Source organism: Borostomias antarcticus (genome assembly GCF_949987555.1).
Source record: "Borostomias antarcticus genome assembly, chromosome: 28".
Taxonomy (NCBI): domain Eukaryota; kingdom Metazoa; phylum Chordata; class Actinopteri; order Stomiiformes; family Stomiidae; genus Borostomias; species Borostomias antarcticus.
The window spans coordinates 2,910,425-3,053,391 of NC_140261.1; the positions used below are offsets into that span (position 1 = coordinate 2,910,425).

Here is a 142,967-nt window from a genome sequence, read left to right on the forward strand (position 1 = left end):
CATCCAGGAGTCATCTACACCCCTGGGAACAGGGGAGGAGAGTGTGAGAAGAGACCTGAGACTCCCTCTCCTACACAGAGCTGTGTCTACAGCCTCTCCAAGAACAACCTCAGCTCCTCTGATCATGGGACTTACTACTGTGCTGTGGCCACATGTGGGGAGATCCTGTTTGGTAATGGAACTAAACTGGATGTTGAAACTGAGTGGAACCTGTCAGGTAAGTTTATAGAGGTTCAGTCTCCTGAAATCTGTGATACACACTATGAAAGTTCAAATACTGTATACAGTATGATATAATTTATTTCATCAACTCTTTTGTAAACTTTCAGAGACAACTCTGGTTGTGATCATCCTTGGCTTGGCAGTGGTGCTAGTCTTGTGTGTGCTTGTGGTTATCTTTCTTGCCTGCACCATAGCTAAACATCAATCCTGTGACCGTTGTAAAGGTATGTAACATGAACAAGTTACATGAAAAATATTACATTTGTTGACTAAATTGTCTTCCATGCTGAAGCCTGAACATTCCTGTTTTTCAATTTGTTTGACACAGTGACTTCCTCTCAGAAAGACGGACAGGACAAATCTCGGAGGGAACAGTCAGATTCTCAGGTATTTTTCGAATGTCTCCGATACAGTACTTTGGGTGACATCACAAATCTATCATGTTTTTTTCATGTACTTGAGGCTCACTTTGTTACACGGTAGCTTCAGAGGCAAATGTGACATGTGCCATCTTAACAACATGTGTGTTGCGTGGTCCAGTGATACAAGCTATGCTTTCCACCATAGGATGAAGATATGCTGAACTATGCAGCGCTGAATTTCTCAGAGAAGAGAACTCAAAGAGGAAGAAAGAAGCGAGGGGCACCACCACCTCAGGAAAGTGTGTACTCTGACGTGAGATGTTGAGATTTGAAATGATTTCCTCATGTCAGGTCAGGTTTAAATGAAGCTTAATATGGCCGCTTAAGAATTGTGTAGTTGGTTCAGTGATTTAAAGAAAACGATTTTAAACGTGTAGAATATGTGTAATATGAAATATTTTCTATCCTATTTTTTTGTGTCTGTATCAGTGAATACTGTTGGCTGATGTATGTTTTCCTCCAAACATTTGCTCAATAAAAACCTGCTCTGAATCTGGTGAGATGATTTAAACACGTCATGTCCCGTTAAAGAGTTAACTTTTCAGACAAAGTCAGTGTTTGTTGGGTCTTGACCCTCAAAGCAGATAGTTGATGCTGAAGGCAGGAAGGCCCAGCCTGTGTGTGTAACTGGTACAGTACCTCTGTCTACGCTGCTGGGCCAAAGAATGAGAACTAAATCATCATGCATCTGCAGCAGCAAATGGGAATAAAAAATAAACAATTAACATACAATTCATTGAAAATATTAGAATTTTTAATTCTAAGTGGATCAGGTTGACGTTTCACTTTTCCTCATTGCATGGGAAGAGTGATGAGTTTTGTATGAGAATTGTAAATTTGGAAGATAGTGAAAACCAGCATGGCTATTGTACAGTACCACATCCCACAAGCCTAAAAATAAAACATGTTTCATTTTCGTTGACATAACACCTCCGTTCAGTGATATCTATGGACCTTCCCCTAAATGACACCCAGCATATCATAGTGTTGCACCTTTGGACTCTTCCCAACAGAGAAGTCACAAAGAAACATGAAAAAGAAGTCCATGACTGCACCTCTCAAGTTATCTCAGGTTTCTTATATTACTGCACATTGTTTCTTGTTGCAAACATACAGAGCATAGTCGATCTTCATACAGTACATGACACTCTAGTGTTTGTGATACCCAGGATCTCCAGAGTGAAGGAATGGGTACTTGGGCCGTCTGCTCCAAGGTTACAGATGATGCAGAGAGAAACAGGCAGTTTGTGCTGTTAAACACCACCACATGGGCAATGTGAACTGTGCAAAGGTAAATAGTAAATGTGAACTGTACATTGTACAATAGGTAAAATGGCCCTGTTCAACTATATAAAAGTTATAATATATAATCATTGTAAAAACACTATACAATATAACGTTTATTGTAAGCTTTGTCAGTTCATACTGACATCAGACATTGGATATTTATAATATATAAGGCGTACATATAGTTTATGTGAGGGCAGCTATCTCTATATGAGGTTTACTGTGTGGCAATGGTAATCTTCAACCACTGCATTTCCACTTAACTAGCAAAGCTCACACAGGAAGACTGACCCGAAGCAGCATCAGCCTCGCTCTTTACTCAGAACACAGGAGATCACTCTTTGCATGTTTGTGCACCTCGGCAACAACACTAGCCCCTCTTGACTCAGAGCTTCCTCTGCAGACGGCACTCGCCACTTCAAAGCAGAGGCGTGAACTCTCCAGTGTGGAAGCAGACAATGTGTGAGAATGCACTGAAAGGTGTTGAAATACACCCCCTCACACACACACAGACATACACCAGTCCTGGGCTCAGATCCCCTTCCCCTCACCCTAACCCGGGTCCGTATCCTTTTCCTACCCCGATCCTACCCCTGACCCCTGCCTCTATCTGGGCCCAGGCACATTCACGCACACACAGACATACACCAGTGTTTGCCATGTCTCTCCTATGATGTTATTAGCCTCTCTTACTCTGAAAATGTAATTTAATGTTATTTATTGCTTTATAAATGTTCATAGCCGATAGACAAACATACTCCAGGAGCTTGCTCGATCGCCTCGTTGAGAGGGGTCAGGGATGAATTTTTACAGCTCACTTATCTGGCCCCCGGGTGATTACTGTTTTTTTGCTTCCCTCTGGAATATGTAGGGGTGGGACGTCTGCCCACCTCCCTTGTTCTCTGTAAAGCGCATTGTGTTGCCTCTGGGTATGAAATGCGCTATACAAATAAAGCTTTGATTGATTGATTGATTGAAATAAAAAAAGAACCTTGATGAGAAATGACTGTTTGTCATCATTCTATACATCATGCTTTCACTTGTAATGCTACATCCTTCTCAGGTCATGTCGCCAAACGTGTTGTGTGATCAGATCCACACCTTATGTGATAACGTAACACAATCCAGACTAGATAAGAATGTACATACAATATGTAGATACAAAATATGGTGCAAATATATAGTGAAAATCAACATATTTAATCATATATATTTAATCTCATATATATGAGATTTTATTTATTTAACCTTTACTTGTACAGGGAAGGCCGTAGAGAGCAAGCTCTCATTTTACAAGGACGCCCTGTTACAGTGCATTTTGAAACAATACACACACAAAAAATTAAAAACACAAAAAAGCAAGACAATAACAAAATTACAGTCCATATAATATATATATATAAATATATATATAAAGACATTAAGAGAAACAGGAGCAATCCCTATGTAACGTATTATCTAGAATAACTCTAAATGACTCTCTGGAGATCAACCAGTCTCAATGAGTCCATTTATCAGGAGCGTAGAAGGAGAAAGCAGTCTTTCCTGATTCACTATTCACACGGGGAATAAACAGTCTGATGTGTGACTGTGAGTGTGTTTGGTCATTTGAATCATTAGTACTTAGGAGTGAGGACAGATACATACTGTAGGGAGCTCGCCACATAGGGCTTTATAAATAAATAGAAGATAGTGTTGCTCTCTTTGAATCGCAAGAGACAATGACACAATGTCACATAAGCGTTACACAAATTACTGATTCATATATTATAAGATTATTATTAACTGTCAGATATTTGAAGAATGACGAAATGTTGAGGGGGCCGCACTCCACTTCTGTGTGTATGTATGTATGTATGTATGTATGTATCTATGTATGTATGTATGTCTGTATGTATGTATGCATGTATGTATGTATGTATGTATATGTGTCTATGTATGTATGTATGTATGTATGTATGTATGTATGTATGTCTGTATGTATGCATGTATGTATGTATGTATGTATGTATGTATCTATGTATGTATGTATGTATGTATGTATGTATGTATGCATGTATGTATGTATGTATGTATCTATGTATGTATGTATGTATGTATGTATGTATGTATGTATGTATGTATGTATGTATGTATGTATGTATGTATGTATGTATCTATGTATGTATGTATGTATGTATGTATGCATGTATGTATGTATGTATGTATATGTGTCTATGTATGTATGTATGTATGTATGTATGTATGTATGTATGTATGTATGCATGTATGTATGTATGTATGTATGTATGTATGTATGTATGTGTCTATGTATGTATGTATGTATGTATGTATCTATGTATGTATCTATGTATGTATGTCTGTATGTATGTATGTATGTATGTATGTATGTATGTATGTATGTATGCATGTATGTATGTATCTATGTATGTATGTATGTATGTATGTCTGTATGTATGTATGTATGTATGTATGTATGTATGTACACACATGCAAAACACATGCATGGACAGTATGTACTGTACGTGTGGTTTGCACATGTGTGCATTTGTGAGAAACAACTTGTGCTGTGCATTAGTGTATTGCACTGCATGCATCGTGGAGCATGCATGCTAATATATCTGGTGATGTGGTGTTTGTGTAGGGCCTGTGTAGGGCCCTAGGGCATGTGTGCACGCCCACGCTATGGAAACGAAACTCAGCACAACCAAGAGTTGTGGCCAGAGTCATCTCTGCGCTGTGGTAAGCTGAGCTGTTACTCAGAACAGACCTACGCCTGTATCATGCGTGTATGGGTAGCCAAAGGATGTTAACAGAGAAGTTGTCTGAGTTAAGCTCTGAGTATCTGGATCATTTTAGTTTGCTTATGTGTCTGTTTTAGAAACAGCTTCACACAAAGATATTAGTAAGTTTTTATTTTGTAAATATGCAAATAGTGTATTGTGATTTGATATTCTATAATTCTGTATAAATCAGGATTAGAGAGTGGAAAATCAGTAAATCTTAATCATTGAAATCAATCAATCAAAGCTTTATTTGTATAGCGCATTTCATACCCAGAGGCAACACAATGCGCTTTACAGAGAACAAGGGAGGTGGGCATACGACCCACTCTGTACATATTCCAGAGGGAAGCAAAAAAACAGTAATCACCCGGGGGCCAGATAAGTGAGCTGTAAAAATTCTTCCCTGACCCCTCTCAACAAGGCGATCGAGCAAGCTCCAGGAGTATGTTTGTCTACCGGCTAAGAACATTTATAAAGCAATACATTGCATTAAATTACATTTCAGAGTGAGAGAGAATATTCTACGGACATGCTCCATCATCCACAGCAGACACAGGGGTATCTATCGGACTTCGGGAGGTAAAGTCCCCAATATGTTGTCTTAAACATAAAGAAGTCCTCATAAAAGGATACACAACAGCAAAATATAACACTCATTGGTGGGGGGGTAACTGTCATAGCAGGAGTGACATGTTAGCTATACTTACTACAGCTCCACTTATTTATCTGTGAATGTTTTGCTGTGTTTTTTTCTGTGGATGGGATTTATGGGCTGCAAATGAATTGCCCATCTGGGATCATAAAGTTATCTGAATCTGAACCTATAGATGAATGATAACAAGGATTGATTCCCTCCCCTCATACATACGTGTATATAAGTATATAAATGAAGAGAATCTGCAGCTCATCAACACGCATGCAGGCACATATTGACTGTGAAATAATATTTTACAATAATATCACTTAACTGTTGTTTGTTAACTGGATTCAGCCTTGTGTAAACCGTAAGGTCGTAAGCCTTTGATATTTTCCACTCACTGTGTGCAGGATGTGATGCTGAGAGCATTACAGGAAGATCAAAATAGACACCTTACGTTCATCTAAACCACACTGGCACTTAAGTTTCCATGCAGTGTTTGTTGTTTGTGGCCGAACTCTTTTAGGTGTGTGTGTGTGTGTGTGTGTGTGTGTGTGTGTGTGTGTGTGTGTGTGTGTGTGTGTGTGTGTGTGTGTGTGTGTGTGTGTGTGTGCGTGTGTGTGCGTGCGCGCGTCCGTGTGTTTGTGCATGCATGTGTGTGTGTGTGTGAGAGTGAGTGTGTGTGTGTGTGTGTGTGTGTGTGTGTGTGTGTGTGTGTGTGTGTGTGTGTGTGTGTGCGCGCGTGCGTGTGTTTGTGTGTGTGTGTGCTGCAGAAGTGGAAAAACGCTGTTTTCAAAAAGTCAATAATTCCCCTTATCATTACCCAACACAAGCACTTACTTTGAAAACTAGTCTGCTTCCCTTGAATGTGCCTTTTTCACTCTGGTGAGTTGACCAGTGACCAGTAACCAGTAACCAGCAGAGTAACCAGTACCACCAACGATTTTATCTATCTATCTATCTATCTATCTATCTATCTATCTATCTATCTATCTATCTATCTATCTATCTATCTATCTATCTATCTATCTATCTATCTATCCATCTATCTATCTATCTATCTATCTATCTATCTATCTATCTATCTATCTATCTATCTATCTATCTATCTATCTATCTATCTATCTATCTATCTATCTATCTATCTATCTATCTATCTATCAGTAGACACAACAGATTTGAGTATCAACCAGGTAGGTAAGTATGCCATGTTTGTAAAAGTAAATGTGCCTGTCCTCTCCAGCAGAGTGCTGAGTTTGATTTCACTGGTAAACAACATACATGTGAACCTTGTGGTCTGTGCGTGGCCATTGTTTCAGCAACTATCACGCCAGTACCACTACAATCTAGTCCAGGCTAACATTTCACAGTGGATGTCAGTGGGAGCAAAAACTATGACTTAAATGTAAGTGCAATCTTTCAGCAAATGCATATGGTGGATTGTAGTCAACCTCTTATTTCGTAGGGAACACTGATATTTGACTGTTAGCATTAACGGATTGACCTTAAAGGTCAACCTGTGAGAGTGGTTTGTGAAATCTGCCCCAGAAACACTGCGGCCCATTGATATAAAATAGCGCCATCTAGTGAATGATAAGAGAGCCACACATTCTTGATAATCGGATTTCTACTTCTGTGCTGTGTTCAGTTTGTCCTCCTGTAATTGTCTATCATTTATAGGACAATTTAAAATGGACACATGCAGAGTCATGCAGTAGGCGTGTCCTGTAGTAGCGTGGACCCGCAGATAGACCTACTTGACCTCACTGAGCCTTGGGTTTCAGTAGCCAGCTATATCCACATGGGGGCGACAGAGACCATACTGAGAAGAAGGAACAGTGAATTCCAGCTGGAGCTTCCTGGGCAGAGGATGTATGTTCACTGAGACCCAGCTCTGGTCTTGCCTCTCCATTTGATGCCTCATTATGTCAATAGATTATCCATTTTCTATTATGTCATCACTGTTATCACTTTTGAGCCATTCACTTACTGTAATCTGGTGTGACAGTGTGAGGATGCATGACATCCTCATCAGTCTGTATACTGAGTCCACTATCGGGAATGTCTGTCGTAGGACCCTAGTCCTCAACCTTCATCAGCATAAGCCTTCATCAGCGTAATCTGTGTTTGTCTGTCTTTCATGTGTTTCATATTTGCAAAATGAAAGAGCGGAAAAATACATTTGAAGGTATGTTTATTTGATTTTACAAAATGGATTGACTTTGAGTTTGTGTTTTGCCAACACCGAGATAAATAAAAACGACTATACCGCAAGAAATAAAATCTGTTAACATAAGGTTTACTGGAACTTGTTAATACCAAAAATGTTTACAACATCTTCATGACAAAGTTGTGCTATTCTTTCACAGGAATGGAATGTGATGTACCGTTGTTGAGAGTGGTGAGAATGAAAAGGAGGTCAGGCATTTTGCTCTAAAAACTGTAGAAGATATTACTTGAATGTGGATATTGAAAGAAACACAATTAGAACCAACTAATCCATTAGAATCATGCAATATGATAGTCGACAGCGCCTATGATTGTAATACTGTTGATGTAATACTGTACTGTAATACCCCTCATACTGTACTTTCACCACTCTCATACAGATGTGCTATCCTATTTATTGTACACAAGAACCACTTTGAGTAACACACATACAAACCCCAATCAAACATGTGATGTCGCAACTTCATTCAACAGGAAGTGTGCTTCAACATGTACATTCTTAATGTTTCTCCATCTTTGCTGGTTGACCTTCATCTCTCCTTAGCTATTTCCATTTTCTTTTCATTACATCCAAGCTATTTCTTTTCTGTCTTTCCCTCAGTCTCCTAGTATTCAAACACTTTGTGAGAATCAGAATGTCCTTGGACTATTTCTCATGTTGGGTCTCGTCTCCCTAATCTTTCACAGCTTCTCACATCTCAAAGCATCTATTGTCTTCATGTTCCCCGACAATGTCATCCCTCCGCTCTCTCAACTCTCGTCACACTTTGCTTTTCTTTTTCCACTCTTTACATTGGTAGTAACTTTGAGCGTTTTTTCCTCTTCCATATGTCTTCCATGTTTGGAGCTCAGTCAATAAAGCTCCCTTAGTCTTTTGTTGCTTTTAGGAAAAGTAAGTAGAAAAGTTTGAATACTGTAAAAGCACCATTATGAAACCCCATCTCCACCAGCCCCACACACACGCATGTGAACACCAACACACACACAGTTCAGCGTATCAGAACACATTATAACACACACACACACACACACACACACACACACAGACACTCACACACACACACACAGACACTCACACATCATAACACACAGACACTCACACATCATAACACACACACAGACACTCACACACACACAGACACTCACACACACATCAGAACACTTCCATAAATACAAACAATGTAAAATGCTAATAAATAAGCCATCAATAAATTATATGACTGCCGTTCAGGATATATAAAAAAAAAAGTTGACTTCTCCTTCAGTTATATGCTCCTCACGTGACATTTTGTGAGAACATTTTAACTGACCAAGTTATCTCATAGCAGTAGGGGAATCAGTTGGCCACCATAATGGCACAAAATGTGATTAAAGTTCAATAATTTTGAGACGATTAAATCCGATGCCAGTGAAAATCATGGGCAAGAATGGGGAATCTGAGTTTCTCAACAGAGGGCCAGAATATATTTGTATGAAATAAGAGCATCTCTGTGTTGGTACATTTTAGAAAAGTATTAGATTTATTTTACTGCTGGCTCAATGCCTTGTAAACGGTGAGATTCGACCAAATTATCATAGAAAATCACTCCCTAAGAGGTCAATATTGTGCTTATAAATTAAAAATATTGTTACTTTTACTTGTTACTTTTTTATTAAATTAATAAAAAGTAACAAGCCACCACATCACTGAGACTCACGTTGCAGTAACCAGCTATCTCCACATGGGGGCGCCAGTGACCATAAAAGACAAAGGGAACAGCGGAACAAGAGAGAACGTCAACTGGCAGGCAGCTGACCTAGCCCTGTTCTTGTTCCACTTGGATCCATTTCGCTCCTTGACGCGTGGGGGCTTGACGGGGGTAGAAGGTTTCTCTGGCGGCTTGCTGTAGGGTGGGGAGTGTGACCCGTAGCCTGTCCAATCATCACTGTACCTCTCGCCCCCTCCCCCTGAACCACTGCCCTCCTCACCTGTAGTGGGGAGAAGATAGAACATGTGTGAGATAGAGAGATAGAGAGAAAGCGAGAGAGAGAGAAAGAGAACGAGAGAGACACAGATGGGAGAAAAACAAAACAAAGTGAGAGAAAAGGAATACATCATCTCGCTGAGGTGAAGATGACAAGAGGAAACACTCACTGTCCATGAAGTCAGTGTCCTGTCCAGCCTGCGCATTCCTCAGTCTGTTGGTGGCCACTCTCAGCTCCATGATGAGCTGTCTGGTCCTAACGTCTGGTCTGGCGATGTCCACCTCCACCTCTGGGTTGTTAATCTGGCTGACCAGGCCGTCGCCCGTCACGTCAGGGAGGTACCTGATAACACACACACCAATATTATTAGAATATAACCAGTAATCTTCCCAAAACATATTCACCCAATATGCACATCACACCAACACACATGAATATGCCAGAGGCGGTAATACTGTCTAAATTGTCTAAAACACTAATTCAAGATTCAAGAGATTCCTTTTATTTTTTCGCATGTAATGTACGGTGTACAATCACAGTGAAATGTTGCTGCCGGCCCTAATATTACGCTCGATACAGTTAAACTCTAATATTCAATTTCCAAATTCCAAATTTTAATTTACAAAATGTACAAATTAACCCAAATTGCACACCGAGTACACTTATTGTAGTCATTAGTATTGCCACGTCGTTGACACGAGCAGTACTGCATGTACCTGTTAGCAGTGAGCACACATCCGTGACGCACATCGGGGACCGAGAACACAAACGCACACAGAACACGCTCCACCCGTCCTCTCCCACGCTCCCACATCCTCCCACCTCTCCACACCTCCGCTGCCCTCCGCCCCGTCTCACGCACCTCCCCCTGGTCTGTCCGTTCCAGCAGCGGTCCTCGTTGGTGACGTCGGCGGCCATCTTCTCGTCGTTGCAGATGGTGTGTGGGAGGGAAACCCAGAATCCCCGCATGGGCCGCAGTCTCTCCTTCAGGTCGGAGACCTGCGCGTGGGAGGCAGGAAGCAGACGGTGAGTCGCGGATCGCGCTCCCATCTGGCTCGCGGCCGGAGACCACATAAACACAGAGGCTAGAAATAAACATACTAACTCCCCCAGCTCCCCGACCCAAATCAAACTGTTTCTCCCTTATATTTCACCGAAATCCGATTGGTTACCACTATCCTCCCCGACTTCTCTAATCACCCCCCTCGTCCTCTTCCTCCCCTCACCAGACGGTCTAGGTTGGTGCCGGCGGCAGTGGTGGGCTTCTCCTCGGGGCTGTAGGTACGGAAGGGTCTCCTGTTGCCCGTCGGCTCTTTGGGCGAGCGCCTGGACCTCCCCGGGGCCGGCCGGGGGCTCCCACAGCCCTGGAACACCTGGAGGGCAGAGCGTAGCGCACGTCTGTCAACCTACAGGCCCCTCGCTTGTCTGAATGTTACAACACCGCCATTCCTGACCCCCCTCCCTCCGCCCCTGTCCTGTCCTCGCCTTGGTGGAGGTGGTGACGCTGTTCTCCTGCATGTGCATGATGGCCTCGGAGACCTTGACGGCAATGGAGTCGGCGGCCAGCTCCATGTTGAACGGTCCCTCCAGCTTCTCTGACACCTGGTACAGAGCATCTGAAGGAGGAGATGATTTAGACTGGCTATGACATATGCCTAAAGCTTATCTAATGTAATGAATATCTAATGACTAAAAACATTCATTCTATTAACAAGACCCCTCCTCCTTCTAAATATCCCGCCTCCAGGCCCTGATTAGTCCTCCACTCACCAATGAAGTTGTTCCACTCCGTGTCCAGGTCGGCCTGATTGGCCAGGCAGCCTTTCATCACGTTGAGGCAGAGGGAGTGGCAGGGGCGCAGGGAGGGGACGCCGCGGCACAGCGGGCAGTACCACTGACGCATCAGGGCGCCGGCACACTCCGCGCTGGCACTCAGCTACGCAGGAGAGGAGCGAGGAGGAGGAGGGGAGAAGAGCAAGTCAAGACAGGACAACTGGGACGACTGTCTGGGAGTGTGGGTGGCCGAGACGTCTGTATCTGTGTATTTGCAGTGCATGTTATGGAATGCCGCTTGGTCGTGCGTGTTTCATAAGTTAGTATTTGTGTGTATATAGGACCCCCCTCGAAAATTAGATGCTACATCTCAAGGAGCTGTCCTCGATATCCTTCAATAAATTCGAACGCTATAAAAACAAGCACGAATTCGCAATAGGTGCCACCAGGTACGAGCTGTAGAGTACAAGCATTTTCAATCGGTCTGAAACTTCTCCTGTTGTCTAATTAGGGGATTAGTAACAGCTGTGGTGCCACTGTGGACAACAGAAGCATTGCATTGTGGACATTTTGGAAGACCAACCAAACAACCGACAGAGCGAGCTACAATAGAGCAGCTGGTCACAGCTAAAAATAAGGATCTAACATCAAGAACAACTGCAAAAACAAATTATTTTACCTTAGTGGCTTTGTTGACAATGTCCCGTCCCATAGCCAAGCCTTGGGCCAGTGCTCTAGCTGCAATGAATGCCCTCGACACCTGAGGGTGACAGCAAGAGATTCATTGAAAACCGAATCAACCAACCTAATGTCGGATTTTTTCATTTACGTTTGACTCACTTGAACACGCAGTTTTCGAGGAACGTCCCCAAAAGGCTGAAGCTGCTCAGTGTGTTTGCTGACACACTCCAGGTAATCCTCACTGAACTGGTACTGGGGGTTGACCAGGGTGAAGACCCGCTCCACTAGTCTGGACCAGAAGTCTGACAGAACCTCAGACAGGCTTACACTGCCGCCTGTGGACCAAAGCAAGAACTGATGCTTTGATTAGGCTTGACCATCAATCAGTTTAACCCCAACTAGTTACTCTCTTGCCACAGCACATTTACAGTAAGCAACGATGCAGTGTTGACATAGAAACCTCAAAAGCATTCATGGGCGCATAATATTAAGGCTATGTTTCCTCTTGAAAAGTCTGAATGACCTTTCAGAAGCCATTACGAACCTCAGGTTCAAAACAACCAAAGAGGGTTGAGAGACAGGACCCACTAACCAGAGTAGTACCTGCGCAGCTCCACAAACAGCTCTTGGAAGACATGGGCATTCTGGGTGAAGAGTCGTCCATAAGTCTTGGTGAACATCTGATTCATGGACCTCTCTGACAAGTCTATGAGCTCCATGAAGAACTCTGGGGTTGAGAGAATGAGAAGTTGAAATGTTTGGCATGTACACACTCCGTGAAGTTTTAAAACCTTGTTAAAGTGTAGTTTACCATCAAACTTGCGATGCCTCTGGGTAAACGTGGTCAACAGGAACTGGCTTGTGTCCTCAATGGCAGACAGGAAGTCACTCTCACTCTGGTGAGACAGAGTTTCCTCCATCTGACTGGAACAGCAGGTGTAGTCCTGCGGACACAGGCGAAGGTGCTCACCTGGACCAATAGAAAAGCAGATAGGATCAAACACCAGACATGTTACACTGTACAGTAAACATGTTCAAAATGGGTAAGTGAGAGCTAGTCGCTGCCCTGTATTTATTTTTGCCATTCAAACATATTTTGAGATTACAGTAGTCTATTTGTCTGATGTAACAATAATTAATTGCGCCGATTAAGCAAGCAAGTAGGGTGTTCACTGTGTGTGTGTGTGTATGTGTGTGTGTGTGTGTGCGCGTGCTCATTTTGTTCACACCATAGCTTGAAAACAAATAACCCTGGCTGCGTTCCCATCGCATACTTCCAGTATGTACTACAGCTGCCCCTAGAAAGTATGTACTTTGCACACAGTACGCATACAATTGGGACATACCACTTTGTCATAACATTGAGCCATGAAATTTGTCCACATCCGTCGCAGTCCATAAAGCGACATCCATCCACAGCTGTCACGACTCGCATATGTGACGTTATTTCCACTGTACAATGGATTGTGGGTCAGAATAGCCAGAAGAGTCTGCTGGCTTGCATACTGCAAAATACGACCGGATGTAGTAGGAACATCCGGGTATTTTCGCCATACTGCATGTGGCATACTATGTATTCGGACATAGGCTACTACATCCTTTTTTGGCATAGGCTACTATATAGTATGGAAGTATGTGATTCAGAACGCAGTGAGACATTCATACTTGGTACAAATGTTCCGCCCATGGTACCCTGGACTGATAAGATTTTAGTGCTGATCTGAATTACAGGGCGGATCCACAAATTATTTTTCTCTTTTGTTATGAAAGTATAGGAGTTAATACTTCCGACCCACAACTAGAGGGCAGCAACGTCTACCTCTCTACATTGCATGCATCCCTACATTGCATGTAACTCCTTATCCTTATATTTCTGTCCATGAGAACAATTATTTTTTGTTTGTGTGGTATTTATTCCGTTGGAGACTCCCGAGACTGCCCTAAGCAACACTCAACAAGGAAGTGATTTGGCATGACAGCATGAATTTGGAGACGTTTAGGATCAATCTGTAATGGGAAAGAAATCCAGCGAATATGTCAATTAATGCAAGGTTTATTGACCTAGGAAAACAGTTTTTCTTTTTGTTCAAGTAACATGAGGAGGGGAACTCCTCTAGCCAGCATGTTAAACGGGAAACCCCCTCTATATGACATCACGGGCGTTGCTATGACGACCAACTACAGAATACTAGTTTGCAATGGAAAAAAGTACAGCAAATAAAGTCGAATCAAGTTGACCCGGTACCATGCTATAGAAGATGCCATATAATGCGCAATTTGGCATCTCACCCGAGTGTGGTCTATTTCTTCCATTGCAAATAATTGCTTTCATTGCAAATAATCTGATCTATTTCCAGTCTATCATTAGCCCAACACAGCCATCAAATCTGTCAGTGAGTCATTGGCTGGAAGTGAGTCTGCTCCTCTGCTTGATTAGAGAAACACAACCGGAGATATGGTGGTAATTGAAAATTCCAATTCATACTCATGAATTATTCTTATACTACAATCCATGTCTGTCTTTGTTCACCAATAGCCTACTCAGGTTGGGCCTCATATAGGCCTAGTGGAGTTGATAGGTAGCCTGCTATGCAAACATTGCCAACCAGTAAGGCAGCAATGGGTGGGGAAATGGTTTGCTGACGGAAAACATTTTTTCTGCTCTTCGTTTTAACTTAGCCTAATTTTAAACAGAAGTCTGAATAACACCACCCTTCTAGTGCTTGTCTCTACCCTTTGTCCTATCTTTGACTCACTAGGCTATTAACCCTATCTCTCATTCCTCCATTTCCATTTCTCATCAGCCCTCGCTCTCCCGACCATCTGCTCCCCTGGCCCACGGGACAGGGAGGGCCAAGACTCAGACAGAGATTACCCCCCCCTCGCCTCCCACACACACACACACACACACACACACACACACACACAGCTAATCAATACTTCTCACATTGCTGTAACATGCTCAACCCCCCCCAAAAAATAAACCCACCCGAACTGTAGGGGTGCATGAAACACCTTTAACAATAGCCTTGCTGTCTGTCTGCAAAGGGTCTCTTCATTGAGACCAGGCTACGTCTCACACATAGGCTAGCCTACTTGCTGTATTTGTACTCAGTTTCTCATAAATTAGGCTACATCATTAAAAGGATGGACTTCACTAAAATATAAATCTACACAAATAGCCTATGGTTTGTTCCCATAGTAAATAATAATGTTTTTTATCAGTAGATTGGCTGATCAACTCATCAGCCTACATCCACTAATTAGGGGCGAGGTTCTTTGTTGCACCGGTGTTTACATTTACTATGCCTTCCTTACAGAAAACCCTCTGTAACTTACACTAAAGGATAGTCTACATCCAGGTCTAATCCTGTTTTCAGTTGCCGAACATTTCATTAATTTCGACATACCCTACTAAATATAGCCTACCGATAGGCTAAGTTCCAATCAACATGTTGTAATATAGCCAACGCTTTAAAAAAAATAATATTATTATTATTTTACACCGCCTTACCTGAAATGTGAGTCAACGGGGCGGTGTGTGTGTTGTAGCCCTTCTCTCCATACACCTGCCGCGTCTCGGTGCAGCTCCTACCCGCTGATACCGGGCCCCAGGTCCACGACAGGGCAGCAAACGTGAGCAGCACCAGCGGGTACCTGTGATGAGGGAGCCTGGGATGAGGGAGCCTGTGATGAGGGAGCCTGGGATGAGGGAGCCTGTGATGAGGGAGCCTGTGAACCATCTTCGCCGGTAGTGCAGCCGAAACAATGTATAACAAGATTGTCCTGTAGCCTAGGCGAGGAAAAGGAATGTCTCAAAGTAAATCGGTAGACTCCTTTTAGTTTATCATATTCCGCACGAGGACCAGTTTAGAGCAACAACGACATCATTTTTCCAGTGGAAATATTGTCAATTTTGTCATTGGAAAGAGAACCGCCGTGGTAGAGGATAGATGACTGATGTAGGCTAGATCGGAACGGGGGTATCAGTGATCGCACCCCCAGCCTCGCTATCTGTCTCTGAACAATGAGCCGTGCAACACGAGGGGGGCGGAGTGGTGGAGAAGGTGCGGGCTGTGGTGGGGGCTGTGAGGCTGGGGGGCTGTGGTGGGGGCTGTGAGGCTGGGGGGGCTGTGGTGGGGGCTGTGAGGCTGGGGGGGCTGGGGTGGGGGCTGTGAGGCTGGGGGGGCTGTGGTGGGGGCTGTGAGGCTGGGGGGGCTGTGGTGGGGGCTGTGAGGCTGGGGGGGGCTGTGGTGGGGGCTGTGAGGCTGGGGTGGGGGCTGTGAGGGCTGGTAGACACCGCAAGGTCCTAAATTCCCATGATTGATTTTCATTCATAGAGCACTTCCCAACTCACCAAACTGGGAATGGCTTAACCATAGCCTTATTATTTACAGGTTCACGTGTTTACTTATATGAAATCCCTACCCTGTGGTTTGGTTTAAGAAACAAAATATGCAGAGAGGATTGGTTCAGTTTATTGCATTTAATTAATAGTCTACTCTGAATTTAATTTAATTCAACTAAACTATGTAAATGAACCATAGCTAGATAGAAAGCTGCCAGAACTTGTGAGTTCTGGCAAGTAGTAGTACATTGGCTCTTCCTACGTTAAATGCAATTATTGTTAGTCGCTTTGGATAAAAGCGTCTGCTAAATGACTAATGTAATGTAAAGCAAACCCATCATGCCATGGGCTATAGGCCTACTGGCTTCCTCTTGACTTGCTTACCATATAGGTTTATACTTCTATCATTTTGGTTACTATGCAATAATATCATGATTGGCCAATGGGACCACGGCATGTACCTTTCTACCAGCCAATCATCTCGCAGAAAGATAACCAATTAGCGGTCTGCAATATTTCGCGCCACACTGTAGTGACGACGACACAGTCTGAAGCAAACTGGGTGAATAATTAATTCTGAGGATATAATTGGTGTCAATAGGATAATTCTATCTAGCTAAAGACAATTTATGTTCAATATAATCTCGCTACTTGTGTCAAAGGTAGGTTTGTTTAGTATAGCCTGGTCTGTTTGTGGGTTTTCAGCTTCCCTCAGGAGGGATTCCAGTTAGTTAGCTAACGGTTGAGTTTAGTGAATTTGTTTGACCGCATAACTTATAGGTCTCCCTTCAAATGTTGTCTTTTTTCTCTCGTTTCCCTGTTGTGACTGGTGGTAACGCTAGCTAACTTACATTATTCACAGATATCCTCAAACCTCATTTGACCGAGTCTGAAGGACTGAGCGCCATCAACTTGCTCAACATCATGGACCCATCAGATGAATCAAGCCCCAGCAGGTGAGCTGAATGAGCTCTGGTCCAGGAGGTAATGAGCTCTGGTCCAGGAGGTAATGAGCTCTGGTCCAGGAGGTAATGAGCTCTGGTCCAGGAGGTAATGAGCTCTGGTCCAGGAGGTAATGAGCTCTGGTCCAGGAGGTAATGAGCTCTGGTCCAGGAGGTAATGAGCTCTGGTCCAGGAGGTAATGAGCTCTGGTCCAGGAGGTAATGAGCTCTGGTCCAGGAGGTAATGAGCTCTGGTCCAGGCCGGTATAGAGACGCGATCTCGCTTCCGTACATACACCATCCCACTGAGCAAAGACACGTCTAAAAGACATCTTTTTCTCTTTTTCGGACGTCCAAAGACATCCAATTAGGAGCCAGAATGAAGTTTTTTTTTAACGTTCAGATATTGAACCCGTTCTGCACGTCCACAGACGTCTTAGAGGGGTCCAAGCCAGACGTGTGAATATTGAGGGGTCCAGCAGACGAACACACGGGGTTCAGGACCGACGGACGTTATTAAGACATGATCTGAATGTCTCCCTGACGTTGCGTGTTTGCTGGGATGGATTTCTCTATTCACCTTTTCAGTGTCTGCTCTTTTTTCTAGCGTATATGTATATAATATGTATATAATAACGCCCGCACTCGGGAGTGGTCGTGAGGAGACTGATTTGTGGGCTTGTGCTGGCGACATTTTAAACTGCAATGGGAAAGTAAACGACTCTCCTACAATTACATATCATAGAGAGTCTACCTTCATACTTTCAGCTTATGTGCATATTTAGTTATATAAAAATGACCACAAATCACCACTATGAATTCTGTGAAGTGTGCTGATATTATTGCTAGGCGACGCCTCGTCATTGTATGAGAATTCCATTTAGCGGCCTTTCTCGTGCACAGCATCGCATCCGGTCTGGACCGGAAGAAGAACAGTTGTTGTAATGTTTTTACTGTAGGCTGCACATGGTGAAGTTTCGAGTAGATATCATTCGCTATGGCATCGCCAGGCATAACACCGACGAAAATTATGAAAGAAGATGCGAGGAGAACTACCGGTTAAGGAAGAATAAAGCAAAAATAAAGCAAGCGGATGTTGGAGGCGGGCTCTACAGGCTCGAGCCGGATGGGGGGGCGGGGCTTAAGGCAGTGAAGTAAATAGACACCATGGGGGGGCGGGGCTTAAGGCAGTGAAGTAAATGGACACCAGGCTCTTCTCCCCGAGGAGAGACTGGTGACGTGAGGCTACTCCATTCACTGACTGCTCGAAAGAGTGAAGCCCTATTGAACCGCGCCATCTTTGAAAAAAACGAGTCACTGATACCTTTGACATGCGCAGTCAAAGGTATCAATGACGTTTTCTTGTAGTCCACGAACAGATTGCGTTCATGGCTCTCCCCGCTCTGAGTTAGCGATGAAAAGCGGCTTGCTTATTAATCTACTTTCGTCAAATATATCCACATATTTGAAAAAACATATTTTTTTATCCAGGCATCTCAATTTTAACAGTATAATTGTGACTGAACATGTTTTGTTTGCTATTAGACATACAGTACATTTAATCTGCATAACAACATGATATGGTGGTGAATAAAAACAGTGGTCAGAGCAGATTCCTGGTGCCACAGCACAGGTGGTGTTGTAGTCCTATCCCCAACTGAAAATATTGATCTAGTGATTAGTCAACCCATTGCTATGAGCTTACTGGCTATCCCGCTCTCATTGTGCTGGATTAGCATTGGAAGCATTGGAACTGATGTGTCCAGGTGACAAGACCCATCTTTATTTATCAGACATTACCGTCCTACCAGTCCCGCACAGAAACAAGCCAGCCAACACGCATAAGCCAGGCTGGACCTGGCCTGGTTATATAAAAGGTGGTGGGCTGAAAGTCAAGCCACCTCTGAGAAAAGGGTGTCATTGTTCGAAAACTGTCTTCACTTCGGCTAAATAATATTGTCTGCCGATGCTGAAGAGCAGACTGAGTGAATGGATAATATGCTCCCTGAGGATGGGATCGACTCACTAACGCACTGGACCAGAGCTACTTCTCACAAAACATCATTCATTAGAATATATATCACCCACCTTTGCAAACCTCTATAAGCCCACCAATTTAATTGTTTGGCTTACATAAATTAACTCTCAACCTTTTGCCTGAAACTACTATCTACTGTAACAGTTAAAGTAACAGCTTAGTTTCTGTAGCTAACATTAGCCGCAAACTAATCTCGCATAGCCAGATCTATTGCCACACTTTGCTTTAGTGCTGTAGCTACAAACCTAAATAGCTAGTTTATATTAATTTGGTAGCAATGCAGTATCTAGCTAATTCTCTTCAAGGGATTTTTATAGACATAAGCCTTTATGTTTCTCATTTATCTCCCATATATGCAGCCCTGAGGAGATGGATGACATCTCAGACCCTGATGACAGTGACTTTGAGATCCGAGTGGGATCCAAAAAGAGGATAAAACAGACCGCCCCCACTGCGCTCGGACTCCTGGTCTGTATTTTGTGCTTCCTTTCTCACACTGAATAATTCACTAAGGCCCAGCTGCGTAACATACAGGCAGATAGGTAATCACCCCCTTAGGCAAATGCCACAATTTGGACTCAACTAAGGCCTAACATATTACTTTAAAAAAAAAATAAAAAAAAATAACAAATTTTTGTTCTCTCAGATATTTCCCAACATCTGGTGAACGAACACCTTATCTTGGATATTTACTATCACTAATTCAGATAGCTAAAATAATTCACTCTGAATCCCCTATTCAATTACCTTTTAATCTCTTTCATCCTCAGCCACCCAAGAGACCCAGGCGTAAAGCTGCAGCCCAGTCCAGCCCCAACCCAACCCCTCCAGTCAGCTCCTCCCAGCCACAACCGACACCCAGACAGGCCTCCCCCAGACGGGCCTCCGCAAGACAGGCCTCCCCCAGGCAGGCCTCCCCCAGTCGGGCCTCCACAAGACAGGCCTCCCCCAGACAGGCCTCCACAAGACAGGCCTCCCCCAGGCAGGCCTCCACAACATGGGCCTCCGCAAGACCCGAGAGGAGAGGCAGCCAGGGAACCCAGGGCATCAGTGCAGGAGATATGTATGAGGCTGTGCGCTCCGGAAAGAGTGCCATGGTGGTGAGAGAGCTGTGGGGGAGAATGGATGAAGGGAAGGAGGGAGGGAGGGAGGGAGGGATGAGTAATGACGGAGAAACAAGCCCTTTAAAGTCGACAATGGGCGCGATTATCATGCGCTGTCAGTAACTGACTGATCTGACCCGGTGGAGGCCCTTTGATGCGAAGAGGAGGAAGAGAGCTGCCATTGGGTCACGCAGTCAGTCATTGACGGCACGTGTCGGTCCCACCCGCCACCCATTGTGTGGCTCAGAGGGTCCATTTCCAGTCAAAGGGGACAAAAGAGGAGAATAAGCAGAAAGGGGGGATGGCCAGGACAAACAGGGTTTGCTTCTACCATAAATATACAGTGGCACCACAATACAGATGGCATTTCTTTATTGATGTGCCTTCCTCTCAGCAGAGAGGAGAATGCTACTGTATGCAGCACAATGAATACAAATTGTTGTTAATCCTAGCGGTGCCGCTGAAATTGGTATGATGGTACTCTTGGTTAGGTGACCTAATGAATGGATGAGGATGAATTGATGGCAAAAGAAAAAATAAGACTCAGGAAGTATGTTTATGGTAAAGGGATGAAATACTGTAGACCCATATCATTGTTGGGAAAGGGATGACATGGACCCAAGTCAGCGTGTGGATGGTTAGGGGACAAGGGGTGATAAAGAGGTAGCTGCAATGACAGTTCCTCACCTTGAATGCTGATCCCTCGTTGGCTGCGGTTCCCTGCTGATCTTCAGACGGTGGTGGACGAGTGGCTGGACAGCTACAAACAGGACCAGGAGGCGGGACTTCTGGTGCTCATCAACTTCGTGGTGCAGTGCTGCGGATGCAAAGGTCGGAGGTCATCGGGGTGTCAGATTGAGAAGGGGCAGAGGGTGATTGGGATCAAAGTTCAGTGTGGATTATCTTTTAACCTGATCCAAGGATGGGTATTGATCGGCACCGAGCGCTCTGCTATTGATCTCTTAGCTTGCTAACAATGCAGGGCCACCCTGTGTCTATTGATTTGAGTTGAATGTTCATGAGGAGGATCTTTTGCCATGTTGCGAGGTTAGATTTACTTCAGTAGAGAACTCTTATCATCCGTAGGTGTGGTGAGCAAGGAGATGTTCGACACCATGCAGAAGGCTGAGATCATCAGCACGCTGACCAAAGAGTTCAACGAGGTGAGAGAACAGGATGATTCTGCTTGCCAAGTGGTGGTCAGTTGGATTATAAATAACAATTGATTAATGACATCCACTGTATATTATTAGACCTCATTAGTTTGGCACACACCAAAGTCTTGTACAATGTTGTATGCAGTGCAATACTGAGGACAATATCAACTTTTCGAAACAGAGAAAGTGGTTTTGGGCTCATTCGTTTACTTATTTTAACCAAAATGTTCCTCCTCATAGAGTTATCAAACAAACAAAACGCAAAGCTTCTAGTGTGTGTGTGTGTGTGTGTGTGTGTGTGTGTAGGAGTCTGTGACCTACCCTCTGTCTTCCGCGGGCCCCGAGTGGAAGCGTTTCAAGGCAGGCCTGTGTGAGTTCTTCCGTGTGCTGGTGCAGGCCTGCCAGAACAGCCTCCTGTATGACGAGTATCTCTTCGCCTACCTGCTGGCCATGCTCACCGGCCTGTCGGACTCACAGGTCCGCGCCTTCAGGCACACCAGCACCCTCATCGGTGAGCCACCAGACACACACACATGAACACGCGCACAAACACACTTAACACACGTAATCATGGCTTATAGATCCTCTATTTACATCCGCTGTTACACTCAACATAATGTACAGTATGTTAACAGCAGTTACACAATATACTGAAGGATTGAGTGTTTTCCCCTCAGCGATGAAGCTGATGACTGCGGTGGTGAAGGTAGCGGTGACAGTGTTTGCCCAGGTGACGACCACCCAGCGACGTTATGATCTGGAGAGGAACAAAATGGCCCCGGACAGAGCCCCGGGGAGACTAGAGGAGTTGCAGGCGACAATCAGCCAGGTTTGACACGCACACTTAACCGACACACGCACACTTAACAGGCACACACACACCCGCACCAGGGGTGTGAATTTGTCACTTCAGTGAACTTGTCATTTCGGCAAAATTCGCCGTTTTGTATCCAAAGTAGGTGATTTGTGTGGTTCATGTAGATCCGGTGAGTTTGAGGGAGGGAGGGTCTGGGTCTACAGTAACAGAGTTCAGGGGTGATACTTACACATACTTTACTCCCCTTGTGTGTGTGTGTGTGTGTGTGTGTGTGTGTGTGTGTGTGTGTGTGTGTGTGTGTGTCCGTCCGTCCGTCCGTCCGTCCGTCCAGCTGCGGGAGCACCAGGAGGAGTTGGCCGACATGATGAACGCCACATTCCGGGGGGTGTTTGTGCACCGGTACCGGGACCGCGTGCCAGAGATCCGGGCCGTGTGCATGGAGGAGATGGGCATGTGGCTGAGAGAGAACCCGGGAGACTTCCTCAACGACGGATACCTCAAATACCTGGGCTGGAGCCTGCATGACAAGGTTCGACACACACACACACACACACACACACACAGGCATGCGTACAGAATGAAAACACCAGATGGTCAAAACCAACATGGTAAAAACTCAAGGTGAGGGATAGATGGAGTGATCGTGTCCAGCAACTTCATATTCACAAAAAAAACCTCTTCCAGAGGTATTGGTTCAGTGGTTTCTATATATATAAACTCTAATCGTGTGTTTGCGGCGGCTCCCCCCACCTCTGTGGCCCACAGCAAGGCTCTGTGCGGATGCAGTGCTTGCGGGCGCTGCAGGGTCTGTATCAAGAGAAGGACTTCATTGGTCGCCTGGAGCTTTTCACCAGCAGGTTCAAAGTACGTCTCCCACCAGACTAGACTCTTACCCCTCCGTCCCTCTTCCTCCCTGTTTCTCTCTTCCCCACTCGTTCCTTTTCTCTCTCTCTCTCTCTCTCTCTCTCTCTCTCTCTCTCTCCCCCCTGCTCCCTCGCTCTACTCCGTCTTTTCTTTTCTGGATCTTTCTCTCTCCGTCTTCCTCTCTCTCTTCCTCTGATGGCTTGCCTCTCTTTGTCTGTCTCCCTCTGTCTCACCCTCTCTGTCTGTCTGTCTTGGCATCTTTGTCTGGCTCCGTCTAGCTGTTTATCTACTGAGTGAGGGTGGCTAATAATCTCCATCCCCAACGCATGAGAAAATGGCTTCACACAGACCTCTTAAGCCTCATATGTTCAATGAGATAAGTGTGTTTATTCTTTGGCTTAGCTTCTTCCCTTCTGTTTGTGTGTGTGTACACACGCGCGGGCGTGCGTGTGTGTAGGAGAGGATGCTCAACATGATGCTAGACAAGGACGCAGACGTGGCAGTCGAAGCCGTCCAATTGCTGTTACTTATCCAACAGTGAGTGTCTTGACATTTGAACGGACATTTCTTTGAATCAACTTTTTGTGTTTTGTAGATTAATTTATATTGCTTTAAAGACTACTCACGTTTTAACCATTGATTTAATGCCAGCTTCACTGAGAGTGTGTGTTTGTGTGTAGGAAGACTGAGGAGGGCCTGACTGAAAAAGAGTGTGGTCAGGTGTATCTTCTTGTGTTCGCCTCACACAAAGGCCTAGCGTCCGCCGCTGGGGCGTTCCTCTACTACAAGTATGTCCCCTCTCCAGTTGTCCATGATGCTGCATCCATCCCCTCCAGAAATGGGAAAGCATTGTTGAGGACATTGTTGTTTTTCTCTTGAGGACAGGAATATAATGTTAAGGTGTGTGCGTGTGTTTGTGCGTGTGCGTGTGCGTGTGCGTGTGCGTGTGTGTGTGTGTCAGGATGTGCAGTGCGGTGACCAGTGACAATAGCGAGGCAGACCTTGGCAGTCCTAGGGCCACGTTCCTCAACATCCTAGTCTCCTTCTACATCCAGAGTGAGGTACTGTAAACCATTCTCAAGAGTACATGCATGGGATTACATCCCAGACCCCCACTTAATGGGTGGTACTCCAAGACTTTCTTCAAGGTTCGTAGTTCTGTGATAATGTAGAAAAACAACGATTTTTAAATCCGGGACGGTTTAGATTGTATTTCGGGACGGTTCCGGGAGGATAGTGGAATAAAGTGAGTTAAGAGCCCCTTGCCCCTGCACTCCCTCGCCCTCCTGCACCCGGCATCCTCTCTCTCCCCCCAGAGACTTTCCTGCACTTTGTCACCATGGTTTGTTCATGTTCTAGCACTGTCACCATGTCTTCCTAGTGTTTTGGTTGTGCCCCCTGCTCCTCTAGTACCCCCTTCCGTTCCCCGCTCCCCAGCGATAGTTCTGGTTTTCTCCCCTTGATGTTCTGTGTTTCAGTTTGGTTAACCCTTTCTTCCCTACCCTCGTGTATCGGATTAGTTTCACTTGTGTGTCGTCGTGTCTTTTTTGCTCACCTGCACCTCATTCCTTGATTGTTCTCCCTGTGTATTTAAACCCTCACGTTTCCCTCTGTGCTTTGTCTCTTGCCGTCCGTCTCTTTCCGTGGCAGTTCCATGAGCACGGGACCTACCTGGTGGACAGTCTGTGGGCTGTGGCCGGTGTGGAGCTTCGGGACTGGGAGACCATGACGTCACTTCTGCTACGGGACGCCGTCCCGGGCCAAGGTAGAGGCACCTGCTCCCAACCACCAGAGACACAGTAAACCACTCTGAATCCCCTTTCTCTGGATCCAACCCATGTCCTTCCTGTCCCATATTTTTATTTTTAACTGGTAGAACGGAAGCTAGACATGCCACTGAAATAGCTGCGAATTGAAATGACATGAAATAATGTCTGATAAATTAAGATTGGTCCTAAGGTCCTGTCCCTGTTTTTCTTCACTCCTCTCCCCTTCACTGCCCACTCCTCTTGTTTTCCTGTCTTCCTTCCTCCTCTGTCTTCCTTCTCTCTCTCTGTTTATCTCTCTCTCCTCAGGTCTAAGTGATGTGGAGGAGGGGGCGTTGATAGAGTTGATGATGTGTGCAGTCAGACAGGCAGCAGAGGGAGTCTCACCTGTAGGGAGAACTCAGGGCAAGAAGGTGAGAGGAGACGCACAGCGGAGCTGCTGAGTTCAGATAATAACTGTTCATCAGAATCTGAATTTGTTTTATTGCCACTGTAGTTTTTCAACATACTACGAATTTTCTTTCGGGCATGGTGCATAACATGGAGACAACATTGGACGGGGTGCCGAGAGGAGACAAAAGTGCAAAGACAGGACAGTGCAAGGAGCAGTACAAAATACTTGTAAAATAAGATTTAAAAAAATAAGAAGTGTAGTGTGGTCAGTGTATATACAATGAGTGTTTGAATGTAATGTGTACTGTATGTGAGTGTGTGTATATGGTGTGTGCGGCATGATATGTGAGTGCGGTGTGTCCCATGTTCAATACATTCAGTGGTCGTGTGCAAGTGACTCAATGGTGGCAGGGTCCGCGGTGGGGGCGGGGCGGGGGGTTGATGAGGCTGGTGGCCGTGGGGAAGAGGCTGGCGAGGTTTATTCCCACTTATTTTGCATGCACAGGCTTTTATGCATGGGGTGTGCATTCTGTACTTCTACTATGCACATGTCTGCTTTGTGTGTGTGTTTATGTGTGTACCTGCATGTGTGTGTGTGTCTGTCTGTCTGTGTGTGTGTGTGTGTGTGTGTGTGTGTGTGTGTGTGTGTCTTAGCTCCTTAGCAAGAAGGATAAGATGATCCAGGACAGAAGACGCATCACCAACCACTTCATCACTCTGCTGCCCCAGCTGCTGGCCAAGGTGGTGATAATAATGACATGAACTAGCTAGCTAGTGGCTTCTAGTTATACCACCATACACAGTAATGTTGATACATATGCACTGACCTTTTTAAAGGTCAGATATGATTTTTCAAGGTGCCCTCCCACATCCATTGTACGACCAAAACGGTGGTAGAGCAATTATCAGACTTTCTCAAAAGTGCTCGTTTTGTCAACGTTTTGATCTGAACCATTGTTTATTATCATAAGTAACCTTAAAACAGGGCTAAACATGATTTTTCCCTTTAAAGCTAAATTCAATACATTTTGCTTCACAACACTTACCATGTTGAGCTTGTTCAACTGTATATGTATTGTGTAATATATTGAGTCTCTCCTTCACTGACACACAGTACTCTGCAGACGTAGAGAAGGTGACGAGCCTCCTAAAAGCTCCTCTCCTGTTTGACCTGGAGACGTATAGCGCAGGAAGACTGGAGAAGGTAGGAGGAGAACGACAGGAGTGAAGAAAGAGGGGAGGAGGAGTGTGGGAGGGAGCTCCATTTTTTCCTTTTGTCTCACTCTCTCTCTCTCTCTCTCTCTCTCACCCTCTTCCCCTCTGCCAGCATCTGGATATACTTCTGGCCCAGGTGTGCGGCATCGTGGAGAAGCACACGGATGCCGGCGTGCTGGAGGCGTGTGCTCGCGTGGCGTGCGCCCTGTGCGCCAACCACTACACCTTCTCCGCCCGAGCAGACCTGGCAGTCAGCCAGCTGCTGGACAGTCTGACGGAGCGGTTCAGCTCCCACTTCAACGACCTGCTGCAGGTGAACACACACGGTGAACACACACACACCCTGCCTCCAAATAAACCAGCAAGCACATCCATTTCACTCCTGTCTGTCTGTGTTCAGAGAACTGCTGCTGAGGAGGATGTGTACAGTGCTGCCAATGCTCTGAAGAGGATTGCAGCCTTCAGCAGGTACTAGTGCGTGGATGTGTGCGTGTTTGTGTGGATGTGTGCGTGTTTGTGTGGATATGTGCGTGTTTGTGTGGATATGTGCGTGTTTGTGGGGATATGTGTGTGTTTGTGTGGATATGTTTGTGTGGATATGTGCGTGTTTGTGTGGATATGTGCGTGTTTTTGTAGATATGTGCGTGTTTGTGGGGATATGTGCGTGTTTTTGTAGATATGTGCGTGTTTGTGTGGATATGTGCGTGTTTGTGTGGATATGTGCGTGTTTGTGTGGATATGTGCGTGTTTGTGTGGATATGTGCGTGTTTGTGTGGATATGTGCGTGTTTGTGTGGATATGTGCGTGTTTGTGTGGATATGTGCGTGTTTGTGTGGATATGTGTGTGTTTGTGTGGATATGTTTGTGTGGATATGTGCGTGTTTGTGTGGATATGTGCGTGTTTGTGTGGATATGTGCGTGTTTGTGGATATGTGCGTGTTTGTGTGGATATGTGTGTTTGTGTGGATATGTGCGTGTTTGTGTGGATATGTGTGTGTTTTTGTAGATATGTGCCTGTGGGGTACAGAATGGTCCTGATGGAACAATTGTGTGGGTGGTGGTTTTCAGCGCCAAAGACCTAACTGGCTGGAAGCTGTTTGAGCCCTGCTATGAACTTCTGAAGAGCGATGTGATGTCTAGAGACGTGGACGAGGAGGTGCGTGTCTCTCTCTCTCTCTCTCTCTCTCTCTCTCTCTCTCTCTCTCTCTCTCTTTCTCACCACACACGCAATTGGTGTGTTAAAACAGTATACGTGAGCATGACAGAAAACGGCATTGACCTTGTTTCAGCTGATGGTCGCTGCTTTGAAGTGCGCCGCGTTCCACCTGCTCTGGGAGAGAGTGAAGGCGTCCAACTCTACGCCCACCGAGGTGACCCCCCGTCCTGCTGTGTGCCACCCCCTGGCTGCCATATTCACACGCGCACACACACACTGAGTCACAGCCATGCAGCGTGCGTGGCACTGCCAAGCCCACCTTATTTAGACACGGGACAAGAGCCCGTCTCAGCACGGCGCGGGCCGACTTCCGCCTTAGCCTGGCCCTGCCTTATTTATACACTCACCAGCTGTGCCGACAGCAGGCAATTAACATGGCAATCTGTTCAAGTGCCTCAGAGACCACAGCGACACTCACTGTCTTATACACACACACACACACACAGACAGAGACCCAGATGGGGAATTGTGAATACACACACAGATATATTCATCCAAGCTATATATATTCATCCTTTCACCCCCCGGGTACAATGCTGAGTCATCTCCATCCTTTCTTAAATGTCAAGCCGTCTCCAATCTACTGCTGTTGCTGTTCTTCTTTTCTGTCGCACGCACTCGCACATCGTGCTTCACCTCACACACACACACACACACACACACACTCTCCCAGGGGGCGCTGAGGTGTCTGAAGAGGGACGTGCGCTCGTTCTACGTGGTGTGTCGGAGCTACCTGTCTTTGGGATATGCACAGATCAGAGACCAGGTTAGAACAGACACGGACGGTCCATGACATACAGTACACCGCATGCATATATGTTTATTTATTCATTGTTATTTATTATTATTATTGTTATTATTATTATACAGTATGTGTGTTGACTGTGTATGTTTGTTCCCAAGGCATTTGAGCTGCTGTGTGACCTGCTGCTGCTGTTCGGGCTGGGATCGGTGAGATCTCAGCCCAGCCTGCAAACCCTGGCCCACCCTCCCTCTGACATGCTCCGCGCAGAGATGGCTTCCTTCCTCCTGGACTACGTCTTCACTGACGAGGGTCTGTCCAGTACGCCATCATAGCAATATCACCTCGTATCCCAACAATCTCAGAGCTCTCACCTCACAACACTAAATCACTATTTTATTAGTGAGAAAAAACATTTGCCGTCTCCCTTGTATCCCAACAATCTCAGTTCTCATCTCGCCTCAAACACTAAATCACTATTAGTGAGAAAAAAACGTCCCGTCTCCCTGCATGAATCTCTAGGTGAGGAAGAGGGGGAGGAGGAGGAGGAAGAGGAGGTGAAGATAGCTGCCCTCAGACGGAGGCGTAACCAGTTGGCGGGCTACTGTAAGCTGGTCATCTACGGCGTGCTGGACCTCAGCGCGGCCACAGACGTCTTCAAATACTACAGCAAGGTAGAGGAGGGAGGGAGGGAGGGAGGGAGGGAGGGAAAGGAGGAGAGGGAGAGGAACGTGGCAGTAAATGGAGGAGTATGTGAAGCAGGGTTTTTTTTTAGAATCTGAGGGGGAGGAGTGAGTCACGGAAAAGTGGGTGAAGAAAAGAACAGGAAGCTAGGGAATTAGAGAATCTAGAATAGAAAGATGGAAACGGACAGAGTCGGGCGCACTGGAGGTGGAGATGAGGACCGTCTCTCTCTCTCTCCGTCTATTTCCGTTAGTTCTACCGAGAGTATGGTGACATCATCAAGGACACGCTGAGTAAAACCAAGCTCATCAGTCCGGTGCAGAGTGCCAAGACCGTCTGTCTGAGCCTCCAGCAGGTGCGTGATGGGAGAAGTCGAGCAGTTGCTGTCTCTGATCCACTGTTTGTACAATTTCTCCCAAGGATCAATAAATGTTTCTCCCAAGGATCAATAAATGTATCTATCTGCTAAGTAGAATATGGGGATGGGCATTTGTAATTAGATCACTTTGAATATCCTCGTTCAGTTTTGGTATCCTCATTTTGGTGAATCCGTTTTGGGATAATCAAAATAGAAGATTACGTAATTAGCCATTTCGGCTGATGTGTTAACGTTGCCATATCAACCTGAAAGCAGGGAAAGTAGTCTCCCGGAAAACAAAACTTTTCATGCCTTTTCCTCAGCTCTTGCCGTAACTTATTGGCTCCCTTATACTCGACAAACTCAGTCAGGGCTTGGAAACCCTCTCCCAGGGAAACCAGGGAAAAGGTAGGGGCTTATTGTAATAATCAGCCCTGATCACCTTCCAAGGGATGTAAATGTGTGTGTGTGTGTGTGTGTGTGTGTGTGTGTGTGTGTGTGTGTGTGTGTGTGTGTGTGTGTGTGTGTGTGTGTGTGTGTGTGTGTGTGTGTGTGTGTGTGTGTGTGTGTGTGTGTGTGTGTGTGTGTGTGTGTGTGTGTGTGTGTGTGTGTGTGTGTGTGTGCGTGCGTGCGTGCGTGTGTGTGTCCATCCTCAGCTGTTCTCGGTGCTGGCTCCGGAGGAGCGGTGTGGTCAGGAGTTGGGAGAAATCAGAGAGCTGGCCAAGCGGCTCGCCATGAACTTTGGCGTCGTCTTGCAGCCGGTCCGCAAACCACTGATGGCCCTGCACATGCAAGTAGACATGTCTGGTCTCTCCTCTATCCATCTCTTTTAGGATCCTCTCTTCCTTGTTTAGTTTTCAAAATGCTGCGTCTAATTGTGTGGTTTTACTGTGTGTGCGTGCGTGCGTGTGTGTGTGTGCGTGCGCGCGCGCGCCTCAGGGATGGTATCCAGTTTGCTTTCCGGGAGGCAGTCGATGGAGAGCAGCCCCCCAACCTGGCGTTCCTGGAGATCCTCAGCGAGTTCAGTTTCAAGTTGCTGCACCGGGATCGCCTCGAGCTGTGAGACACATCAGCATATCACACACACACATACATAAAGGATGGTCTGAGCTCTTATTTCTCTATCGTACTCTCCCCTCACTCTCCCCGCTGTCTCTCTGTCTCTGTCAGGTCAGAATTCCTGAAGCGTGAGTGTATCTCTGCTGCCCCCTCCTGGCTGTCTCTGAGAATGTACCAGCGCTCCCTGGGCTCCTCTTCCAAGACCAAAGAGGATGCCCAGTCTCCCACCAGCACCCCTGCAGCTAAACGCAAGAGGACCACCACCCAGGGTGAGCACACACACACCCACACACACACACACTTAAGACCCTCACATTACTGTACTTTTCCCCTGGGGGAAAATCCCCTAGAACTCTCTATTCCCTAGAACTCCCCATGTAGATCGGATTCAGGCAGCGGGGTAGAAGCTCTCTCCCCCTGCGCACAAAGGAGACAAGGGATGTATAGCCTGCTATATCAAAGCAGTTGCGATAGAGAGAGAGAGAGAATAACTCGTTCTCGGATTTGTCAATGGGGGAAAAAAAAAAAAATCCAGCAGATGTCTTAGTTACAACAAGATTGAACTAGGAAAGCAGTTTCGTGTTGTAGTGGATTCTTTTAAAAAGGGTAAGAAGTTCAAAAACACACCGGTGAACTTCGAAGTAAGAAGGGAACTTTAATAATATTAAATATTATAATTAATGATATATTCAGAACAGACACCAGATTGTATCTGAGGAGAAGTACGATGAACAGTTGTCAGTGATAGCCTTCACATGACGTTTGAAAATCAAGCATGCAGGTGTCTTTGCTCAGATGAGAAATGTCCATCCACAACAACAGGAAAATGGTACCATATATCGGCATTTCGGCTTTAAGAAATGAAACTCATCTCATTAAAATAAAACGTGGTGAAGTTTGTGCCTCTGTGTCTCTCACTCCCCGATACCCAATGAAGGTTATCTGCCCTGCACCCAGCTGTGCCCTTGGAAGAGGGGACTGTCTAACGCCACAGAACATCCCTTAGTATTAAGTTAGAACACTGTTAATAGGAATAGAGAATAATGTAGGAATAGAAAATAAAGTATTATTAAGTATTAAACATAATGTCATGAACACAATTTCCCTCACAGTGTTTACACGTATGGTATTTTTGCAGCTTAGTTTGAGAAATCCCCACGATCGTGGGCTTATAAACCTCATCTGTCTATGGGAAGAAATATTTTTTCCATCAGATGTCTTAGTTACAGCAATATTGAACTAGGAAAGCAGTTTTGTGTGTGGGATTTATTCCATTTTAGAAAATCAATTTTGAAAATCAACGTGATCGCTAAACACGGAAGCTTTGAAATGTTCAGCGTTGCCGCCCCACCCCGGCAAGAGTACTACCTCGTGAGTGGGGTCTTTTTTGGGGGGTCGAAAGTCCCCTGCGAACCCACACCCATAGACCCCGTCGTCTCTGGTATGAACACGGCGAGCTACCCCCAAAGGTCCGTAGTTCGGGGGGGGGGGAAGTACGGCGGTATGAAAGCGCCTTTTGTAACCTCTGACCTCACCCCCTCCTCCAGGCTTGCCGTCAAGGCCAAGTAGTGTATCTTGGCTGGACAGCAGCAGCGTCCATAGCAACCTGCCCACCCCGACCCTCACCTCCACCGCACAGAGAGGGCGGTCCAAGCTGCTGCCGGCTTCAGGCTCCCCGGCCAGCGACACCGGCACCCACAGGGACAGCGTCATCGATGAGCCAGAATCTGATGACGACTTCTCAGACGGGTATTCAGACTATTTTACAACGTTTTCCCCAAGTGGAAATGTTATATCACATACATGGATCCATATGAAGGGGTTAGTGGTCTGATTCTTAAAAATGTATAAGGGTCTAACGGTGCCGATATTTGCTGCTCTCCAGGTCTGTGATGCGCAGAGTCAGACAGCGCCCGCCGCCGACCCTCCGGCCCAGCCCCTCCCTCGAACAGTGTGATCTTGACTCCCATCTCACCCTGTAAGAGAGGCACACTACGTCCACAATTGTTTGTATTTGTGTGTTCAAAAGAAAGGGAAAACGCAATGTATTAACGATTTTGTATATTAGTTTACATAAATTAACGTCTCGGCCTGTGAAGGTTTTCAGGTCCGTTTGAAATGGGAGCTTGATTTTGAAGAGGTTAATCCCATGTTGTGTGTCAGGCTTAGCCTCATCGAGGAGGACGAGGAAGAGGTCGAAGAGGAAGAGCCTCAGATTGAGGACTTTGAGAGCAGCCATTCCAGTACAGAGTTTGCACTGGTAAAACAATGAATAGCCCTCTGGCACTTTAATCCACTCCTATATTATTGCACCTGGAGTCTGAACAGATCTTATCGTGTCCTGTGGTTCATCGCTCCTCTTTTCCCCGCCCCTCTGTTTCCTCTCCAGCCATCCTCTCGCCACTCTACCAGCTACCTTGAGGAGCTGTTCCAATGAATCCCAGGTGGAGGCGAGATGGAGAAACCTGAGCGCTGAGCACTCTTCACCAGCAGCACTAACTTAATGAACTTCGATGTTGATAGCATTCTCACCATTATTTGTTTTGTTGTTCATTATAGCAAAAGCTAGTATATAAAGGCTAGAATGATTACATTAAAAGTTGATTGATTATATAACTTGATTATATTGTTAATATTAAGTTATTAATATTGGTTCACAAATGTTTAAGTTGGTCTCCTTTGTCGTGTATCTCAATGTATGGAATACTAGTACTTGTGGTTGTCTGTCTAGAGAAGAACTAAGTAATATTGCTCGAGTCAGAAAGTGATTAAAGCACATTAAAGACTATCGTGCTGAACTGCGTGAATCAATTTGTTCTGGGTCGAATCGGGCAGTGGAGGAATTGGGGCGTCGGGCACATCGAGATCAAAACAGTTGTTCAAGTCCAATCGCAATTTTTCGCGCCACTGATGACGGAACGTTCAGTGGTTTGTTGAATCACGTGACCATCCTATCGCCACAGTTTCGCGCCACGGCAAAAGCACGCCTTTGGCAACTTGCGTACCGATTCTGATTGGTTACTGAAGACGACAGACTCGCGTACCGATTCTGATTGGTTACTGAAGACGACAGACTCGCGTACCGATTCTGATTGGTTACTGAAGACGACAGACTCGCGTACCGATTCTGATTGGTTACTGAAGACGACAGACTCGATTCTGATTGGTTACTGAAGACGACAGACTCCCGCCAGTTTTGCAGCGTGTCCAAAGCCCTTGGTCGTGAATGAACTGTCTCCGGTGACGCTGCAGAGACAAAAAGTATACTTTTTACCCAAATCTCAAAGTGGAGCTTGGAAGTCAAACCCCTTTAACCAACTATTGGCATTAACAATCATGGCCCCCAAGGATTATTTGGCTGAGAAAGGTAATTATTCTTTATATCAGGACATAGCTGGCTATACGTATTTCGACGTGTAGCCGAGCTAGCTTTTAGCTCGAGTTACTCAATGTTCTGCCTGGTCCGCATGGTTTATAGCGTCAGTTTAACTAGGTTATATGAAAAGTTATTAAAAGCCGTGCAACTTTCGATCTAACGTTAATGTCTGACTTGCAAACTAACTATAGCTTGGCGAGCTACTTGCCCACCCAAAGACCAGTTACGAACATAACTAGCTAACGTGCCTCGTTCATGCAGCAAGGTAGTTGGGATTAGATACGGGATACTTCCGAGTAGCCTACTAGTCTAGCAAGTACACAGTGTTTGGAAATGGAATGACGCCAACACGATGAGTTGGCTTCCAATGCATAATAACATTTTGGTTAGCTGGCTAGGTAGCCATTCAGACTCATCTAGCTGGTATCTAGTTTGGTGCTAGCTGGTTAACGGGGACAGCAGTCTGCGCATGCGTGCGCCGGACCCCGGTGTCTCTTGAGAACCCGGATGCAACTCCCCAAACAAAGAAGTGCGCGCGAGAAGGCGCACGCCTGGTTATTAAAGGGGTTGTTTATAATCCACCATCTCTGTGCCTTATTCCACCACAGACATATTCATATATTCAGACCTCCAATTGATTAGGCAAGGCAAGTTTATTTATATAGCACATTTCAGCCACAGGGCAATTCAAGGTGCTTTACATGAGACATTAAAACAAAAAGCAAGACATTATAGACATTTAAAACAAAAGGCAGGACAAATTAAAAGCATTAAAACAAAAAGCATTCAATTAAAAACTGATTTGAAGCTGGTGTGTAGCAGATGCTACGGAGTTTAATCGCTTTAGTAGTTTTTGGGAGCTGTGGTTGGCTCAGTTAGCTGGTTCTGCCCTCGTCATGCCTGGGGATGTCAATACTATTGTTGCTTACAACGTAGCTAGTCAGGCAAGCTATTAAATAATCGTAATGATTTCTAGACCCGTGTAATATTTGTTTTGTCTTAACAACAGCAAGACAATGGATTAGTAAACTACGCTTTACTGAATATACTCGTATGCGCATTTTTAGCTGCAGGACTATTTTGCGTGCGTAGCAATAGCGGATTTATCGGAGTGACGAGGCACAAAAGCCATGTGCTGCTTTGTTTACCAAAACATACCCGAACGCAGAAATAATGTTATAGGGATGCAGATTTTGGAATCGAGTGGGGAAGTAAGTAAAGTATACATACCAACATACTAGTATTTATTTCGTTTTCAGCAGTCGTGAATTGAGAATTGTCAGTTTCGGTTCGAAAAGTGGGGGATATTTTCCCAAAAATGGACTCAGGCATGAGCCTCTTGTTTGTCATGTATTAGTACAAACTAAGCAATAGTTTGCGTCGTGGGAAAAAAACAAGTACTTAAATTAAAACATGCAAATTAATATACGTGTGCTTTACAACGCTTTAACGTAAACAATAGTGACTCGTCGAGATTAAAGGATGTTACTCAACAAAGGGGTCGACGCAGGACAACAAATGAGCTCCCAGTGTGTAGGCCCTCGGATCCCAATGTTGTTGTTCACGCTGCCCAAGTTTACTGTGTGTCCTAGTACGCACTTCACACGATTTTTAAGGAAACATCGAACCATTCTCAAGAGTCCTCTATGATTTAGATGTATGTGTCACTTCGGCGGCCACATCAAATGTCAAATCAACCGTTTTCACAGATTCTACCATGTATCCATTGCACCCCATTCCTATGGCACCGTTTGATAATCTACTGCTTCTTAATCCCTCAGAGAAATGCAAGCGTTTTCTGCAAGAGTTCTACACTGAAGATGCTGCTGGAAAGAAGGTGTTCAAGTATGGAGCTCAGCTTGTGAGTATTAAGACTACGCCACCTGTAATACCACACTGTAATTGTTTTGAATACTCTAAAATTCACATTCCCTGGTCATTCACCCCATAATTAACCATTAGAACATTTAAAGGTATTGGCCCAAATTCTTAGAATCTCGTTCACCATCATTAGGTTCTCTACATGTTTAGATTCAATAGGCCTTTTGATTACCCTCCCCCAAATTCAACAACAACTACTGACACTTCACTGCATGTAGATAAGATTCCTCATAGTTTTAAAATGCAATTTGTGTGGATCCACCAAGTTATATCCCCATCGTTTGTCTTCAGGTGTCTCTGGCCCATAGGGAGCAGGTGGCCCTGCAGGTGGACCTGGACGACGTGGCAGAGGAGGACCCCGAGTTGGTCGAGAGCATTTGCGAGAACGCCAATCGTTACACCGGCCTGTTCGCCGATGCTATCCACGAGTTGTTGCCCGAGTATCGCGAGAGAGAGGCGAGTTCTATGCGTCTTATGATCCTGTGTGTTTGTGTGTCGCATTCTGGGAAATATCACATGACTGAGCCGTCCCTTGGTTAACCAGGTGGTGGCGAAGGATTCCCTGGATGTGTACATCGAGCACAGGCTGATGATGGAACAGAGGGTTCATGACCCCGCAAACACCACCCGGGACACCCGCAACCAGTACCCAGCGGAGCTCATGAGGAGATTGTGAGTTCAGTCAAACCTTCTCTTGAGTGCTTCTAACTTGCACTGGACTCGCTTTACCGCAAAGAGAGATAATGGAAAATGGTTTTCAAAAATGGTGCGGCGCTACTCGCGCTAATCTTTCTGATGAGCTCATTGAATCTCATCCCATCCACACAGTGAGCTGTCCTTCAAACCTCCCACCACCGCTAAACCTAAAGTGGTCCGTGACGTGCGCGCTGACAGCATTGGCCATTTGGTGACGGTGAGGGGCATCGTCACCCGTGCCACCGAGGTGAAGCCCATGATGGCGGTGGCCACCTACACCTGTGACCAATGTGGTGCCGAGACATATCAGCCGGTAAGCCAGCAATTATATCGTCCATTGTTGTTGTCGTAATTGAATATTTGAATTAACATAGGTGGTTGTACATTTATAGTTGAATGAAATGAGTGGCTGTGTAGGAGGTTGAAAGTAGTTTCCTTTGAATGCATGTCTGCAGTAGATCTCATATGTGAATTCCCCCCACTTCTTTCTTCCATCAGATTCAGTCCCCCACCTTCATGCCTCTCATCATGTGTCCCAGCCAAGAGTGCGTCACCAACAAGTCCGGAGGCAGGCTGTACCTGCAGACCAGAGGGTCCAAGTTTGTCAAGTTCCAGGAGCTGCGCATTCAGGAACATGTAAGAAAGAGAGAAAAAAAACCTTGTAAAATTTGCCACATGGGGGACATTTTAACCCCTATCGTGTTGGGGTGTGGTACAAGTCGACTGCTTTGGTACAATAATATTTCTGAGACACCATGGCAGGTTTCATGCGTTGTTTTATCATCTCAAGCAATTGCATAAATGCATGTGTTGCTGCTGTGAAACCTAACGCCCCACGTCCTCCATGGGGGTCTCCAGAGTGACCAGGTCCCCGTGGGGAACATCCCCAGGAGCATGACCATCTACGCCCGGGGAGAGAACACACGCCTGGCCCAGCCTGGAGACCACGTGGGCATAACTGGCGTCTTCCTCCCCCTGCTGCGCACCGGCTTCAGACAGGCCGTCCAGGTCAGTGGGCTCAAAAAACAAAAGTCATCGTAAATGTTGCGTTTTCAGAAGCTTGAAACCCAAAAAGACGATCAGTTGTGATCCGATGGTGGCTTTGTCCCTCTTCCAGGGTCTCCTCTCAGAGACCTACCTGGAGGCTCACAGCATCACCCTCATGAACAAGACCGAGGATGATGAGCTGGCCACGGAAGAGCTGAGCGAGGAAGAGCTGCGTCAGATCACAGGTGTGTGTGTGTGTGTGTGTGTGTGTCTGCCCGCCCGCCCACATAGAAGTAAGTTTATTTATATAGCGCATTTCACAGCACGAATGCACAAAGCGCTTTACAATACAGATAACACAAAAAAGGAAGAAAGAGCGACATACAAAATGCAATACATACAAAATACAGTACAGGCAGTTACAAAATACAGTACAAGGCAGTTGCCAGGGGAGGGAATTACCATACAGGCAGCCAGCCTCGACAAGCAGCCGTCCAATCAGGCGCGGCCAATATCCTGACAGCACTGTACTGTAATGAGTGAACTTGTTCTGGAAATTACCTTTGGTTCCCTCTCCAGCCCACTGAAAACAATAAAGGTAATGCCATCCTTTCCTCTGTGTCTTCATTAAGAGGACGACTTTTATGAGAAGCTGGCGGGTTCCATCGCCCCCGAGATTTTCGGCCACGAGGACGTGAAGAAGGCCCTCCTGCTGCTCCTGGTCGGAGGTGTACAGCAGAACCCCAAAGGCATGAAGATCAGAGGTGGGTTACAGCCGCACACCGCCGCTGCCCTGGTCCTGCTATTGGAGGTCGAATATATCGAGTTATATATCTTTATAATCCCAATTGTTTAATCTTTTTCTCTCTCAAGGCACCATCAACATCTGCCTGATGGGTGACCCAGGAGTGGCTAAGTCACAGCTGCTGTCCTACATTGACCGCCTGGCCCCTCGCAGTGAGTTGCAACCCTGCTAACTCTCCTCCTTCTCAAACAACAAACAAGTTTTGCATCTAGGTTTTTCTAAGGGTTCAATCAGATCAAATTACGGGAGTCCATTTCCAAGCGGGGGGGAAAAACGGGGAATCTGAAATTGCCGTCATAGACCAACACTTAAGAACCAGTCAGTAAAAGTGCTGGCATTCATCTCCCTAACTACATTTCCCCTCCCCCCAGGCCAGTACACGACAGGGCGAGGCTCTTCCGGCGTGGGGCTGACGGCGGCGGTGATGCGCGACCCCCTCACTGGGGAGATGACCCTGGAGGGCGGAGCCTTGGTCCTCGCCGACCTGGGGGTCTGCTGCATTGATGAGTTTGACAAGATGGCCGACGCGGACCGCACGGCCATCCACGAGGTGATGGAGCAACAGACCATCTCCATCGCCAAGGTGAGAGAGTTGTTTCGGACAATCTACAGTAGACTTTGCACCAACCAATCTACCTCTATCCCAAAAGTAAGGTTGCGAACAGCTGGATCAAATTTGCTTTCAAATTTAAAAAGAAATCAAACATTGTGTGTCTCTTTTTCCTGCCTCCCTCTCTCCCCCCCAGGCGGGCATCATGACCTCCCTCAACGCCCGCTGCTCCATCCTGGCGGCGGCCAACCCGGCCTACGGCCGCTACAACCCGCGCAAGACCATCGAGCAGAACATCCAGCTGCCCGCGGCGCTGCTCTCTCGCTTCGACCTGCTGTGGTTGATCCAGGACAAGCCGGACGCCGACGCGGACCTGCGCCTCGCCCAGCACATCACCTACGTCCACATGCACTGCCGCCAGCCGCCCATGCACTTCACCCCCATCGACATGAAGCTCATGAGGTCAGTGGGACCTGGTGTCGGAGGGAGGGTACAGGGAGGGAATCTCGAGGTCTGTTTGCCATTTTGAAAGCCGGACCCATACCGATGGGTTCGCCAAACAAACAGCCCACGTGTCAGTTCACGACAAGCATTTATTTTTAATTTTTTATCGTCTTATTCTGTCGCAGATAGTAAAAGCGGCCGTGTAATCTGACCGTCGCCTTTCCTCTCCCAGGCGTTACATCTCCCAGTGTAAGAGGCAGCAGCCCGTGGTGCCGGAGGCGCTGGCGGACTACATCACGGCGGCCTACGTGGAGATGAGGAAGGAGGCGCGCGTCAGCAAGGACACCACCTTCACCTCCGCCCGTACCCTGCTGTCCATCCTCCGCCTCTCCACCGCCCTGGTGAGCCTGCGCCCGTCCGCCTCGGCGACACGCCGGCTCTGGAGCAGCGCGAGGCGACGCGCTCCCCAGGGCTTCCTCCCTCCGCGGCCCGGCGTGTGCTAAAGTGCTTACAGTGCAGGTAGTGGTGATACCCAGCCTACCGCAGTGTACGCACTTCTTTCACACGCTGGGTACCAGGCCTCTGTGATCATCCCCGTGTGTACTACCAGGTTCCTGTTCCCGTGAAGTGTGTGCAGTGTGACGGCCTTCGTTCTGTAAATGGTAAATGGACTGCACTTATATAGCGCTTTTATCCAAAGCGCTTTACAATGGCCTCTCATTCACCCATTCACACACCAATGGCGGCAGCTGCCATGCAAGGTGCTAACCTGCTCATTGGGAGCAATTTGGGGTTCAGTGTCTTGCCCAAGGACATTTCGACATGTGGACAGGAGGAGGCGGGATTCGAACCGCCGACCCTACAATCATTGGACGACCCGCTCTACCACTGAGCCACAGCCGTTCTCTCCCCCCCTCCCGCCCTCTCTCTCTCTGCGTGGTCTCTCTCTCTCTGCGTGGTCTCTTCGAGCCCCTGGGTGTCAAAAGTGCTGTTTGTGCAGGTAGCTGAGTCACCCGCCCTACTGCAAAACCAGCACTTCGTGATACACAGCCCGGCATGTATTACAGGCAGAGAGCCACCAGGGGGCGAACCTCTGCACTGACCTAATAACAGTTGTGTGGTTATCGCAGCCGTTCAGGTTCATGTTTCTCCACCTCGGCGGCGAGCGAGCTGCTGCCGCCGTTATTTCAGCGGGCCTCAAATGCAGTGGTAGAGGGTGCGGGTGTTTGTTGGGGAGGGGCTTATACGCTTGTTTTGTTCTGGTCCCGGTCAGCTTTGCAGGGTGGGCAGTCAGCCTGTCTGCGTAGGAGCAGCTGTGCAAACCCATGCAAAACTGACTGTGACTGGAACCAGTCGTCATTCTGTGACCCTTTCATGCGTCTGCATATTGCATAATGTACTGTATTTACACTACTAGTTCAGTTTTGCTCATTCAGTCGACCTGCTGTCAAGTGTCCCCCAATGGAGAGACTAGCTGGTGTTGAGAGGCGGAGACTTGGGCAATTGCCGGCCGTCCCAGAGGGCATTGCACTTGTCTCGGTCTGACAGTGCCGGCACAGCGCGGCCTACGAGTTGTCATCGACGCGGTCGTCAGTCTTCTATCTGGATTTTTGAGCCTTGTCTTGAGAAATGCTGGATAAACATTGAATATATGCCCTGGAGATTGAACATCTGCCCAAACCTCTGCTCTCCCCTCGTCCCTCGTTCCCCTCGCCAGGCCCGCCTGCGCCTGGTAGACATGGTGGAGAAGGAGGACGTGAACGAGGCCATGAGGCTCATGGAGATGTCCAAGGACTCGCTGCAGGCTGACAAGTCGAGCACCACCAGGTCAGTAGACCTAACCGTCCATAGACCTAACCTTCCATAGACCTAACCGTCCATAGACCTAACCTTCCATAGACCTAACCTTCCATAGACCTAACCTTCCATAGCCACAGCACCACCAGGTCAGTAGACCTAACCTTCCATAGACCTAACCTTCCATAGACCTAACCTTCCATAGACCTAACCATCCATAGACCTAACCTTCCATAGACCTAACCTTCCATAGACCTAACCATCCATAGACCTAACCTTCCATAGACCTAACCTTCCATAGACCTAACCTTCCATAGACCTAACCTTCCATAGCCACAGCACCACCAGGTCAGTAGACCTAACCTTCCATAGACCTAACCTTCCATAGACCTAACCATCCATAGACCTAACCTTCCATAGACCTAACCTTCCATTGACCTAACCTTCCATAGACCTAACCTTCCATTGACCTAACCTTCCATAGACCTAACCTTCCATAGACCTAACCTTCCATAGACCTAACCTTCCATAGACCTAACCTTCCATAGCCACAGCACCACCAGGTCAGTAGACCTCACCTTCCATAGACCTAACCTTCCATAGACCTAACCTTCCATAGACCTAACCTTCCATAGACCTAACCTTCCATAGACCTAACCTTCCATAGCCACAGCACCACCAGGTCAGTAGACCTCACCTTCCATAGACCTAACCTTCCATTGACCTAACCTTCCATAGACCTAACCTTCCATTGACCTAACCTTCCATAGACCTAACCTTCCATAGACCTAACCATCCATAGACCTAACCTTCCATTGACCTAACCTTCCATAGACCTAACCTTCCATAGACCTAACCTTCCATAGACCTAGCCTTCCATAGCCACAGCACCACCAGGTCAGTAGACCTAACCGTCCATAGACCTAACCTTCCATAGACCTAACCATCCATAGACCTAACCATCCATAGACCTAACCTTCCATAGACCTAACCTTCCATAGACCTAACCTTCCATAGACCTAGCCTTCCATAGCCACAGCACCACCAGGTCAGTAGACCTAACCGTCCATAGACCTAACCTTCCATAGACCTAACCATCCATAGACCTAACCATCCATAGACCTAACCTTCCATAGACCTAACCTTCCATAGACCTAACCTTCCATAGACCTAACCTTCCATAGACCTAACCTTAGCCACAGCAGCACCAGACGGTCCCTAGTGATGCCTGTTTGGATTATGTTACAAAGACCGGATGCCGGTTGTTGTGCCAATGACTGGGGAATAGGTGGGACCAGAGGCGTTTATGAGCTACTTGGGAGCTGTAAGAGAAGCTGCTTACGGACCTTGGAGGAAGTGGGGAAATTCCTGTGGTTTTTACAGCGTTATCGCTTCACACGACAGCGTGTTGGTGCCGCGAGGCGACATTAAGAGGAGCCGTCGGCGTGTTGGCTGTTAAGTGCTCGCCACATGTTGCTCCTGACTTTAAAATGTTTTCTCATTACTGCAGACTCATTTTAGCTTTGCCACATTTCCACTTCATACACTGTGATGATCGCTGCACGTTTTTGTCTAACATGGCTCTGTGCTTGGGTAAAACTCGAGCATTTCTGGGATGACCTTGTGTAAATTCTTGCCAAACTAAACTTGGGTGTATGTGAGTTACCTGTACTCCTGTTGGGTAGCTGTGGCCTTTACTGAACATTACTGACCTCAACCTTTTGATTCTTGTCGTCCGTGTTCTCTCTCCCCTCCAGAGCCCAGCGTCCGGCCGATGTGATCTTCTCTCTGCTGCGCGAGCTGGCCACGGAGGGCGTGAAGGGTCGCGGCGGAGCGGGGGGAGTGGTCCGCATGGCCGAGGCAGAGCAGAGGTGCGTGACTCGCGGGTTCACCCCCGCTCAGTTCCAGGAGGCCCTGGAGGAGTATGAAGAGCTCAACGTGTGGCAGGTCAACCAGGCGCGCACGCGCGTCACCTTCGTCTGAAGACGCAGGACTCGTCATGACTGTCTGAGAAGCTCTTCCAGTAATGAGCCTCTATGGAACGCGCTTTTGCAACTTTCACACCTCCATACCATCATGGTGTTTATGTTGAGTTTTCATGGTGGGCTGGGGATATTTTTGCAAAAGGAACTTTTGGAGGGGGGGGGGACTTGTTTTTTTATTGTTATATGTTCATGAATAAAATCCTTGTAAATATATTTCGGTCCCAAGTGGTCTGAAGATGAAGTATGTCAACTCATAAGGCATCATTTTCAGTACCAATATGTAGCCGCTGTTTAAATCGATGTCGTAGTATCAGAGCTACACATTTACACACGTGTCTAAGATGTCCAGGAAAATAAAATTAAATGGGCAGATTCTACGTACATGCTGGTGTTATTTCTTTTGATTTGTAAGTTTGATGTCATTTTCCATTGTATGACGGAAATGTTTTTGACAAAGATTCTGTCAGTGCCCAAAGAACAACTGTTTGGGAATGTTTACATGTTGCATGTAGATGTAGCTAGTGTATATCATTCACTAACATCTGGGTTGTTACAGGAGCAGCTTTGCTATGTAGACAGTAATTGCTGCTTTCAGTAACACCTGTAGACTTGATCATAAACCCTTCATACATGTTACGCATGCCAAATTACAGTGTTAAGTATTGTGGAAAAAAATCCTATAACCTTTCGGATTGGAGGAAACGGGAGGTAGAGGTTGTGTCCGTTTTTGGGCTTGAGTAACTAGTTGAGACAATGCTTTAGGACCACTATTATACCCAGAGCCAGGTGTCCTCTGTAATTCACCTTGTCAAAATTATACAGAGATACCTAAATTGCCTCTCGCCAATAGGTTATTTGAAAGTAAAATAAAACCTATTATGTGTCATATGAAAGACTATAATGTTTAGTATTGCTTGTCCTTCATAGAACTGCCCGAACTCAATTTTTAATTGGTGGAAAAATAAATGTGTAGCCTTGACTACTGATTTAATGTCTGGTTTTACAGTGAACATGCAGACAGAAAATCAGGTGTTTCATGGAGACATCTAACAGTTGTCTATAGGCCTATGTGACATATGCAGCCCTCCCTTTTAATAGGCAAATACTAGAATATTTGATTTTACTAGTATGCCACGTATCACAGTAATAAAAGTATCACAGTGCAGGTTCTGCTCAGCCACGCAGCAGCCTATCCCCTGACGAGGCTCATTCTGAACCTTTTACTTTTGAACCCTTGGCTACTGCCTTTCTGCTCTCAGCAGGTGATGCTTTCCTCCCAGACTTAACGGGCAGTTTCCATTTGAAGTCGGGTCTTTTTATGGCTCTGCCGCAGGAATCCTATAGGTCTACTACTTAATTGGCCCCAGAAGCTCCTTATTAAAAGGTTATTAAGAAGAGAGGACGGGCCGATAGTGTTAGAATGATTGTGCGCGTCTATTGGTCAGGCTCTGACGTGCAGCCCTATATTTAACGCATCTGCAGAAGACGGTACAGTGAAGACAGCACTGCTCAGGTGAGTGCGCATATTCTCAAATATCTGACAATTTCTTCTGTTGATGGAACAGTTAACTGCATTGTCATATCTAGCGTGCATGGGGAGAGATGATGGTTGTATAGCTATATTATTTTAGTTCATGGTTGCCTTTTGCGTGGTTACTAAATACATTGGGGTCGTTTCCAAAGCATGTTACATTGTTCAGTTTTGTAAAAATGTAGTTTTGTCTCTGAATATCGTGGTTAGTGAGCATCATATTCACCTATACATCTGAAGACCGTTGGAAAGTATGCAACGTAAAAGATATGACTGGATTTCAGGTGGTCAGCATGTTTTCGTCATTGTGGTTGGCCTTGGCACTATGCTGTCTACTGCTCCCAGGTCAGTGTTTCTACAGATTATAGTAGCCTAGTAGTTTCCAGCTAATGCATCATTACACAAAATGGAGAATTTTGTGATATTTGATGAGTCTTTGGTCTCCCTCTGTACTCTAGGTCTGCTGGAGGCTAAGTCTTTATTTGATGCCATCAAACAAGACGGTAAATGCTCTATCATTTTCAGTGATTTTCTTGTTTGACTCAGATTCAAACTGCCACAGTATCAGGTGGTAGTACTCATGTCATTTATTTCCCATCATCTCTCCATGCCCGTGGTATCTGACAGAGATGGTGCCAGCGAGCGCTTTGAGCATCGACTCACAGAGGGCCAACGGCTTCTTGATATCCTCACGACCGAAGAGAAGCGTGGATCCCAGGTGGTACCGTGGCAACCCCGACTTCCAGGCGTACTATCGCTACTACAACAGCATCGGGCACACGGAAGGGGTGAGACAGACACGCAGACAGACACGCAGACAGATAGACTCACAGAAGGGGTGAGACAGACACGCAGACAGACACGCAGACAGATAGACTCACAGAAGGGGTGAGACAGACACGCAGACAGATAGACTCACAGAGGGGGTGAGACAGACCGACATACAGACACGCAGACAGATAGACTCACAGAGGGGGTGAGACAGACCGACTTACAGACACGCAGAGGGGGTGAGACAGACACACACACACACACACACAGACAGATAGATAGACTCACAGAGGGGGTGAGACAGACAGACACAGACAGACACGCACACACAGACAGACACGCAGAGGGGGTGAGACAGACAGACACACACACAGACAGACAGACACGCAGAGGGGGTGAGACAGACAGAGAGATGGGTAGAGGAGGGGGCGAGGGCTCAGAAAATGAGCGTGGTCAAATAGTACAAGATGGATATGTTTCTTACTGGTATTCTCATTCTTTATTGCTTGCTCCTTTTAACTCTCTCTCGTACTCACTCTCCCTAATCCCTGCCTCTTTCCTACCCTGTCCTCTGCCTCTAAAGCTGTATGAGATCGACAGGATCAGGATGCTGTACCAGCAGATGAGGCAACTGGAGCACGTCTACGGCCCCAATGCCTCCCAATTCCAGAGCAGGCTGGGAGTGTGTGACCCTGCTACAGACAAGAAATGCAAAGCCCCGCCCCTTCCCCCTCCCCCCGCGCCAGTGAAAGGTGTCCCTCTGCCGCCCCCTCCCCCTCCCCCCGTCTCCCAGGTTGACGTCATCCACCTCTGCAACGTCAAGGACCCCCTCTGCAAGCCCCACATCGTTTACCTCCCCACCGGCGCAGTGCCCGTGCTCTGTGACCCGCGCTACCACCCCCACTGCAAGCCCCAGAAGATCTCAGACCCAGTAGCTCCGCCCCCGCCGCCGCCCCCACCCCCGCCCCCACCCAAGGAGTCTACTCCACCACCCCCGCCGCCACCGCCACCTGCTGCGCCCAAAAAATCTGCTCCTCCTCCGGCCCCCATCCGCACCTACAAGGGCATGGAGTATGACTGCGACCCTTACTGGGACCCAGACTGCCTGATCGATCACCCGCCCAGGCCGTTCCAGGGCAAGGTTGCCCCTCCCCCCCCCCCCTCCCGTTGAGGAGGAACCAGCAAAACCTGCACCCATCAGCAAGAAAGCCCTTTACCCCTACCCATATCATCCCTACCCCTACAACTACCACGATGATCTCTATGATCCAGCTCGCTTCCAGTACCCAGATCCCGCCGATGCTGCCCCTGACAGTGAGTAGCCCCTCGTTCTCCCTGGGCTCGCTCTGCAGCTAGTGGAAAGAATCAATCAATCAATCAATCAAAGCTTTATTTGTATAGCGCATTTCATACCCAGAGGCAACACAATGCGCTTTACAGAGAACAAGGGAGGTGGGCAGACGTCCCACCCCTACATATTCCAGAGGGAAGAAAAAAAAAAAAAGAATGGAGGTGAAAGGAGTTCACCTACGCCTTAAGATTTTCGTCTACAATGAACAGACTTTATGCTCAGTTTTTACAATGGGAATGATAAAGCTGTACCTGGGGGCTTTGCGCGTGTAACTCTCTTGTTGTAACCCTTTTGGCTGTATGCTGATTTGTTACAATCCACATGTTAAAATGACTAGTAAAGTGAATTCAATATTTGGATTGCCACAAAATGATCATGTCTTGTGCAGTCAGTATGTATAATGAGGATACAGTAGGCTAACACAAATGTTGTGCAAGTACAGTTACCACGATGACTGATGAAAAATAAACTTTACAAGTTGTCAATTTTACCACATGTAAGCATTTTATTTTCCAAAATAAAGGTCGAATAAATGAATGTAGCAAAAATGAAGACGTGGAAATAGGAAGTTTTGCAATCCTGTGGAAGTCGTCGACCCCCGTTGATGCCACATGGCTAGTAAAAGTGCAGACGGAACGAGGGCCATTCTGTCGACGTTTTTAATAGCTATATAAACACCGACCGCTATTAAGCCTGTTGGAACTCAAACATTAAAACATTTTATTTTCCGCCTTGCTCCTGCTTACCTGTGCTCACAGTTTTCCCTGAGGCTTCGCACAACAGGCCCACGCTACATCAAAAGGCCAGGTAACTACAAACACATCGCTCCAGCCTATAAATCTACAAAGCTTGCTTTATGTGCTCGTTTGATGTTGTGGGACTGCTCTGTCCTATAGGTATTGTGTTGCATATATTGGTGCACACCTACTAGAGAACACTTCCTTCTGAAAGGGTACAATTGATCTGTACGGACAGCGTAAACTACAACATACAGTTGTGATGTTACAAAAATAAGAGCCCCGCAAAAAATCAGCAGATCATTTATTACTTACAGAAACATGGAACAACAAAACAAAGCATAAGGGGAAAATGAAATTTCTGTTCATGTACATGGATTCATTAATGTGCATACTCACAATGTTACACATACTGAGTGCTTACGTGAGTGATTTTGTACATGTTTCTTTTTTTTCTGTTCATGTATGTGATAAAGTGGTACAAACAAGTGCTCTCTGAGACACTTGGAGCAACGGTAACCCGATCTGATAAACTAATCTTCACTTGTATCCGAGTGTCAGTGTGTTAACAAAAATGCAGACAAGCAAATTAAAATTTGCAGTGCTTGTGACCTCTTCATTTCTTCCTTCCACTTTGTCATTCACTCTTTTTCTCTGTCACTCAAAAGAACAGTCCTCTCATCCTTCGCCCGATGCCCTGTCTGTCATACAGGACGTTGAACTTGTTGATGAACTGGTTCATGCTGTTGCAGGTCTTGGTTATGGTGCCTAGGTAGGCCATGAGACCTACGTCATTGCATTGCTACAGGAGACAAAGAGGACACGGTTGTACACAGCCAGTCAATACAGTGACTACACAGCCTGGGACGAGACTTTCACCATGTATACGGACATAGGCGGATGGCACTTACATCATAGAAGTCGGTCTTAAATTTGATGGTGCTGAGGACGGGCAGTCTATGGCAAAGAGCATTGGCTTCTCGGAGGATCTCATGGTTGAATGGCACCTCTCCTGGTGGTCACCAAGTCAGACGGGGACGGAACAAGAGAAACAGAAAGCGGTGAAACAAACGTGCGCGTAACAATCGAGGTGCAGTGAAGTGGTTTGGATAGGCTACCTGAGCATAGGTTTTTTGGGGGGGTTGCTTGGGATTGAAGCGTCAGCTAAATTACCACAACGGAAATGTAAAAATGGAAATGACAACTGCTTTCCAGACGCACTTCGACATTTTCTCGCATCTGACCAACGGCGCCGACATACAACAGCTGCCCTACCTGCTTCCACTGCTTTGACGTACTCCAGGATCACTTTCACTCTGCTGTGTAGCATCTTAATGGCACTGTGCTGGGCAATGAGGTGTTCTGCCACTAAATAACAGAGACAGATAAAGAGAGAACATAATGAAAAATTGTGTTATAGTGTGTCATTTTCGGAGACAGTGGGATGGAGGACCTGTGAACGGCAGTGTGTGTGTAGAGTCGTATCTATGGTAACCTCACCTGTGGAGTAGAGTCGTAACTATGGTAGCCTCACCTGTGGAGTTCTCCCCAGTGCCTGTGGCAGTCATGCGAGCCACATGGTCAACACCGATCCTCTCCGCCTCCTCTGTGGCCAGAGTGTAGGTCAGCTCGGCCAACAACATGGTTGCCTGGGATTGGACATTAACAGCCAAGTTTAAAAATTAAGACATCCATAAGTAGCTGGTGTACAGTAGAGAAAGAGAGAGAGAGGAAGAGAATGTGTGCGCGCACATGCATGTGGTATGGACACTTTGATTACCTCTCCGTTGATGAGGTCGATGACGGACTCAAAAACGCTGACTGGGAGCTGTGAGACAACATATTTCAGTTCTATAGCGTTATATCTACACCACACACTAAACTATATATATATATATAGTTAGATACAGCCATCTATACTACACGACACACTATACTACTTAAACGCTTACATACTACTAGTTAGACACCACAGACAAAGCAAATGAGAAACTTACATCTGTATGTTTGGTCATGGGGTTCAACTTGAGGAAGAGCGGGCTCTCAATGATTTCACACACCTGGAATGAAAGAAGAATTGACAGCTTGACAACGAACACTCATCCACAGAGCTGGCTAACTGAAAGAACCGGTTTTTACTTATCATTCATGAGTTTATTTCCTCTATGTGAAAAATGACCCCCTTGCCCCGCCTACCTGCTTGTGAATATGGATATCTGATTGGTCAGGGGTACCCCCGGTGGTGTACCAGCCTAGGAATTCCATGTCCTTGAAAACCTGTTTGACTGAGAGACGGAGAAAGTCAGTGACCATTACAGCACGTTGTGCTTCGGTTACACACCAACCTAGAACTTCAGAAGAATTCAGTAAGAAACTGTGCGAGTTTGAGACAGACAAACAGAACAGAAAGAAAAAAAAACAGGACTCACACTGCTCCTCTTTGGTGTAATAGTATTCCTTGTCAATATGTGCTCGGTCATCTACAGTGTGGGACAGTAGCTCAAAGGAGTTCATCACCTCAATGGTTCTACCCTCCTGCTTCCCAATCAATGCTCCAATCACTGGACAAACATGAAAACAAGTGCAATATCAGCAAGGTTGCGAGTTGAATATGACTTAAACAACTCATTTAAACTTGGCATGCAGTTTATTTCTGCAATTGCAATACTAGGAACACTAGTATGTAGTGTGTGACACAGTGGGTTTTTGCTGAGATGCTTTCAATCAGGTAGAGCTTCCAGTCACTTGCGCTATACAAATAAAGCTTTGATTGATTGATTGATTGATTGATTGATTGACATACCCTGCATTGGTCGTCCCTCCTGGGAGCGGATTCTGATCCAGTGGTCTGAGATGTTGAGGATCACAAGGGGGTGAAGGGCCACTGACACACTCCCAGTGACCCCTGATGCCATAACACTGGGGCTGGCTGGAGCAGGGCAATGGACATTGAGGGGGTTTAGGTTACAGTATTTATAACTTAGCTGGCTGACATATACTGTGCTATAGCTAGCTACTCTCGACTCTCTAATGATACAAGTGTTGACTCATTAGATAGTTAACTACTTAACTTGTTAGATTATCCTAAAGATAAAGCTTAAAGAAGCTAGCTAGCTGCCACTAATAACGTAAGCTTGCTATGCTATTAGCATTGTTAGCCTGCCAACAGCCAGAGTGCTAACCGTCCGCGACGCAAACACAGGCAATGCTAAGCTAAGCTAAGCTAACGGCTAGCATGCTAACTAACTAGCTAGGTAGGTAGGTAGGTTAGCTGGTTGCCCTTGGCAACGCACCGAATGGATTAAATCAATGCTAATATTCATAACACCGTTTACATCTGCACATCGGGTCATGGTCATAAGAGGTAAAATGTAGGGTTGATCAAGGAAACTCTCACCTGCCCCATCCACCTCCATCCCTCCACCATTGCTCGTTGCCATCTTGTCCGACTGACAGGCGCGCAGGCGCAGTGGATCAAGTGGGTGTTGAGACTGACCACTAGGGGGCGGTGTTGTCCCTAGTTATAACTTATATTAGAAGACTAGTCTTGCATAGCAAAACCATCTCCACACTTCGTTTTTTTAGCGCTGAAGAAAGAGCCTCTAAGTGTTTTGTCATGTTTTCTCTATAACTGGAGGATATTAAAAGAATCGAATCAGTAAAAAGATCCGAATTAATCCCGTCTAGTTGCCTGGGACGATTTGTCCGTTTCTTTCTAGACAGGCGAAGCTAACCGGAACCAGTTAGAATACACTTCCGCCTGAAATGGAAACCAGCAAAGGCAATCTGTTGAAAATCAAGTTTTAAACATTTGTCGTGCATCCCCTGACCAGTTCCTAGTCTCGCTATGAGTAGCCCATGATTTAGTTTATTTCGACTAATTTAAATAAGTGTTAGTATCAGTACTAACGTAGCTGGGTACTGTTCTCGCTTTAGGAACAGTTTCAGAATCGAGTCCAAGTGTGGTACGTCGGCCTATTGTGTCCGTGTAAATGGTCCATGCTAACGGTGATTTGTGTACAAAATGGAAGACTTCAAAACTTGCACCCTCGACTACTTTCCTGAGAATATTATAATTGATATTTTATCTTATTTAAGTGTACGAGAGCTCGTCCGAAGCGGCAGGTAAATACAAGGTCGCTTATTGTAGTAGCTAGTTATATAATTATGTTTGCGTGCATGCAATGCCCGAGCAAGACCGTTCTGGTGGCTTGTTGTGAGATAATAATGAAGGCCCTAATGTACTTTCAGGGTTTGTAAAAGATGGAGACGTCTGGTAAAGGATCAAAGACTATGGCGAGCTGTTGATCTTACTGCGTGGAAAGGGGTAAGAACGAAGGCTTGCCTGCTAGCTGTTTTTGTTTGTCAAATTGGATCTTCATCCTTTATGATCCTATTTAGCTAGCTAGCTACCGATTCTTAAAAAGCGGAATCTCACGTTGAATTTTCAGTATAATAATGTATGGATCAATAGCTTTATTACATCTAGCTACCTGTCTCACAATTCGACAGTATTTCCTTCACATGGTCTGGACTTAAACACTAACATAGTATTCCTCCCTTTGTGCCATGTTTGATCCATTCTCCCAACTGCCTACCCTCTTTGATGTCCATTATGGGTCAGGTGACATCTCGCATGCTATGGGTTCTACTACGCCAGTACCTGGGCTGTGGACTGAGATGCCTGCGCCTGCGTGGCCTGCTGCTCTCTGCCAGAGGTGGGGCTTTCCTTTCGGAGTCCTGGCTCAGAGCCTTGTCCACAAGATGCCCCCGCCTGCGCAGACTCTCCCTGTTGCACGCCGACCTGCGAGGTCTGCGCAGCTGTCAGCTCCTGCCCCCGACACTTCAGGTCCTTGAGCTGCGCGGTTGTGAGCTACCACAGGGCTTTTTCACACAGAGTCCTCACAGTGAATCAGAAGGTCCTGGGAAAGTGGTTGAAACCGCATCAACTGCCCGTAGTCATCAGCAAAGGCGGGGTGAGACCGGAAAAGGGTCGGCCTCCACATCGGGGATCGCCATTGAGATGCTAGTCCTTGACAACGTGCCCTCCTTCACTGACCAGCACCTGCAGAGCCTGGCTTCGTGGGAGAAGCTTAACCGCCTGGAGCTCCGGGACGTCTTGCGCGTGACCGCGGCAGGCCTCAGGGCCAGCGCTGCCACGGGGAGGGTAGGGGCCGCGGAGGGGCTTTCCAGGCTCAAGTACCTGGAGGTAGGCAACTCTGGCCGGGCGGGCTCCCAGATGCAGATGGCCTCGCTGGGGCTAGGGGCCGGCTGGCTCGGCTTGGAAGAGCTGAGCCTCGGCGGGAGGGAGGTGGGGCCGGGGCTCCTGTGCGCCAGCCGCCTTAAGGACCTGCAGTGCCTCCGCCTTAGATGCTGCAAGCTGAGGGAGATGCAGGTTCTGCGCAGCTGCAGAACCCTGAAGGAGCTGCGGAGGCTGGAGTTCTGCGAGGTGTTCTTCCAGGCCAGCCAGAGGACGGGGGAGGGGGAGGAAGGGAGGGAAGAAGGCAGTGCGGGTGCAGGTGTAGAAGGGGGAGATGAGAACGTTGATAAACTGGATGAGAACGACCCTGTGCCACACCTGCGCCGCTCACTTGCTGCTCTGCTGCCACGATGTGCACTCGTGTTCACCAATTGCACTATTACAATAAATTTAGATTAGGTAGTTCATATATATTGGGCCAGGTAGACCTCTGGTACTGTGTTAGAATATAAAACATTCCTCTTACACAAATTGTCATAACCTGCTGTGTGTACACTCTCATGCTCCACAATTCTATTTCGCAAAAGGAGATTTCAGCTGCGTTATCACTGAACATTGAAAGGTTTTTGTGCCAGGTGCAACCACAAGTTAACAAGAGCCAGGAAGAGGATCAGTCTATTTTAAGTTTAGGCCTTGCTTTCCCCAACCCTGTCATTAGAAAGTGTTTAAAAAGCACGTGATTTGATCTAACATCAATGAAAATGCCGCCTGCTCTTGCTACAGGTCTGAAATGCTAAAGATGTCCTGTATGTATTGGCGGTATTATAATTTACCAGCAACGGAAATACTTTTTGAAAATTTGGGCCACATATGTCAACACATCGGTTGTCTGTTTGTTGGCTTTAAACTGGAAGTTGACCATGTTTAACCGTTATTTTTACAATATGATGGATATACTCGGACCCGTAGCATGTGTTTGAACATGTGTGTTAAATTCAATCTTGCTTGAAAGACCCATATCTTTTGATGGTAGATACACTACAAATGGTAAATTGTCTTTTTCTATCACGATTTAATTAAATCAATAAACCATTACAGAAATAAATGACAGTGACTTTTTATTTTGTGTATGGCAAGTGTCCACTAGCCTACCCGAGTGACTAGCCAACTGAGTATTATTTAAGCATTCTTATATTATAATCTGTAGATAAAGCATGAATTAGCTAGTCTACCAATAAAATGCTATGACAAATTAGTAGGTCTTTGGAGTAACGTTGTAACCCATAACAATTCTTCTAATACAAACATTACAAAGTACAGTATTTCAAAGGTTACACAGGTCTCCACAGCATGAGTATCTAAAAAGTCTAGAAAGCTGTGAAGTTATATTCTGTTCTAAATGGTGTATTAAACTTTATGGAGGCACAATCTTTGGTTAAATAAGATAAAATATTGTTACAGTTTGATCGAGTTTAACCTGAATGATCAAAATATCGTATCCAGAGAGGTTAGAGGGAGTGCATTAGAAGCATAAGTACCACAAGGCATACTCATCAAATAAAATAAAAATGTCAGTGTAATTGTGCAGCATAGTGAAAATCAATATTAGGAGCTTAAGGGCCTCCTAATCTGAGTGGGAAAACATGTACAATTACAAACCATCAGGTTACCATTAGTGGTCATTTGGTCAAGATAATTCAAGCCTAATTTAAGATGCTAGGGAAAGTTCATCTTCACGTTCCAGGTCCACCAGCTCCTCAAGGTAGTCCAAGGTGCCAGGCACAGGGAGCGCCCATCGCATGCGCCAGGGGATGTCGTGGCTCCTAAGATGAAAGCGCTTGTCCCTCAGATACTTTGTGTGGTCATCAATTCTATTTCTGTACAGGCTGTAAAGAGGACACAACGAACTCAGACAAAAACAGTTCATTTTCTTACATAAAAGTCTACTCTTCCTTTATTCTACTGATGTCATAGAAAGTTTTGGTGGTACCACACACACTCACCGTACACTCTGGACCACAGTGCTGCCTGAGACCACATTAAAAATTCTCTGAGCTCCATGATCAGTGATATCGTTGTTACTAAGACTGGAGAAAAGACAGAAGTATGAATTTCACATCTTTCACATAACAAAAAATTATTGATAACTTGAGAAGTTCACTTCATGCAATGCAAGGACACAGTAATCTATCATTTAAGTCGGTCAATAGGGTACAATAATAAGCAGTGTATCCTCCTATACTAAAAAAAAAACATCTCGTCAGTAGGACCACTTAGTAAATACAGTACAGGACAAAATGTATGAAGAGAACTTCCCAAAAAGCATATACTCCCTATGACACACCCTCTGTTTAGGTGGGGGCAGAGAAGCTGAACGCAGGCGTCGGTCAGCTTGCAGTGTCTGAGACTGAGCATGGCCAGGTCTTCCTGTGCATGTGCCAACATCAGGGCCGGCGCTCTGCAGCCCCGCAGGCCCGGTCTGGTCCGGCTGAGGTCCAGCTCCCGGCCGGTGGCTCTGGACAGGGATACGGCTCGCTGCACATCAGTGGCACCGATGAGACCCAGGAGTTGCACAAGCAAAGTCTTACTGGCACTGCAAGAGAGACACAGGACAGAGGGGCTTCATCTCAATTTTAATTTCACCAAGAAAACATGCGACGTTGAACGTCATTGGACAATTGACCATGTATCAGAAGAAAAAAGAAACCATCTGAAGTTTATCTGAATTTATGTTAAAAGATCCATTGAATGAATGGTCAAATTTCATGTGAAAGGCTCATTTGAATTTCTAATTTGTTCCTTTTGGAAGACCACTAAAACTTGAAAGCCGTACCACAGACAACACATAACCACTCCATAAAGACATGTGGCCAGTATCATTCAGACACGTGGGACTGGGTTGGTCACCTTAGGCGAACTTTGGAGAACCCTGCGAAGAGCTCTTTGAGTCCTGTGTCCTGAATATGACAAGTGTTCAGGTTGACATTGTGCAATTTTCAGAAAGCTGTACGACGGCAGATATGGCCCTGCAGTCGGCAGCACTGAGACACAGATACAATTCCTCCTCTTCATCTTCCCCTTTGTCCTCCGCCTCCTCTTCCTGCTCGCTCAGCGTCCTCTTCCTCGCTGGTGCTCAACAGGCAGAAGAGTGGGAGAAGTCCAGTTCGTAGTGCAAGGCCCGAAGAAGCTCCGCCCCTGCAGTCTGGGGATTGGCTGAATTCACGGCGCCATGGAGGAACCGGAGCAGTAACCTACTGTCCAGGCTGTTCAGAGTGAACCAGGCATATGGTTAATACAGTATCATGCACAGGAGGATCATGCAGTAAAGAGTTTTCATTACGAAACCTTGATGCAACACTATGAAATGTATTTACTATAAAATGATTGTTGTCACAAAACTCTTGAAGGCACATTTGAAAGGAAATATTCTTAAAAGAGTAGTAAAGGGAAAATGCATAGACCTGTTTTAAGGTTACTTATGATCATATACACTGGTTCAGATCAAAACGTTGACAAAACTAGCACTTTTGCGAAAGTCTGATAATTGCTCTACCACCGTTTTGGTCATACAATGGATGTGGGTGGGCACCTTGAAAATTTTTTCAAAAACATGTTAAACTCTCGATTTCAAAGACAAGAAGCTGTTCATACCACAGAGCCTGGTCAGCTGGGCCTGGTCAGCATGTCCATATACTGTCCATACCACAGAGCATTATGTTAACTTTAATAGAGCATGATGTTAACTTTAAGATACATGCCACAGGGCATTACATTAACTTTAATATACATGCCACCGAGCATGATGGTAACTTTAATATACATGCCACAGAGCATGATGGTAACTTTAATTCTATCATGCAGTAAACCTGTATGGAAGAGCGTCTACATTCATTATGTTTCTCCGCTCATTTATTTAGGTTATTCCTTTTTGTCATGTTTCTGTATATTGCATTGCCTTAATTGTAACAACCAGCTGATCTCATCATGCTTAATTTGGAATATAACTTACCTGTGAACGTCTCGGAGAGGACCTTTGGATGCTTGCCATTTCAGCAGCCAGGCAGATTAACTGACTACGGCAAAGGTCTACCTGGGAAGAAGAACACAGACCAAACCAAACGATGACAAAAACGTATCGGTGAAGGTGAACTAACTTTACAGAGAAGAGTGAGAAAATGACTTGGGCCCAAGTCAAGCCACAACAAAGAAAATGAAAAGAAATCACTTTTAGCTACTACTAAGCATGACAGAAGACACCTTGCAGTAGCTGTACTAATACTATCACCTAAAACACTTTCATGTCATACAATTATTAGACAATGCGAACACATTAATGTCATTCAGATGCTCTAACTTTATTTCACCACTTTGATCAAGGCCACTACTAAGATACATTGAAAACGCTAACGTAAAGGAACAAGGTGACGTGTTTCCCTGGGTGATGTGGTAGTACAGTAATGAGATTTCCAAGAATGGTAGTCAGTCTTGTCTGCTGCATGGATGTGGTCTGCTATATATTATATACAGCTTTATATTATACCTCCATGGGTCTGCTGACATGACAAGCCAACAATTTCAAAGAGGCGGGATTAGCATTTGAATGACGTTCTTTCCACCAATCGTTACTCTCCCTCCTCTTCTTTCTCTCCCCCCTCTTCTTTCTCTCTCCCCTCCTTTGCACCAATCAACAACGAGTTCAATTTGGTGTAGCCAATCACAAAGACGTGTTTTTGGAAGGGTGTTTTTGAATATGGTCCATCGCCTCCTAATACATCCATGATTGAGAACATTAGCAGCTAGCTAGCTACCTAAACAAGTGTTTGATAGCGTCTACTTAGCTACGTATTATTTATTATATAGTGTTATTAATACAGATTAGTTAAGTGTGATGCAGGTAAGAAGTTTACTAAAAAAAAACTGCGTTGTGTCTTAATAATAATTAGCTAATCAGCTAATATTAGCTAGATAGCAATGTTGGGCCAGACAACATTGGCAAGCTAACGTTAGATAGCATGACTTTACTGTGCCTTGTTTAAAATGCTTTGGATTGAAAACTCCGTGCATCTCCTGGCTGTTCTCGGGTCTTATGCAACTTAATTAACTATTTCTTTCTATGCAGAATAAGGAGAATCACGATCCCACTGATTTCCAAAGACCTGTAAGTGCTATTTCTCTCTCTACTCACGTTAACTGAGCTGGAGTTGCCATTGTGTGTCCTCATGGTTTTACTCAGCCAACGTTAGCAAAATCTGTTCAGTCTTAATAAAACGACTGTTTTTAAGAAAAAAATAATTATAAATTAATGTTTTTGGTAGACCCACACTGATTCGTAGCTACGTATTAGTAACGCAGAGTAACGCAATGGCACAGCACTGTAACGTTACTCGCATTTCTGAGGGTATTTCGAGTGAAATCTTTAGCTAATAGGCCAAACGTGCCTATGGCCATTACTGTTTTTCCTCCAAGTACAGGAAAAGCATAGCTACATTTGACCGTTTCTCAAACTATCCACCCATTTCGCTTCGTTTTTGTGGGGCTAATGTTTTGTGATAACTATTTGGGGATTAAGCAATACGTTTTATGGTGTTTCTGTCTTAATTCTCTTTCCCCAATCAGATTATTACTCCAATGTCCACTGTGGCCCCACGGCCAGTTCAGATGAACCCACGTCCACAGGCTACTGACAAGCATGCCATCACTGGTCAGTCTCCAATCTTAGTTCTATATAGCAAGTTATAGTTTGTCAGATATGGCATTTTAGATCATGCCATTACTATATTTTTTATTGTTTAATTTTTTTTTATGTTATCATTTTTATGACAATGAAAGCCCTAATGAAGTATCATCTTATTACTTCAGGGCCTGGGAGAGAACCTACTAGCTCATCCCAAAAGTGAGTAATGCTGACACCTTGCTCTGGGTCTTGAGTCTACTCTGCATTTTCTCTGCATTGGGCTGCTGTAATCTTGTTTGCTAACATCTGTGTACTTGCTATCATCAGGAAATTCAGCATGAAAGATTTTGATATTGGGCGGCCTCTGGGAAAGGGCAAGTTTGGGAATGTGTACCTTGCTCGAGAAAAACAGCTGAAGACCATCGTGGCGTTGAAGGTGCTGTTCAAGTCTCAGATGGAGAAGGAGGGTGTGGAACATCAGCTTAGAAGAGAAATCGAGATTCAGTCCCATCTTAGGTCAGTATGAGATTGTGAACACATTCTTGTTCACTTCTGTAAGATGGCCTCCTGATGTATTCTGTAATGTATATGGGTCACACATTTGACTAAATCAAACGCTGTCCATTTACTGATACCAAAGATAATTTATTAAATCATCATATATCACCTAATATAGCCAAATATAATACTGGATGTGGTTTAGTGCGGAAGGAAATAATCGCTGTCCCCTCCCTTCAGACACCCCAACATCCTGCGCTTCTACAACTATTTCCATGACCGCACGCGTGTTTTCCTAATCCTTGAGTATGCTCCACAAGGAGAGATGTACAAGGAACTGCAACGATGTGTCCGCTTTGATAACCAGCGCACAGCCACGGTAGGAGGACCACATCATTCTTGCCGTTTCTAAGGACAATCCACAATTGTGTTTTAAGAATATTTCTATTTTAATCTGCTTGAACTCCTGTGATCTAGCTATGGGATATTATGTACAGTACACACATGTGATTCATTGTGCCTGGTCTGGTTATGGTGGCGTTAATTTCAACCAGAGATTTCAAATGATTAAGTGTAACTCCATCCTGGCTGTTGCCTTTTGTCAGTACATGGAAGAAATCTCGGATGCGCTGCTCTACTGCCACGAGAGGAAAGTCATCCACCGGGACATCAAGCCAGAGAACCTCTTGCTGGGCTTCCGAGGAGAGCTGAAAATTGCAGACTTTGGCTGGTCTGTCCACGCGCCATCCCTAAGGTGAGGGACCCATCTAGTGCCTGCTTTCTCTCACCCACCCGCATAACACATACAGACATGGATAAAATTGAAACTGACAAAAGTAATGATAAATAAAAATGTACTGAAAATTAACTAATGAAAATCAGCCATTGCTCTTGAATTGTGGTTCAACAGAATCATTTTAAAAAACTAATTAATTAAACTGGCCTTGTGACAGCTATAGACGAATGTCGCGTTATGGACAGCGACGGATGTGGGCAAATTTCAAGGCGCAGCATGTTGATCATTTTTATTATTTTAATGGAAATACACGTTTTTGGTTTTCTTTCCCCCATACAGACGCAAGACGATGTGTGGAACCCTCGACTATTTGCCCCCAGAGATGATTGAGGGGCGCACCCATGACGAGAAGGTTGACCTGTGGTGCATTGGGGTCCTCTGCTACGAGTGCTTGGTTGGAAACCCCCCTTTTGAAACTGAGAGTCACTCTGAAACTTACAAGCGGATCACAAAGGTGAGAATGTTGTCATGAGTCAATCAGTTTTTTTGTTCAAGGTGTCTTTACAAGACGTGAGGTCATTGACGAATATCTGATCAGCAACTCCTTTCAATTTACAGGTTGACTTGAAGTTCCCCCCGGTTGTGTCTGATGGGGCGCGGGACCTGATCTCCAAGCTCCTCCGCCACAACCCAGCCATGCGTCTCCCGCTGCAGAGCGTCATTGACCACCCCTGGGTGCGTTCTCACTCCCGGAGGGTATTGCCTCCTGTTTACACTACCAGTGAACACTGAACTCTGAGAACCCTTTAAGTTTGTTTTTTTTGCTGGGGATTGGATGGAGGTGTTTATTGCATTTTTTTATTGTTTTAATTGAAATTATGTTCATTTTAATTGTATTAAAAAGTCAATATATAAAATGTTTGTTGCTTGTATAAAACTTTAATTACCAGCATTTATTTTATTGTATGTGCTGGATGTTTTCTATCACCAAAGGGAGCAGGGAATTCATGGATTTCATCAGGGAGCATGGAACCCATGCAGATATTGTAGCTTGTCCAAATATCAATGTATATGTTTAATATTACTAGAAGACCACAAACTTCTGAAAAGTGAAGAGCAGGAGGCTATGGTTGAGAGGAGGATGAGGGACAAACTGAACTTTGCCTTCAGCACTACATTATGCTCTTAGCCACTTTGTTTTACAAGATGCACTTGTCCATTCTGGCAAGTAGTAGTATATTCACTTTTAAGTCGCTTTGGACAAAAGCGAGACAGACAAATGACTCATGTAAAATCCATCCTGGACAACCGCTCATCCCCTCTATGACAAGCTGTATGGGGAGCACCTTCAGCCACAGACTCATCCTTCCCAAGTGCAAAACAGCGGTTCCTTTGTGCCAGCGGCCATCAGACTAACTGCCTGAGTGTTGTGGTTGTGTGCATGTATGTATATATGTCTGACTATGCATACAGATTCTATGTATACTATATACTATATGTATATTTTGTGTACTCATGTATATTCTTAACTGCTTTATTTTGCCCACCGTCTTCCCCTATTGCTCAGTTATGCCGGGCGGCCAGGTCTAGGAAGAGTGTGGTTCCAAACTTCTTCCATCTTACTTTAAGGCGTCATATGTGTGCAAACTTGTGTACATCTGATATTTTTTACATTTATATTTTCAATAAATTGGCACACATGTCTAAAAACCTGTTTTCCTTTGTCATTATGGGATATTTTGTGTAGAATTCTGAGATAAAAATGAACTCAACCTATTGTAGAATAAGTCTGTCACGTAATAAAACGTGGAGAAGGTGAAGGAGGTATGCAGACTTTCCGGCTTGACTTGATCTTTATTTATTTATTTTTCTTCTTTTTTTTAAAGGAAAACAGTGCCATCCTCTGGTGGAAGGTGGGGATGGTAAATAGTAAATTGTATTTTTCTATCTCAATTTAATTAAATCAATGTTAGCAATAAACCATTAAAGAAATAAATGACTGCCTTTTTATTATGTGTATGGCATGACTAACCTACTTGAATGACTAGCAAACTGAGTATTATTTATTATAGTGATCAATTCTATCTATGGTTCGATCAGTCTGTCCCAATTCTGCCGACAGAGGGCAGAAAAAGAAAAGTATCTTACTTCCTGTCGTATGGTAACCACTTCCGGGTTAAACGCAATTCTTCCCAATCAAAATAGAAAGCGGCGCTCTGGGAGAATAGAATGAATTTCCTTGCCTCCTTTCTGTAACTGATTATCTCTAGTTTGTTGAAAACAAGCCTGTTTACAGATGGCTGGTTTACCACCCGGAGACCCGCAGTTGGTCTCCATGATCGTCAATCATCTTAAAACTCAAGGTCTCTTCGACCAGTTCAGAAGAGACTGCCTGGCAGATGTGGATACAAAGGTAACTAACTAGTTGACTTTACTAAAGTCACTTTACTAACAGCTAGCTAATCTAAGCCCATAGTTAAGAATTGGTTACCGAATATGACGTTCTGACACTTATTGAATATGTTAATTTTCATAACATTAGCTAAACTATAAGCTATTCTATTTGTCCTGCTTTTTGTTTAAATGTCTATAATGACTTGCTTTTTGTTTTAATGCTTTTAATTTGTCCTGCCTTTTGTTTTAAATGTCTATAATGTCTTGCTTTTTGTTTTAATGCTTTTAATGTCTCATGTAAAGCACCTTGAATTGCCCTGTGGCTGAAATGTGCTATATAAATAAACTTGCCTTGCCTTGCCTAAGCATTTGGTTTTTTCCCCAGCCTGCATACCTAAACTTAAAACAACGAGTGGACAACTTTGTTTCCAATCACCTCTCCAACCACACATGGAGTCCTCACTTGAACAAGAATCAACTGCGAAACAACATAAGGCAATTGGTCCTACAGTAAGTGAGCATATGTTGCTATAACGTTATGTCTGTCTCTGTCTGTCTGTGTGTGTGTGTGTGTGTGTGTGTGTGTGTGTGTGTGTGTGTGTGTATATATATATATATATATATATATATATGCTTTGTGATTAGGATTTTGTTTTCATGGCATGACGAATAGCTCTAATTTAACTATTATAATTTGAATATAGAAACCGCATTCATTTTTGCGGATCTGAACAGTTGATTTAATTCCGTGGCAGGTCTGGGATGCTGGAGCAGGGAGTTGATAGGATAGTAGCACAGGTGGTCGATCCCAAAATCAACCATACCTTCAGGCCACAAGTGGAGAGGGTGGTCCAAGAATTCCTCTCACCTGGTAGCTATGCCGAGGAGCCCCCTGTCCCAATGACCTCGGAAGAAGAAAAGCCAGCACACAATCTGGCTGAGCAAGGTAAAAGAGCTAGAAACCTGGAACTGATGTAACTATAATAGGTTTGTGTGTCTGTCTGTTACCCTGTTGATATTCGTTCTGTGTCATAATGCTTACTTTGTGTGTCCAGCCTCTGTATCTGCCCCGACCGGAGATGCCATGTCCATCCTGGATACTATAACCACTTTAAACCAGGAAGCCAGCTGCTGGGCCAGTTCCAGCGGAGAGAGAATTCACAAGGGGGGCTTGGAGGAGCCAGTGCAGGATGTGGCTGAGGGAGAGCAGGACGCAAGTCTGGTGGAAGAGGGAGAAAACGGCCAAGCTGAGAAGCTTGTGTCAGATGTCCAGGCAATGGAGGTCAAAATAGAGGACGATTCGGAGCTGACAGACTCGGAGAAAGAGGGAATGATGGAAGAGATGAAGATGGAGGATGAAGAGGTTGGGACTCTTGAGCAGGCAGATGAGGGTAAAGACAAAGCTGGCCTCAAAGCATTAGGAAAGCCCAAAGAGGAAGGGCAGGTAGGGGATGCTGAGCCACTCTCGTCCCCCAGCGAGAAACACCATATCAAACAGAAGGCTAGAGAGAGGCTAAAAGAAGGTGAGTTGGCATTGCTGTACAACTTTTCAGTGAGAGCGATTTGGCCGTGCACCAAACATCATTTTGTATTTTTCCCTTCAGAATACTCTTTGGAAGACTCTGACCTCGAAGGCCTCAGCGACATCACTGTCAGTTCTGTTCATACAAGTGACCTGTCTTCATTGGACGATGAGAGCGATGATGAGTTACCGCCATCTGACTCCTCAGAGGATGGAGAGGTGTCATCTGATGGTATGTCTGTGTTGATACTTTTCATGACCCACACAGACAAATCGATCTCTCTGTTCAACCATTCACTTGGATGTTAAAGCAAACCCATCTTCATGATCGGGCGAATAGTTTCTGTCACCTGCTTACCCTATCATTCATGTTCTCTTCTCCTATCTGGGATTTGTAGGCGAAAAGGTGGAGAAGAAGCAGACCAGTACAGAAAATGAGGAGGACAAAGAGCGTAAGCCCCGTCGGCAGGCCTACGTCCACAAGCCCTTCCTCTACTCCCGTTACTATAGCGACTCTGATGACGAGGTCACTGTCGAACAGCGTCGGCGGTCTGTGGTGAGCAACGCACTCTCGAATGGGGAATAGCAATACTGACGCCCTGCAAATCGACACACTATCTGCACACTTGAAAATCATTTGAAAACTGAATACAGCTTATTTTTGTCTCCTGACATTTATTCTTGTAGGCCAAGGACAAAGAGGAGAGGTTGCTGAAACGACAACAGAATAGGGAGCGCATGGAGGAGAAGCGCAAACAGAGGGCAGCTCAACTGGAAGAACAGAGTACGTCAATAGACCTCCTTTGATTACGTTTCAACCTTTAAGTCTGATGTATTTAATTGACATTTTCATTTAGGACTTGGAATTTTACATACTGTAATTTGCTTTGGTTTGATATTAATGAATATATTATTGATTAAATTAATATAACTTGTGTACAGATAAGAGAAGGCAGGAGACTGTGTCCCCAAGCCTGGAAGGTCCCAGAGCCAAGGAAGCTCGCAAGGAAAAGAAGGTTCTGGAAAAGAAAATGGCCCTTAGTAGGAAAAGGAAGCGGGACTCGAGGTGTGTGTGTGTGTGTGTGTGTGTGTGTGTGTGTGTGTGTGTGTGTGTGTGTGTGTGTGTGTGTGTGTGTGTGTGTGTGTGTGTGTGTGTGTGTGTGTGTGTGTGTGTGTGTGTGTGTGTGTGTGTGTGTTGTACTGGTGAAGATCTCTTGAAGGAACTGGACACATTACATATTGTATGTCAGTGTAAGCATCACATGCTCTTTAGTCAATAGAATAATTGTTCACTTTTCAGGAGAGAAGGAGATGTATTAGGCAAGAAGAGAGGAGATGCAGAGGGAGAAGGTGCCAGGAAGGATGTAAGTGGACATTTTGGAATATATCTTTACTCACTGAAATATTAACTCTTTCACTGGTTGCTTAGTAAATGGTCATGGTGTTTGATAGCAATGTACTTATTTTATGGGTTCTCCCAAATAGGAAGGAAAGGCTGTGTCTTCAAAGAGCTTGCAAACAAAGTCGATCAGAAAAGTCTCAGAGTTGACATCAGATGAGAGGCTCAGGAGGAAAAGTGGTAGCACCTCGGAGGACTCGGTTGAACCGAGAAAGGTGGCTGACAAAAGCCGGACACACTCCTTCATCCTTGACTTGGAGCAGGGCTCAGAAGAGTCACTCAAACAGCGGCCTGGCGGGAAGTTTGATCGTCTGTCTCGCAAAGAACCGCACCCCAAAGAACGCAAAGAGAAAGAACGCAGTCTGTCGGACGAGCGTTCCAAGCTCAAGCAGAAGTCTGATAAGAGAGTCGGAGGGGAAGCCCAAATGGACGAGTCTCAGCAGAAGGAAGGGGGCAATGGGAAATCTGATGACAAAGGGGAGAAGAAGACAAAGTTCAGAAGTGACAAGAAATTGTTAGGGGCCTCCAGAGAGGGAAGGGCATCCGTGTCGGAGGGTGTCTCTGAGGAAGGGGCTAATAAGAAAGGTAAAGCTGCATGTGTGGAAGTTCCTAAAGTAGAGAAGGACAGGGAGAAATGCAAGGAAAAAGAGAAGGACAAGGATAGGGGGAAAGAGGAAAAGACGAAAGGAGAGAAGACTTCTGCCAAGAGTGACTCTAGACTGCTGCTCAGGGATTCCACTGGCTCCTCTGAAGAAAGGTCTGACATGGAGCCAGGACCTGACAGTGTCAAGAGGAAGGATAAAATCCCCAAAGAAGCCCTGAAGAGGTCAAAGAGCCACACTGAGGATGTGGAGAAGGCCAAACACGTGGAGAAGACCAAGTCCAAGTCTGATAGCAAGGATGGGGAGGAGAAGAAACCTAGAGGGGAGCATGGCACACAGGAAAGCCAGAAGTCAAACAAGTCCAACCCTGAAACAGAAAAAGATTCCAGAAAATCTAGGGAGACCGAGCCCTCGGTGAAGGGAAAAAGTATGGAAAAATCTAGGTCAAAATCAAGGGAAGACCTGAAAGTTGCATCCTCATCCAGGATGGATAAGAAAGCTCAGGGCACTGAAGTCAAGATTAAAGGAGGAGCAACTACAAGCAAACCTGACGCATCGAAGGACAGAAAAAAAGAGGGAAGCGTCAAGCAAAACAGGAGGGGCTCAGAGGAAAACCTGCCAGAGAAAACTGAAGATAAGAGTGCCAAGAAGGTTGAGAAGAAGATTAAAATACCAGAGAAGAAAGGAGAGACCCAACTAGATGATAAGAGAGGGCGTAAAGGAGAGGACAAATCAGAAAGGTCCTCCGTCTCCTCACCTGTCCCTGAGCTGGGAGAGTCTTCGAAGAAATCCCCTCAACCCAAAGACACCAGCACAGACTCAGATCCCACTGCCCCCACCATCACCACCTCAATGTCGGACGATACTTACGATGCATTGAGTGACATCACCCCTGAACCCGAAGATGACGACGCGGAGAAGCGACTGAGTGAGCTGGAACCTCGCCCGCTGACAACCGAGTCGGACGCTCTTCTGACTCTGATGGACATCTGCACCTCAGAGGACGCTAGGCTCGGGAAGGGAAGTGGCGTCGCCGGGGCCATCCAGGGAGGTGACGGGGAGGACGCGGCGCCTGGTGGAGCACAACCTTGCCCTGAGATAGCCTTCCAGGACGCAGACATGAAAATGAAAGAGGCAGCTTTGACACTGCTCTCCATGGACCCAGATAGCACAGTATCCTCTGGTGTAGTCACACAAGATACGCAAGTCATCAGAGAGGAGACCCCGCTTTCTTCACAGCAGATGGAAACCACTACACCTCAAGGGAGAGAGCAGCAAGATGTTGTGCGTGTGGTACCTGTCCCAACATCTGATGCCTCACCTTCAGTGAGATCTCAGCAGATGGATGAGCCTCTTAAAGAACCACTAGAAAGTCGAGGTAATGTGTCTGTGTTCAGCGCTGATCTGCTGTATTTAGGCCGGTCGGCCTTAAAATATTGTATCCTATTGTGACTGTATTTGAAAATACAATTTATTCCATTTACAGATGTTTCAAAGGAGCAGTCACCAGTTGAAGTGGTGTTACAGGTGAAAAATTACATTTGAGTGTTTACATTTTGTTGTAGACTTAGAGGTTATACTCTAAATATCAAGCATATTCACTGTTTTGTCTTTTATGAAGGAGGATGTAGTGACTGTGGCTTCTACTGAGCAAAAAACAGACCCAACTCGGGTTCCTGAGTCAGAGCCAGCGGCGTCAGTCGACAATATAACCACATCTAATGCTGAAGAAATGGAGAGATTAGGCTTGAATGTACGTTTCTTTCCTCGTCTAATCCTCTTCTAATCAAAACGATACAATTTTATTGATCACTTTAACCATGGTGTGCTTGGTTCTCTGTTTGTGAACAGGTAGAGGGGAAGACTGAAGAGATGGTGATGGAACGTGAGGAACGCCAGGTCAAGATGGACAGTGATAATATTAGTATGTGATTCATTGCTGTCAGCCCAACAGCACCTGCTGTACTTGGAGAAAGCTGTTCAAGTTTACAGCTTCACCGACCTCACTTAAAAGTTTATTCTTTTACCGCTAGGTGAAGACCAGAATGATTCACAAGAGGAAACGGAAGACCCAGTGTCTGTAAGTATTCTGCAGTTGTGCCAGTGCTAAAATTTGTAATGACCACTGTGGCTTTTTTAGGTCTAGTTGACTAAACCTTGACTTGACTAATGTGAACATTGGACGAGGAGTCGTGCAACTGTTTTACGTCTAATCTTCTCTGTGTTTCAGGTGAAGTCGGACGCACCCGAGCTGCCAGAGGAGGCCAGAGAGACGAGACGTGGCCGCCAATCCAAACTGGTGAAACAAGCTAGTGAGTCTTTTAAACTTTGACCTCCCACAGTTGTCTGATACTGGTGTTGGGTTTCCTGTTTGTTCTATACTGCTTGTGTGAGCTTTGATGTATTTGTTTTATTTGCCAGCACTCCTTGATTCATCTGTAGTACCGAAATCTTGTTAACTGGGATTCTTTGTTGCAGGTAATGCGTCCAAGTCAGATGGACAGGAAGATGAGAGAGGATCAGACCCGTCTGAAAAGGTTATTAGCTGGTCTTTATAGCTGACTTTTCACTGAATCTATTTCTTGAAACCCACAATCTGCTTTTCACCAGGCCTAAAAAGCATATTGACCGATGATCTCTGATACTTCTGTGTTGTTCAGGAAGACAAAACGGAGGGACGAGTAACCCGCAAACGACCACTGTCCAATCAGAAAGCTACCACGGCAAAGGACTTAGGTATTCCATTCTAGCCTTATTCACACATTCATTTGGCAGTGGTGAGATGGTGATTTTATTGAACTGTAACTGCACAGAAAACCTTTTTTTCCCCTCAGTGAAAACATGTTTTAGATGAACATATACTTGTGAAACTTTTTTTCAATCTTTCGTTGCAAAATGTACTTTTGTTGTAGTAAATCTGGCTTGTTTTTGCTCACAGAGGCTCACAACTATGCCATAGAAATTCATGACCTATTCTCAGGGCAGCTGCTCTTTTAGAAGTACACCTCTTTCCAGATGGGGGTGGTACTGCTCCACACTGAATGCATTTGTTGAAAATAAAAAGGGCTGGAAAGTTACCCGGTAACATGTAAAGGATTTCCCTTTTTTTTTTTTCCTTCATTGCACTAGGTGATAAGAAGAAAGAGAAGGAGAGCCAGGAGGAGCCACCCAAAGAGGATGTTGAGGTTTGTATGGCCTTCTCAAGCAAATGTGTTTCTCTGGCTGGTGACACTGTTATTCTGCATTGCCCTTACTCAAATCAATCATTTGTCTCTTAAGGAGACGGATGCAGAGAAGACCACAGACACGAGGACACCACGCAGGGGACGATCGTCCAAAACCACAGCGGACCAAGAGGAACAGCCTCAAGAGGTAGACTTATTGATTTTATTTATTTAACTTTTTCAGAAACTTATAGTCATATCCACAAATTTGTCTACTGTTTTTCTATTCTTTCAGCTGACATTTATAGTTTATAGATAATTGAATTGATGGTAATTGATGGTATAGATGCTTGTATATAGCTTGTATATGCATTTTGAGATCAATTGAAGAGATTAAGATGCATACATGAATCAGAATGCGTGGAAGGATTCACTGTATTAATAAAGCAATGAGACGGCTCCACATATTTATCTCAAGATAAATATTTATTTTTCGATTCTAAAAGAGTACGTTATTTGTTCCATCTGATGTATGTACTGCAATTTCTGCAACATTCATTTGAGCATGTTGGGCCCCTTTTAGCCACTGTTGTGTTGTTGCACTGGCTCCCTGTCTCCTACAGGATTCATTCATTCAAACCTTTATTTATACTCGTAAAGCACTGAGGTTTCCCTCATTTACAGTGTGGACGAGTTTACACAGATAACAACAGAACAAATATAATAATAATAACAAAAAACATTTACAGGTCAAAGTACAAATGTCAAGATTTATTATTATTATTATTAAATATTATTATTTTTCTTTTGTATAGTGTACAATAACCATGTTATTGTCTGAACAGCCGGAGAGAGCAGAGGAGACTACTCCACGTCGAGGCAGGCGTTCAGGGGCTCAGGCCAAAGAAACGTCTGCAAGCAATCAGAAGAAGGATGAAGAGAAGAAGGACGAAGAGAAGAAGGACGAAGAGCAAGCCATAGTGGAGAAGCCAGATGAGAAAGAGCAGGTAGGCCGAGACAACAAGATCAGCTTGATCCAAGATCAACACGCATAAACAGATTTCATACATTACGAGGTTGGCAACAAACACGGCTGCAGAAATCACTTGATTTCCCCCGTGTGTTTCTGTTTACGTCCTCATCAGAAAGACGAGGAGGAGACGAGTGAGCCGAAGAGAGGCCGTGGCCGTGGACGCCAGGCCAGACCGCCACCCCTCCAGCCAGACGCCAGCCAGGACACGGAGAGCTCCGAGTCCAAGGAGGCCGCAGAAATGTCCGAATCCAGGGAGACCGCTGACGCTCGTGAGTTCCACACAACATCTTTATTACGTTATTGATCGACAAGACTTTACATTCAGTCCCGTTGATAGCTGATGGCAGCAAGCGCAGTCGTAACGGTGAAACCGACAAAGATCTGTTTCGACCTTCGGTATTTAATTAATGAAGTATTTCCTGGCAGGCAAACCTGCAGTGAAGAGGAAGCGGTCCGAGGACAGTGAGGAAGCAGAGGAGGTGAGGTCCATTCATCCGTCACTGACCCCACCACCCCCCTTCCATTTCACGTCTACTATCCCTTCGGTGGAAGTGTGTTGATGCATTTGTTCATCAGCTGCTATTACTCCTCCTTTCGGAATGTGTGCGTGGATTTTTCCGAGCGATGTCTGTACAGTGTACGTAACAGGTGTGGTTTGATTCTTTCACCATTTCGGCAAGCCTTTTTTTTTTTTATAGCACCGAATGGAAATGAACCTTTTGGCTAATTCTGGCGTATTTACACTTTGTTGTTTACTAATATGCACTGTCCCCCGCAAATAAACGACACTAAGACTAAGATTCTGTTAAAGGAGATCCAGCCTGAGGAGGAGGGACCACAGGAGGAAGAGGAGAAACCGACACCACACGACAGTGGTAAGGATACACACACACACACACACACACACACACACACACAAAATATGACTTGTAGATTTACTTACTTACTAATAGACTTACTTGTGTATTGATTAACTTTTTCCTCTTTGAATCACTTTCCTCTCTCCTGCTCTGGTTCTTTCTCTCTCCGTCTCAGCGGAGGAGGAAGGAGAAGACGGCTCACCGTCAGCAGAAGAGGAAAACAGTGGCGCCAAAACAGATGAAGTCAGTACATTAGACAGACAGACAGACAGACAGACAGACAGACGATGTCATTCAGTGTAACGCTTAGTGTTTTTTCAAAAAATGTGGTATTCAAAAGAAAATTGGATAGAGAGAATTTTTTCTGGGTTTTTATATATCTGCCAGTCTACGCATGGATATATAAACTTGTGATTATGAAAAATTTTACTTTTTTTCCAAGAGGGCAGGCAGTGTTGTACTGAATGACATGGGACACCTTTACGTCATTGATGTAACGATTACATTACATTGCCTGCATGCATGCTCGCTCTTTAATGATCCCCCCAGGGGGAAATTTACCATTTCAGCAGTGGAAAAAATTACAGCAAGGTTGTAAAATGTTATAAATGCTTACTACTATGTAGTAAATGTGTTTGTCAGCCTTTGTCAGTTATTATAAACCAATAGAAATGTGAATGGATTTTGTTGTCATTCCCTTATGGTGAGGTGGACAAAGAGCAGCCCCAGAAGCAGCCTGTCAGGAGGGGCAGAGCCTCTAAGGGATCCGATGTGACCTCAGAGGACTCAGGTATGGGACACTTTGGCTGTAGGGAGTAGGAACAGGATGTGCTGGGTTCAGAACCAGAGGGGTTCAGACCCGCTGCTGCGTGGCCTCTATTGTAACTCATTGTCACGGCTGCACAATAACCATGCCGATCTTTTCAGAGAAAAAAGACACGCCGGGTGATGAGAAAGAGGGCGAAGAGGAGGAAGAGGGACAGGAGGAGGAAGAGGAGAGCAAGAGGAGGACTACGACGCGCTCTGCGTCCCGCCTAGAGGCCGAGAGGTACATCTGAGGCGTTTGGCTGTGGAGAGCATGGCTGACGGAAGACTCAAATGCTCCAGATCTCGATCGGCCAGGAAGCTAACCTCTCAACATTGTTTTGTTTTACCTCAGGAACAAACCGAGCAAGCCGTCCACCCGGGCTAGTAGACTAGGTGGAAAAGAGGAGACAACAAACACACGGTGAGTTGGTCTGACTGCATCTTCTTTAGTATACTTGAGTAAATGTCCCCAATTTGATTCTTATAATCGTTGTTCAATTGGGTAATTACTGTACTTTGGTATGGCGCTCCCTGACACCTGTACCTGTGTCTTTCTTTGCAGTGGAACGAAAGGACAAGCCTCTGTGGCGCCTGTCAAGGGAGGGCGTAAGCGTGAAGCTAGCCCCCCAGCGCCGCGGACCAGAGGGGGGCAGAAATCCGAGGAGCCCCCCTCCAAAAGAGCCAAGCGATGAACACATAAAAAAGAAGAACTCACGAGCCTCATTAACGGACTACTTCCCCCAAGCCCTTGTTTATGACGTATGCCTGTTGATGTCATGTTTTAGTTGTAAATAGCGTTTTTATTATTAATCTTATTTTCTTTGTCACACAGTATATGCTGTTACATTGATTCATTCATTCAGCTGTTTTGCCATTCATAGCTCTGTTTCAAGTCAAGTCTCAGTGTTTGAAAAGGAAGGTGGGGAGTATAGTATTGTGAATCATAGAGACTGTGATCATGTCTATGCCATAATGGTTCCCCTTGCTAAAAACTCGCTGTACGAGTTATTCACACAGCTATTCCTGATCTGGTGATTGATAGCTTTGTAGAAAAGCTCTGTATCTGTGCAGCATTACACACATTCCCATTAAATGCAACCTTAATCTCTATATCTCTCACCCTGTCATTTAATTGTTTTTCTTTTTGCCAGTTAGAAGTTGATTTGGTCTCCTTATTGCTCACACTTGGGAGTTTTAAGTGTTTTTAATCTCTATGTTGTCACAACTCTAGATAGTATTCACGCAAAGCTGTGTAAAAAGTATAGACTTGGACATCTCATGAGTGCTTTTGCCGTTGTGGTTTTACTATTTTTCTTTGCCCAAAAGCCTAAAAAGCCTACTTGTCACTGTTGACATGAACATGGAAATATTCATTCTGTGAATGTATAGCATTAACTTGCTCACTGTTTTAATGCTTTAGATTTTTTCTACATGTAGATTTTTGTGTGCTACCATATAGCCCTCATTAGGTTGTCTGTCTTTTGTAAGACATGCTCTCATAGCCAATGCTTTATTGACAGTATTGGGTGAAATAAATAAAAGAAAAAAAGAAGAAAAGATTTTTCAAATGATGAAAAACTGGTGTTATTCTCTGGTTATAAAAAAAAATAATCTTGGTCTGCCTTATGTTTGGTAGAATGTCAAGTATTGCATGAATGCATCAAGAGCACTTTCTCAGTCCGCAAAACACATTTCATACACGCTCTGTTCTGCTCTGAAACCTCAGTGTCTGATTGGTAACAGAGTGCAGACTTGAATCCATTTAATCCACTGTGCACCTGTAGAGGGAGGTCATGTAAAGCGATCTATCTTTAGGGGAGTCCAGCACTTAGAGGTGAGATAATGTGTGTGGTAGGACAGATAAGGGTTTTATGAGATCACCTTTCACATCGCTATCTATATATTATTTTTAATACCATCCAAATGGATATGCAGTCTTTATTGTGCAACTCGCAGAGGGGAGAGGACATTCCTAAATGCTAATGAGGGGATAAAACTCAAGCTAGGGATGAAATATGCTGCCATCATTAACACGTTATGAGGATTTAAATAATCACTGCACCTGAGCTCATGAAACCCAAAGCCATTGAAAAGGGGTCTGAAGAGCTGGAGGTTTTCTAAGGGGCTGGATTGAGTTTTCCGACCATTCCTGTGGAATGCTAAATCCGATTCCTTAAGGTGTTCTCAGGTATTTCCTGGTGCTGGAATCCAAGCCCTAAATATTAGCCTAACACCTCTTTTTTAATGTTTTGGATCAGTTTTCATTTTGCCACTGGGCCTGGCAGACCAACAACACCTCTTTCAGTGATTGATCCCATTAGAGAGACCAGGACCGTTACTTTATAATGACTGCCCGTCTCTAACCAGTTCTAATTTGCGGTTTCTGACAATAGTCTCCTAGTTTAGGTCCTTGATACACTACAGTGGGTACTTTAGACTCATTGACTTGTATGAGGCATTAGTATGTAATATGTTTTTTCTGGGAAACTCAGCACAAACTCCCATGATAAGCGAATGGAAGTGATAAAGAGATCCTTTGGCAACAGATACCCCCCTTGTAATAGATACCTTGTCAGAAGCATTTTGATAGCCTTTTAGATCAAGTTGAACATATCTCTCAGGGAATGGTCTGCGTTTCCTCTCATGCTGTGGCTTAATATGTGTCAGCGGGGCAAGTGTGCTGGGTAGCAATGGAGGCTAGCTTATCCTGGAGAAAGTTCTGGAAAGCTAGTGGTTTCATGCAGCTGTCAAGTGAAAATGGAAGGATCAATTGGGTTTGATCACAGGGAGAGATCCTCGCAGACTGCCAGGGTTGTTGGGATGAGGGGGCTCACTCCCATCGCCCCTCCATGTTGGGAGTGGTCTTTCCTCTGCTGGTATGTGGCCAAGGCAACTGGCAGTGAGTATAATGGCCTCCCATTCAGCCTCTCCTCTCACAAGACATAAAAGTTAACAGGTGTTTAACGTCAGAAGTGTTTCATATGAGAGTCACAGAAATAGAGGTAGGCAGTCAGGAGGGGTAGAGGCTCAGGAGGGGGTTTTTGTACTTTGCGGAGCATTATTAAAATAATATATGGCAGAGAGAATTCTAACCCTGCCCTGATTCTCCTTCCACTATTGGCATTCTGAATATGTAATTGGGCTGTAGAAACACAATCCCTCTCAGCTTATTCTATCTCCCAAGTGTTTTCAGTCCAAGTGTCTAAATGGTCCTTGAGGGTTTTTATAGCCAGATCAACCAATGTGTACAATCAAAAGTGTCACAGTAAACAGTGCTAACATAACATCAATGAAAAGGTTATCTTCTTTGAGAGACATTTTTATTGAAGCATGAGGACAAGAGAAAAAAAATGGTCATTAAACACTTATGCAATGTAGCCTAAAGAGAAAGCTTTCATCAATGTGCTTGAGCTGCATTGTCTATTGCGTGCCAAAGGCAGAGAAGTGTTCCAGTGTCTGGAGAGTACACACCCAGCACCCAAATATAAATCATGTCTGCACTATCTACACAAATTAATTGGACTGTAACAGTGCCCCCCCCCAAACACACACACACACACACACTAAAAAGTGCTCTTGTACTTTTCAGCACAGAGCCAGTAATGTAGCCAATGCTGTGCTGTTTTGAATACCTTCCAGGAAGAGGAGGGCACCACAAGGCCTGCTCCCTCATGGTCTCTTGGTTACATTTCCAGTATTAAGTGTGCCGTCCAAAGGGTTCTTCCATTTAGTGGTCCATCGCATGCAAGGATAATTTTTCTTGAGGAAAAAAAAAAAGATTAGGAGGGCTCAATCGTTACTTAGGCAACTAAAAGCATACTTCTAGTCAGTGACATTCTTCTTACATCCCCCCTCCACTTTTCAATGTTGAAGTTGATTAAGGGTGCTATCATGGTGGATCTGATATTTGGTGAGAAATGCAGAGGACCTTTTGGGAGCATTTATTGCAAATGACTCTTGGCAGTGCCCTCTCGTGTATTGCTCCATCTGAACACAATTTGGCAGCGGTTCTTGTAAGAGAGGGGGAGGGTGGCGTTCTGCAAGCCTCCTTCCTCATACCAGCACGCGAGGTTCAGGACCTGTCATAAACACACCCAGGAGAGGAAGGGAAATAGAGATGTTACCATGGTACTGTCATGTTGCTCGATTAGCCAGGATTTCTGTTCAAAACATAAGATTACAGTTGTACGCTGGGCTCTGAAAATAGCTGGGCTTATAGTTCTGTATGATAACCTAGTATGCCATTAAATCTGTCTCTCTTGTCATTAAGTCTCATGTCTCTTGTTCTTGGAGGGTTTTCTTCTACTGAATCAGAATCAGAATCAGATTTATTCTGGCTGAATTTGCACTGTTGATGTGTCACAGTAAATAGACAGCAAATAGACAAGATGCAAGGACAAGACTGGACAGTGCAAATTACTGTGTAGGTAGGGCAATTACTAGGTAGGTATGAAGACATGAGTCTGACAAAAATAATATATAAAAAAACAATACCATCGTTGTAAATCACATTATACCTTATTTACTACACCCACTATAATCTGGAAGGCATTCTAACTAACTAACTAACTAACTAACTAACTAACCGACTAACAAACTAACTAACTAACTCATAAGTTGACTGCAGACAAAGTGAATATCTCACTCTCATGTCTCAGTGGCACCTCCTGACAAGGGCCTCTCATGAGCCTCAGGTTCCTGCTATGAGCTCCTTGGTAGAGTCTCAGTCCCCTCTGACCATGTCAGTGACTGGTCTCCTCCCCACCCAGCAGAGGGAACCCTTGCCTATAGTGGGGGAATCCAATGTACAGCATCACTTGCCTCAGCTGAGCACATTGTGACATCCACACAAACAGCACAGATGACCTTTTAGCCTCCATGTCTGGTGCCTAGCTACTTCTGACCGTCATACGATTTGCAGATACACGACATTGCATGTAAATGCAACCTATAAATAAAAAGCAGCAAGCTCTATTGAATGGAAATGGGTTATATTGGATGTATTCTTTGACCACCATTACGAAATCCTAACCTGGTTATTAAATCATGAACTGCACAGATGTAGTCATGTTATTAGTATTTTTTGAAGTTGTAGATTAATTCAGAAAAGATAGAATTTATAGCAAACTTTTCCTCTGAAAAGTAATCTTTAAAACCCTGTGATCCCAATTTTGTTTCACTTTGACACAGTCTCAGTGAAGTTTTTATTGCATATCACTATCTCTTATTGCCGGCCTGTAGGCCTGACACCAAACTGTTGTTGCAGTGTTTACATTTCCTCCCACTTACTACTGCATACTTCCTATTAGTCATCACAGTGCTGTTATCAAAACACAGCGCAGGGAGCTCTGGTTGACATCACAATGCCAGAGTGAGTCATCCTGTTGTTGCCCTTTGGCACATGAACAAATTCTCCATTTACCATTTATCTTCCATGATTACTCCCATGTAATTAGTACCAAAGGAAAGTTCCAAATAAGATTGTCTTCCCATCCTAGCCGTTAAGTCAGTTGAAATTGTTTCTGGCCAGGGTTGAGATGAGATCAATAGTTTAGATCACAAGATGACTCATATTTGTCCTTCATCTGTGTAATAATCAGCATGTCATATCTTTGTCATTGGATTACATTGTAATAGTGAACAGAAAGTAAATAAACAGGGTGTCACACATGCAAGAAACGTGGTGTACTTTGACCACTAGATGGTATAGAGCATGCATGCATGCAACAGGTCTGACTATGACATAATTGATCAACAATATCATGAAGCTATATAAAAGAAGCGTAGCCTAACATCAGATGTACAATCAGCATTGCTACTGCATCTAACGAGAATGGACTATTCATATTTCTGTTAGCATTAATGCATAGTCAGTAGCCTATTTATTTTTGCCATACATTTGTGAGTTCAGATTTTTCAGAGAAATCAGAGTTCACCACGACAGCAGATCAGTCTGAATATACTGATACAATGAATCGTGATGAAGGACATAGTTGACAGTTTGAAAGATGTGTTGGACCTCTAGTTGGATAAATAACTGCTGACATTTCAGCTTCCCCGAACCAGAGTTGGAGAAATCAGATTTTAATTATTCAAAAATTCTGCTGCACTGTTGAGGTAATTCTATCAAGATAACTTGAGAAATTAACCTTGCCATCTGAGACTCTCGGATAAAGAGTCAGGATTAGGCTTAACAAACTTGTAATAGTTGTGTAATAGTTGTGAATCTAGCCTATAGCACACGTGTATGGAAAAGTGGGACTGTCGCTCGGACTTAAATAAAACACCGGTAAAAATGTTTATTTGAGGGTTCATAGTCTATTCGTACCAGCAGACCTTTTTTGCGCGCGTCACATTCGAGCTGCCTTTGCCATTAAAACTATAATTGAAGCAATACAGTTGATTGGGCTTAGTCTATCGTAGCCTACCCCATTAGGTTACAATTCTCACCCTTCAATTAAAAAAACACTTTCTCTGTTGTGGATATAGGTCTAATGTATTAATGAAGTCTGTGCTAAGGACCCATTTGAGGCCTTTCTTCACGCAAGGCCAAGACCTGCCTGTATGTTAGCCTTTATAGGAGGTGTGGTGTAGGCTGCAAGATGTCAGGCGTATAGGAGAGCATAAAAGAACGGATTGTAAATGAACACAATTTATAGCCTATAGTAGCAATAATAGGACTAAATTCTATTCGAATTTTTATTATTGTGATTATAATTACAACAATGTAGATAATAATAATAGCATAATAATAATAATAATAATAATAATAACAATAATAGCAATAATAATAGGGTAATAATAAAAACAACAACAATAATAATAGGTTCTAATAATAACAGTATAGGCTACCTACGTTTGGGAGAAAAAAATTAGATCCACATGAATATTTATTTTTATTTGGTTGCGAGATAGCCTATAGGTCTGATACATTTCTCTTCCTTTTACAGTAATTTGGTTCTTATTTTGGTTCTAATCAAGATTCGGCTATTAGCCTAGTGGACCTATAATTTTAGTAAATGCAGAGCAAATAGGCCTTTATCTATTCAGGCTTGTTTGATTGAGTTGTTTTAATCGTGTTATTTCACTGATGGCAAATTCAGCTACATCTGCGTATCATTAGATAGTTTCGTCTTATCCAGTGATGCAGTTTTGACTATTTCACTTTTAATTTGAGAAGAATACAATATTTTAGGTAGGCTAGTAGATTTCTTAATCAAGTAAAAACATTTATAGATAGCCTATAAAAGATTTGCTAAACTAATATCATCGTTGAGAAGAATAGCCTAAATGATTAATGACATCTGACTTTGTAAGCATAAATCCTTGCCCGATAGTCTACGCTTTCTGCACTTAGCCTACTGATCAATTTGTGGAATTCAAATAAGGGTTGTTGATACAACCCCCTTGAAGTTATGGAACCCATAAGTAAAATTATATTAAAGTGACAAATTCCCTTTGATGCTTTATGCAAACGGGTACTTACTGTTCCCCATAGTCGAAATGATCAACACTCAATTATAAATATAAGGCTTAGGCTATAGGAAATTTGTAAAATCATAAAATAGACTTTTTGTCTTCTTAACATGGTCTATATGTCAAAGTAGGTGCTTGAAGATTGTGACCATGTCCTAAAGCTCTGATTTGGCCTATAACACACTGTGAAAATATGGATTAGTTACATCAGTGGCCTTCAGCCTCACTGAGCAGACACAAAATGGGCAAAGGTGTCGGATGCTCCTCATAATGATTTTCAGTCTTCACACAAAATGTTCCTAAGAAGCAGTCCTCTTCCACAATTCAGAGATCACCATGAAATAAACCCTGATCCCTGTAGCCAAGCGGATCTTACCTGGTGATGATCTGTAATCTGTAAAGCCTTCAGAAGGCTACACAAACACAGATTGAGAGGTATAAACACCCAGGTGTTTAGGTGCTTTGGGGGCTAAATGTCAATAATATATAAAAAATAAAAAATCAAGCAGTTGAGCTGTTACACTATAGGTCCCATTGCTTTGTGTGCAAAAGACGAAAAATAGCATGCCTTTGAATCGTGCCATGGATACATATAGCATACCTATTACCAGCCCTGTATGGATGATGAAGGGTTAACTTTGCAAAAAGACATATATTGTCCTGACATGCAGTGGGTGTGTCATAACTTACTGTGGCCAATAATCACGCGACTTTCCCCTACCCTTGTCCAATCGCAAATGGAGAGGGATTACTGACAGTCACAGGTGAGGTGGGATAGTGGGACGTGTGTGAAAAAGGGCAGGAAACTAGAGCAAGCCTGGGTTGAAGTTTCAGCTATGCGGAGGAGAAGCATCGTGCCTAGGGATAAAAGAACGGGATTCCCATCGTTATTCAGCCGGAATGCAGTGAGATATCTGCTGGGAGGAACAAAAAACAAAGCAGGAATAGTTCTTCAAGTGGAGTAAAATGCGGATGAGTTGAAATTTTCTTCAAATCTATAGATTATTCACTGAAGACAACAACTTTTGCTTTTGAAAATGGCCGTTCGCAGCAACTCTATAATGCCATTCTCCATCCAAGCCATTCTGAACAAAAAAGAGGATAGTCGCCACTTGCCCGATTTGGACATGTGTTTCTCAAAGAATGCGTGTTGGAAAATATTCGGCGAAATGGATAATGGGTCCGAGGACTTTGCCGCAGCGTGTAGAAGTGACGAGGGGACGTGCATGCCCAGCGACCAGAAAAGTTATGACTCTGATTCAGGTCTCAGCGACGACATTCACAGCAATACTATTGCAGTTTGCAAGCCAGAGAAAGACAGGGACCGAGCGTCAGACGTGCTGGAGGAGAGTTTACACGAAGAAACGGACCACGACGAGCCCACAGCAGTCGAGAACGCAAAGGGGCTCAGTGACTGTGAACCTAATGTATCTGGTAAGTTCACTCACTATATGATATCGAGTAGGCCTAATGGTCTTTTCTAATCATCATTCATTTCACCATGATATCAAAGTACGCCGGGGTTTGACGGATCAAATTTCCTCAAAGCATAGCCATAATGTTCCATGATAAATTGATGGATCTATTCGGCTGCGCCCTTTTACGCACGAGTGAGGAGGGTGGGGGGGTGTTATGGCATCTATGGCTCATTGTTAAAGAGGCACTGGTAAAGAAGTCAGAGTATTTTATAGTCGTATCAAACTAGGCCTACATGTCCATAAGATGGCTACTTGTAATGCTTGTGGTTGGGTTTTCAAATACACGCGGTTATTGAATGCCTTGTCCAGAGCATTACACCGTAGGTTCCATGCATTGTCAAAACACATTGTCCTAATACTCAATGTCTCCTTTCAGATTCCAACAACCTAGATGAGGCCGGTTGTGATAAAAGCTCGGATCAACCTAAACAGAGGAAAAAACGCTCAAGGGCTGCCTTCTCTCACGCCCAAGTGTTCGAGCTGGAGCGGCGGTTCAATCACCAGAGATACCTCTCCGGGCCCGAGAGAGCAGACTTGGCGGCCTCCTTGAAGCTGACAGAGACGCAGGTCAAAATATGGTTCCAGAACCGTCGATATAAAACGAAACGTCGTCAGATGGCTGCAGATTTGTTGGCATCGGCCCCTGCAGCCAAGAAAGTGGCTGTTAAAGTTTTAGTTCGTGACGACCAGAGACAGTACAGTCCCGGAGAACTACTGAGGCCTCCACTCCTGTCCCTCCAGCCGTCCTATTACTACCCCTACGCGTATTGCCTTCCTGCATGGACACTCTCCACTTGTGCTGGGAGTCAATGAGAAAAAATGTCTCTAAGTATTTATTCATCCTTGGAAAGCGAGGCATTTACTTTATCGACTGTGAGACGAAAAAGGAGACGGGTCAAATGAACTCGTAGGCCTTCTGCTCAGTCAGCGTCTCCAATTGAACTCTGCCTGATGGTGTCGGTGTCTAGACTGAAAATGTCACCTTTGATGGTGTAGTGATGACACATAGGCCATTGTTGCAGAATGTACAGAGCTTTTCCTCTCAGAGCAGGCCCCATAGGCCTATTCTTATTTGCGTTGGAAATATCCAAGCTTCAGTGACGTTTTGAATAACCTTTGTTAGGCCTATTGTTTTTTTCTTGCTGCGGTTGTAGAGTAACGGTAAGAATTTCAGCACTTTTAGAAACATATTGTGTGGACAAACAGTATATCCAACTGAAAGAAATATTTGAAGGTTTGTTTTTACTTATGACCTAGAACTGTGGCAGGAGAGCTAACCATTAAACTATTGTTAATGTACTTATTTTCTAATTGCTCAAGACTGATTGTTTATCTACATCGAATTCAAGCATTAAAACATATCAGGCATACTATATTTTGTTAGTGTTATTTGACTCAAGCAGACCTTAACAGCACAATGGCTCTATTGGAGATGATGCAGCCATATTCATTGTTTGTTTATGCTAATGAACCACAGTTTTTTCCACAACAATAGGCTAATACTAATATAGCTTACTAATACTAGGCCTACTATAATAACAATTATAGTAATGACACATACTACTGATATAATGGCACTGTATTTGATCATAATTATGGCTTAATTTTAATAACCTGCGATGAAGCTTTGATGTAGCTGTAGGCTTACTCTAACATGTCAGTGTATGTGTGATGTATGTGTAGCCTAACTACAACGTAGCATAATTGTCATTTTCAAATTGAGAACGTTTTTAGTGAATTCAATACGCCGCACAGTTTTAGTCACAGGCCAACATTTATTTCGTAGTTTACTGATTAGTGATTCTAATTTTTGGTTCAAAAAGGTAGGTAGGCACTAAACAAAGACACATCTTACTTATGCCTAGGCCTATACCTACATGAAAATAGTTACATCAGAATAGTCTAATGCACCTGCGTGTAAACACATAGGCTAATACTGCCAAAACCTACAAATAGCTAAAAACATAAAAAATAACTAAAAATATGAGTTGTTTAGAAGATGATTTGAAAATTCCTTGTCATAATTGTGTTCCCATGTTACATAGTTGAGAATTAAAATAGAAGAAGAGAATAAAATAGATTAGCTGTAACAATCCTCAAGGCTAGGGTCAGGGAGGGAAATGTCCAGAATCTCATTATTCTGGACATTACGAACTCAAGAATAGCCACGGCGTAGGCTACATTTACTATTCAAAAGGTCAACTGTAGCATTGAATTTGGACATTATTTGGAATACATTTGAAATGAATATGAATATTGAATGTAATGCGACTATGAGCACATCTGGCTCATTTAAAACAAAATTACAACAACTGCGTGCAGTGTATGCATGGGTAGGCTACGATGCTTTGCTATATGAGCGACAAATAATGGATATCAGCACGATTTTCATTCATATTGTTTCGTTTTATTATAAATAACTAGCTAGGCCAAAAGCTAGTAGCTTGGGCTGATTAAGAAAATGTGGGTTGGAAAATAAATAGGCCTAGGCTATTGACTGTAGCCTATTGGTTACTTTTAAATCCTCGTGGATAACACGTTTTCCAGTTGTTTAAGCACACAGCTCTCTGGCAGGTAGGCCAACTAATGCTTACCCTTTCCCCCAACACACCTGCCAGACAATGATTAATGGGTCCCTGATTCCTCAACAGTGTAAACTGGCAGGGGCCTTCGTGGTGTATGTCAATACAAGAAGATCTGAGTGTTGCCTGGTTAAGGAGGTAGAAGAAAAAAGTTATTGTGCCACACCTTATTTTCAAAAAAGGAGAATTGAGCCTTCATTTTGCTTATGCTTGTGTTAATTTCATGCATAAGATGATCGAGGTATATGGTTGACTAACGGCATTCGTCATTTGATCCTCCAGGACACGACCGCGTTGTGATAGCCTATTAAGACAACATTAATATAATCTCATTATCGAGATTATATTTTAGGCTACATAATCGTCTTTAAGGCCTTTCATATGCTAACCTTTACACACAATGGGGTTAAGACAACCGTGAACATTGGTCGTTCATTCATTTGAGAACTAAGTGAACATCCTATCCAGTTTAGGGGGGCTTTCAAGATAGGTCCTACATATGGGGGGTTATACACCGAACCATCCCACATACCTTGAAAGACATATCCGTCTCTTGCCTGCACGGAGATATCTGATGTAAAGACATCCTCGCTGTTTTTTCTTGTCAACCTCTGATCATTGAAATGCAAACACCCACATTGATGTGCACTGCGCATTAAGACCATTCCATTATTAGTTTCTTTGAAACACGAGTGAGTTCGCGTGAAATTTGGAGAGGATACAGGCCAACTTTTTCCCACACGATGGATAAGTAAGTATATGATTGTTTTGTGGTATAGTTGGACAAATAGAGAAGACAACAATTCTATGTCAAACTACTCTAGATGTGTAAAGGTTAATCAACCAATGATATACATGATTTTATGATAACTCAAATTAAAAGAATGGGAAGCTCAACAAACGCCTGATGGCTAGGGATAGTCAGGCCACTGCATACTGGCATTTACGCGCAGCGGGTTTCCTGGATAAACTAGCCTATACGCATTGGGCATTTCACCGTTCAGGAGACAATGAATAATTTCATTCATGTTTTGCTTCGTGCGGCACCTACACGCTCTTTCCTCCTCTGACCTCGCTCTACCGTACATGTCAAGGCCAGAGGCCCTCTCAGCCCTATGCATGCCACAGCCCAGCGCTGGAGCCTACTTGATCTGAAGTAGCCTAATCGACAGACCTATAAGCAGAATTATCTTAGTTTCTAATACCACAATGAGTTTCACAGACTATTAGCGTAGGATATCTGCCACAAAACAACTCTTTAAGGTCATTAGGAATGCCAATTCTATAAGATATGACTAACACAGTCTTGCCAGGTGATTTGTGTTGATGTAAATTCATTAGCCAAGTGTCTCGAGAAAGTCCTGTGCCCATGTTCTTTGCTTAAATGTTAACCATTTATACCAACGTCTTCAAAAACTAAAAGCCTAAATGAACTAATCATAGTACGCGGTAGCCTATACCGAGTGGATATCAACAGACAGATAACATGTCATTTCAAGACACGTTTTAAGCCTAAAAACATTTATGAAGACTGTCCCCCCTCAATATATGTCCTACGTACCTGTATTGGTTCATCTTTCACACACACACACACACACACACACACACACACACACACACACACACACACACACACACACACACACGCGCGCGCGCGCGCGCGCACACGCACAGATTGGTCCATCTTTCACACACACACACACACACACACACACACCCACACACACACACACGCACACACACACGCGCACACACACACGCACGCACACACGCGATACTTGATGCTCTGTATTTTCAGATGTATAACTTTGTATGCGTTTTTAGTAGGTTAGCCTAGTCTATTTCTTGTAGATTGTCAAGGACATCAACAAACGTTAACAGAGTTCGCTTGACACATATAATAAGACTAATCATGGAAATTATTTTCTCTCGCAAGAGACATGTTCCAGTTGTTGTTCTAGATCAAGTTACAGATTTAATGATAGAAAATTGGAATTTAATATGACGGTCTTTGACACTTTAATCCAAAGGCCACATGTCTTTGTATGCATAGATTAATTTATCTGTAGGCCTATGACTTAATTGAATTAGGCCTATATTATGAAATGTCAGGTTAGCCTAGCTCAATTACGAGTGGCCAGTGGGATTTTTCACATTGCAGTCAATGTTAACACGGTGCATTACCCACAGGCATTGCTTGATCTTAGCGACGGGACACAAGACATGACTTCATAAAAGCAGCTAGGTGTCTACGCACAATCTCAGCAAAATAGCCTATACATGCCTAACTTTCCACTTCCTCAATAGAACAACATAAAATAGGCTAATCCCCAACACCAGACAACCAGACATTCACAGAAAATAAACAAATATGTATAGCCTAACTATAGGCTAGAGGTATCGGACAAGAAGTGAATTCTGTTACCGCAGAACTTTTATAAGCTCCATGATCCAATGGTGCCATAAAACGATATTTATCAGAAGGTTCCACGTGCAACCGTTTCTGAACGTATCTGAGCCAATTAAAACGAAAAATTGATTATCAAATCGAGAAAAATCAATGTGATTTTATTTTATGCAACATTTGATGATAAAAACACATTCATATTCATTACGTTTTAAACAAGAAACACTGCAATAATTTATCAGGTTCTAATTGCCAGGCTCAAAATAGCCTATACCGCTTTTAATTAGCCTATTAAGTTTATCGATCCTTTGTTGTAGCCTATCTTATATTATATGCTTTGTATTGTAGGCTATTCCAAAGGACTGTGTGAACTGTTCATAATTTCTGTAGGCTAGTCGATAGCGTTTTTTTGAATAGCACATTATGTTCCCTCTGGGAAACATAGTTTTTCTATTCTGTTCTCTAAAGAGCATAGGCTAAATCAATTTTACCTGAACTTGTATTCGGCTGTAGGCTATACAGTACCTATAAAGCTGGTGCACTCATTTCTGGCCAACATGGTAAACATAGACCACGTCCAAGAAAATATGCCGGCCTATTCGTTAGCATTCATATAAAAACATAGGCCTATTTTTCACAGAAATCGAATGGAACGAAATTAATTAATTCGGTAGATATTTAATTATTGTAAAAGAGACAAAAGTCTATAGCGAGATAAATGTAGGCCTATTGATTATCTGGATGATAATAAAAGTAGCATTTTTCAATTGCTTTGAATCAAATGTTGTGTTATCCTGGGGGTATACTTCTGCAGAACGAGGATATTTACATCCACGTTATTATGATGGTTAAAAAAAAAGGTTTCTCAAATCAAATCAAATCAAACTGTAAACTTTGTATAATCTAGCGCATTTTATATACAGAGGCAACACAATGCACTTTACAGAGAGCAAGGGGGGATGGACATAGAGCCTTCCCCTAATTTTCCACAGGGAAGCAAAAAAGTTTCTATTCTAAATATGGTTATAACTGTACCTTGATGTAGCCTAGTTCATTGATACATTTGTTTCAACATGTACTTTGGTGTTCAGGCACCTTTCATAGGCACCTGTCTTGACACCGTCAGGTTACCTTAACGATCCATGGGCTACTGATCTGTCATTGCTGGATCAAACTGGTCCAGGGGCAAATTCCGGTGGATAGCCTACCTACCTGTAGTCCACCACCAGCAAGGTGTTTGTTCCAATATCCAATGCATATGTATATGCAGAGTATTACACGAGCATGGTTTATTAACATATAGCCTAGCCTAGCTTTCTCTGTCAATAAGACAGTCTTATTGACAGAGAGACATTCAGATTGAAAATAAACATAACCTAGGCTAGAATGGCATCTCTCAGCAAACAGAATGTCACATTTGAAAACATATTAAATGCCTTCAATAACATTTTTAACTCTCGAGTAGACATGAAAATTGACATAGGCTAGGCAACTTGATCATTTTTTTGAGCTGAAAAAGTTTTTGTATTTAACGTTGGAAGCCTACAGCAGCCTTTGTTTCAGAGTGAATTCAAAGAAGAAAATGTAGAAAATGTGAAGGTGTCTCGACAATGGGGAGGTTTAGATTGCTGAGATAAAATCCACATTCTACCACGAATGTGAGGCTACCTATATTATATAGGGTGATATCAGCTAAATTGGGCCATCAGGTAAAATGGGCCATTTAAGGTTTGAGTGTCTCAGCTCTTAAAAAGATAACCGCCAATGATTGCAAATGATTTCAAACTGTTAACCCAACTGTAGGCTTACTTGACGTGTAGCAATAGATTTGATTGGTCTGGGCAGGGAGATGTCTCATATCAAGACTCTCATATTATCAGCTCTCCCTGCCGATGTCCGAAATGCCACCTCTCTGGACACTTTCAAATCCACCCTCAAAACTCACCTGTTTAATGTTGCCTTCAATTTTTGATTCCACTCTACACACACCCAGTCTATTGCATCACATTAGTTTATTGTTTATTGTCCCTTTTACTGTTCTGTTTTTGTTCTGATTGGTTGTCTGTGCTTTCTTTGTCGATTGTTGATTTCCTGATATGTTTGTAAAGCGACCTTGGGTCCCATGAAAGGCGCTATATAAAATAAAGTTATTATTATTATTATTATTATTAAGACTGCTGAAAAAATCTGCATTCGGTTGGCTTGGCATACCATATCTGACTTGTCAATGATAAGGTTGATGAATAAATAGGACACAAATGAACATCTAGAAGTAATGATTCAGAATCCATGATATTTTGCTAAATAAACTTAACTGTTTATGAAAAAGCATTTTTTGTGACTGTCCCAATTTACCTTAACGTGTTAGATAAAATGGGCCATTGATTTCAGCTAAAATGGGCCACCTTCTTAGCTGAGTTTTAGCAGATAGTTTGATGATTCCTCTTTTTGAAAACAATTTATATCATTAACATTAGCCTATATTATTGCATATATTACTTTCACATTTTCCTTCTAAGTGTGTGTGGTGTGTCTTTGTGTGCATGGCTATGTTCATGTGTGCATGTGTTACAGGTAGGCTATCACTGCATCGCTCTTCGGTAGGCTACAGCTTCCACCCTCAGTTTGCCCACACTGGGTTTGAACTCGGGTCCTCTGACTTACGAACACACATGACCACCACTCATAAGCACCGCTACCAACCACACCATTGAAAAGCTAGCATTCGGTGGTGTGGGGGTGCGTTTTTAACACTGAGGAGTGAGTTTAACTAATGCAACTTGGTAACACTCACCCCACCAAACTCCCTACACACACGACAGTGACCCCAGCTGGTCGAGCTGAGCCCATCTGTGTATCCTGGTCATGGCACCACTGTAACAGGTGTCACTGCGTTACTCATCAGTATAGCTTCCACCTTACTTGTCCCCACTAAGTTTGAGCCCAGGTTCTCTGACTTACGAACACACGTGACCACGTCCCATAAACACTGCTACGCCACCGAAAAGCCACCGAAAAGCTAGTAATTCGGTGCCGCATGTGGGTGGTATTTACACTGAGGAGTGAATTTAACCAATGCAACCAACACACACACACACACACACACACACACACACACACACACACACACACACACACACACACACACACACAGGCCTACTTAAAAGGGAAAAGGTGAAAGAGGCATGTCAATAGTAGTAAAGTAACATTAATAGACAGTAGGCCTATGCCAAAAAGGAAGTTACTGAGAGGAGAAATGTAGGCTATGAAATTAGCCTACTGTTTTGATGTAATTTATATGTCATGTTATATTGTTATATACGCATATGTGTTTTGAAATTAAAGTTAATTAGATTGTTTTATCAGAAATGACTCACTGTTTCACTATACAATTTGACTGGCCAATTATTGCTGATTAGCTGGCCCATTTTACCTGAACACTGTTCATCTAAAAAAAATATGGGACAGCTGATGTTTCAACAGCTGTAGGGTCTGAACAATTACATTTTATTACATCAATTCAACACAAAAATATTAAAAACAGTCCTCATTAATCATAAGAAGACAATTAAATGCCATGCACAGTTTTAGTGTCCCAAGTGATTAACTAAAAAGTGACCCAATTTACCTGATATCACCCTAATTTATTAACATTTATTAAGCCTATACAGGTTTTAAGAGCAATTTTGTTATTTGCAACATCATCATCAGCGAAAAAGGAGAAAATACAGTAGCCTAGGCTACTAGCACATACAAAGTCAACAAACACCTAGATCAGTCACCTATTAGTAGCCTAATCACTAATCAGAATCAATTAGCCTAGTGTATCTGTGTTCAAAGGCAATGTCAATGGATCTAGTTTCATCATCCCATGAAGGCATAGACCGTAGACTAAGTATTTTGGGGGATTTCAAAGCTCTGTTACAAAATTGATTGGTAAGACTATTTTTTGTGAAACATTCGTCAAGTAGGCCTATGGCAAATTTCATGGATTTAGGCTAAATAAAAATGAACTCTGTTTGGGACCTCATTAGGACTAGGAAAATGTAGCATAATACTGAAGCACCATTTTACGGCCTGTATCGCAAACAGATCAACTGATGTCTTTTCAACCCCACATCTTGATGGAGTTTTGATTAATGTGTTTCTCTGTCCAACATATAGCCTAGCCTAATCCTCAAATTAAGACGAGATACATTTCCAAAAATATGGATCTATGTTTGTATGTCTGTTTGTGTGAGTGTTTTGTAATATGGGCTAGAATTAATAATAGCCTACCCAATAAATCTATTCATTTTCCATCCTGCAAAAATCACCCAAAATATACACCAACCTTTGACCTTTATTACCATAGCAACGGGGACGCGTCATTTAGGACCGTTCCATTGTAGCAGCTAACTAGCTAGCAAGCTACATCAATCCCACTGAAGTCAATCTTTCGAGTCAAACCAAACCACTGCAATAAAATAGTAAATTACCATCCTTTCTATGCATCTATGTTTAAAGTAATGTCGCATAGTACATATAGGGCCATAATAATACAGATAGAACAAACTGCCATGATCCCCTCTCTTCTCCCAGGATGACCCAAAATGGCGTCTGGTTGCTCAGTACTGGGTCCGTTTAATCCTCACCTGATTAGGTACAATCAATAACCGTTTAATATTTAGTTCAGAGCCGCCTACAGTTTAATTAAAACCTATTCTAAAAACGTGTTAGTTCAACAACATGTCAGACTCAGAAGAAGACAGTCAGGATCGGCAACTTAAAATCGTGGTGATCGGAGACGGTGCATCAGGAAAGGTGAGGGATTCAGTCACTGTAACATTATATTGTATATATTCATATATATATATTATAACTAGACATTTCCCTTGTTAGAGTTAGAGGCTACGAAGCTGAGCTAGTTACCACCAAGTTGGCTTTAGCATTAGCCTGCTTTTAGCTTTGTTTGTAACAAAGCTAACGTTATACCTACACGTAAGATAGCAGTTAGCTAGTGCTAGCTTCAGCTATGTACACAAATCACGGAGCTAGCACACCTAGCACTAAGGCTAGCTACATTAGCACGCTAGTCATAGGGTTATTCACGTTAGCTAAGGGTAGCCCTCTCTAAGCATGGTGCAGAATAGAGACACAGAATAGAGACACATCTCTAAGCATGGTGCAGAATAGAGACACAGAATAGAGACACATCTCTAAGCATGGTGCAGAATAGAGACACATCTCTAAGCATGGTGCAGAATAGAGACACATCTCTAAGCATGGTGCAGAATAGAGACACATCTCTAAGCATGGTGCAGAATAGAGACACAGAATAGAGACACATCTCTAAGCATGGTGCAGAATAGAGACACATCTCTAAGCATGGTGCAGAATAGAGACACAGAATAGAGACACATCTCTAAGCATGGTGCAGAATAGAGACACAGAATAGAGACACAGAATAGAGACACATTAGAGCAGTTTGCTCTACTGACACTCAAAGAAGCAGGCAAGCTAGCTAGCTTTATGATGGTAGGTATGCGTGTCTGTTTAACGGTGAGCTAATCACGTCCTTATCAGTGACAATCTAAGCAATCAGCATTAGCAACGATAGGTAATTGAGCCATGTTAACCTAGATGATGTTAATTTATAGGGTATTCCTTTTTGTGCAACAGGTTCTGATGCTGCTGATATCCCTGCAAGATAAGCTAGCTAACAGCTTGATAGCTAGCTAGCATTTTGCTAAATGTCATAATAAGGGCATTATCGAGGATGCCAGGATATTATGTCTGACAAACAAATGGTTGTGGAGTGTTATTGTAATTCAGGGATGATGATAAGCCTCTAATGTTATTTAGGGACGCATCTGTTTGCCTCCTGGCTGTGTGCCAGTGCGCCTCTCCAAGTGATGCAGTTTGGCACACATTTTAACACTTTCAAACTCGTATTCTTTCCTATTGAGGTTTGACTCTGAAAACAAGCAAAGGCTACTGTCCTACTTCACTCTCCCACTACAGACTCCTCTACTTCAAACTACCCCATATAACTTGAAGGCGGCACTAAGGGGGAAACATTGGGTCTTACATGTACCCATAGGTGTCCTTTACGTTCCTTGTATTGACTCACATTCTGGTGAACCTGTATACACTGTTCATGACACCTTTTATAAAACGGTGAAGTCAGAAGCCATTACTAGAGGTTTGCCCCATGTCTAAAGAGTTGGCACTTTTCAAGGTAACAGGTCTATCCAAGAAAAAAGAATGCAGTGTGTTGTAAATTCACGCAGGCCTGAATCCAGGGACTAAACAGCTATGTATCCCCTGTCCAGCAGGAATAAAGACCAAACACATTATTGTTAATGTTCATAGCTGCTGGTTATCAAGACTCGCTGATTTACTCCACTGTTGACCACATTTCCAAACCACTGTTGTTGTTTTTACAAACCACTGTTGTTGTTTTTAGCCCTCTGTTGCAAAGATAGCAGAGTGGATTTAAATAGGACATGAATCCTGTCTTCTAATCTTTCCATAATCCATACCCTTATCTGGACCATAATGCGGCATGTGCTCTTGGAAAGGATTTGCTGCAGGGATTTGGACAGAGACATATTGCATACATACGGAATATGTCAAATGTTACTATGTTAGCAAGGGGTTTATAATTGGCAACACATGATTCTGAATTTAGCTAGAAACAAAATTAGAGTAGTCTAATTCTCAGCACTCCTATTGTTATTTAAGTGTCCTGACTTGTGACTGTGGTCTTTAAAGCAATTATTTCATTTGAAGCAGCAGGGGCTAAGTCATGGTGCAGGAATGGGGTTCACCTTCACCTTCTATTTTCTAAGATTAGGGTAGGCCTATGATGCTAATTTATAATTACCTTGCTGGCCTGCGTTGCTTCCATAAGCATCAAGCCTCTGAAAGACAGGCAGGTCAAACCCCTCAGAGAAAACTCTCTGTGTCACACCACACACTTGTTTGCAGCAGAACAAAGAGGTTGTCATGACAATGTGGCAACGTTTCTTCAGTGCAATTTCTGATTCTCCGATTCCCCTAGTGCCTGAGGGTGGATGTGCAGTGATTTCAAGTGCTTTTCAGCTAACTGTAGCCTTTCCTGAAAGTCATTTTCCTATGTACTAGCGAAAGCAAATGAATGTAGCAGTAATGGAGGCCCGATGAGAAAAAAAAAAAGAATGTTCTCGGCCTGAAAAGTCAACTTTCTCTTCAGGCAGACAGAGAACACACAGAACTCAGTTCCCACTAGATACGCTACATTAATAACCCTCCCCACACCGCTGCCAGGTGTCAGTTCATCACTGTCTGAATGACTTACCTGCTTGTCTGTTTTGGGCAAAAAACAGGACCTCCACCCCCCATTTTGAATAGGCACTGCTGACTGACATCTTGAATGCCATTTCCCCCCTTATTAATGTCAATTTGCTCAGCAAATTGCAATCGGATCAGTTTTTCTTGGACGCCATATTGAGTCATATTTTAACTTGTGGTTGTCCATTCAGAAACTTGGGGATATGTGTGAAGGCTTGTCCACCACCTGAGGCGGGTGTACAACTTGTCAAAATATGGACGCCTTCAGTTCCATCTGGCCTCATGCTATAGGTTTTTCACACAAGCTCTGAGTTTTTAACTCTGTATATCTTCTTTTGGAAATGCGAATGTGATGAAATAATTATCTTTTTGAAAAAGATTTTGGATGATGCTGTTAGATTAAACAGTTTTCAAGAATACCCTCAAATAAGGAGATGGCCACGTAGGCTAGGCTATACCCAGGCTACTTTAGGTAGGGTGGCGCTTGGCTGAAAACCACTGACAATGCTATAGTTTAGGCTATGCTCTCAGTGTTGCAGACAGATGTTGGTCTTACCCATTCTAACTGACCTCTCTGTCGCTCTCAGTCCCTCAATCCAGCATTAGGGAGATATGAAGTCTCTGATGACGTGCTGCTAGCATGCACCCCAACTCAAATTAAAATGAATTGCATCACATGGACACAGTTTGCCTTTCTCTTTTCTTTCTCTCTCTCTCTCTCTCTCTCTCTCTCTCTCTCTCTGCCATTTTTTCAATGGAACTTAACTCTGCTCATTTCCCGGCAGTGGTATCACTGGTGACCCCGTGTCGTTCCCTTATTGGAGAGAAGTTTGGATTACGCCAGCTTTTACATGCCCTGGTTAGTTCCAATTGTATGGTGGAAAAAAACGCAGCCGAGGAGGGAGGAAAGCCAAGCTACTGGAATGCCAAGACAAATGGCTCTCTAAGCCAACGCCAGCATGTGGAATAGATTTTTGCTGTCCAGGCTAGTTATTCCTGTGTTGTCAGTGATTGTTTGGGCTACTTAAATGGCTGATTTTCTCCTTGTTGCATCAGTCACCTTGTAATTTTTCACTCATCCTTGAGTCTATGACACACTCAACAAGCAGGCTTTTTCAGGTTTATTGAGTCGGTAGGTACACTTTGGTTTAGGACAGAGGACCCAAATCCCAGCTGGGTTCCTCAAGAAACTTTGGCTTCACAGGTAGGCCTATTTATTCGATAGCCAACCCTACAGCTGTTGCCAACTTGGGACAGTTCCAGGTGGAATTCCCAGGTAGCCCTAAGCACCGATGTGTTTTATTGGCACAGAATAATCGTTTCTCTATAAAGCATAATGTAAGTTTGTATTCCCGCCTGTTACTCAGTGGTTTGGTTTGTTAGTTGGTTGGAACTCGCCTTATGTTGGACATATTTTTGGCATAACCTAAAGTAGTTCTGAAAGTAAATGGAGGTGGATTTGAGCATAAGTGGATGTTATGTGGACTGAAAGAAACAATTTATTTCAAATTCTATAACCCTGAGTGATTGTCAGGTAGTAGCCTACTACTACTGAAACACATTCACCACATGCCAGTCCATAGGGAGCCTCAATGTTCCAGTTCTCCTTCATGTTTACGTAAGCACACTGCTCTAAAGATAGATAATACACATCCACCACTTTCTTTTTTTCTTTTTCTCATCCATCAAAATGAATTAAACTTGGCATGTCAAGTCTGTGCCGTGAATTCCCATGGATTTGAGACTAGTCCGTTACATGCCATTTTTTTTTCAAGAGCTCAAAAGCGACAGGCTGGGAGTGATGGCTCTGTAATTCATGGCAATTATTGAGGCTGTAGTCTGTAGACATTACTGTGCTCAGACACCTGTTTTCTTAATTCCCGTTGATTTTCACAGTCACAGCCAGGGGTGAAAATTAACTTTTTGGCTCACGGTGAGTCACCTGCCAAGGGGACTGAAGATGAAAAAATCTACCGGCCAAGTATATATATTTTTCAGATAGCCTTACGAAATCTAGTCGCCAATTGGAAATTCTACCTGCATTTGGCCGGTGGCAGGTGTTAATTTTCAGCCCTGGTCACAGCCATGACAGATTTGTAAGACGGCATAGGCAATTAGCCTACTTGCGCTGAACATCTTTGTGTGCACTTTAATATTTTGTTTTGTTGATTTAACACTGATGATTATATATTCTTTACAGAATACAAGGCACATTATGAACAGTACTCAACCAGTATACGTGCGCGCTCCCATGCTCCCATGCCTGGGTGCAGAGATTGAACTCAGGTTTTACTAACATTTTTAGTTGTTTAGAAACACAAAACAATTTCACATATGGGGTGTTTGCGCTCACTGTCTTTGTTTTCTTCTGTTTTAGACGTCACTCGCCACCAGGTTTGCGCAGGAGGCCTTTGGGAAACAGTACAAACAAACAATTGGCCTGGATTTCTTTCTGAAGAGAATAACTCTGCCAGGTGAGACACCTTCATAATCCCGGAGGAGCGCTAGCTTGTTCAGCACCCTCCCACCGGCATGCACAAGCACAATACTGGACATTGATCATCATTTTAGTCATGCATTGTGCGTAATATTCTTTTTATAATGTGAGATTGTCCTGCTTTAAAGCTAATGAGTTATAATGACTTTATTATAATGCATTTCTAAAACAAGGCAAGACTACAGTATAACTATATTGTAGGACTATAACATGTAGTTAATGTGTATGTGTACGTTTATGTTATCAAGTTTATGGGTAATCAGCCCTCTTTAATTCTGTGAAGTTTTTGTGTAAACCGTTTTATTTTGTTGCTGTTTACCCCCCCCCCCCCACACACACACACACACACACACTGAATCAGCATTTCCAGGTAGAGCGATTTGTTGTTCAGGTTAATTCAGGACGTGAAATGTGTCTTTCTTGGTAGCACCACATTGTGGAGAGTCTGCCACTTCTCAGGTTTATTCATTCTGAAAGCTGTTCTCTCCAGAGCAAACACCGAGTGTTTTTTCCTCCATGAGGCCAATGGACAGCTTATGTCCAGAGGGGCATGCTGTGCTCAGAAGCCTGTGGGCTCAGTACAGAGTAAATACATTTAGCATTTTATATTCATATCGTTGATCCCTGGGTTTCAACTAATCTTTGTTCGGCACCACATAAAACATTCATGTTCTTATTTGTTTATTTTCAAGCCCACAGAAAGAAAAAAAAAAAAGCCATGCTCTGTGCCCCCTCAGATCTGTTGAATAAATGTTTATTGACTAATGCTATATTTAGACTAAAGCACTCCATTTTGACTTCCTACCTTATAAAATGGGGATTTTCAGCATTATTAATTACATTTTAAAAACTGTGCCACGGCTTAAGCTGCAGAAATCCGCAAAGTGGCTCCATTCTTTTATTACTAATAAAATAACATTAAGCAAAGGGGATTTACGTTCTCAAAGTGAAAAAAATGATTAGTTATGCTGATTTGTGAGTTGGTGTAAGTTTCCAGTTAGCTTGTTTTTGTTTCAATTTTAGCTGGTAGTGTGACTTTGGAGAAAGAAAACCCTTAAAATACTGTGGTTAGGTCAGACAAATAAGCCGACCTTTCGAAAGCTTGAGTTTTAAACTTTGATTTCTTGAGCTTGTTAATCCGGATTTAGGCACTGCGGATCTGCTGCATGTTGAGCAATAGCCTAGGCCTATATTTTCTCTTACATCTGTATCAATATTGTAGATGTAACGTTGGTTGAACACCAGAGTTGTTAAATGGCACATTTTCTGGGGGATTGGGTGTTGATGAGCTGATGAAGAGGAGAGGTAGGTGTGCTGTCTGGGTGGTCCAGTGCTTCGTTAGGACCCTCAGTCTGCCTTACATTGGATAGGTTGTGTGTGTCTCAGGGGCTCTATGGGACTGTAAGGGTTTCTAAGAAGAGGGAGAATATAGCATATGCTGGCCTCCTCTCACCATGAAGGCCCGGCTTGTCAAACTTAATGTACATTTTCCAATGTGGGGAGAGGTGAGGCGAGGCCGATTGGCACACAATAGGCTCCTCTGTGTGTGCTTTTTATAACAATAGCCCTTCCAGATGTCTCTGCCAAACCAGCCAGCTAGAGGGGTTGGTGGCGGTGGTGGTGGGGTTTGACCAGAGGTGGAAATTAACTTGATCGTCTTTGCTTTTCTTTCATATTCTAACTTTTGGAAGGGTTGCCTTTATTTGTATGAGTCTCCACTTCTTGACCGATAAAATCTAAATCTGGTAAATTGATTCATGGACTGACTGCATTTTGAAACAAGAGTTATTTTGTGTTGATGTTGATCTTTTGGGTTCCACTGTTGCCAATAAGCCAATAACAGGAAAGTGTGAGTACAGTTACTAACCCAACACATAGGCAGTAAAAAAACCCGGGTCTGTCGAGTCAGCGAGAATCTCAGAAACATAAATAAAGTTGATGTCCAAGTGCAAGAGGATGGGTGGGGATTGCACACTGTAACACCAAGGGCAGTCATTCATTGCACTCTTCAATGTAGCTTTACATTGACACTGTATAGTCTAGATGTAGTCACTGTGAACGCCGGCGTTTCCTTCCTCGGTTAAAACGGGGACTTAGAAGGGGGGTCCGGGGGTCCGGCCGTGTCCACAGCGTACGCTCTGCCCCCCCGACGTCGGCACTCCGCTCCAACGGAGGGCCCGCGTCACACCAACATAAACCCCCCTGTCTGCTCCTCCCTCCTCTTCTTTTTTTTTTCAACCTGCCCTTTCATTTTCCAGAGGAAGAAAATATTTATTTGGATTTGGTTTTTGTAAGTCGCTCTCCGCCCCCTCTCCGCCTGCACATCAGGACAGCAGTCTTCTTTTCCTCTTATTTTCTGTTTAATTATCGCTGTTTTTCTTAACACCACATATATTTCTCCTCACTCTCCTCTACTTGGCAGTAAAGGGCACAATGCAAACATCTATTCACAGGCTAATAAGTGCTTTTTTTTTCTCTTTAGAGAATTGAGAAGGTTTAAATTAGAGGGTAAGCATACCTATTCATCCCCCCGAATCTCTGGGTTGGATATTCTTGGATGTGGAGCGTGGGTGACCTGCCAGACGAGAGTGGTTAGAATGAAAGATTAATCTCTGATTTATTGTTTCCAATATGTACATGAACAACGGTCGACTTTTATTATAGAAATCCCTCACCCAAACTATAGGCTCCAGTTACGGCTGACTCGAGATTTCCCCAGGATTATGAGCTCTGTTCAAACAAATGCCTAAATGCTTAAAGAAGACAAAACATCCGAGATTGAAAGCTCACAAACGGCTCGACTACCAAGTCCAGTTTTTTTTTTCTCAGTTGAATGAATACAGTCAGGTTAATGAAAAAAAGGGAACATAAAAAGTCAAGCCACAGCTTTACAGCGAGCGGTGTTTATTTTAGGTATCGCACTGAGTGATCAGAGTTCATCAGTATTCTCTTTTTCTCTTTCCTCAGGCAACCTGAATGTTACTCTGCAGGTGTGGGACATTGGAGGTCAAACATTAGGAGGAAAAATGCTGGATAAATACATATATGGGGCACAGGTACTGTTTCTCTCTCTCTCTCTCTCTCTCTCACACACACGCACGCACACACACAAAAACTCTCAAAACAAATAGGTGATCTGTTGTTCTTCCCAGTAGATTTCTGAACATTTAAAATGGAATACCGTTTCCCTATTAAGCTGAATAATCACTAACCAGCTGCTCTGCTGTTATTCCTTATTTTCTCTCTTTCTATTGTTCCCTCTCTCTCCTACATCTCCTCATCCTATCTCCTCTCCTATCTCCTCTCCTACATCTCCTCTCCTACATCTCCTCATCCTATCTCCTCATCCTATCTCCTCTCTCCTATCTTACTCCCAGTCGGTTTTAATGAGTGAGGAAATGAGCGGAGCGTACGTGTTGATTAGCGACGGCGAGAGGTTTTGTGGTAACATGACAGTAAATCCCTGGATAAGGGTGGGTTTGTGTTGTGCATTAGCAGCACTTCGCTAGGCAACATCTACGAGTAGTTGTCGTTGCTATAGACGACCTGTAACCGTCACACACGGAAGCTCTCAAAGCTGCTCTTGTTTGAAGAGGCAGCTATAATCCTGTAGGACTGAAGAACAAGACAACACTTCAGACTGTGTACAGCGGTCATGTCTGCAACACCCTCCTCCGTAGTCTAGACAACAGCGAGGTTTCGTCGGTGACACAAAAACATTTTGCTCCACAGGCTTCTCGCCAGCTCCTCACGGATCTTTCTCACGACCATTGTTCAGCACGCCATGAGCCGAACATCAATCACGGTCATCGGTAGCCGCCCCCGTCGTAATTGTCACCGACGCGAGCTGTCGTCGCCGACCTCGTGTGTTGTGACACGGCGTGTCCCCGGAGCAGACACGCCTTCACGGAGACTCATTCTGTTCCCTCGTGTAATCATCAAAGTGGAGATATTTAGTTTGGCTCACTTCCGTGTTCAGTGTTTTCGAAACATTAAAAGGCAGGCTAACGACCAAAAAAAACAACAACAAAAAAAACATAGCGATCGTTTGAGATGGAATGTTACACCAACTCGTTTACAGGTTTGATTGTTTTTTTTAAGACGCATACTGTAACAGCTACTTCAACTGCAACAGTTAACAGCTACTTCAATGGTCCGGTTTCTCTGTCAGAGTTTTCGCTCTGCTACACTGCCTCGCGCCAGCTTTGCCCAGGATTAGACTGGAGGGAGGGAAACAGCTCATAAACCTCCCCGTTCGACCACAGTCTTTGATTTACCGGCACAAGCCCTAGAGCCCGTGTGGTAACACTGAGATAACCTAACCTCACCCCTATCCTAGCGTCAATGTGTGTGCCCAGTGGACAATGTGCAGTGCTCCTTCCCTGCAGACAGATAGGAGAATGTCCGCCAGGCCGCGTGGTGTCTGTGTGTCATGTAAACAGTGATATAGATCATCTTCAACACAAGGCTACCTACCTCAGTGATCATCCTCACACACACACCTCATCCACCGAGACGAGGTGTGTGTGCACGCGCGCGGGGAGAAGCGGGGGGGGGTATGAAGAGGAGCAAGTGGCTGCTTTCAGACACTAGTGCCACCTACTGCTCACTCTTACATTCTCCAAACCCTCTGGTTGATTTTGATCACCATCATGGGTATAACCGCTGGGTTCACCCGAGAAAATTCTTGATGCGTCCAACCAAGTCAACTGCATGTCTGTATCAACTAGCTCACCGCGAGCTGAAAACCTTGATCTTCTTAAAGCCTAACTTGTCCAAAGTTGAAACTTAATACCGTTTTTTTTTCTCCTTCCAAACCAGGGGGTTCTACTGGTGTATGACATCACGAACTACCAGAGCTTTGAGAACCTGGAGGACTGGTCCAGCATGGTCAAGAAGGCCAACGAGGAGGCGGACGTCCAGCCCGTAGTCGCGCTGGTGGGGAACAAAAGTGAGTATCTGGAACGAACACACACACACGCACTGATGGGATTGTGAAAAAGATTAAGGAGACGGCCATATTGTTTAAACATATGCTGAGACAGAGCTGTGAATAGAATCACTCTCGGTTCCGAGGAGAAGGATCATTGTTTTTTTTTGCCTCCAACATTTTTTTTCTCTCTCTTTTCTCCACCTCGCATAACAGTACTGCTTGACTTGTGTCAAATTTTGGTCTTAAGCGTATTTTTTGCTCCCTTGGCGTCCCCCGTTATGGTGTCTGTGTGGGAGCGCGCGCCGGACGATAACAGTCACGACCGCTAGCTGCTCTGGTGAATTGATAACGGCTGATAAGCTGATTGATAAGCGACGGCTCTAGCGAGGTCTCCCGGGGGCGAGGGGAACAGTGATGTTTGCGTGCTCTGGGGAGGAACCCGTCGTGATTGAAGACCTTGAGGGCGGCGGCTAGAGGGAACCGTTTATCTGTAACCCCCGCCGCCCCCCCCACACCCACCCTGCCCCCGCCCTCTCCTCCCTCTCGTCCTCCCTTTCATTCGGCACCTCTCCGGATCAGGGGCCCCGCCCTGTTAGCCCGGCGCTCTGGCCCTGGCCCTGCCACGCTGCGGGTTTGGGAGAGGGACTGGATGATAACCAGACAACCCCCTGAGCCCCCCCCCCCCCCCCCCATCAACCCATCTACAAAATAAAGACTAATAATGATGACTCTTTTTTAAACATCCCCCTTTGACAGATGTGGAGTCGTGTTTGCCGCAGTGTTTTGTGTGTGTGTGTATGTGTGTATGTGTGTGTACTGACTGCTGTCGACCGTCCCACCCCCCCCCACCCCCCACCTCTGCTCTCCTCTGCCGCGTGATGAACGGCGGGGAGAGTGGTGTCTACACAGGAAGCCCTCGCTAATGTTACTCAACGGGGGCCGTATAGGTCACGGCTTAATTCGCCTGTCTGAGCGTCGAATCTCCCGTCCTCGCGTTCGATGCGTCTCTTAATGCCCAGGCCTTAGCGGTGGGCGCCGTCGTATTTAGGCTACATTTTCTGTGTGTTAGTGGGTGCGGGTGTGTCTGTGTATACACACACACACACACACACACACACACACACACACACTGTAATATGTATTTAAGCAGTGTATACCCCACTGTCAAGGACCACCCCCCCCTTCACTCAACTGTCTGCTCTTAATGGTCATATTGCTGAGAATCGACCGTGTGTGTTTTTTCTGCTCCTACGGTCTGCAAAAAAGAAAAAAGAAAAACAGAATCCCACACAGATTGCTCTACCAGGAGCAATCAATTACCTAGAGAGACTTTATGAATCCCTGAACCCACTCACAGGCTGCTTTTTTTCTGGGAGCTTGAAGAGAGAGTTAGTCTAGCTATCTTGTGGGAATTGCCCACACAGACATTTCTGTTTTGGTTTCTCTCTCTCTCTCTCTCTCTCTCTCTCTCTCCCCCCACCCTCTCTTGCTCTCGCTGTGGAGACCTCTAGCACTTTTTATGTATCGTTGGCTAGCCCTCGTTCGCAACCGAGCGCCTGGCATCCATTTACAACGAAGAGAGGGAAAGTATACAATATTCTTGGGGACCGTGTTGAGAATTTCGTTTGTAGGTTTCCCCGTGAAGTGGACGTGAGTGCGGCAAGACCTCAGACCCTGTTTATGACAACTGAAACAGTACAGTCCGAACCAGGAGCTTACCAAAACATTTATGTCCATGAGAGGGCATGTTGTTTGGGAGACCCTTACTCTTGTGACGGACACTTCTTAGTGTTGTTTCCATTCATGGACCTTTTTCATACACCTATGTATGCTTTCTCTCAAGTGTATCCGTCCCTTACGAGGTACAGTTGATCACGTATCCGAACGGTTGATCACGTGTCCTTTGAAACCAAACTAGACAGTATTTCCTCCTGTACTTCCTCCAGGCTGCTCTTGATCTGTGAACTCGGGAGTTCTGTGAAGTTTCGTCCGCCCCGTCGCGTTCTCGTGTGACCGGATTTGAGCATGGCCTCGTGTGCGTGTGTGTGTCACAGTCATTAAGCTTACAGAGTGGACTGACTAGACTATTAGAACGCTATCCCCTCCTCTCCTTCCCCTGTCCTGACTGCCCTCCTGTGTCATATAGCTCGGAGGGAACAACCTCCCTATTCTTCTGCCTGGCGCGGCCGATGGAGTTAAGTGTGCTTGTTAAGACCGATGCGTTGCACCCCTATGCCCTCTGCACATGCTGCCCAGACCCTTGTTTTAAATAATGGCTCCGCTTGTAACAATTCAGGGAGGAAGCCAATGAAATATTTTATTGAGGACGCACATTTGTACGCACACACACACACACAAGCACACACACACACATGCACGCACCCACACATTCAGAGAGAGAGCGAGAGAGAAACATACAGGCACTCAAACACTTGTAGGGGCTGTTTTTTCTGGGAACACATGGGTAATGGAAGAATGCTAAGCTCTTGGTCTGTCTAAACATACTATAACTGTTTATTACAGAGCAGACCAGTGTAACACCGTGATGTACACACAGGCCTCTCAGCAAAATGGAGTCTCGATGTGCAATCATCTCCCTCACTGCTGTAGTGTTCCCCATCTGTTGGCCAGTGCATGTTGTAAGGGTTTCAACCCCAGTTTATTTTTGTATAAGGTTCATTGTTCAATCGGCAAAATATTAGGCCTAGTTATGAATGAATTCCATATGGTACTGTGCACTACCTTACGGGGCTTTTGATAACACTATATAACTAATTTCAATGTTAGTGTTTAACTATACAAGAATATCATTTTGCTGACATGTTAGCAATAATATTGATCAAGCATCAATTTTTCATCTGCCCAATCATAATAACCTTGAAATACCACGTTGAAGTAATTACCAATACGATTTATTGGATATATTCAACAAGTGGCATGTTTACACGGACCAATTGGGACTGTGTACCCTCTTTTCATTCTGCAGTTTATCAAGCCAATTTGTTTTTATTAAGAGGAGACCATAGAACCTCTGCCCCCCCTCGCGGCGGCCCTCGCTCCCCGAGGAACTCCAGGAGCATCCATCATTGGCTCCCACAGCCCTTATTTGGGTGACTTAAATGGGTTCAGTTCTCTTAACCCCTCCTCATCACTCATGCCTTTTAGCACGGAGGTTCTGACGCGCTCTACCACGGCAGATCCACGTTGGCTCGCCATGGGAAATGTTCCCCTGACTGGAGAGAGAGATAAGGGCCTCGCACGAAGAGAGTTTATACACTATCTCTCTCTCCCTCTCTGGCTCCATTTCTCCCCCGGTCTCTCTGCCTCACTCCTCGTACGCACGCATAATCCTTCATTTTATCTCCCGGGCAAACACCTAACTCTTTCACTCGCACACTCAATCTGACACTTAGACTCTCTGTAACCTGTTTGAGCGAACACTTCTCACTTTAGCTGCCTTTTACAGTAATGTCTTTTTATTGGCTCGGTGACAGTGTTGTGTGAGACAACACGCGTGTGTTTGGCTTGTGCGCGGTACAGCAGATCTCTCCATGCAGAGTTAGCCGGCGTAGCGCTCTTCTCCCTCCTCCGTCCGGCCTTGAGAAAGCTCAGATGAGAATCTCAAAAGTCTCGATTCTCATTTAGCATGCCCCTGCGCCACCAACATTGTTGGCCTCGAGTTGTTTGCCCTCTTGGCAAGGCCCAGGGTGGAGTTCCAAGGCCTCCCTCCTCCTCCTCCTCCTCCTCCTCCTCCACTCCCCTCAACCCCCTTGCTCCTGTAAAGCTGCCACAGTTCCTGTCTGTTCAGTGTAGGCCTGCACATTTCCTAATAGAGAGATGCTCAGAAGTCTAGGAGCCCGGAGGAGCTCAATGCGCTTCTGTTTTTGGTTTAGCTCAAAAATGTTTTTCCTGGCTCGGCCCTCTCCTACTTAGGTCCTCTTACAACAAACTAAAAGGTCCTAATTGCTCCCAAGGGGACGGTTTAGCCACAATAGACATGTGGTGGGACAAAAGCCCAGTCCCCAGCCCCCCCCCGCCACCCCACCCCCACCCACCCCAGCCCAGATATAGGGGATGCACACGTCAGCAGGGTCTATGTAGCGCTACGGGAAGGGCAACCACAGGTTCGACACAGTTAAACTTTATATATACAGTATATAGATCGTAGCGAGGGACGGTGCATGGTTGGGCAAAGGTTTGGAATGTTTACTGTATACGGCAAGCCCAGCGTTTCCTGTTTTGCCTCACATTTTATTAAAAGGGAAACGGGGGATCAAATTGGATTTTTGTTTTATCAAATTTACGCGGACTCTGACAGGGGTTTCAAAATGTATTATTTGTACCGAGATATAAAGTTACGGTGGGGATATGGGAGGACGAGGCGGGTTTAGCACTTAGCGTTTGATAAGCCAGACGCCAGTGGAAAGTGACCACCACCATCGCGAACATGTCTGTACACTCATCTGTGCCGACTCCAGAGCCTGCAGTAACACGGAAAGTCCTCATTCCTTTTTAGCCATCCATAAAGCAAATATTTTCGCACATGCAATAGATGATCAGTCTTCGGATGCCGTCTTGTGTGGTAAGTCACGGGCCATTTGAGTTGCACAGCGCAGCACAGCTTAGCCACCTGACCCAACTGCAGCCTGGAGCCCTTTATTCCCACGCCTATACACAACATTGATATGGAGGAATGCCGGGCCCGGCCCACGCAGTTCTGGATACTTGCCTGGTTGTTTTGGACTCAGGAGCATCCTTTTGAATCAAAGAGAAAACCTAAACAGTCTTGTCATCTTGGGCATTATACATAGTTTATATAGTGTATATAGTGTTTATATATATATATATATATATATATTAGACGTGGGTGCCCCGTGCACAGCTCGCTCAGTCCTTGGTGCAGGTGAAATCAGGATAATCCGATAATTCAAGTAGGAAGGAGTCACCGCGACACAAGGCTGGTAATTCCGTACTTTTATTAATTAAAAGAAACGAACAACGCGTTTCGCCTATGGCTTCATCAGGTTCGAACCTGATGAAGCCATAGGCGAAACGCGTTGTTCGTTTCTTTTAATTAATAAAAGTACGGAATTACCAGCCTTGTGTCGCGGTGACTCCTTCCTACTTGAATTATATATATATATATATATATATATATACACACACACACTCACACACATATATATATATATATATATATATATATATATATATATATTATAGTGTATATATATATATATACACGCACACTCACACACATATATATATATATATATATATATATATATATATATATATATATATATATATATATATATATTTAATAGGATTGGTTCCCCAGCCATTTTGTTTATAATTTAAGCTTTAAGTACTGCTGTGGGTGTAATTCATTGGTGTGTGTGTCACTGATCCAATGTTATCCTGTATCTCATAGGAAGCTGTGTAATTATGAATTGACTCACGGTGATGTGTATAATTATGGAGGCTCCTAGTGGCCTATGTCTGGTTATTATGGCTCATAGTCACACTGCTGGCTTACAGTGGCCTGCATTACAGCTCGCCCATAAAAGTCCACTTAGTTTAACAGCGACAGGAGAGCTCGGAGGACACGGCCAGTGAAACCCTGGGCTGCGTCTTGTGCGGTCGTCTCAGAACTGGGCCTTTTGTTCACTTTCACGAGTCCTCCGAGCCCGTTAACTGAGCCGGCGAGGCCCGCGGCCCCCGCCTTTTACTGGCAAGTGACAGCCTCCCGCTCCCACTCCGGGCCCGCCCCTGCCGGCGACCGCTGGACCCTCGCCGGTTCACACTCGCCCACGGGGGAGGAAGACCTCGCTCAGCGTTGTTTTATGGGCCACTGTAGAGTATCTGATTATGTTTTAAAGTGTGCGAGTGTGTGTGTGTGTGTACGTGTGTGTCCGCACGTGTGTTCCGGAGAAAGGTTCGGGTGACAAGATGAGCTGTGATCAATGAGCTGACGACAGAACACTTCTGACCTGGAGTATGGCTGGTCCCCCGACGGTCCCGGACGGTTTCGGGGGGCAGGGGCGCCGGAGCACAAAGAACGCTCTGTCTCTGTCAGGACTTAGGACCCCCCCCCCCGCCCCCGCCCCCTCCACATCCAAAGGGCTCTAACGCAGACCCCGCTCACCCGTACAACATCAGGCCGCAGCGCCTCATCCGCCTGCACTCTCTGATACAACCCACCCCGATAGAAACGCCGTGGCCTTAGCCTTACTGTACACACAACTGATCTGTGGTCTGTTATTGAGGTTATCCCTATGAAATGAGTCACGGCACATTCTGATATTTGGGCTTGGATATTTCATGCGATCATATATTTCATGTGGGGCAGAAATACCTTTTTGTCATATTGTGGCGTTTCTGTGAAAGTTAATGTTTTAATATCAAATGTAAAAAACACATGTTCCCCAATTCTCGTAAAGTATGTTGCTTTGTGTAAACAACACCTAGACTGACAGGCGCAATAAAAATGCTCTAGAGAGAAGCAATCTGGCTCCAGCATGCTCTGAATGACTGCTTGGTATTCAAGACTTGAAGCACACTCCCTCCGTTTTCACACTGAACTCTTCAATGAAGATGAAAATGAACGAACAGCTGAAGTTTGGTGATGAGAATTAAATGGTCGTCGTTTGTTGGACTCAAACAGCGTGTGTTATCCTGCTTGGATTAATGAATTATAATGGCGTGACTTTTTATTATGTGTTCATGTTGCTTTTCGTGCGGACGACTAAAGTAACAGCGCTTTTTAGATTTCATAACTGTACTTTACGACCTGGGTGTGTGTTATGTAAACCAGTTGGGTTGTAATCGGTGAAATGCCCCGCGTGATTTCATGTTACAGCTTTCTTTTATTGGCCACTTCATGCACAAGGACTGGAATCAATGGCTAAAGTGATTTTAAACCTCACTGTCAGAACATTCCGGAACACGCTTCTGGATTTTGTGAGGCTGTAGAGGTTTTCCACGTGTCTCGTAATTGTCACTTTAACAGTAAATAAAACGTCACATGCGATTAACCTGGGTTCTGTATCACATTCAGAGAGAAAAAAAAGCTAGGAAGAAGTGCAGCTGCTTCTGAATGCCTTCGTGATCTCACGTAGAGCACCTTGGATTAGAATCTGGGCTTCAAGGCCCTCCTCTTCGTTAAACACTTTTACCAGGATGGTGACAATTTCAGAGTTTCATTTCTAACATTTTTTAGGCCTAGGGTGTTGAATACAACGTCCTACACTCTGCCCAGCTGCCAGACCGTATCTGTTGGCAGTCGATCTTCCTCCCCAACAAAGGAATAGGATGAGATAAGTGCCACTGCAGACTGTAAGGCTTTGATATCATGCCCCGCTCTCCCATCGTAGTAATGGCACCCCTGGGCCCATGGGGTAACATCACTCATTATAATGATGCAGGTGGTAGGGGAATAACGCTGCAGTCTACCGAGCAGAAAGGTATCATATCTGACTTATGCGAACGGCTGAAACGTTAACCTACTGTACTGTGCGTTGTTTTAAAGAGGGCTGAGTGAAAAAGATGACTTATAAAGACCTCATAAGACTCGATATCAGCCTAATCTTGATATCTACCTCTGTAGAGCAGTTGTTTGTAATGGCTAAAGCCAAGAGATGCAATGCTTGGTGTGGCTGATACAAAACCACACAATCCAGTGTGTCAGTTTGTTCGTGGAGGGATATTGGAGGAAGGGGAAGTGTCTGTAAGGCATGGTGAGGTCATGTTGCAGTAACCGAGAGGTGTTCCCTGGGGTTTTATTAAACCCTGTAACTTTCACTGAGGGGGTATGACCCCCCCACCCCCAAGGGTGTACCCCAATCCTCTCCAACGCTCCAATAGTTGTTTGGTTTAAATGAGGCTGGTGGCAATTAACTGTGTTATGTCAAGGATATTCGCTAGCTGTTACTCGCTCGATTAAATGTTCCACTTGGTCCCCCGCAGTTGCCTTAGTGGAACAGTGAAATGAGTTCCTGTATCATAAAAATAAGATGACACAGGAACTAATTTTTAAAACCATGGCGATGAAGGGGCCAATGATGCAGGGGACCACAGTTCACACCGTCTTGTTAGTGAGAGTGTGAAATATGCAGGTCCAAAAGTTATTCACCTCACCAGTTCCTCAACATTTCACCTCATTCCATCTGACCTAATTTGATTCCGTTTTCCTAAAAGCTTATGCAGTATAGCCATGATTCATTCATTCGGGATCCTTGTCTCCAACTGTTGTTCTGAAACTGACCACAATGTCTTGCAGACTGATAAAGTAAACAGTGGTGGTGACCGGGGTGAGGGAAGACCATCGGTCTTAACGAGTGATGATCCACGCTGCTATCTCTATGTGCGCCGAGGCCTAAACAGTTTATTTCGTGTTTGCAGTCACTTCCTGGGGGTAGTTAACCTAATGTAGTTTGTCAGAAACGGAGGGAAAGCAGAGCGTCAGGGGAAGATGGTTTCCACCTGATAAGTGGAAAGTGGTACATTAAGGGGAGGAATAGAACAAAACACCAACACTGCAGGATTATGTCTCGCATGCATTCAGCTCAGATAGACGGCATATTTACATGTATTTATTTATTTATATTTTTACAAATAGTGTTTAAATTGGTAGATTTAACAATATATGATATGTTTTTTTATGTATTCAAGTTGAATTAATTAACCTTTTTATTTTTGTTATATTTTTGTATACACATCTTGCACTTAATTTCTGTCCATGTTTCTCTACTGTGTGGGGGAATCTTATGACGGTTCTCTCCAGGCGACCGTCAGAGCAGAGTAAAAGAACATACATGCCTGGTATTATCAGTCTCAAAAACACTGTGTGTGTAGTATGTTGTAGTTTGCTCGTCCTTGTTTACACGTCTGTGTATTGGAGAAACATACCCTCGCCATGTAATCGCATTGTCTTCACTTGACCACGTTGTCAGGTTTACTTTTAGCCCCCCCCCCCTGCCCCCCCCCCCCTCCTGGGCCCTTCGTGTTAATGTTGGCTAATCTGGCTGTGACACATGATTGATAACATCTCCCAAGTGTGCAGGATCCAAAGGATTAGCACCGTTTACTTCTGGTAGCATGCGGGGTACCTGGGTTCCTAATGACTGGAATTAATAACCTGCTGACGCCTATGAGACAGCTTTGTTTATGTGTGGGGAGAGACACGACGGCCAGCCTGTGGCCATAAGAGTAATACCGAGTCTGTGTGTGTGTGTGTGTGTGTCAGACTATTAGAAGGGTTATGTGTTTCAAAGTCATATGTGACGATGTTTCGGAAGAATGTCTTGGAAGAACGTGGAAGAATCATTACTTATGGCTGGTAGAGAACTTTCTGGAGTAATTTTGTCACGTCTGTTTACATTTCTTTTTCTCTCAGTCGTTCTCACATACTGTTTGCACACGCACGCACGCACACACACACACCGAGGGGGCATGAGAACGGTGGAAAGCACTGACGACTTGAATGAAGCTCCACACAAAGAGCAAAACTCGGGGGGACGAGAGAAAGGCAACACCGTACAGTAGTCCGACCTCCTCCGGCTCCCATAGACTCGCATGCACCAGATACCGGGCGTGGCCGCCTTGTCGCACAAAGCCAGAAATCAAGAGGGAAGCTATTGCTTTCAGCAGCGAGACCCCCAGGTGACCTCCCCCAGCGACCCTGGCATGACCCCTCATTGAGGAAGAGAGACGTGAAACGCCTGGTATCACTGCACAGGAATCGAATGCACAGGGCGCACAGGCACAATGGCCAGGGAAGGCTCTGTCATTGTGCGCGCGCTGTAAATCAGCGTGGCGCTGACAGACCCAGTTCTTGGACCCATGTGATCACCTTAAAGGCCTGATGCTTCTATATGGCATTTCGCACCATACGTCAAGGGGCTTTCTTCAAGCAGACACCCCATACTTCTGGGTAGCCTGGAGTCTGGGTCATCTCCGTATTGTGTTTTAACTTTAGCTCCACAGCTGGGCTCCTTTTGACTGTCTCAGGTCAAGCAGAGGTAGAGGTAAAGGTGTATGGCTCCGGGGTGCAACCGTACCAGAGGAATGTGTCACGCTGAGCTGTAACCCCAGCTGGGAATTGAGGCCTTGGGCTTCCAGATTGATCATTTCCTCCGCCACAGTGGGGACTTTCTCAGAAAGAGAACACATGCAGAAATGGGAGCGGTAGGCAAAACAATGAAATTGTTGCCGCATATTTTTTCATGCATATGAGGCAGAACCTCTCTTTTGTGTAAAAACAAATACGAGAAAGGGAACCGTTGTCCGCGCGCTTGCGTGTTAGCGAGAGGCCCGGACTATCTTTGTTATTCGCTGACACGTGGTCCCACTGTGTTTTCTCCACAGTCGACCTGGAGCATATGAGGACGGTGAAGGCTGACAAACACCAGCGCTTCTGCCAGGAGAACGGCCTCATCAGTCAGTTCGTGTCAGCCAAGACGGGAGACTCGGTCAGTATTTGTTTACCCTAGTAAACTACATCAAAGGTGCTGCTGGCATACCATAAATATCACAAATACACACACACACACACACTCTCACACACACACACACACACACACACACACACACACACACACACACACACACACACACACACACACACACACACACACACACATAAATAAGACAAAGAAGATGAAGAGAATGGTTCCAGTTAGCCTTTAACGTTCCACCCCCTCCTTCTGTGTCCCTTTCCTCCACCTCCTCCCTTCAGGTGTTCTTGTGTTTCCAGAGAGTAGCTGCTGAGATTCTGGGTGTGAAACTCAACAAAGCGGAGATTGAGCAGTCTCAGGTGAGACACTTTATCTTATTCCAGGAGAACTTGGCACAGTCTTATGGCACTGCATCTTGTTTTGGGAAATTCTTCTTTCATAATCCAACCAACACTAACCCTAACCCAAATATAAGGTATTTATGTCTAAAATGTTTGAAATTGGTACTTCTGACCACCGTAAGAATAGTCATTGACTTTGTTTCCCCAACAGCCCTTTCAAGTTATATCCCCACTGCTTGTTGAAGATTAAGAATTCTTTGCTTACAACCGAGAGGCAAGCCCCTAGGAAGGTCACAGGGAGTGTGCTAGCCAGGTCACCGGAGTTCACACTGTAAAGCACCCTTGTTATGTAAACACAACTCTTGTTATGTCTGACTCCGGCGCGATGTTATACCTGCCACTGACACTGCCCATCTGTAGATGCGGCCAAGTTGACCACATTAAGGCACACTAAGCGCGTGACCGGGAAAGGTCAGAGGCCAGGGGTGCGAGGTCAGGTGACAAGGTTAGGACGCGTCCTCTGATTTATTGCGTTTATCTCCCTGCTCGGTGTGGGCCGTGAGGGGGCCTCCGTGCTCGGCCTCTGTTTACCACCCAGGCCTGGCGGCCCCGTGGTGGCAGCCGTGGGATTACAGGGTCGCCTCCCCCGCCGGCATCAATCGTGCTTGTGATATGACTGGCTGGAGCCAAGCTGGCTGGAGACCAGCTGATGAGACAGGGGGGCTACGAGAAGGTCAAGACCCACGGAGAAGGGAGAGGACTTGGGGAGGGAAGGTGAAAGATGGACCAGGAGGGGAATCACACACTCTCTCAAGTCAACTCCTCCATAAGCACCCCCCCCCGCCAACCCTACACCCTTCACCGCTGTCAACAGACAGAGGCTAATGAAGGCGTCCGTCTCCGCTCCTCTCTGTCACCTCCCTTGATAGCTGCCTCAATAAACCCAAGTGCTTTAATCCAAGCTAAACAAGCAGGGTGAGTGGTCGGATCTGATCTGCCAATCAAGACAGCGGAGGTCATGGAGACGTGAGTTAGTCCATGCAAGTTCTCAGAAGAAGTAAAGATTATGCGAGGCAGAGGACGACTAGCTACTCCACTTCAGTGGGGGTGTAACAAAACCACAGATGCTGGATTTAGAGAAAGACATCTAAGGAAGTCACCGTGTCTCACAGGGATTGAGACGAAAAAAAGAGGGATCTTCCACTACCTCTACTTGCTCTGCGATGCTAATGACGTTCCAGCAGTCAGGGTCGAGGTTCTACAGGGGGGCCAGAGTAGTCTCATTATCAGTCGTCAGGTTTAGAGATTCTGTACATGGGGGTCGCGACCCCTGACAAGATCGTATCAACCCGGCAGCCTACTCCATCATGGTAACCTGTCCGGGATATCAGATAGCGGGGTCGCGGATCACTCATGGGGCTCCGTCACCGGGAATCGGCCGCTCGTTAATCAGACAGCCAACCAGGGCCTGCGGTTCAACCACAAGGTGTGCTTCCGGCTTGCCGTCCAGTCTAATCCAGGCCTACTCTTAGTACAGATTAACTGGATAACTGGTTTGACTGTGACACTGGCTTTGCCTTGTACCACTTAGCCAAGAGCAAGCCCAAGAAAATGCCCCCCCATCTCCTTATAGAAGAAGTATTGCTGGTTAATTTAGCACCGTGTCTTGTCTCAGAGGTCGTGACTATATGACACAATGTGCCCCTTTTGGTTTTGGTCTGAGTTAAAGTCGCACCGAAAGGGAAGATGGAGAATATCTTGCTTCCCGTACTTTGACGTATTTCCGCCTGAAACAGGCTGCGAGGGCGGGACATACCTTTAGATGAATTTCTTTGGAACGTTATCGAGCCGGCGGGATATTCAACGCTTGAGGCTGCAGAGTAGTTGACGTTTTGATTGACAGGATGGATGTTGTGAGATTATTGGCCTAAAATCTAAGGAACCTGGTGTCGTAATTGCATGTGACCTACCGTTTTCCAGGAAGTAAGAAATTATATACTTTGATATAAGATTACAACAAAAGTAGAATTTTGTAATTTTCTGGCATACATTGTTGAATACGTGAACACTATGACCAATTATGTGAACCAAAATGGGACAGAATGCTTTTTTTCATTTCTGTGCGACTTTAATCTCTATACAGAATAATGAATTCATTTCAGTACACTGCTTCTCATTTGTATGTCCTTTAAATCCATTTCTCACATGTTTCTGTCTCATTTCTCTCGCCGTCGCCTCCATGACCCGTCTTCACCTCGACCATCCTCACGTCTCCCCTGTCTTCACCCTTGTCCTTTTCCTGTCCTCTCTCTCTTTCTCTCCCTTGTCTCACCAACTCCTTTACCCATATTTCCTGCCTCGCTTTCCCTTCGCTTCCCTGTCCTTCTCTTCTCTCATCTCTCCATCCATCTGGTCTTGCTGCCTACAAAGAGGATTGTGAAAGCTGAGCTGGTGGACTACCCACAGGACGAAGGCCCGGTTAGACAGGAGTCCAGTCCGAGCAAAATCTGCTCTGTTCAGTAGTTGAAGTACGTCAACACAGCCACTTAATAGATACATTTGTCTTCTGAAATATATCTGTTGGTATCTGGATGTAGTTGTTGTGGCAACGGTAGCATTTAAATTGTGTTCAGAAGATTATTCATTAGTGGAGACAAACCGGAGGTGCCGTTGAGGCCGTTTAAGGCTGTTCTTAGTCATTTGACTTTACAAATGAAGAATTCAGACTATTAGAGTTACTTCATCTCTGATCCAGCGAGGTAGGCGTGGCCCTCAGACTGACGGCTGTTTCTACCTCCTGAGTGGCTTAGAACTGGATACATTTTTAAAACTGACAGAAGAGAAGCTCTGTCGCCATTTACTGCAAATGTCTACGTACTTACCCACTTTTTAATGTTCTTGATTTGCTGAGTTTTCCACTGCTGTGGCAGAAGTTTAAATGTGTCTGTCTCTGTGTGCCCGTAGTGCGTGGTGAAGGCGGACATCGTGAACTACAGTCAGGAGCCGGTGGCCAGAACCGTCAACCCCCCACGCAGCTCCATGTGTGCAGTGCAGTGAGCCCCCACCCCACCCCACATCCCTGCATGCCCTTCTGACCTCTCACACACACACACACACACACACGCACACACACACGCACACACACACACAGTCGTTAATGAAGCTGGTGAAACTTAATATCAGTATTGCTTATGGGGTTTTTAGGGTAATTGGACCAAATAGGTGCAAAGATCACATTCTGTATGTATTTACAGCGAAGACAGTAAGCAGATTTGATAGTATATTCCAGAATTTGATATCCATATATTTTTCATGGGAGATTCCTTGAGTGATAATCAGCTTTGGCTGCAGCATTTTCAGTCAAAACACATATTTGCTGAAAGCAAATAAAACGTTTTTTTTCTTTTTGCAGTTTAAGCACAATTTTCTTCATTATTCCTGTATTATACAGCTTAAATAAGAATATAAGGAAACAGTGACACATTGTTACAATCATTATATTTTACAGAAACAATTTGATTGTATATATATACTGTAGCTATGAAGTTGAATTTTATAGCAGAAAAAAAATACATGGGTCACTATGTTTAAAGAAATGTATTTTGAACAATCTTTTGTTTTCCCTCTGCCACTACTACTACTGAATATGTTTCATTGTCTGGATGAGTTTTCTGGCTCTAAGTGATACCTGTCCACACCTCCCACAGCTCCCAGTGCTGAAACAGGAGTGGAAGTTATGGTGGGGAGTTTGGGGGCATTTTGGGGACACGGAGGGGTAGAGGCAGCCCCTTCATGTGCTGAATGTAAACCAAGTGCTTGCTGAACAGTCCGCTCATCGAATATGTCAACATATGGAATATGTTATGTGGCTATAGCTTCTGCATTTCTGGTGCTGCACAGTTTTACCCTCTTCGGTCGAAGGGAGTAGGCTTAATTGTTTAGTGTTGTAGTTGACAGAAATGATTTGCCAATATTGGTAGCTTACTCAGAGCAATGTTCATTTCATGATGTCGGATTTTCTGTCCTTCTCAAAGACTATTCTGTTTCAGATGTTATGATAATATCCAAAGATCCGACAGCTCCTTTCTCCCACACCAGTGTCTCCATCTCCAAACTTTTTGAAAAGGTTGATGAGGTAATCTGGCAGCCATCCCTGGGCCTCTTTACACTGCAGCCATGTTTTGCCACGTTGTATTTAGTGAAATATACATTGCACTAAACTACAACTACATTCTAATTATTTGAATGGACTTTGGTAAGACATTTGCTTTTACACTCAGGGAGACAGTGTGTGGGTTGGGGCGGTAACTTTTGCAGATCTATTATGCCTTGAAACTCGGTTTTTGCAAAACATTCTTCAAAACATATTACATTAAGGAAAAAAATGGTTGTGGGCAGGACTAAAATCCCCTCTCCATGACAGTGTAAAGAGGTCCACACGGTCTCATGCAATAGACTACATTTCCAAATGCTAGTTCTGTGTGAATATTCACACATTACATGTTAGTTACATGAAGTAAATATATTTGGCAGAGTATTGTTATTTTTCGCCAAGATAAGCAAGTGTATATATAAAGTGAAAGGCAAGATGTTGAGCAGCTAAAATATCCAAGAATAAATTATAGCTCTCTGTTCATAGCCTTATTCAACTGTCGTTGTAGAACGTCCGTGTTGAAGAACTGTTGTGACGCATAAAGTGCTTCATAGGGTTCTTTACCAAACAAGCTGAATGATAGCCAACATCCTCATACACGATGGGCATTTGGAAGAATAACCATGCCTAAAAAGACGTCTTGTCAGTCTCTTAAGTAAAAAAAAAAAAAAAAAAAGTGTCTAAATGTTTTCTTTGGACCAATGTGGTGTACTTGCAAGCAGAAGTGGTCTACATGATTGTTTTACACAGAAAAGACAATGCATGGTGACATGGTTGGATTTTACTCCGAGCCATGGTGTTCGCCTTATGTGTAAAATATGTATTTGTAAATTATCTACATTGTTTTGTGGATGACATTATTTTCAGAGCTGCCCTTTTTCCAGTGGGATGTCAAGAGCTCCTCTGCGTACACCCTATGACTTCTGGTCATGTAAACAATATATATCTAAGAGTTATGAATAAAGAATGTACATTTAGAAATTGGTACATCGTATGCTTGTATATGAAAAATAAAAATGCCCCTGGAGAAAGTAAAAAAAAGTCTAATTTTTATTCAATTAAACGAGCGTAAGCCATTTGTTTAAAAGTGTAGCCTAAACTTAATCAGTCAATATGACAAATGTTAGACCTGCCTCAAAGGGGCTGACGGGAACTGTCAGTGACCTAATAACTGCAGGGAAGACACTTAGGGGGGAAAATAAATAAATGCAAAAAATAAATACATCTTACAATGAATTATGGCAACACTATCATTATACTATTGAAAGCTATGAATAAAGTAATCTATATGTGTCCTGACTATGAGAGCCCTGGTATGAGGATTGAGGAAGGTGCATAACGCTGTGTGGTGAACCCATGGATGTATTAAGGGGTGAACCAAGGTTTCATTGCTATTTTTCATCTGTGACAATGGAAACTAGTGGTATCTGGCATGGACCCTCAGGGGCCATTGGAGAGTAGCCTAGGCTATGGGGAGCGATGGTGGAGGTGTAGCAGATTAAGGATCCATGTGTTTGAAATTTAAGCATAAGAAGTGAAACTCGACCACCTCAAGGACCCCCTTCCTATAGAGACCGAGTTAAGACTCGAAAAGCTAATGAGGGACCTGGCTTTTGTTCAGTAAATCTTCATTGAAACAGGTCCTAAATCCACTCCGGACAGGTGATACAAATGCCATTATAAATGGTTGTAAGCTGTATTAATTAATCACTTAAATGGTTTGGCCTTTTGTCACCTTGACAAAACTGGAAGAGGATTTTGGTTTCAAGTTAAACTTTTTGCTGAGTCAATGCCAAAGCCACCTCTGTATTTAGACTAAGGATTAAGGCTGGTGGAAACCATGGAGACAAACCGCACGAAGGCAGCATATTTTTGAACAAATGTGAAAGAAAAACAACTTTGTAGCCTACCTGTGAGGAGTTTTTGTTTGACTTCTTTTACTCTACTTGTGGCGTTCGGGCTAAACACAACATTGCCTGGCGAAGAAGCGCGAACGTTGCCACACAGCTGGAGTCATTCCTGCGCGCGAGCATTGTTTCGCCTGAGTGGCCTCTGATTGTCTCTGCTGAATTTTTGTCGAGAGCTGTCACCATCCCTGACAGGCCAAACTTGCCCTTGGCTTTACTGCTGTTTAGACAGGTGTTTTTCTAAAGAAAACAACTGCAGTCTGTTTCCACCTTAAATACTCACAACACCGACGTTCCCAAAAGACGTGAGGAAAGAATAATATTACGCGGATAATGCAAGTAAAGGATGAGACTTTGACAGGCTGGTCCACGATGGAGTTGAGTCTAAATTAATTTACCTGTTTCCCCGATCGTCAATTATTTCTGAATGGATATTTCTGTCATGTCAATTGTTCGATTCATTAACTACACAATTATATATAACATTACTGGGTGAATTGATTACTGTAGATCATTCTGCACCAGTGGTGGAGCATGATTGAGCTTTTATAAAGATGGCTCTATGAGAATATTCTGCACTAGGAGTACCGTTCTGTGGTACGAGACCTTGGTACGAGTGTTCTTAAAAGGTCACAGGGTACCTCTGTTGGATAGGCCTACTTCAATTACCCTGATCTTACTTTAGTCTTCTCTTCCCCTGGCTGTTTCTCGTTGGTAAAACCCTGCGATGACAGTATAAACCACACACGACAAGTTAGTAAGAGGCTATGGTCGTGGCCAAGGTTGGTGGGTAGAACCGGGCCAACACCCTACAGACTACCCACTCACTCTCTTCCGTTTTCCACCTGTGCAGTGTGCCAGACCCACAGCGTTGAGGGAATAGGGAGGACTGAGTCAACTCCTCTGATGAGCTCCAGTCCCAAGGTCCCCACACTGGCGTCCATTCTCTGGTGCAGCACACTGGGCCAGCAGGAAGAGGAATGACATGCAAGCATAGGCAGAGCCCACAGTGGACAGGACATTACTGGCACCCGTAACCCGCCGCGCTGAGGTGAGCCAGAACCTAGTTCCCATGCAAGTTTTGTCGATTGCCCCTGGATGGTGTGTGGACCGTGAGGGGGTAGTGCAAAGTGTGTGTGTGTGTGTGTGTGTGTGTGTGTGTGTGTGTGTGTGTGTGTGTGTGTGTGTGTGTGTGTGTGTGTGTGTGTGTGTGTGTGCGTGCGAAGGGACTGTACTCTTAAGAATTCTGCTCCTCTCATTTGCAGACTGTGGAGATTTGGCATATCTAGTCAGAGTCTGCTGTCCCCTGAAAGGTGCTGGGTTTCTGCTCTGGCTGAATAGTGGCGGATTTATTTTCGAGGCGAGGATGTGGGTAATCAGAGGGGTGGTATTTATAGTCAGTTGGGCTGGTGAGAAGACCTGCCAGAATAAGCACACGTTCCAAAGTAGACACAGGAAACTAAGTCTCCCTCTTTACCCATCACAGTCACTCCCAACGTAATTCCAAATCGTATATTTTCAGAACAATATTTAGCTGGAAGCATGTCTGCTTCGTGTACAAATACTGTACAGTGTGTGTGTGTGTTACTATGAGAGTGCTGCTCCAAGGATACCTCGTGTCCCATAGGAGTCCATGATTAATGACTTGGCCATTTTCTGCTGTGATAATGCAGAGCTCTTGTTACTGAAGAGCGCTGTGTGTATTGTGCGTTTGATAAAGATATCTCTCCATTAGATGGAACCACACCGATATCATTATTTTAAAAAATGACTGTAATTATGGAATCACCTGGGCACTTATCCACTTTTTTGCGGCGCCTGAAACCTATAAGGGGTGGCGTGTTCCAACAATGAGACAGTCGCAGGGCAGGACTCCAGTTGGGTGTCGCCACTTGTCCCATCAATAAGCAGGGAGATACAAAAAAAGTGAATACCCGTGTGGTTGAAATGTCAGTAGCAGGGCAGATTACATGGTCATTACTCAAATCTGCCTGTCTTAATCTCTTTTGCTTTGTTATTCATTTCTCATTGTCCCCCGAAATACTGTGGATTCATAACATGATACAGCAGCCTTTGAGGTCTTTTAAGTGCTATTCATTACACACCCACTGGAAATAGCATTTATCTTGAGAAGAAGCTTTTGTGGCTTTTCAAAAGCATTCTTAGGGGATCTTGAAGTGTTTTATATACAAGATGTGAGAAGACCAGAAACGCTTTTTACATCTGATTTAGAGATGTGAAGTATACTATTCTGGGAATTAACTTTTATGACTTTATAGAGGGAAAAAATGTTAAATTAACTTAACACTACTTATTACAGAGGGCACATCCCTTCTGGATTTGAGCAAGCATGCTAATTCCATGTTCACTGGTACCTCAAATTATCCAATTTCACTTGTGACAGAATGGAACATTCACTCCACATTTTAAACTGGAAAATGCATTTGGCACAGAGGGGTCTACGAGGACCGGCCTTTAGCTGGAGCGTTTCCCATCTGCCCAGATAGACCTCTCTGAGGACGAACAATGGAGTATTAAGATGACATGTCAACGCCAATGCTCCATCACTGGCACCAGTGAGTGACAGCCGTAGGTGTCCATTTCTCTCTGGGGACCAGCTCTTAAAACACTAAAAATGTGTGGTCTGCCGGGCCCATCACCCCGCCTATGACAAAAGACGCAGGGATATCAGTTTGCCCACAGGTGTTTTTGGAAAAGCCTCTGCTAATGAGGTTACACTCTCGGAAGATTATGTCACCTGATGAAAATAAAAGATACCGAAACGGCATCAAGAAACTTGGCAGAGATCCTTTAATCAACGTCTGGTTTTGAATAAAACTGAGTGAAGGTGTAATATTATACGGCTTGGTGTTGTGGAAAGAGGATCTGATGGCACAGAAAGAGACAGCCTCGAGCTGCAGAGGTGGAATTGATGGATTTAAATTGAAACGTGTACTATAAAGTAAACTTAGGTGCACACATCGTTTCACGGTCGTGACAGTAAATGTTCTTCCCCTGTGCTTTGACCCTTTGCGTTGTAAGTAACAGAAATGGTGTGTTGGAAAATGTAATTGCCCCAGTCATATTGGGACGCACGAAAGCGTTGACATAATGTGAAATGACGTTAGAATTCCTTTCTCTGTCCAACACAATGTGGGTAGTGTGGAAAGCTGGAGCGTGTGATTCTTTCAGAGTATCCATCACAGCCTCAAAAGCCTTCCTGGTCTCACTTAGGGCATCCAGTGCTGTTAATCTAAAACAGCATTCTGTGAGGTCATCAGCAGAGTAAAGGAAATCACTAGTGGAAATAAAGGTGCTGGAATGGTCAACTGGCTCTAAAGGTTCTCTCTTCCTCGAACAGTGGAGTGTCTGGAGAGGTTGTGCCATAGTATGAACAACGCAAACTTGTTCATATTTGATTTAGGACCTGGTTTTGTCATGACAGAGGCCAACGAAAGACATTTGTTGGCTGTTTAGTGCAGTTTCATTTCTTGACCTACATAGTGCATTGAAAGTTAATCATTCTTTAATGTTTTCTTTCTTTAAAAGTAGTCTACGTCTGGCGTGAGACTGCGCTCTGTGATTTATTTGGCTCAACCGCTGGAATTGTACATTGAGAATATTTCTCTCTCCCACGTTATAACATATGAAATCGCTTGTGCTAATTCACAGTTTCACCTATCGTAGTGGTTTTCGTCCGACACGTAGCCATAACACGGGGTGCTAACTTTGCGTGTCCGCGCAAGACACGCTGACGTTTGCTAATTTGGAAAGATAAGTACTGCAGAGAAAAGGCCACAAAAGAAGAAAGGCGGCGCGGCGCTCGAGTTCCCGTGCGGGAGGCGCTTGTGCGAAGTGTCTGGTGATTTCCAAGCTGTTCTGTGGATGCTGCTGGACAGGGAGGTGAGAGGCAGGTTAATTACTGCAGTGAGAGGGGAGGGTGAGATGCTTTACACAGCCCTTTGTGGCCTGTGGTCTTGGATTTCCAGCGCGGGGAGGTGTGAGCAGGGGGCGGCGGTGATGATGGCAAAGGTTCAGGCTGCACGGGCCAAGTCCGTCCCCAGGTCACCTCATCTATCACGGGTGACAGGGCGGAGCCGCCGGGTCCCAGGTGAAAAACACACACGCACACACTCATCTGTACAGGGTTACTGTGGCGCACACATACAGTACAACATGGCACGGGCTCAAATGCAGGCGTACATGTATACTGTACCTGTGCACGTACACATTATGTAACCGCTCTGTCTAGCACGCGCAAATGCACACACACAAACGCACGCACGCGCACACACATGCATACTGTACATATGCAAGAACACATGCATAAACATTGAGGTGATCCTCTTGGATATTTACATTATGCCAAACTCAATAGAGTTATTCTGCTAAGGGAGGTTTGGATCTCCTGATTATTTTTCCATTGGAAGGTTCTTAAGGGAGAGTTGATTTACAGCTCTTATGCTGGCCTAACCTGAAGTCTCTATAGGTAGGTTTACAAAAACACAAGTGCTGATATTCATCTTTCAGTATCGGAGAGACATTAAATGTTTGTGTGTCTGGAGACCAGTATGTTGTCACGGCCGTGTCTCGGTTTATTTTTATGCTCCAGAATATAGTGAGGTGTTTTTGGAGTTCATTAAGTAAATGAACAGGTGTTTCCTCCCTTTAAGTCTTTATACACTCAACTAATGAGCTGACTTAAGTGTGTTCAAATTATTAGGCCATTAGGGACGGGAAATGTACAAAACGTTGAACACACAAAGAAATTAAGTGTGTATATGTACACTGCTCACTTATACAATGTTGAGTTTTCACAAGGCACTCTTTAGAAAATCAGTAAGCTCGTTCTTAATGCTTTGTATGTTTTACACTAATCATATCATTAGTGATTAAAACGCTTTCGAGGGAACGCAAAGTTGAAAATAATGATGTTTTTTTTGCTTAGATATGCCTGGACACATTTAGGCAATTAGCCTTTTATTAATGGGGTGTTAATGAATAAAAACAGGCTGATGAATGTGCCTTGAGAGAGTTCTGGCAATTAAGAGGGCAAATAGTTAAGGGAAAAATAAATACATTTGACTTAATGTTATTTCTGTTTTTCAGTTAAATACTGATTTGTTCATGGAGGTTAGAGCTGCAGAATATTATTGTTACATCAGTTAAACCAGGTCAAACAGAGCCTTGTTTGTCAGATGTGCTACAAAGAGACGTTATCCCTGCGATGATGGAGCCCTAACTGTGATGGGAAGGATTTGGACTTCTGGATGTAAGATATGCTAGAGAAAAGCAGGACAATCCAAGACCCACTTCAACAATCAAAATTGCTCAAATCAATCGGGTATTCTTTACACAAAAGGAGAAGGATGGAAATATTTTTCACTTCTACTGTAAATCAAACAACATACAGTATATAACAAGAAATACACGCTGAACTGTGCTGTGAAAAACATAAGGTAACAGTTGAACATTTCCACAAAGTACTTAACTAAAGCAATGAAAACAAACAAACTATTCGACTTGAGGTGACATTGAGCCTTCGGTTGGCACTTCATCTGCGAACGGTATCTCAATAATTCACCGCCGTCACAGTTGGGCCATGAAAAAGAGAAACTGTGTCGCGCTCTGGGAGGAATAACCTGATCTGTCTCCTATGAAGGGGAAGTGTGAATATGACAAAGCCTTCCCACCTGACACCTTACCCAACAAACACCCATCTGTCATCATTATAAGTGGGGTCTGATGTGCCGCACTTAGGAGGCGCCGTCAATCCTTTATCCTCCACAACCAATTAAGCTGGGCCAATTATCTTCTGAATAATTGAGTCAAATTTGGAAACCCAATCACTTATTCATATGCTCATAGATAGGTAGTGTTTCATTGGGGGGCTTGGACTAGTTGGAGGTACCCCTAAAGTATTTTCTCTCCTTATTAATTCATGTGTACATTTTGTTGAGCTAATGTTGTCTTTTGGCCTGCTCAGTGCCAGCATGTATTCACTGTTCGCCCTTCCAGCTCTTTGCTTATTCATATCCTTGGCCTTAGACAATAGGGACATCTCCATACTCCATAACAGATAATCCTTCCTGTGCAAAAGTCACCTGTCTCAGGTGAATCAGGGGAGAATGTCACCTGAAACATTATCGTTGTTATAGAGGCCACAAAAAATATTTTTTCCTCATTGTTTGTTTGTCAGGAGTTAACACCACTTGCTACAGCCTTTTTGACAGGTCCTGGAATTATTTTAGCTTCTATTATGTCCCCCTGTTTGGAAATTAAATCGAGCGGCGGAGGACTTGAGGACATATAATATTCATTTAATAGAGTCACCAAAATCTGTAGTATCTGGTGACTAATCCCACAACTGGCACAATGAGGAGGTGATAAGGTGTGGTATTGCCTGGCGGGTCTCATATCCTATCCTACCTGTCACAAGAGAACTTCCTTAAAAAGGAATCAATTCCCATTGGGAGGAATGTGAGCCACTATTCTATAAAATGGTTTTGTAATAACAGTCTGGGCCAATTTAATATTGCAAGGACAGGACAGCAATACAGGTCAATACGACCAGCGCTCTGGGTAAGTGTTCATATCCTTTTATTCAAAACGTCAACATGATTGCTTTAATGCAGCCAGACGTTTGGGCTTCTCCCTCCCTCAGTGGCTGGGTGAGGACAGGACAGCACGGCGTTTATCAAAGATTCGCTTCAGTCCGTTGGAAACCAGATGACAAATGTTGCATCGTGCGATCTTTCATTTTGGACCTGAAACGGCGTGCGTTTTCTGACCTTAATAGACTACACCTGGTCCTGGAAAGTAGCATGAGTGCATGAGATGCTTCCAAAGTACATCAGTGCAACACTAATGTTACTTTAGGGGGTGTGGGGGTTGACCTGTCTGGCCCTCCTGATTGGCCTGTCCGACAGCATCTACCTAGCAGCTGTGAAAAGGGCTGGCCCGTCCGTGTCTGTCTGTCTGTTGATGAGCGACAGGGGGGGGTTAATATTGGATGAGGGACTTGGGATGATCCAAAGGTTGGCCTCTCAGAGTGTCTGATACAGGGAACACCCAAAGCCTCAGCCTTTGTTCTCCGTCTCCCTGGCCCTGCTATTCATAGAGCGGAGGATTGGGTTCTGCACTCCCACTCGAGAGAGTTTCACTAAGGAGAGAAACACAATGAAGTCAGAATAACAAAGGTAGCCTTGGCCTTCTCGTTGTCATCATCTGAGCCCCCCCCTCTCCCCCAGAAGTGATGGCCAGTGTGTGTGTGTGTGTGTGTGTGTGTGTGCGTGTGTGTGTGTGTGTGTGTGTGTGTGTCTTTACCAAAGAGCTGGTTTGAATGAGCTCGTTCAGTGGACAGGGCAGTCTGATGTGCAGGGCTCATCTTGGACTAGTGTTAAGGTCTGTATGTCAGCAGAGCACATTCCTCCCTGTTCACGTTACTGCAGTATGAATGATCCGTCTCAGGCGATCTCAGAAGGTTGTAGGTTTGCGACCCTTTCGTGCAGACCATGTACAGCACAGACGTGTGTCTGCCTGTGTTAAAAATGTCAGTGGGGTGAATCAACCATATCTCTCTCCTGCTACAATCTGAGTCCAGTAACAACAAAAACACAGGTCTAACAGGTTGGCACTCAGTGGGCCAAGTTATGACAACAAAATTGCCTTCTTTTATAGGAGGGTGTTGTGTTTTCAGGGGGATTGTAATTGAGTGTGTGGTGTGTACTTACCTAACAAAGAACAAACTCTGGGCCTTCCCCTGAGAGGGGAAAGAAGAACTAACACATGGATGATGTAATATAACTGCCGTTGATAGTATGATCCACCTGTGTGATTTTTACAAATCTCCAACTTTATGTGTCGTTCATGTTGGCACTCGCTCAACAAATCTAGCTGCCTTTGATTGGCGAGACAATGTTGCAAACAAAATGATGAGAAGGGTACTGTGTCAGCTGAGATTAAGCATAATGATAGTATTGCATTTGACCCTTAAGATATGAAATACGGTATCATATATCCTGCAAGTGTCTCACCGGCCTCTGTGGATCACTGGGTTTAGCGCAGGACTTAGAGGTGCACTTTCTTTATACCATCTTTGGCTGAGTGCCTGAAGGAATCAACAGCTCTAGTCTTTTTTTTTAATGACAGGCCATCTATGAGGGATTTCTGGCAGGTTGGAAAGAAACATTGAAACTGATCCTCCTCTTTCCCTTGTTCTTTCAGCTCTTAATCCGTAAACCATCCAGAACCTGGCCCATCTGGCGTCTGCTCACCTCCCGCTCCTCGTCCTGCTGCAATTTGGTGTTTTTCAATTTTTCATTTTCTCTCTCTGTCTGTCTGTCTGTCTGTCTGTCTGTCTGTCTGTCTGTCTGTCTGTCTGTCTGTCTGTCTGTCTGTCTGTCTGTCTCTGTCTGTCTGTCTGTCTGTCTGTCTGTCTGTCTGTCCGTCCCTCTGTCTGCCTCTCTCTCTCTCTCTCTCTCTCTCTCTCTCTCTCTCTCTCTCTCTCTCTCTCTCTCTCTCTCTGTCACTGATGGACAACAATAGCATACCCTACAGGAAGGTCTAACCAACCTGTTATTGTGATTAATAACAATAACAACAAATAAACACAAAACCTTTTTGATATTCTCCTAAATATCCCTGACATGCAGATATAGTAGTTAGTAGAATCATTAACCGATCAAGGGAAGACGGTGACACAACTGTTAAAAAAAAGAGCCACGGTAAATATAAGAGCTGGTTTGAGCTGCGCTAAACGATAGCATTGACACAGAAACCATTAGATTTCACAAGCTGCCCACACACCGCGCGGCCGCGCGTAGCGCGTTTTCAGGCGCCGCCACTTCTGTCGTCATTTCTCTCGTCAGGCTCCTTCTCTCCCCCCCCCCGTCGCCCAGGAAGCCCGCTAGGAGAGGGCCGCCGTGCTCTTCTCAGCTCCCCGGCAAAAGCCACAACACAAACAGCGGCGGCCGTATCGGGCCCCAGCTGCCGACATGTCTGCTCAGCGGTGTATTTATTTAAACCTGCCGTTGGCCCAGGCGGTCCGACACAGGCCTCGCCGGGGGCCTCCCGGGCTTGTTTGAGAATCCATTCACACCTGCGCATTAAATTACTGACACTAATGTTACTAGTAATGCTTGGACCGGCTCCCATTTTTTTAAACCCATAAACCTGCAGGAGCTGGGAAATTATAGACAAGCTGGAAGAAAAAACAAAACGAATGAAGTTGAGACTCAGGCTTGATACAGGGGGGCTATTTAGTTAGATAAGCACGACCGCGTCCGTCCATTGTTTTTGTTTTCGTGTTCCTCACAGGTTTTTTTGTCTGAGTTTTTTGTAGTCTGTCCTCTTAAACGCAATAGGGGTACGATAGAATAGTCTTGTGTTATCACATTCATGTACGGGCATTCGGGTTTTTTTTCTTAGTATGTGTGTTTTCATTGTCCGTGGGTGAGGACAAGATGGATTATTATGGATTATGGACACATGGATTATTCACATAGAGCCCACTACTTACTCCCTATACTGACAGTAAAACAGAGGGCAAGGCCCCCTCAGGGAGGTTGGGGGGTGTGGTGGGGGGCGGGGGGGGGTAGTAGGATGAAGGCGTGGGGGGGCATTGTTTGACTGTTACCTGGTTGCCAAGGACTCAATGGCTTTTGAACTTGAGAGGTGTGGAGGCATGAACACCTGTGTAGCCCCCCCTCTAGTAAAACACCAGGATACCTTTCACCTTGTCTCACTCCGCAGCGTTCACTGAGGGGCTCAGGAGACAAGAGGGAGAGACGGGTGCGGAGAAAGGGAAGTGTCTGAGGGACGTCTCCTGGGCTGTCACTCGGGGGTCAGAGGTGAAAGGTCGGCATGGAGGGGGTATGTCAGGTGTTAAGTGGAGCAGACAGCCCCGTGGAGGGGTTGTTAAATGCCTACCTGGCGACCCGCTAACCTGCGGCCAGGTGGGAGCACAAAGCAGCAGGCTTTACTCTGAGCTCACACAAACAGGATGGACTTCAAAAGGCAGAGGGGGAAGAAGAAATAGAAAGAAAAAAAAATCTACAATCTTGAAATATGTCATTATCATATGAAGGTAATATAGTGAAGGGCTGGTTGTGACGTTGGATGTGCATTATAGTTTAATAAGTGATAAATACAAACAAACTTAAAAAGTGATTAAAAAGAATAAAAAGTGACTGTTTGCATAGGTATCAAAATCATTCACAAATTGAAATAGGTCGATTGTAAACCAAATACGGACCTAAATTGGTAAGTGAGGAATTAATCCTGCTCTCTCGCATTTCATAATCCCTTTATATCCGCTGAGTGAAGCTAGTTTAAGACACAAAGGTATTACATTTAAAGGTTAAACGTGGCATCATTTCACTAATCCCCCGCGTCACTGATACACAATCTGAGTCTGAGTAAACAATCCGCTTTAATTTAATTGGAGTGAACTGTCCAACCGAGTTGATCACTACCACTTCTGGAAAGGTTGTTAGCAGGATAGGGCCAAACGGAGCTCGAAATCGGACTAGAACTAGACTGAAATGGCTTATTTAATTAGTTCTGTGTGTTTGTCTAAGCCTGGGACACGGCTAAACAATGCTAATGATGATCTGTGGCAGCAGACTGCGCGTGAGGGGAGACTCCTCGTCGGTAGGGTGCATCCTGTCGAGGCCATTGTCGGTAGACGTGGTATTGAGCTCCGTGTCCAGCCGTCCATTACTTATTAATGACTCATCACAGTGTCTTTTGTCCTGTGGGCACAGCATGGAAATGCACACTGTCCAAGTGAGAAGATAGCACTTCGGCCCAATCGGGTGACTCCTCTAGTAGTGTGTGTAGGGTGTGTATCGCTATCAGCATGGGGTGCTTACCACAACAAGACCACAAGAAGGATTGCAACTGGCCATACCAAACAGTTGATTAGGTCCAATCAGTTGAAATTACAGGTGCACGATTATCTAAAATAGATATGATATACATGTAGGATAATGATAAATAAAATATCACTGCCAAATGATGAAAAAAACAAAACAACCTCCCCATCGGCTAAACCACAGCCAGTTTAACCTGCTACTCATCTGCAAAAGTTAAATTACTGGCAACGAGCTGAACAGTTGACTTTTCAATGTCAGGTGAGCCGCGAGTCATATGGTTCAGTTTTGATGTTGGAGCACTTTCACATAAATGTTACCAACGGGTCAGATGGGCTCTCCCGGGGCTTCGCTAAGTGACCGTCTATTGTTCGTTTGATTGTGGCCCTCGCTCTTTAAGTTCTTCAAATCAGGAAATGGTTAAACAGGGCTAATTACCCGGTATTCCCTGGCAGGCCGTCCCTGTGGTTGATCTGACAGGAGTCGTGCCCTCTGGGGTCCAGGTATCAATTAGAAGGCCTCTCAAAGTTGGCCATTTTGGAAACATTAGACAAACTCAATCCCAGCTTGACTTTGAATTCTTGCAGTGTCCTCCCCCCTCTTCTCCACTGACCTGATCATATTGTTGACATTATGTATAGTTTGATTTTTGGAAAAACATAGACAAAGGGAGATTTATTTTGGAAGTTACTAAATACCAACTTTCCAATTGATGTTGTATAACTGTAATAATCTAAATCTAAGTCTCGAACAAGTAAAGCAAAATACTGAATGCAATCACGATAGACTTAAACGACTAAAAAGAGATACTTACTGTCAGTTTCTGAAGACAAACAACAAAAGATACAGCTTGCAGGGAAAACATGTAGCCATATGTGAAGAGAAGTGGAATGAATAGTGTGTACACTAGGTTGACTTCACACCCCAGTCGGGTTATTCCTCCCAGGGCGAGAGAGGGGTAGACCTCCCTCGGTGTCCCTTACACAGTGGCCAGACTCCCTCTGCTGCTGCCCTTGTGTAAACACAGCCCAGAGGGAGCCTCAGGGGCAGCCCTTCCCAATCTCATCTGCCTCTACTGCAGCCAGGGAGGTTTCTGTTAATGCATCTATTCATTCATTTAGGGAGATTGACAACAAAACATACATTTTTAAAGTTATATTTTTGATCAAATGTTTAGGTATAGAAGCCAAGGCTATAACATACATATGACAAATTCATAATTAATTGATGATCATTTGGTCATAGGAGTTTTAAATCTAACAATATCTCTGTTGTATGGATGAATAAGCTCACAATTATTAACACTGTTTATTTGGTGATATTTGAAACAAGCTAATTCAAGATAAATACGCCTAATAAATGATTTTCTAATTTCTTAAATTTTTGTTTGATAGAACCAGGTGAAGAGACGTGTGTCACCCTTTCCACAATTATCATTAATAAGAGCCATCTTTTGAGGGAGCGATTTAAGAACAAAAACACTCCAAACTACTCCTCAGCAAAGAAATTAACCTGTCATTGGAGCGTCTGCTTAAGCCCCACACGCGTACCGAAAAAAGAGACCATTTTGAGTTCAGAGTTCTGTGTAACTTTCAATTACAATTTAACAGACTGGCTTCTATTAGATGGTGTCCATTTCACGGTTGGAAGCCAAAGGGCACAACCTTCTGGTCTGTAAGTCTCTGACAGGTGCTTGTTAGACATGATTAAAAAAAAGTACAACCAAACATAGAGATTCAGTCCTCCAATACACAAAACACACCTGGCAGTCACAAGCTCCCAAATCACTGCCCTATTGGGCTTTGTCTGTGAGTCGCATTGAGTGGAAATTTAAGCTGACAGTCAACATTTCAAATAAATATATTTCTCCTCCTTTTTGTTTTAAGATATTATAGTAATTTATATAATTGTTTGAAATAAGTCCACTTTTCCTAATTCCCACCTGTGTCCTTGACAACAGGGTCACACAGAGCCCTCTTGGCAGCCGCTCCAGATGGTGAAGAAAGGAGGAGCGAAAGAAGAAAAAAAGAAAGAGAGAGAGAGAGAGAGAGGGACCTACCTCAAGGTTAATTGAGAATTAGAGCTATTTTCCTGCCTTTTGCGTTGGTTGTACCTGTACTCCACTGCAGAAGACTGGCCAATACATTCAGGGCAATAATTGGAGGGGGTTGGGTGGAAAAATGTAAAACCTACCTATTTAAAACGTTTGAACTTCTAATTGAGCAGAGCCCTTGGTAAATCAGTGGGTGTTAAGGACAAGGCCTTATCCAAACATGGTGAGTGAGACAGCTACCTCTGCCAGCTTCTGACAGATCAGGAGGTGAGTGCAAACACTCTGATAAAGAGTTTGATGAAAGATTAACAAAGGGAGCAGCCCAAGGCATTGGACTTGTCAAAACCAGGGACAATTACCAGTTGTTTAACATCCTCCCTTGACTCTCAGTTTTGGGTTGCCTTGAATATCTTGTCAATTAATCCTGTTGTGCTTCAGGAAGTCCTCACAAAGAAGAAAGGACAACATGTTTTGTTAAGAATAGTTTGCTGGCAAATTGTTGTAGTGCAAACTATAATCTGTAACCTCAGAGATTCCAGAGTACCTATACAGAGTGGTAACGCTGATGCTAGTGGTGAATTTACTGCTGCTTGCCTGAGTTGTTTGCGTTGGGTACAGGTGGGATGGTCTTTGTATGTCAGGCACCTTCTTAGACAGCACTTGGGGGCCTAACAAGAATGGGACGATAATGGTGTAAGTAGGTGTCAGAATAGATTCCATAAATAAACACTGTATGGCTAACTCAAAACGTTCTCCACGCACACCCGTTAAATTAGGCCCTTAAAACAACATTGACGCCGTTTTAGTGAGCCCAGAGGCGAGGCAACCAGAATAGTATGCTCTCCAGTGACAAAGTACTTGAAAGGTAACATAATAGGCCACGCTCTTAGAGATATAACAGACTACACACAGCCCTATACGTAAGACGTTTTTCAGCCATTCTCTCTGTCAGGGTCCTCGCACTTAAATACTGCTCCGAGCTGAGAGCTAAATCTGGTTCTTATCTCGCAAAAAGTCAAATGTAACCAAACAAGTGCGGGGAAAAAGTGGGCACTAGGTCTGCGCGTGCTCAGTCCCCGAAGAGACATGAAAAATAAGCAGGCGCTGGGCTGACGACATCGACGGCTCCGCTGGGTGTTACTGAAGGGCTTCTCCTGCCAGGACTAGAGAGAAGCTTCCAGAAACATTAAGCATTTTGTGTTTTATAGTTGGATAAAGTTGAATTGGCAATTAAACAATAACCTATATAGTGTTATAGTTGTGTACTTATGTGATGTACTTACATTACTAAAGCATATGTCACACACACACACACACACACACACACACACACACACACACACGCTTTCAAACAATACAGACTTGTCATAGCCTATCTTGAGAGTAGGCTACTTACCAAAGTGTCCTCAGCCGCTGGTAAAATGCACCTCTATTCATTGCTCCATCTCTTATGGCCTCTTCTGGTCCCTACTGTGGACACGGGGGCAAGGCCACATGACATGAAGGCAAGCAGGCCTGGCAGTGGTTTAAAGCCCAAGTGTCAAGAGTGTGACATGCTGCCAGCTGCCGGCTACTTTGATATGTTAGGGCTGGATGATGCTTATTTGATCGTTTCATTAGAAAATTTGGTCTAGGTGTCAAAGAGGTTCCCTATGTCTGTGATGCAGCTATTAAGCTCAATTATAGCTGCCAGAAAGAGGGAGAACTGAGCTGGGTCTGTGAGCACCTTTCAGAGTGGCCGTTTAAGAGCCACTGAGAGAGTCACAGAAATTGCTATTCATAACCCCTAATGGCTTATGAATTAAGTTTTCCCTCTAATTATTCATAATCACGTGCATACACGACATGCTCGGCGAAAAACAAAAATATAAATCGGCAAATTGCTTGCTATGAAATTTGAGTTTTGGTTGAAACAAACAGCTCATAGTATCTTTAGATTTCTCCTGTAGTGCTATCGACATTAGTAATGTTTGATTTATTTGTACAGATCTAGCATCAATTATTAACAAAACACTGCCAATTTTATGATTACATTTAACTGTAACAACTAAGATGTTCAACATTGTTTTCTCCATAGATACATTACAGAAGAATGTCAATAGGAGGCATATTATCATTTCAAATTCCCATTTTCAAAAATTGCCCATATGACGTATGTGCACACATACGTGCAAAACTCTCTTTGGAACCACTTTCAGATTAGATGTAATAGACGTGCCGGGAAACGTGTAACCGAAGGAATGTCAACCACATGTTCAAAAATAAATAGGCCCGTGAGAGTTGAAACAAGGACCCATAAGGTTAATCAAACCTAATTTCATCATGCTTTTCTGCTTTGGTCCGCCAACATTTTCCCTGTCATGTTATTATTTCGGCTTTCTGCCGCATGAGCAACAGTAATCCAGCCATAACTGGGGGCCTGCCACTCTGAATTACCTGCACTGTAGAATAGTGTGAATGTGTGTATATTCCCCCCACCGTTTGGGCACTCAAGCAGAGAGAACTGGATTATACAGTAACGCAAATTAATGTTTGATGTTGGAGAGACATGGAGGAGAATCAATATGCACACATTGCTTTACATGTACATTTTGGTAGTCCACAGTTATAAACCTCAATCTCATTTGGGGGTTCAGCAGTTATTTCATGAACATCAATCAGTTAGAAACAAAATGAACAAGTACAAAATCTACAGAAACCTATCGCCCCCCTCGCCTCGTTGATCTGGCTGCGCTCGGGGTGGCGTCTTTGGCAGGGTGCAGACTCAGGAGTGTTAAAGCTCTCAGACTACGAGAGAAATGACAGCACTCCCTCAAAACCCCCCTCTGTTCTTCTAATGGACTCCTCCATGGCCGCGGCCAGGAGAGAGAAACATCATAAGTACATAGTCCCACATGAAACTTTTTTCGGCCTCCCTACTTGGTGGTGGTGTTGCCTTTCAGAGGCCTCAATGGCTCAGTCTCTTTTACCAGAAAGAATCGGAGTCCTATCAGTGAAATCAAAGGCGATTACACAGCTCACCAGTCATTTAGGATTTCTGTGGCCACGGTAAGTATGTAATGCAGGCCACAGCCCCAAAGTCTCTGTTTATTCAGTGAAAGTGCTCTGTAATTTATTTAAAATAATCTATTTTAACAAATAAAGAGGTCATTGAGTGAGCGCATTGCTGCAGGCGCACACATTTAAATACCTCTTTAAGAGTCTCGCTAGCTGACAGGCCGCCTAGCTGGCCGGGCCCGATGGGCACAGGGGCAGGCCTCCTGCTCTGAACAAAGTGATTCACCAAATTTGAGGAGCAGGATCGCATGGCTAGTTGGGGTTTACTTACCCCGTGATGAACTCTGGGAGAAAAGTGAACATTGATCACTGAGGTGAACTTTTTCCTCTTCTAATGGAGACAGAGATGTTTGATTCGCTTCCAGAAGGCTTATTTGAAAAGGGGGTGGGCTCTGGACTGTGTGGACGTTTGGAGTCTGGAGTAAATATGATGGGTGGAATCACAAGGAGACCCTCTCAGCAATTTTGAAGGGCTTGAAATAGAGCTGGTTTTTCCTGCATACCAGACCATCTCCCCACTCGTTTTCTGTGGTGGAGTCAGTAGCTCAGGTGCACTGTATCTACATTCTGGCTGTCTGTCTGTTGAGAGCTGAGTGCACCACATAGGTTGACACATCAAACAGTTGGGCCTGCGCAACTGGAAGAGGCGCAGTCGCATAAATGGAACCAAAGTACTTCGCTGCATTTGCACTTGTTTGGATTTATTGGTTTGCACACCGCACAGCTTCATACTCAGCAACTTGCAGAGCCCCCTTCTCGCCTTCATTTCACCTCCCCATGCAGGCAGAACATGTATTAGGTTTCAGATGTTAGGTAGTAAAAAGACCCGAACCGCTACGACTTCTTACCAAGATACATTTCCAAAGTCTTCCGGCCACACAGTGCCATCCTTCAACAACAAACAGGTGACCTCTATGAATAGAGTACCATCAGAAAATAGATTTCAACGTCTTACGAGTGGCTAATTTTAGACTAATTTCAAATGAATTGATGGATTAGGTGTAGAAGACTGACATTTCACCAAATCTCTTTCCAAAAACATCTGTCGGCCATGACTGGCACCTGGGCCAATAAGTGGTTGGTGAGCAGTGAGTCTGGTCTGCTCAGGCCAAAGAAAACCAGGTTTCGTGTAACCGCCATTTCCTAGAGTAACCTAGCATTGAGGAGAGACATGGAGAGAATGGGAGAAGCGCTGCTTTGATAACAATACGTGGTCATTTCTCACTGGAGTGAGTGAGTGTACGTGGTGTGTGCATATCTGGCAGGAATGCCATGTGAGTCATGCATCTGATAGGCATACCAGCACCACACGAATCTCTACTATCCGTGTGTTTGTTCTCCGCTGATCAAAAATGATAATGGCTGTCCTGACAAACATATAAGGAACAGTGGCGTCTCTATTGGTTGACATTGTGGTTGGGATCGGCAAGTTAGGGGTTGGACTGATGGATTGCTTTACTAATGATTTTGGCTCGGGAGTGAGCGTGTTTTAAAGGGCAGACATTCAGGCAGTGAGTTTGAGTTTCACACAATGTTTTGGATCGGAGGGGACGTGTATAAAGCCCCTCTAACCGGCCGGGGTCCGCAGTTGATTATTTAATGTACTTGCTTTACAAACCAGTTTTAATCTGCAGAGCAAAGAAACAAGGAATTCAATCTCCGCGGCTAATTTTAACGAGCTTGAGGAAGGAGAAAAAACAACACTTTTTTCACAAGCGCAACCTGTGGTCTGAATGGAAAATGCTTTCGATTGTACAGACCTTTATAGATGGACAGTTGGGTGTAAAATAATCTTCTGGTTCAGAATTGGGGTGTTTGCCTGTACTGCCAGTGAGGGATGTCCCTCTCACGTTTGAGCCCACCCAGACTGCTGTGTTGTGGGGGGAACGTGCCCTCAACCTCCCATCGGGACAGGAAGGTCCTGTGTCCACATATCGGACAGGCCTGTCTCTCACAGTAGGGGAGAAAGGGTTCCATCCTGGGGTCAACACTTATGTTCTCCAGCTAAGAAAGCAAGGCTCTGTCTTTCAGAAGGCAGCAAGGCGTTTGACGTTCTATCCTTTTGTTGTATTTTAGAAGGGCAAGCGCAGAACACCTTCAGTGATGAAACTGAATGCACTGGAATTTGAATTGGCTGATTGGCATTAAAAGCGTATTGAAAAAACGATGTTTCCGGAGAAACACTCTTGGCTAATCCTGGACTAAATGTGATTTTTAATCAAGTTATTTTAGTTTTATCTGTGGTAATGGTATAATGACATGTATCTGCTGTCGTGGGAAGCTTTTTGTCTGTTGTCAATTTGTGGTTGAAGCTTTGAACCTGTAATTATTTTATTGGGATTAACCCATGTAACACTTCTGGTCTGAGCTCAAAGAGATAAAAGGCAAAGTGGAAGAGGCAGCGAGATGGGTGCATGTTTAGACTGGTGTCACCTCTCAACATAATTTGGCACAGGGGCTGTGCTTCTTCTGGTTTTGGGTTTCCTTTAAGTGGCTAATGCCTGTGGTTGATCGCCTGTGGAGGACAACAGAGAGGTCAGTGTTTTTGGGGTGGGACGTGTGGAGAAGGTGTGGGGCATCTTCCTGTCATTCACGGTTCATTCGGCTGAGTCCTGATGACCTATGCCCCCCCCACCGCCCACGGACCCCCATCGCCTCGACCACTGAGGGAGCAGTAAGGGTCCAAAATGTGCTGCTCTTGTTTCCAAGGGGGTCTTGAATCCTTGTCACCCCAACAGACGGTTCACATTAGTCATCCAAGGTACATAAGCAAGGTTAAGATAACGTCCAAAGTGGAAAAAATTGGCCAGTTGACTTGGAACTGATCCTAGCAGAGGGCAGGGAAGTATTGGTCACCTGGGGCTGCCGATAACTCACACGTATAGCCTCTGTCCACTCTCTGTCCACCTCACGCATCTCTGTCCACTCTCTGTCCACCTCACACGCCTCTGTCCACCTCACAAGTCACTGTCCACTCTCTGTCCACCTCACACGTCTCTGTCCACTCTCTGTCCACCTCACAAGTCACTGTCCACTCTCTGTCCACCTCACATCTCTGTCCACTCTCTGTCCACCTCACACGACTCTGTCCACTCTGTCCACCTCACACGACTCTGTCCACTCTCTGTCCACCTCACACACCTCTGTCCACTCTCTGTCCACCTCACACATCTCTGTCCACCTCACACGTCTCTGTCCATCTTGTTTCATCCCTCCCTTTCTCCTCTCCATGATTGCCATGGTTCCGTACATATGGCATTTTGGACCTTACACATAATTCTGAAGCACCTCATCCTCATCACCCTGCAGGTATCTATCCCCCCAACACACTCACACACACACACACACACACACACACACACACACACACACACACACACACACACACACACACACACACACACACACACACACGTTGCCCAACTGGCAGCCATCTGTTGATAATTACTGCCCAGTCTCAGCAGAGAACTTGTGATATTTAATATTTCCTCACCACTTGAACAAATAAGCTATAATAACTGCAAGGTACTTGACCACAGGAGTAGAGGAGATGTGCAGCATGAAAGAGACTGTGTGCACTTTGGCCAAAGCTGTGTTGTTAAACTTTCCATAGAATTTCAACCTCGACATTATATATATATATATAATTAAAATCCACCATATATATGTATATATATGTATGTATGTATGTATGTATGTATGTATGTATGTATGTATGTATGTATGTATGTATGTATGTATGTATGTATGTATGTATATAATTAAAATCCACCATATATATGTATATGTATGTATATATATATATATATATATATGTATATATATATAATTAAAATCCACCATATATATGTATATATATATGTATATATATATAATTAAAATCCACCATATATATATGTATATATATGTGTGTGTATATATATATATATATATATATATATATATATTATTAAAATCCACCATATATATATGTATATATATGTGTGTATATATATATATATATATATATATATGTATATATATATAATTAAAATCCACCACCCATCATCCACCCCACACACCCCCAAAACCACAAAAAACTTAAACAGTAAACAAACACTATAAATCATAGTTAAAGGATATATATAAATAGATGGACGTACACAACACACACATATACACACTCATTTGCAGACACACAAGCGGTTGATGCGTGTCGTAGGTGTTGCAGTGCTGCAGAGCATCAGGAGACATGCACAAAACACTCATTAACAGCCCTGTACAAAGATGCCTTTGTGACATGCCAGACCCTCTGCTACTCTCCCTGCTCTCTCTCAACCTCTCTCTCTCTCTCTCTCTCTCTCTCTCTCTCTTTCTCCCTCACACACACACACACACACACACACACACACACACACACACACACACACACACACACACACACACACACACACACACACACACACAGAGCAGGCTCATTGAGAAGGCACACAAACAGTTAGTACTAGGGATCCTGACAAGCCTCCTGGCTATTTTTCTAATCGGCTGGAATTAAACTAGAGGAATGAATTAGCGGACTCAAATACAGAAATACTTAAAAAAGGAAATATGTGGTCATGTTTTCACAAAGCCATTGGTATTTGTGCTTTAAAATGGCTTGACACCAATTCAAACCACTTTAAAGATGCCAGAAACTTGAGATACCTACGGTATGTAACTAATGAAATGAAGACTCAAATACACACTGAAAGACACTAATATAAAGTTCTGACCCCAGTGTGAGATATCATCATAGAGCCACCACGTGTCCTACGCTCACTGCTCGTCGGCCACCACCACTGGATTATAATGAATATACCACATGTACCGAAACACTGCTTCCTGCCTGGATGACAGCTGCCCCACTTGGGCTCTATCAGCTGTGGAGACGGAGGTACCACGAGTGGCGTGGCGTGGGGAAGAGGTCAGCCACACACTGGGGACCCCCCCCCCCCCCCGACAGTGAGCTGCCAAGGACCACCAGGGCGAAAGAGAGAGATGGAATGACAGGCCACATTCTTACCCCATCTCCCTCAGGACAGTGGAGAGAGAGAGAGAGTAGAGAGGGGGAGAGAGGGAGTAGAGAGGGGGAGAGAAAGAGGGAGAGATAGGGGGGGAGAGAGAGGAGGGAAAGAGGAGAGAGGGAGAGGGAGTAGAGAGGGGGAGAGAGGGAGTAAAGAGGGGGAGAGAGGGAGTAGAGAGGGGGAGAGAAAGAGGGAGAGATAGGGGGGGAGAGAGAGGAGGGAAAGAGGAGAGAGAGGGAAAGAGAGAGGGAGAGGGAGTAGAGAGGGGGAGAGAGGGAGTAGAGAGGGGGAGAGATGGAGTAAAGAGGGGGAGAGATGGAGTAGAGAGGGGGAGAGAGGGAGTAGAGAGGGGGAGAGAGGGAGTAGAGAGGGGGAGAGAGGGAGTAGAGAGGGGGAGAGAAAGAGGGAGAGATAGGGGGAGAGAGAGAGGAGGGAAAGAGGAGAGAGAGGGAAAGAGAGAGGGGAGGGAGTAGAGAGGGAGAGAGGGAGTAGAGAGGGGGAGAGAGGGAGTAGGGAGGGGGAGAGAAAGAGGGAGAGATAGGGGGAGAGAGAGAGGAGGGAAAGAGGAGAGAGAGGGAAAGAGAGGGAGTAGAGAGGGGTAGAGAGGGAGTAGAGAGGGGGAGAGAGGGAGTAGAGAGGGGGAGAGAGGGAGTAGAGAGGGGGAGAGAAAGAGGGAGAGATAGGGGGGGAGAGAGAGAGGAGGGAAAGAGGGAGAGATATGGGGAGAGAGAGAGGAGGGGGAGAGAGAGAAAGAAAGAGAGGAGGGAAAGAGAGAGAGAGAGGTGTGTGTGGGGGAAGGGGGCTAAATGCAGCAGAGTCAAGAGCTTAAAGACCCGGGGATACAACCTCCATGATGGATGACAGAGAAATAAGTATCTGGGCAACGGGGGGAAACATCTCATTACCAGAGGGTAAGCTCGTGCTTGCTGCTCCCAGAGGAGCCTCTCACAGCCCCAGCCTAGTGAATTGGATAGTGTGGTGGAGGGGTGCACGGTCGGACCCGAGGTGGCACCTTTGCCAACCACAGCATGTGGCTGGGCCTCCCCACATGCGATCGCCCCCCTGCCGTGAGCCCCCCAAACCCATCCCATAATCAAGCCCTTCTGGTACACTTGCACTAAAAAGGCGTGCATGTGAGCACATCCCACCCTTAATTTATTGGCTTATAAAAAAGAGTTTTGGTCAGATTTTTGCGTCTCTAAAAAGCGCTGGTTTTCCCCCCACATAGAGCTCCATTCATCATCCGGGGAGGGAGACCTACTGCTCTTACATTTCCTGTACTTGGAGTGGCAGAGCTCCAGGAGTTGGCACAAATGAAAAAGAGGAACTAAAATGAATTATTTCCCACTCTTTCTTTCTTTTTTATGGACAGTTTGTAATTTGATATAGAATTTCAGTTGGTGATTACCCGATCTTGTCTTTGTATTCCGTCACTTTTTAAACTCCTTACTTCCTTTATGGTTGGGAGATCCCACCGTGGTGGATCTCCTGTTAGTGAGACATAACTCTCCTTGTCATGTAGAAGACGGAAACCGTGTTTCTTTACCCTGGAGTGTAACACTACATCACTGTGTTATTAATCCTGTAGGAGATCGCTTCAAATGCTCGGTAATCATGCTAACTTCTGTGGAGGTTTTTATGGGTCCAAGCTGTTTTATTGGATTTTCATAAGATTTAAGACCATATAAATATGGTGGCCTTTAAAAAAAAAATACATGTAAGTCATTGCAGACAGATAAGGTAGTAATTGAAGGGGAACCAGTTGGTGTCAATAAAATAAAAATAAAAAGATTTACAAAGTGAATATACAGTAGCCGTTCGGCAATGGAAATCTAAAGTGCACATTGCAACTCATTATCCCAGTAACCAGTATGCAGCTTAAACATTAAAGGTGATGTAAGGAAAATTAACATTGATATGTATTTTGAATGAACTACCCCTTTAAAGCTTCTTCAGGCTGTGGTCCAGGAACTATGTTAGTACCTCAAGATTTGTGTTAAATTACATAGACATTTCCCATTGTTTTTTAAATATTTCACCACCATACACTTGGATAAGAACACAAATGTGACCTACATTGAACAGCACTGTTTTCTATGTAAACGTGCTGTTTTCTATGTAAATCAAAACATGGAGAGACGGTCATTTACAGTAATATTTTCTTCTAACGGTCATTGCTAAGGCCCCATACTGTGGATGTGAAAGGAACTTACTTTTTTTAAGGGAAAAAAGAGGTATGAAAAAGGAGCTTTTGATAGAACGAAATGCCCCCGACTGTGAGCTGGACCCGACACATGTAATGTATAAATAAACTTGCATCTTGTGCCAAGTTTTGAACAGACCATTGGTTAAACTGAAGATTTTATTTCATATTAAAATCAGTAATGTCAGTGTTTGGGATAATACCAATGTGAACGAGCTGAAATTCCTTGATAATATCAGGGTCATATCAGGGTATTGAAGGTGCAGAAAATGTGTACAACATTTTGATAAATTAACTACAGTAAGCCAGTGTATATTCTTTGTTACAGCATTTGTTCGAGGAGACTGAGCTGTGTGCAAAGGAAAAGTGAAACAGTGTTTTTAACAGTCATTTTGAAAACATTCCTAAACTCCTGACCATCACACATAAAATGTTTTCTTTTTCTCTGCAGTCAATCATGAGCTTTGACATACAAAAATAGACTGAGACACTTAGCAAAGAAAACCTCATTTATAACACGCTTCAGTGCATATATTACACATATTTAAGAAACACTTTTGAATGTTGTGGAACTGCTTCGAGAGGCACTTGAGCGAATGTTTGCTTTAATTAATGAAATGGAAATGGCCATTCAAATTAACACTTCAATTATCTTTGGAAACAGTAACGTTACCCTCCCCAAGTGGGCTTGCTCAAGTTCTTAGACTGGCGTCTGTCTTAAAAAAAGGTGGACTACTTGGCAAAGGACTATTTCAAAGGGTGTTAAGAGCATTGCCCTTCATGAAAGGTTGTGTTAGAAGAACTTTTTTTTTAGTTTACTCCATGCTGGCTGCCTTTTAAGAGTGATAGAAAGCAGGTTTCCTCTCCCATTCATAGACTGTGAGTCTTGGACGCCATCTACAACGTGAAATATTTGTGTGGGAACATCATCATGGCCTGGATATATTGGCAATGGCAACGCGGTATAAGGGCTTCCCTATTTGTGCCGCCAGATGAGAGGGTCTTTTTAGCTGACGCCGGAGGCCCTACGAAGCGTGTGTTGATTACATGGGCAGTGTCATGTTCTGACTGACACTGGCTGTGTTTGCATAATGGCCATGCTTCCATCACCGTGATGGGGAACATACGATGACAGGCTGCCTCTGCTCATAGCAGGCCTGAAATGTGTTTGTGTGCGTGTCTGTGTGTGCTGGAGACAACAGGGACTGTAAACTTGCACTTTGCCTTCAGCACTAGATTATGCTCTTAGTCACTTGTTTTAGAAAGAAGATGTACTTGTGAGTTCTGGCAAGTAGTAGTACATTGGCTCTTCCTACGTTAAATGCAATTATTGTTAGTCGCTTTGGATAAAAGCGTCTGCTAAATGACTGTAATGTAATGTAATGTAATGTAATGTAATGTAATGTAAACCCTCAACGCTGAGTGTTGGGGCATGCTGGTATTGTGTCTAGGTCTTATTTTTTCAGGTGTGGCTATTATTCAGCTCTATACACCCATGCCCTCTTGGTGAATCCTCTGAAAACATCCTACAATTTGCTCTCTCAACGCCTTTGTATCAAATTCTCAGGCTGGATTGTATCGATACTAAAGTACACTACTACTACTACTTATGAATGTATCATTGTACCACAGACACAGTTGCTTATTGCTTTACAGGCCTTAGACAACTACTCAGATGTATTTCAACTGTCCCATCTGGTGCGGCCTTCATGCTACGGTCAGTTAATAAAATCCTTATAATCTGTATAATTCCTACACATTCACACACATAGCCAGTAGTCATTATCATACATCAGGTAAAGCTATACACATACAGTACTATACTATACACATTTTGAACAATCTTACTATTATGACGTTTTTGCTCTGAGTAGTGAAGCATTGAATAAATGTCATGTCCCAGCCCCATTAGTAATCCTCTGCGGTCCAACCACAAATAGCTCCCGTCTCATCTGTTTGCTGAAGACAGTGTGTGACATTTATTAGCCAGCATCATGTTTTCCACACACAAGATTCCACCCAATGAAGGAGAAATGACATCCAAAATCTCCAACACACTGTATTTGTTTTGGGATTATACCGTTGGGATTTAAGATCAAGCATGAAAATACAGTCCTGTCATTAAGGCAAATCATTATTACCTCAACACTGGGCTGTTTCTGGTTACGATCACAGCAACAGTCACGCTAACATAAATGTAACTATGCTTAAATGTAACAATGCAAAAACAATTCCTATTGTTCTCCATGTGAACGGAGGAATAATCTCAGACATGAACCTCAGACTTAAACTCCAATCATGTTTTCATTTCATTTAACCTTTACTGAATCAGGCCAAAAAGAAAGCTTGAGGTTAAAAACTGTTTTTGCAAGACAGGTCAGCGGGCCAAGTAGAAATCACACAGCTAAATTACAATACAATGAATAGAACAGAATACACAGAGAGACACAGGACTTGGCCTAGCCTGGCCTCATAAGGGTTTTATTGACCAGAGGTCACGATCACTGCATCACTTTAACTCCCAGTGGAATTCTGACGCTGAATACCGGAGCAATGTGGTTGTTTCAAAATCACTTGTTAGCCATAAAATAAAAAAGGACGAGTCGTCCGTCTTAACCATGGGATGGAGCGTCCCGTTAAGATGTACGAGGTTCAGCCTCTCCTGTTCACCGTCGGGTAATTTATCACCC

The 142,967-nt window shown here is 44.4% G+C and overlaps 11 protein-coding genes across 12 annotated transcripts in view; 9 read left to right on the forward strand and 2 right to left on the reverse strand.

Annotated features, from left to right (window-relative positions):
• Window positions 1-927, forward strand: part of LOC311326638 (uncharacterized protein) — a gene marked incomplete at its 5' end in the record, with an annotated part of 3,457 nt that extends 2,530 nt beyond the window's left edge. Inside the window, 4 exons of the mRNA XM_084459574.1 lie at window positions 1-217; window positions 330-446; window positions 551-609; window positions 790-927. The exon at window positions 1-217 is cut by the window's left edge and continues 161 nt beyond it. Coding sequence (XP_084315700.1) covers window positions 1-217; window positions 330-446; window positions 551-609; window positions 790-909 — 513 coding nt within the window. The 3' untranslated portion in view covers window positions 910-927. The remainder of the gene's footprint in view (window positions 218-329; window positions 447-550; window positions 610-789) is intronic.
• An 8,367-nt stretch (window positions 928-9,294) lies between these two features.
• On the reverse strand, window positions 9,295-16,336 carry gpc2 (glypican 2; the record flags this gene model as incomplete). The annotated part of the gene is made up of 12 exons (XM_084459575.1): window positions 9,295-9,551; window positions 9,718-9,890; window positions 10,411-10,547; window positions 10,775-10,921; window positions 11,034-11,164; window positions 11,319-11,484; window positions 12,001-12,081; window positions 12,162-12,337; window positions 12,595-12,729; window positions 12,814-12,972; window positions 15,517-15,659; window positions 16,029-16,336. The coding sequence occupies 12 exons, from the start codon at window positions 16,334-16,336 to the stop codon at window positions 9,295-9,297; spliced, it is 2,013 nt and encodes a 670-aa protein (XP_084315701.1).
• A 3,945-nt stretch (window positions 16,337-20,281) lies between these two features.
• Window positions 20,282-33,268, forward strand: stag3 (STAG3 cohesin complex component). Its single transcript, XM_084459632.1, has 28 exons — window positions 20,282-20,429; window positions 21,167-21,263; window positions 21,519-21,595; window positions 21,896-22,100; window positions 22,267-22,418; window positions 22,738-22,935; window positions 23,172-23,270; window positions 23,955-24,058; window positions 24,232-24,331; window positions 24,921-25,035; window positions 25,346-25,449; window positions 26,084-26,170; window positions 26,544-26,633; window positions 26,757-26,957; window positions 27,045-27,112; window positions 27,713-27,800; window positions 27,934-28,014; window positions 28,534-28,626; window positions 28,764-28,914; window positions 29,125-29,276; window positions 29,540-29,641; window positions 30,301-30,446; window positions 30,584-30,703; window positions 30,815-30,972; window positions 32,251-32,452; window positions 32,589-32,681; window positions 32,867-32,963; window positions 33,093-33,268. Exons 1-28 carry the CDS (start codon window positions 20,391-20,393, stop codon window positions 33,138-33,140), a joined length of 3,267 nt encoding a protein of 1,088 aa, XP_084315758.1. The 5' UTR covers window positions 20,282-20,390; the 3' UTR covers window positions 33,141-33,268.
• A 671-nt stretch (window positions 33,269-33,939) lies between these two features.
• On the forward strand, window positions 33,940-43,293 carry mcm7 (minichromosome maintenance complex component 7). The gene is made up of 15 exons (XM_084459515.1): window positions 33,940-34,070; window positions 35,861-35,940; window positions 36,252-36,416; window positions 36,505-36,632; window positions 36,789-36,969; window positions 37,155-37,292; window positions 37,515-37,664; window positions 37,774-37,888; window positions 38,276-38,407; window positions 38,517-38,600; window positions 38,820-39,031; window positions 39,195-39,460; window positions 39,675-39,843; window positions 41,160-41,269; window positions 42,997-43,293. The coding sequence occupies exons 1-15, from the start codon at window positions 34,040-34,042 to the stop codon at window positions 43,220-43,222; spliced, it is 2,187 nt and encodes a 728-aa protein (XP_084315641.1). The 5' UTR covers window positions 33,940-34,039; the 3' UTR covers window positions 43,223-43,293.
• Window positions 43,294-45,024: 1,731 nt separating this feature from the next.
• On the forward strand, window positions 45,025-46,882 carry and4 (actinodin4; the record flags this gene model as incomplete). The annotated part of the gene is made up of 5 exons (XM_084459576.1): window positions 45,025-45,100; window positions 45,214-45,258; window positions 45,383-45,543; window positions 46,110-46,667; window positions 46,799-46,882. 5 exons carry the CDS (start codon window positions 45,025-45,027, stop codon window positions 46,880-46,882), a joined length of 924 nt encoding a protein of 307 aa, XP_084315702.1.
• Window positions 46,883-47,913: 1,031 nt separating this feature from the next.
• On the reverse strand, window positions 47,914-51,081 carry cops6 (COP9 signalosome subunit 6). The gene is made up of 10 exons (XM_084459402.1): window positions 51,012-51,081; window positions 50,418-50,543; window positions 50,044-50,175; window positions 49,811-49,899; window positions 49,612-49,674; window positions 49,395-49,442; window positions 49,149-49,263; window positions 48,890-48,982; window positions 48,526-48,626; window positions 47,914-48,416 (listed from the first exon to the last, which is right to left on the reverse strand). Exons 1-10 carry the CDS (start codon window positions 51,052-51,054, stop codon window positions 48,276-48,278), a joined length of 951 nt encoding a protein of 316 aa, XP_084315528.1. The 5' UTR covers window positions 51,055-51,081; the 3' UTR covers window positions 47,914-48,275.
• Window positions 51,082-51,602: 521 nt separating this feature from the next.
• LOC311326587 (F-box/LRR-repeat protein 12) lies at window positions 51,603-53,862 on the forward strand. The gene is made up of 3 exons (XM_084459513.1): window positions 51,603-51,739; window positions 51,866-51,941; window positions 52,239-53,862. The coding sequence occupies exons 1-3, from the start codon at window positions 51,639-51,641 to the stop codon at window positions 53,271-53,273; spliced, it is 1,212 nt and encodes a 403-aa protein (XP_084315639.1). The 5' UTR covers window positions 51,603-51,638; the 3' UTR covers window positions 53,274-53,862.
• A 4,082-nt stretch (window positions 53,863-57,944) lies between these two features.
• Window positions 57,945-60,514, forward strand: aurkb (aurora kinase B; the record flags this gene model as incomplete). Its single annotated transcript, XM_084459577.1, has 8 exons — window positions 57,945-57,972; window positions 58,431-58,515; window positions 58,674-58,707; window positions 58,816-59,004; window positions 59,227-59,365; window positions 59,592-59,740; window positions 60,062-60,236; window positions 60,341-60,514. The coding sequence occupies exons 2-8, from the start codon at window positions 58,443-58,445 to the stop codon at window positions 60,512-60,514; spliced, it is 933 nt and encodes a 310-aa protein (XP_084315703.1). The 5' UTR covers window positions 57,945-57,972; window positions 58,431-58,442.
• Window positions 60,515-62,018: 1,504 nt separating this feature from the next.
• On the forward strand, window positions 62,019-72,949 carry bod1l1 (biorientation of chromosomes in cell division 1-like 1; the record flags this gene model as incomplete). The annotated part of the gene is made up of 28 exons (XM_084459578.1): window positions 62,019-62,135; window positions 62,502-62,626; window positions 62,872-63,062; window positions 63,172-63,639; window positions 63,721-63,870; window positions 64,037-64,194; window positions 64,326-64,422; window positions 64,581-64,704; window positions 64,939-65,002; window positions 65,124-67,017; window positions 67,126-67,166; window positions 67,261-67,392; window positions 67,491-67,563; window positions 67,673-67,719; window positions 67,870-67,951; window positions 68,118-68,176; window positions 68,300-68,375; window positions 68,769-68,824; window positions 68,919-69,011; window positions 69,649-69,810; window positions 69,949-70,105; window positions 70,263-70,315; window positions 70,648-70,711; window positions 70,872-70,939; window positions 71,405-71,486; window positions 71,624-71,744; window positions 71,856-71,924; window positions 72,066-72,949. 28 exons carry the CDS (start codon window positions 62,019-62,021, stop codon window positions 72,193-72,195), a joined length of 4,953 nt encoding a protein of 1,650 aa, XP_084315704.1. The 3' UTR covers window positions 72,196-72,949.
• Window positions 72,950-80,016: 7,067 nt separating this feature from the next.
• nkx3-2 (NK3 homeobox 2) lies at window positions 80,017-81,270 on the forward strand (the record flags this gene model as incomplete). The annotated part of the gene is made up of 2 exons (XM_084459433.1): window positions 80,017-80,413; window positions 80,834-81,270. The coding sequence occupies 2 exons, from the start codon at window positions 80,017-80,019 to the stop codon at window positions 81,268-81,270; spliced, it is 834 nt and encodes a 277-aa protein (XP_084315559.1).
• An 8,785-nt stretch (window positions 81,271-90,055) lies between these two features.
• On the forward strand, window positions 90,056-116,119 carry rab28 (RAB28, member RAS oncogene family). Of its 2 annotated transcripts, XM_084459479.1 has the most exons (8): window positions 90,056-90,249; window positions 95,138-95,234; window positions 98,225-98,313; window positions 100,079-100,208; window positions 110,559-110,662; window positions 110,929-111,006; window positions 113,419-113,516; window positions 113,953-116,119. In XM_084459479.1, the coding sequence occupies exons 1-7, from the start codon at window positions 90,175-90,177 to the stop codon at window positions 113,509-113,511; spliced, it is 666 nt and encodes a 221-aa protein (XP_084315605.1). In that variant the 5' UTR covers window positions 90,056-90,174; the 3' UTR covers window positions 113,512-113,516; window positions 113,953-116,119. The 2 variants fall into 2 exon arrangements, with proteins under 2 accessions (XP_084315605.1, XP_084315606.1); XM_084459480.1 differs by lacking the exon at window positions 113,419-113,516.
• Window positions 116,120-142,967: the final 26,848 nt, after the last annotated feature.

Coding starts and splice junctions, on each gene's coding strand:
- stag3 (XM_084459632.1), top strand. CDS start 20,391: ATGTATGAGGCTGTGCGCTCCGGAAAGAGTGCCATGGTG. Junction 29,277..29,539: donor TCTTCAAATACTACAGCAAG/GTAGAGGAGGGA, acceptor TATTTCCGTTAG/TTCTACCGAGAGTATGGTGA. Junction 32,682..32,866: donor CTTGACTCCCATCTCACCCT/GTAAGAGAGGCA, acceptor GTTGTGTGTCAG/GCTTAGCCTCATCGAGGAGG.
- mcm7 (XM_084459515.1), top strand. CDS start 34,040: ATGGCCCCCAAGGATTATTTGGCTGAGAAAG. Junction 36,970..37,154: donor GTGCCGAGACATATCAGCCG/GTAAGCCAGCAA, acceptor TTCTTCCATCAG/ATTCAGTCCCCCACCTTCAT. Junction 39,461..39,674: donor ATCGACATGAAGCTCATGAG/GTCAGTGGGACC, acceptor TTCCTCTCCCAG/GCGTTACATCTCCCAGTGTA.
- cops6 (XM_084459402.1), bottom strand. CDS start 51,054: ATGGCAACGAGCAATGGTGGAGGGATGGAGGTGGATGGGGCAG. Junction 49,900..50,043: donor TTACACCAAAGAGGAGCAGT/GTGAGTCCTGTT, acceptor TCCGTCTCTCAG/TCAAACAGGTTTTCAAGGAC. Junction 49,443..49,611: donor CCATGACCAAACATACAGAT/GTAAGTTTCTCA, acceptor GTTGTCTCACAG/CTCCCAGTCAGCGTTTTTGA.
- LOC311326587 (XM_084459513.1), top strand. CDS start 51,639: ATGGAAGACTTCAAAACTTGCACCCTCGACTACTTTCCTGAGAATATT. Junction 51,740..51,865: donor GAGCTCGTCCGAAGCGGCAG/GTAAATACAAGG, acceptor ATGTACTTTCAG/GGTTTGTAAAAGATGGAGAC. Junction 51,942..52,238: donor ATCTTACTGCGTGGAAAGGG/GTAAGAACGAAG, acceptor ATTATGGGTCAG/GTGACATCTCGCATGCTATG.
- rab28 (XM_084459479.1), top strand. CDS start 90,175: ATGTCAGACTCAGAAGAAGACAGTCAGGATCGGCAACTTAAAATCGTG. Junction 100,209..110,558: donor CGCGCTGGTGGGGAACAAAA/GTGAGTATCTGG, acceptor TTTTCTCCACAG/TCGACCTGGAGCATATGAGG. Junction 110,663..110,928: donor CAGCCAAGACGGGAGACTCG/GTCAGTATTTGT, acceptor TCCTCCCTTCAG/GTGTTCTTGTGTTTCCAGAG.